Here is a 141,884-nt window from a genome sequence, read left to right on the forward strand (position 1 = left end):
CCCTGGAAGTCCCCGGATCGAGATTAGTTGGATGAATGATGGCGACAGAGGAGGACATCTTTGTTTCAGGTGATTGGAGCGTAATGATAGGGCGGCAGACTAGGATAAATTGGATATCCCATCTCGGTCCCAGCTCCATTTTAATGGGCCAGCAGCACAATTCGGACAGTTGCAGGCCAATATGCTAGTGATGCCAGTGATTATGCTGGCCCAACCCACAGTGTGCGCATTTCGAGCACGATTCCCATTCAATCGAGCTGCTCGTTCAGTCCTTGTACCACTATCGAGCCACTATTTACCTATTTACCTTTTCGATGGCAAGCCTCCCGCCATTCAACTACGTATCCCAGCTATTCCAATTCAGACGCGAAACTTAAAGAACTCCGGTGCAAAGCCCGCCTCCGCCTCTGCCTCCGCCTCTGCCACGAATTCAATCAAGACATCGGTGGCGGCGGACTGGCACTGCTGCTGGGGGATCGGATCCACCTCCCAAAGTTCGAGGGCTTAGCGGGAATTTAAATATGCGCGCTGCATACTTTCAGGGGCTGGCAAACAGTGCGTGCGAAAAGGCAGCGGCTGCGAGGCAGGGCCGTGAAGAGGCGGGGGGCGTGGCAGCGGGGCAGGTGGGGCACGAGGGGCAGGTTCGGCGTAGTGTTTTCGGCATTAGGGGGCCGTGATTGTTGTTGCTGCGATTTTCAAATCAATTGGCAAACAGAACAACAAAAGCGCAAACACAAACAGGGAATTTAGTGTGTGTACGTGTGTCTGGCAGAGCGTTACACTGCGAGAAACTCCTTTGAGTTCGAAGCACACAGCATGGCCAAAGTTCGCCGGCATACTGCACCCACATGCCATTACTTCACTTGCCTCCAGCTTGCTCCGCCGCTCGGTTCATCTCGCCCCCGGTTTCTCTCAGTGGCGAGTGCGCTGCGCTCGGCGGCATTTACGCGGTGCAGTAACATAAATTACCGCAGGCGGCGACCGCAGAGCAGCGGACCCTCCGCTGACCCACACGACATAATAAACGGGACAGGTCGCGACCGCGTGCCGTGGGCGGAGGCGGGGGCGGGGCGTGGCGGTTGGGAGGGCGGACCGCAGACGAGCCACTGCAACGTTTTGCGGCTTGCAAATTATTTACTTAATTTTCAACGAAATGTGTCTAATGAGCCAAATGGCGCGATGCAATGAATGCCGATGCGAGTGCGAATGCGAGTGCGAGTGCGAGCGAGGACCTGGATGGCACCCAGTGGCACAAAGGATTACGATTACGGCTGCCGACGAGCACGGTCGTAAAACCGGAGGAGAGTTGCCCGCGAGTCGAAGGCTGATTCCAGGAACGTTGGTAAATAGTTGGTTGGTTGGACTTCGCGCTTGAAGTGTGTTTGGATCTGTGTTTAGTTCACTTGACGACGTCCCCATCAATGACAGCCGGCTTTCTACCCAAATCTGCCTCTCCGATTCCGACTCCGCACTTTGAGAGCTAAAGCTTAAATCGGGCAGCCCTTGAAGCTGTTTGTTGGATGCTGCTCAAACGTGTTGGTTCGGATTTTCCGGTGGACGATGAGAAGACCATCACCCATTCCCCGGTTCTCGGAGGGTATTTAAAGTTCGGTTTGGCTCCGCTTTGTTCCCGGCTAAGCTGCAAAATAATTTCCGGTAGTCGATGAAGAATCGAATTTTTCGGACCGTCACCAACAAGGACGAAGGACGAAGGACAGTGGGGCAGTGGGGGCATCGGACCAGGACGACGTTCGAAATAGTCATGTTTGCATATGTCGCCTGTGTTCCTGCCGCACAGGACGGCCGAAGGGGCGGGGCGGTGGCGGTGGCGGCCGTCATGGCAGAGGCGTGGTCATATCGAACATTAGCTTAAACCCAACTGAGTCGCAACGAATTGAAACGAATCGAATTTCTAGCCGGGAACGGAGCAGGGATTGCGGGGCACGCCAAAGAATAGCCCTGCCCCCTGAAAGACCCCCAGTGTGTGCTGTTGCACTGGAAAAAAGCGGGGGACCTCGTTCAGCAGCTCAGTTTAGCCTTGGTGAATCTGTTGGGTGGCAACCAATGTGGTGTTAGTCCCAAAGCGAGATGCAGCTAAGGCACATGACATCGAGTCTGGAGTCTGATGGGAAAAGCACCGAGCTCTTCAGAGCCGAAATATTCTCGCAGTGCATTGGTGGGGCGCAGCATTTTGCGGCGTGTTTGTGCAGTGACAGCAACAGCGACAAAGTTGATTTATCAGTTTGCTAGCCATTAATCATCGCAGCGACAAGTTGGACAGCCAGCGGACCAGCTGGGTCAAGCACGCCCCCCTTACCCCTGACCCCTGACCCCCGACCCCCGAGTCCCGAGCGCCCCCTTTCCTTTAACATGGTGCCATGGCGGACCTCGGGTCTACGGTCAACAATGTCGCTAACGCTTCAGCGCTTGCCACTTTCTCGCTGCTCGCTGCTCGCTCTTCCAAAAAGTTCGTTTTCGTTTGGGTCGAGATAATAAAACAAGCGGCGGAGATCGATCGGGGGTTTCCGGGAGGGGAAGGAGGCGGAAGGGGAGGGGGAGGGGGTGTCCCCAAGGACACTGGCTCAGCAGGTGACACTGGGGCACCCCTCCAACCCTCCAACCATTCGATTCTCCTTCCTCCGGCTTGGTGCTGCATTAGGAATTTTCTTGGCTGCATTTCAATTCACAGCACATAAATCGACAAATCGCCGCTGGCTGCGAAGCTCGTGCGATTCTTAACCCTAGAAAGCCCAGCTCCAGTATACTGAAGAGTGCTTCAAGGCGTTCGCATTGTTCTCTTCATTTCAGGCCCGTTGTTTAACCCAACCAAAATAGTTTTCGCAGTGGGTTAAGCAACCGCCGCGTCGTTGCCCGGTTCTTGGCCATTTATCTGAGCTGCACAGGTGACACGCAGTGGAAAATGTGCAAATTGCTGGACATATATATTGATCTGCTTCTGTTCCTGCTCCTGCTGCTCCCCTTAACCCCCCTGAGGCCCCAGACCCAAGCCAATAGATGCTAAACGGCCAAATCGAAGGCAACACATGCGAGCCAAAAGCCAAAGCGAACTCGCTGCCAGGAGATTCGATTCGATTCGATTCCTCGGCATTGGCGTGGCGTGGCGTGGCGTCGGCTGCTTCCCCGTTGCTTTTGGCCCCGGGCCCCTTTGGTGGCCCCGCCCACCCCTTTCCGCAGACAGCAATTAAAGCGGCGCCAGTTAAAGCCGACAAAGCGACCGACCGACCAACCGACCGAACAGGGAAATCAGCCATTGAAGGCGGACGCTTCGGAGTGCGGATGCTCTTTCTTGCAAAGCGGTTGAACAACGCAATGGGTTTCATTTGCATTCACACGAGCTTTCTCGTGCTAAATTGCTAAATAGCCAAACCCTATTTAGTCGAAGCTCTCGAAAGCATATCAAACAAAAACAACTGTTCCACTGTGCGATTTGAAGAGTGTCGATAGAAGACTGCCCGAATTGAAGCGTGGTTTGTTTATTGTTTTTAAGCGCCAGCCAGGGGGTTGACATCCTCCTCTGGCTTGGTGGACGCATTAACCGACTTAGCTCTGCAATTAAACAAACAGTAATAACTCCCCACAAAGGCTCCTATCTTAGTCACCCCGCCCACTTGGGGGCTTCTCTGCCGAGCATATGCCAGCTAGACCGCTCGGCTCATAAACCATTTGTTATTCGCCGCCTGGAAAAAGGGGACTCCGCTCCGAGTAAGTTATTTGCCACCCGGCGAGGGGCACTGGTTTAGTCCGTGTTTGGTGTTTGTGCTGTCTGCTGTCTGCTGTGTGCTGTGTGCCAGGCATAAATAGCACATGGCTATGGCTATGGCTCTGGCCGAGGCTATATCCGAACAGCCGCGGCTATCTGCCTCGCTGTGTGGGAGCTGCGTGTGTTTGCACAGGCCGGGGATCGGGTGGTGCGGGTGGTGCGGGGCTGTAAGTGGTGCGAGTGCGACTGCGACTGCGAGTGCGAGTGGCTTTGTGGAGCCGCTGTCACAGTCACAGCCACAGTCACAGTCACAGACAAAACTAACACCACATTCGCGCCCGAGCTGGGCAAAGAAGTATCCTTTGTGTGCCCAGTGTAATTTCAACTAATTGCTTAATCAATAAGTACACAGTTCGATTACTCCGGTGACAGCAACAGCAACAGCAACAGGCGGGAACGCATTGTGTTATTTGCTCCCAGAAAACAGTTTTGCTGAATTCGCCATAAGAACTCGTATTAATATTACGCGGATCAGATGCTATCTTAGTGGCGAACTTCAAACTGTGAATCGCGTGCGATCTTCTTTTGCCTCCGAGTCGATTGGCAAGGGGGTTTAAGAGGAACGGATCGGAACCAAAGGTTGGTATCTAATACTTCCTTTACTATTTCTTGCTTTCGATTCCGCAAATAGTTTCTGGCTTCTGGAAGTCCACGAAGCTGACAAAATTCTGGGCTGAGCCCCTTAATTTTGCCCCAAGCGGTGCCTTCAAATTCGGCAAACGCCCCTGGCTTTTTTTTTGATCCTGTGCGAATTCATTACGGACGAGCGGCGAGGGGCGAGGGGCGAACGAGGGGTTCGGAGGAGCGTGTTTGGTGTGAGGAAGTTTTGGTCAAACTAAGCGGCTTAAAATTTCGAGCACAGCAGTTGGCGACGTCAAATGGCTGCCATCAACGGGGATTTTCGGGGCCGCGGACTTACCAATTCAATGAACCCCACCCCCTGGTTTCCCAGCCCCGGAAAAGTCCCTAACCCCCTAAAGCAAGCCTTAGCCAAATGCGATCACACAAAAACCCAATTAAAAAGTTTGCATTTTTATGCCTTAGCCCCGCGGAAAAAAGATGTTGCGCCAAAGGGAAAAGCTGGGGGAAACGCGGCGGAGGCGGAGGCGAAGGGAGAGCGCCGCCAAGGAAAAACGCGTGCGGAAAACTGTTTGTCAAATAATTTTTCACAGGCCAATCGAGAGCTTACGCTGGGGATGTGGTATGCTGATAAGGCGGGTAAATGATAGGGACGCGAGAGAAGTGTCGGAGAAGCGGAAAAGCGGGAAAAGTGGGAAAAGTGGGAAAAGCGGAAAACGGGCGGCCCATTAGGTGGGTGGGGCCATTCGAAGAAAATATAAATACGAAAAATAAATGGAATTGTGACATTTACGCGTTTTGCGAGCTTAAAAAGAGCTAATACTCTGGCACGTAGCGCGGAAAAGCTCGAAAACGGGTGGAAAATCGACGGAAAAGCAGTTGTCGCAGCTGAAGAAACGGGAGAGTGTCTCCCAACTTACTCTTCGCAATTTTAATCATTTTCCTCCTCCCTTTCCTCCGTTGCCTCTCCTAATTCATGTTTTTTTATTTTAATTATTTTTCGTAGTGTTGTTTTTGGCTCTCTTCTGGTTGTGTATTTTATTTTTACATTTTTAATTAAAACGCAATTTTCACTTACTTAGAAAATCATTTCGTCTCCGTTTCTTAGCTTTGTTTTTCTGTGTTTTTCACTGTTTATTTATCTTAGCTCGCTCACTTCGTCGCCAATGTCTCTGGCGTCCTTCTTCATTATTTTCCAGCGGACTATTTTTTTTAGATTCTAATGTAAGCGTAAAGCTTTTCTTGCAGACGGCTTTTCCCGCAGAAAATACAACTTGTATACAAGCTGTTTGCAAAAAGTTATATTTTACTAAATACGCTATTTTACGGAATACTCTTTTCAATGATAATCCAATCAACCAACAATAAAATTTCAAAATATTTTGAGCTGTTTAAGCTTATGCGAAATCTCAATTGTAAGTATTAAAACATATTTTAGACATCTGATTGAATGCAATTTAATTGTCATTTCACTGATCCTTTAGTTAGTCGATAAAAACCAGTTGGGAAAAGATTAGTGGACAATATTTTTAGGGAACACTATATTTTGAGTGGGTTTTCGTTTGTAATAAGTGACTGACAGCGGACTCAAACCCTGTTTTGAGCACCTTATGACCAAAGTTAACGAGCCCAATCACTTTGATGATCTTTGGCCAATTTTCGCATTTTAAACCATTTTTACCATAGTTTTAAAAAAGATAGAAATCCAAGAACCCATTCGATACATGGTGGTCTTCTGATCTCAACCGTTCCGACAAATACACTATCTGACTGAAATGACAGGGGATCTTCGGGGTTGTAAACCATATTTTTATTTTGGGACTCCCAGCGCCCAACGGAAAGTTCTTAAATATTTAATAGCATATTTTAATCAGGGACCTTGTTGTGTCTTTCTTCACTACCAAAACAAAGCCCTATCATAAAGTGCTGATAATTTGGTAGCTCTTTCGCGAGGCGTTCAACTCGACAAACAATTTAATTAAAATATGTCAGTGAGCCGGCCGAAAAAGACCCGCACACCCGCACCACCGCACCGCCGCACCGCCGCACTACCGCCGCTACCGCACCACCCAAACAAAACAACAATTGTCGCTGGGATAAAATGGCAAATTGAAACATTTTGCTGCCGTGACAGAAACGGGTGACAATTTTGCTACTGGACAGGACGAAGGCCTCCTTTTGGTGTTGCCATAAAACTTTGCAGCCACTTGCTCCACATTTTGTGTCGAGCCCGCCTCACAGGACCCGCCCGAAAAGCCCCTTTGTTTTTGCGTTTTTAATTTTGCTTTGTGACAATCCCCTTGTTCTTCCCGGGCCACACCCCCCCGCTCCCCCCATCCTGTTCCCTCCATCCTGCTACTTCAGTGTTTTTTGCAATTGTCAACTGCCTGTCGGAACCGCTCCCTTCCACTTCCACCTCCCCCTCTCCCCCTTCCCCCCTCCCCCCTTTCCCCGCACGGCCCTCCTTGGATTTCACCCTTGTGCTGTCTTCATTTGTGCAATCTTTTCTTTTTACTTTGCGCCGCCATTTGATAAGTTTGACAGCGGCTACTTCTCAGACTCCCCACTCCCACTCCCACTCCCGTTCCCTCGCTGGCAGACATTCTTCAGTGGCTGCACTGGCAGAAACCGCTGTCCAAACCCAGGTGTGCTTTCCCGGGATTCCCTTTCTGTGCAAGGGAACCTCTTCAGTGCGACAGAAACTGTTTGCATTCGCCCAAGCAACACAACTCAGTAGTGTCACATCTTCAGAATCAGATTCAGGTTTAGAGTCAGAGTCAGATTCAGATACTTTTTCCAGTGCACCCTTCACTCCCCTCACTCCCCCCTTCGCTTCGACACTCCTCTCTGTTGTGTATTGTTGTGCAAATAAGCAGCGCTCAGGCGTCAAACTGAAAATAAATGAGCCAAAAGTGGCGAGCAGCTAAGGGCCAGAGAAAGTGAAGGGGACAGGCGGGCGAAAGTGGGCTCTGGCAGCCAGGGGATTGGGGATGATATTCTTGTTGCTGAAGTGAAAACAAATTAACTATCTCACGCTGGGTTTTTGTTGCGATTCGGATAAGCGAGACGGGCGGGCACAACGCGAGAAAGGACTCGCCAGGATGCGGAGGCAAGGACGGAATCACTAGGCTCAGGCCCAGGCAAACACTCGCCGAAATTGCTCCCACGGTTGTCCGGCAGACAGCTCTGTTGATTCAGCACTACAGCCCAAAAAAACTTCTGGGCGGGAAACACGGAGCATGGAACACGGAACACGTCACTATTTAAATGTGCGGATTATGTTCTTGAAGTAAGGGACATGCCACGCGTCTCGAACCAAGAATGATAATTAATGCTGGACAACAAAGTGGGTGGCTTGATCTGCTCTGACAATGAACAATGAACGATCAAGTTCAAGAATGGGGCCTGCTCATTCACCCAATTTTGTTGAGAACTACGTACTACATTCGCTGGCCGCAATGCCGATTGTCGAAGCTTGCGATGGAGTCCCATCTAATTTAAAAGCACAAAGCTTTCCGTAAAGGTCAGTGTATCCTTCCCTCTATCACATTCAATTTGTTTGCCTTAGGCACACTTCTTCATTTTTTTAACTGTCGTTATGCTTCGCATTTTGTTTGGTTTTATGGAAACCCTATGTTGTTCTCATGTTCTCTGGCTGTTTCGAGGACGGCACCTGTTGATGAGCTGCAAATGAGATTTGGCCAACTCTGAGAATGATGGAGCAAGTCCCGAAACAAGATGTCAGGGGGGAGGAGTGGCGCCTGAAATGGCGTTTTATGTGCACAATTTTATGCTAATGCCTTGCCATGGAATTAGCAAACAAATCCACGCACAACTTTAAGCCAGTTGACACATACACACTTCGGGAGGTGGAGGCACTTTGGGGCACGGAGGGTCAGGGAGGGGCGGGAGGGGAGGTAGACACACAAAAAGAAAAGAAGAAGAGTGGGCTGGCGGAAATTGGAGCGCCCGAAATTCAAGTGCATGTTATGAATAATGGCTAATAATCTATAAGCCATCGCAATTTTCTACTCCGTCGCTGGAGTCTATTAAATTAGTTGGCCAAATAGGACACAGACATGCAATAGTTATTCGCCCACAAATTTCTCTCCATGTACGCACTCTATCAGCACAGGACGAGCATTCAAGGGAGGATTTTAAGGACGAAGGGGCCCAAGTAAGGGTGGTTGGGTGGTTGGGTGGTTGGGTGGCTCTCGAATGGATCCCGCCACCCACATGGAAGACGAAGTGAAGTCGCTAAGCCTGTTGGCACCAGTAACAATAACTTAACAGCCGGCAAACAAGGGAAATCTGCTGACGAGTTGTGGAGGTGCTGCCCCCACCTTGGACCTCCACCTCCAGCTCCACCTCCAGCTCCCCCCTCGAATGTAGCGTTTCAATTGAAAGGATTTACATTCTGTTGTTGTGCTCTCAACATTTTTGTTCTACAGCTAAGGTCTCCGAAAGACAAGTCATAATTGTGCGGTCTGCAGTTTCTGTTTCTGTCTTTGCTTCAGTTTGGATTTGTATTTGTACTTGGATTTGGATCTGGGCCTGGCTTGGGTGGCCGTAATCCCCAGGAGACGCCCCAAACGGAGGGGTTGTCAACGAGTTGTCGTCGGCTTTATTGTGCGGGTGCGAATATTAAGAAAGTAATTGGGCAGCTGAGTGATGCTCTAAGTGCTCACCCGTTTCTCCAGACGGCGTGGGCTACTAACCATCTGGAATCACGAAAATGAGAGTAAACTGCTCAAATTATGTTCAAGGTACGTTTGAATTTTGGTGTTTCTTTTGAGGCAATCTATATAATATTTTCCTGGTTACAGTTGTCGTTTTTACTGCTTGGCAAAATACGTTCCTTACTGCATTTAAAGCAGACTTGAAAGCGAGTGCAATCCATCCTAAAATCGATGTCGATTGCATTCGGCAAACTGCAGAGAGCGACTGAACAATCCAGTCCGTTCAGGCCGCCATTCACACTTAATTTTCGAGTGATTCGGCGATGATTAAAATCCGTTTTCGACAGCTTCCACGCCCCGGTGGCCATTAATTTGGTTCAGCTCGCCCGGATTCATCTGAACTCGACTCGAAAATGTAGCTCCGGGCCGCTCGACTGATTCGCTCATTTATGCAGCTGCTTGTCTAATGGCGTTTTAATTGTCTCATGCGAGTTTACCAGTTTGCCAGTTCGCCATCGCCATCATCGGCATGCGCCACCTAGCGGCGGCAACGCTCAACTGTGCAACTGTGCAGCCCCAAAAGTTCCGCCCACAAGTTCGCAACCGAAGTTTTTATTTCGAAAATAAACTCATTTTAAATACTTTTGCCAACAATTTGCCATAATTTGGCTCATTTCCTACAACACACGATGCTGCCAGCTTTGTCACCAGTGGCGGGGCTTCGGTGGGTTAAGGGGGGCCAAGGGGGTTGAGGGGGTTGCGGGCGACTGCCGCAAACTTTTGCGTGTGCTGCGCCGGGGGGCGTAGCAGCAGCCCCACCCCTCCTGCACACTCCACTCCCCGCGCCGCCTGCACATTTTGGCATTGTGTGTTAAGTTCTTAAGCGCTGCCAAAAACTTGGGCCTGTGCAGGCAACCCCAAGGCGGCCGAGGGAGCCGAAGCAGCCGAAGCAGCCGGAGCAGCCACTCCCCCCGAAAGTGTCACGCCCCGCGTCCCGTGGCACACGAAATAGTTAAGATCCGACAGTCGCTGCTGGGGCAGAGCCGACTGGAGAGGACCCTCTACTCCGAGGCCACAGGCTTAAAATATAAGCGAGCCGGGGATAAATGTGCTCTTTAAGTTGGCCAACTATTATACGTGTTCCTCCCATAACAGTTTTCAATTAGTGCAAGCTCCGCTTCCCCGAGAGTTTGTCTGTCACAAACAACTCTGGAGCACCCAATAAAGCGGCATTTACTATTTGCGCTATTTACTATTCACTGTTCAGGTGAACTTGAATCTAATTTTGTTGCAGCGTACTCCAGGGTATCGGCCACAAAAAGTGCCGCCTATGCAGTTATAACAAGGTGGGTGGTTGGGTGGTTGGGTGGCTGGGTGGCGCAGTTGCTACTTTATTACAGGGTAAAGCCGAGTTCGGCGGAAAGGAAGGAAGAGACAACTCATTCTTGTCTGAGGCCCCATCGTTTTTTGGCCTGTTTGCATAATTTTCCAAAGGGAAGCAACAATTGGGGGAGGCAGAGGTGGCAGAGGAGGTTCGCCAGATCCTAGTTGCTTGTGCACAGCGAGAAAAGTTACCGGCAAATCAGACATAATTAGTTCCTCAAGCCAAATGCTATTTTGAATAGTTTAAGTGGTACAGGGATCCTGGTTCTCAGTTCTCAGCTTATCAGCACCTACACACTGCCTACTTGGTGGTCAGACAAGTTGGTTTCGACTTTCGGAGTCACCTTTCTTTCCTTTCCCAAACAACAACCCCATCTGTGTTTTCGGGAACCCACAACAGCGCTCCCAAGTAATTCCTTTCTCTGCAGTTGGCTGTGTCTGCGCCTGGCTTGTACATATATTGAACCATCTATCCGGCAGACACAAGGGCTCACTTTGGAAGAAGTTAGTGCCCGAGGGGAGGGAGGAGGAGAGGGGACCAAGTGGAGCAGGAAACAAAACGCAGGATAAGTGCAGGGATGAACGGGGGAGGGGGAGGGTGCCTCACAATGGACTCCCTTATGTCTTCAAAAATTACATTTTAAGTTTTGAAATTACAATACTAAATTGAAATATCTTATTTCAGCGCTGCAGTCGGAGGCAATTTTTCATGCGTATAAAGGGGCGCTCGGCTAGGACGAAGGACGAGCGGCAGAGGACGAAGGACAAGAAGCTAACGAGCCGCATGGCAGGCAAAACTTTGCTGAATTTATCAACGGGCCCTCGTGTGTATCTGTATCTTTTGCATTTATGAAAATGTAATAATAACAAAAGACGCAATGCAGACGCGGCAGAAGTAAGCTGAACACAAACACAGGACATCGCATCCAGGATGGAGGGGCGGAAACCGGGATGTGCAGCATATGTGTGCATGGCAACCCTAGATAAACGTATGGCTATCCAAATGCCTCTGTATCCGTATGTGTATGTGTGTGTTGCAACTTGAAAAATTTGTCAAAACTAATTACCATAAAACTCGCATCAGTCGGCAAAGGCCGAGCAAGAGTTGCAATTGCAACTGAGGTTTGATAAATACGCGTATAAAATCATACACTTCACAATACCTACTACTCAAACCAAGCAGTTAAATCCCAATATTTTAGCTCCGACTTACAGTTCCACGAATCGGGTGGAAATGTAATTAAATTGAACTTGCCCTTAAAGGAAAGCACTCAGCAGGCTGCACCGCAGTGAATTCAAACAAACCGTGTCGGTGGCTTACCTGCGACTCCCCCTATGTATGTTCCCCTCGAAGGCAAATAAAACTCCAATTAGCAGCTCAAATCAAAGTCAGTCAGTTCTGCCGGAGGACAAGTAGCATCGAGAGCACTGGGAATCGGACCCGGGGGCCAGAGAACAGAGAGCGAGCCAAAAATAAAATATAAAAATAAAGAAGTAACAAAAAGTTAAAGCCGCGTGTCCAGAAAAGTTGCGGGTATTAAATTGATACCGCGAAAGGGGGGCTGGGGCAACGGGAAAATGGGAATATGGGGGAGTGGGAAAAGGAAAAACAAAAATGAAAATGGAAAGGGTAGTTTGGGGCGCTTGAGAGTTTGCTGCGATATTTTGCCTTTGATAGAAAACAATTTTTCTACTCCATTTCACGCGTTCAAGGCAGAACCATAAAAGCTGACCAGAACGAGACCGAGACCGAGAGCGGGAGCGAGAACGAGAGGGAAGCTCGGTGGGAAAGGGACGAAAATACGAAAATAGGAAAATAGGGGGATCCGCCAGCGTAAAGATGCCACCAGACCGATAAACGTTAGAAATGAAATAACAATAAAACCAATTTTTTTATATCGACCATCGCCGAACGAAGTTTGCCGCTCTCTTTCCCCGCAGCGAAAGTCGTGTGAGTGTGCGTTGACCCAATTCGCTTTGGCCTTGTTACTGTTACTGTCACCGTTCACCGGTCTGGTTTCTTTCAGTGTACAAGCGTCTAAATGCAAATCATTATGCCAGAAAAACACTATCAACAGCAAGTGCTGTGATTGAATGCTTGTGAGTCTCGGACTTGCACTAACATTAAGCATCGAAACCTACGAGGAATAATATTTTTGGAGAACAATGGCGTTTGTACTTTAAGGCATTTTTAATGAATCAACTTTTTTTTGTTCCGATCAGCATACGTATACGTATACCTCCCCCTTCCCCCATACTCTTTTTTGTCATTAGCAACTTAATAATGGGAAGCCCACCTGTAAGTTGAAATGTTTATACAAGCCTATTAACCGAAACCTGCTCGCCTAATGCCATTCCATGTGCCGTACACTCGCACACGTTGTTCTTAGGACGAGTTTTGCAGCCCCTTCTGCCCGAAAAGAGCGCTAAAAACTTTTGTCAATAAAGAAAACATCAACAAGTACAAAAAGAGCAGAGCGAAGACGGGTTTTTTCGGTGATTCTACTTCTATTTGTTTGCCTGTTTGCTGACCGACCGTGGAGGCTGCTTCTTCGGGAGGGGCTCTGTGTACACGTGCCCGAAGAGGGTTGAAGAGGGTGGAAGTGGGTGGAAGGGGGTGGCATCTGTCAGAAGAGAAGGGACGGAGCAGAGGGGCGGACATCGTTCGCAGCGCTCGGCAAACGGATTCCGATTGACCTACAACGCGTACATGTGAAGTTCAAAACTTGACCCTGAAGTGGCGGAGGCGGAAATCAAAGCCAGCGCTCCGAGCTGGGGATTCGTACGAGTGTACGAGTGCTCACTTGACGTCGATGATGGGAATTACGAAACACGAAACATGAGTCACAAAACACGAGAAGTATTCAAAGAGTATTTCTGTAGGAGAATTATTAGTGAATTGAAGGCAATATTCAACATATGCTGACAGATGTCAGTGATCAGTGTTTCCATTTCGAGGCAGGGCTTTCTCCGTCGGTCGGCAGCATCTTATGTATTCAAATGAGTGCCCGGATCACCAGTGAGCCTTTCTCCAAGTCCCCAAAGTGAAACCTCCCAACGATGTGGGGAAGCACCTTAAAGACTGTGCGTTCGAACTTGTGATTGCCGCAGAGAAAAGCACCGAAGAGTGATCAGCCAAACTGTTTGTTTATTGTTCCCCTCCGAAACGAGTTAAACGTGAATTTTGTTTTTTTTTTTTCGGGGGTTGTCGCATCGAACAATGGGCACAGTGACGGTTGGGCGTCAAGTCGGGCGTTAATTATTGATTAGCTTAAAGCCCGATTAACAAACCGGCAACTGGCTTAGAACGAAACGGAACGTCCGACGCCAAACAACTTCCACCGCGCTCTCCGAAAACGCGTAAAAAACCCGAAAAATCAAGAGAGTTACACAAGGAGAAAATATCCACTCCAGCGAGATAAATTCGGATGTTTTCTTAAAGTTCGCGGAGACATTACCCATTCTTTTTTTTTACATTTTTTTTTTGTTTTAGGAAAGTGAAAAAAAAGTAGTCTTTCTTTATAGATAGATTTTACTTGAACAGATTGCGTGTAGCGTATTTAACGACTGTTTGCCTCTTATACAAATGTGTTATTAGCCCGAAATTATTTACAGTGCAGGCGGAGAGAAGAGCTGCGAGAAGAACCGGCGGAACAACAAACTGAACAGCGGGACCGCAAAAAAAAACACGGCGGATAGACAATAAAAGTCGGCCAGCGGCCAAATCGCGCTCATTGCGTGCGCTGTTTTCGCAACGGCAACGGAAAAATAGCCACCCAGTTAAGGTGCGAGCGAGATAGCGCACTACGGCAACGGAATTTCAACGGGTTTTCAGTACGGAGAGTCGGAAAATAAGAGGACGCAGTAGCAGTAGCAGTGGCAGGATGCGACACGCATTTGTTGGATTAATTGTGTGCTGGCTGGCAGTTTGTCAACCGCAAGGTAAATATTTTTGGAATGCGACACGCGACGGGAACGGGCACGGGCACAGGCACAGACAGGATAATGACAGGATATACATACATATACATACGCCCCAGCACTCCACACACCCTCACTCTCACACACACACTCACACACACACACACCCGCTCTGTTATTACAGCAATAATTGCAAAATTATCGCTGGATTTTGCCTACGTGCGTTGTATTGTCAACAGGAAACCGGGGAAAGCGTTCACAAAAGGAAGATGAGACAGAGATGTGTAAGAAAAAGAGACGGAAGATTAAGTTGGCTCGGAGGACTGGGCGCATCAGAACATTAACTCGGATTTCGCAAAATGAACACCTGATGAAAGCGAATTTCGCAGGAAAATTAATTAGATAGAGATCGAAAGTCCTTTTGATTCCTGGTTAGACTCCAAAATTTAATTGGAAAAACATACTACCGATGCCTTCTACCTGATTGGTGTTCAACCAGGTGAAACCAGTTAGCTTTCGACGTTCTTTTCGGCATTAAGCCGTCTCTTTCGTTTCTGTGCAATCGCACAAAGGCGACCAATAGCTGGTATAGAATAACATGTGGGAAACAAGTTCTGCAATGTTTACCCCAGAGCAACTTTGGGTAACTTTCCACGGGGGCTTCTTTCCGCAAAACGATATCCTAGTAGCAATCCTTTTAATAGCAAACAGCAAAAAGGAATTGTAGTCCGAAAAACCTGACTTGTCTTGCCCATACTGCTGACGATCTTGCGAACACCACGGCGAATGAGCAATAATCATCACTCATACGCAGTGTGATCTCTTAAAAATATCCTAGTAGCAATCCTTTTAATAGCAAACAGCAAAAGGGAATTGTAGTCCGAAAAACCTGACCTGTCTTGTCCATTCTACTGACGATCTTGCGAACACCACGGCGAATGAGCAATTATCATCACTCATACGCAGTGTGATCTCTTAAAAGTGAAAACAAAGAGGTCTGTTGTGCCGCAATGTCTTCCAACAGGTGTTAAGTGATGTTGATGTGTGCGCCTGGTCACTTATCATCTCCTGCTTTTCTTCTTTCCGCTTTGCAGCTGAGGCGCAGTTTGGAGGCTTCGGGTTCCAGCCGCAGTTCCAGCCGCAGGTCGCCTACCAGCAGCCGCAACAGGTATTCCGCCGACCCCAGGTGCTCCAACGGGCTTACCAACCAGCTCCGCTCTCCCCCCCACAGTTCCAACAGTTCCAACAGCCCCGCCAACAGCGCCAGGGATCCGTGTCCAAGGCGAACACGAACGCGTACGAGCGGCAGGTGGACTTCGGCAACAACCTGGAGTACACCCAGGGCCTCTCCAACTCGCGGGCGGTGACCAAGCAGAACGGGCAGCGCGTGGTGACCAACAGCCAGGCGCGGACGCGCGACGTCGACCTGGGCGGCCTGCAGCTGGGCAACACCCTCACCAGGACAAGCACCAACGCCAACGGGCAGGTCTCCCAGGGCATCGCCGACCAGTTCCGCATCGGGGACGTGGGTCTGGGCGCCTCGCTCTCGCCGCAGAACCTGCGCAACGGCTTCGGGCTGCAGCGCGGCGCCGACGGCGACCTCCGCCTGGGCCTGGGCCTGCTCAACCTCGACCTCGACCGGCACGTGGCCAACTCGAACACGCTCTCGCAGGCGCAGGTGAACGCGCAGGGCAAGGGCGCGCGGGCGGGCTCCAGCAGCAACTCGCAGTCGAACACGCAGCAGTTCGGCGGCGTCACCGTCACCGACACCCGCTCCAACTCGAACGCCTTCGGCAAGGCGCGCCGCGGGCAGACCTCAGCCACCGCCGGCGGCTTCGGCGGCAGCGCGGCCACCGGCGGCCAGCTCGTGCGGCGGCAGGTGCGCCAGCCGCAGTTCCAGTACTTCAACCAGCGGCCCAAGCGGCGGGCCCAGTTCGTGCCCTTCGGCTACCCGGGCGGCGGCTTCGGACCCGGACCCTTCGGACCAGCGGGCCTGCTCGACCGGCCCAGGCGCCAGTTCGGCGGCGGCTTCAACGGCGGCTTCGGCGGACCGGGCTTCGGCGGTGAGTTAGCAAGAAGTGAATTTGGTTGAGTAAAGGGATGGGTCAGGGCCAACGTGGCGGATGAGGAATGCGAACACTGTTCGAGCACATTACTCATTCGCCCTGTGGACTGCATTGAACAAAAGAAAAAGAAGAGGCATGCGAAGAAGGTTTCTTTGCATTCGATCGAAGGCAACGAGAGCCCAGTGCAGTTTGAAAAACTGAACTACTCGTGCGCAGTGTGCACCTGCCAATTTTCAGCTCTGATCTATGACCCATTTATCACCCCCAGGTGGATTCGGAGGCGGGCCAGAGTTCGGCGGCGGCTTCAACGGCGGACCCCAGTTCGGCGGACCGGAGTTCTACCAGCAGCCCCAGCAGCAGCAGCAGCACAAGAAGAAGGGCGGCGGCGGCAACCGCAACCAGAACCAGGCGCACGGGAACGCGAACGCGCAGGGAGGACCCGGGTTCAACCAGCAGGCCTCGACGAACAACCACGCGAGTCCGGGCGACACGGGCAGCAGCTCGATCAGCTCGAACCTGGCGCAGGACGGCAGCAGCGGGCAGGTGAGCTCGGCCAACACGAACACGCACCAGGGCCAGACGGCGGGCGGCGGCTTCGAGAGCGGCCAGAACTCGCAGAGCCAGGCGCTCAACTTCCGGCCGGGGCAGCAGCAGGCCTCCAGCGCGAACGCGAACACGCAGCACACGCAGCAGGGCGACCGCGACACCTACTCCTCGAACAGCGGCTCCACGGCCACCAACAACAACCAGTTCGGGTCGTCGACCAACACGGCCAACACCAACTCGCAGGTGGTGCGCGAGGGCAACTCGCAGGACGCGACCAGCGACGCCAACAGCCAGAGCATCTTCCAGGGCAACAACGGGCAGGGCGACGCCTCCGCCCAGACGAGCGCCCAGACGAACAGCCAGCGGGGACCCGGCGGCTTCGTGAGCAACTCGGCCTCCAGCAGCGCCACCGCCACCGCCCAGAACGGCCAGTCGGCGAACGCCAACGCGAACGCGAACGCCGGCGGCGACGGAGGCTTCGGCGGCGGGGGCTTCGGCGGCGGAGGAGCGGGGGGAGCGGGCGCGAACGCCGGCGCCAACGGCGGCGGATTCGGGGGCTTCGGCGGCGGAGCGAACGCCAACAGCGAAGCCTTCGGCCCCTTCGGATTCTTCGGACGTTAGTTGAACCCCTTTCTCGTTTTAAATCAACAGCACTCTCCTTTTTGTCACCCACGAAAGCACGAAAATAAATGCATTTTGTTTAGCTAAGTTTAAAACTATAACACACACTGGCACACTGGCACTTCGATCGGTTCTGGTTCCTCTGAGGAGGGTTGATGTTGTGGAATCACCATGGAATCACCTCCCGATTAACCTGTTCCCCATGTTCCCCATGTTAATCCCGCAGTTCGGCAGCGAGCCCAGCAGACGATTCGCTCGCACCGCTGGTCGCAGCGTCCGCAGAACGGCTCTTCGCCCAGGAGCTCCTCCTCCTCCTCCTCCGTCGACGGGGGATTCGAGCTTGTGTTCTTCAACCACTCGACCCACTCGACGGCTCGGCTGGAGGACCTGGGAGGGTTGGAAGACCTGGAAGACCAGCACTCGGCAATGCCAAACACCTCGGTGGAGGCCTTCGCACCCTTCGACCGCTCCCAGCGGCAGGGACGCACCTTCGGCGTGATCTACGACTGGATCAGCGGACTCTTCAACTCCTGCGTCTCGCCCTGCACCCTGGAGGCCTTCCAGAAGCAGACCTGCTGCGAGACCTACGTGGTGGATCCCTCCATCCCGCCTCCCCCTCCCCCTCCGCCACCTTCCGCCTGCTGTTCGCCAGCGAGGCCCTCCTACGCTCCTCCCCCTCCCCCTCCTCCGCCTCCCGCCTACCCCTACCCCTACCCCAACCCGAGTCCCTACTACCCACCCCGCTACCCGCCGAACAGGAAGACGCCCGTGGTGGTGGTGGCCACGCCCATCAACTGCTGCACCGTCTGCACCTTCACCTACTACGGACCGCCTCCGTGTGGGCGGAACTACGACAACAGCAGCGGCGACGGCAAGAAGGTCACCATCTACGTGCCGCCGCCCTACTACGGTCGCTGAAGCCCGAGCTTGCAACGTGAATAAAATAAAGTACTACTGCTGACCAGGTGATCCCTAGTGAGGTTTTCCATCTGCTCCGTCTGAAGGGATAAACCACTGGCGGAGAGGAGAATGACAAATCTCGAAGGTAACTTCGGCCACTAATGTAGAGAAGAGCTTCTCCAACTCGCAGATGAAGCAGAAATCAGTTGAGACCGACTGGAAGGGCCCGAAAGTATGTCTCAATTTTTAGAGAAACACGTCGACTTTCAGAGGTTTAAAATCCACCAGAAGTTCGAACTCGAGAGTGGCGAACAGGACGGTGTGGCTTTAAAGTAAATACCGAAGACCGTGGCGTGGAGTGCGGCAATACTTTCACCTCAACATATGCGAGTGAGTATCTGACCCGAGCCACAAGGTCCCATTGTTTGCCTGTTGTTCGCCCGGCTAATTCGGAGAGCGCTTGCATAATCTCCGTGGGTGTGGGCTTTGTTGCTCGGGGAAATCCTGTCAAAAATGCGGCAAATAAGACACACGACATGGCAAACGGACGGAGTGAGGGGTGCTGGGTGCGGGGTCTGTGCACATTCATAGCTGCACTGGCGAAGAAGAAAAGTTCTGATACCCTGGCCGAGGAGCTGGTCATACGAGCACTCCCGGTGGCTCGGATTCCACGCCCTGCACCCTCTGCAGTCACAAGTTCGTCGCAGGAACCTCGAGGTTTTCGACTGCGTTCCGACGCTCTTGACTGATGTCGGGAACCAGCTTGAAGCTTGAGGATATCCCGCATTCGTCGTTCGCGGCCTCAACTCGGAGGCGGCAGGTTAACGTGTCCCATCTTTTGGCGCTTTTGTTCTGCGGCTGCCTTCTTCTGCTTCTCCTTCTTCTGTGGGCGGAGGCCTCTTGTGCCGTTGACTTTTGCGCCTAAGCAAAATTCGTGCCATGTGTTTTGCGGCTGCTTTGTTTGTTGGCTCAAATTCGCTGGCAGACTGCCACACGAGGACTCTGTGGCACTGCTCGTCGGCTCGTCCGGGGATCGGGGCGCCGAAACTCAAAACTGAAACTGAGACCAAGGCTGCTAGTGGGAATGGTTGTGGGACTGGGACTGGGACTGGCACTGGGAACGAGGAGCAGACAGGACATGTCACGTCAGCGGCACAAAGCCCAAACACAAAGGCCTGATAACTGCAGCCGCCCGATAAGCTGCGCCCCGGCGAGCACCGCCCTCCCACTCGAGGACACTCTGAATAAAAACGGCTCCCGGCTCTGCCCCTTTGAAGCGTCGGCTCCCAGCTCAGAGGTTTCCTCCCCCGGTTTCTCCGAGTGCAGCCCTTCCTGCAGTCCCACGTCCCACGGGACGCCCACCCGTCCCATTCCCATTCCCATTCCCATTCTCATTCGCCGCCCGGAAGCACAAGTCGCCCCTTTTGTCATTTCGCTCATAACGTTAATTTATATTCAGTTCGGTTCAGTCTAAAAGAGAATAGCCAGTGGAGCAGAGCTGTAGCAGAGCTGGAGCAGAGCTGGAGCAGAGCTGCAGGGGGTGGGGGGTGCTGAGGGGATCCTAGTTGTAGAACTGCTGGCGACGGCGCTTCGCTGGGGCGGCGGCCACGAAGCGGCGGCCGGAGCTGCTGGAGCTGCCGGAGACGCCCTCGCTGGAGGAGTAGAGCAGCAGCGGGATCTCCTCCACGCTGGTCTGCTGCTGCTGGGCGGAGTTGCGCACCCCGGAGCGGAGCAGCTCGTCGGCGGACAGGCGGCGCAGGGCGGCAGCAGCGGGGGCGGCGGAAGCGGGGACGGAGGCGCCCTCCAGCAGCTGGTCCTCGTCGTTCTCCGGCTGCTCGAGGACGAGGTCCTCGGGCTGGGCCACGGCGATGCTGTTGCCCACGGGGGTCTCGCCCTCGTTGTCGGCGGCGGCGATCGAGCTGCTCTGGAGCAGGGCCTCGATGTTCTCCAGGTTGGAGAGGCCGTTGATCTGCAGCTGGTCGTGCAGCTCGCTGGGGATGGCGATGGCCTGGACGTCCTTGTGGCCCGAGATGCCGTTCGGCGTCGGGATGAACTGCACGTTCTCGGGGATCTGGTCGGTGGGGTAGACCGGCACCAGCTCGGCCTCGTTCTCGTTGCTCGACTTGAGCAGGATCAGGGAGATGGGCACGATCTTCTTGAACTTCAGCAGCACCAGCTTCTTGATGGCCACGGCTCCGGGGAAGACGCGTCCCTGCGGCCCGCCGTGCGGCTTGGCGATGAGGGCGCGCTGCTCGAACTGCTGCCTGCGGTGGCCGCCCACGTGACGGGCTGCTGGGCGAGAGGAGCGAGATGGCAAATGCGAGAGTGAGAGAGTGAGAGAGAGGGAGGGTAAGGCAGAAGATTCCTCCAGAGTCCAGAATCGGAGCTCAACAGGAGTTCACCACTTGGCAGGGAGTTCAGCTTGCAGAGGTTCGGAATGATCGCAAACTAATTGCTGGTTGCTGATTAATAGCAGCAGCGATTAGGCAGCGATTTAGCAGCGATTAAGCACCGATTTAGCAGCGATTAAGCTGCGATCGCAGCCCCGCAGCGAACGTAGTCCATCACTCACCTTCGCAGACGGCCAGGAGGGCCAGGCCGATGGCCAGAAGGGCTACCAACTTCGTTGCCATGATTGCTGGATCGGGGAGCTGCGGACTTCGACTTGGACTGGGACTGGGACTGAGTGGGATTGAACGTGGACTTGGGTCTGTCGCTGGACGAGGGCCTCTATTAAATGGTTAAGCAAGTGCCCGGCAAAGACATTTTATACAGGGGAGGAACGTTCGCCGGGCCGCAAAAAAAAAACGAGCGAAAAAGCGGAGACACATAAAAATCACCCGAAAAACAAAAGAAATTAGGAAGCCAGGCAGAACAAAGTAAAATGTGGCGAAATTGGAGGGAATTGGGCGATTGGCAAATTATTAAACTATGCAAATGTCTTTCGACTGATTTATGCACAAAACCAGAAACGGAAAGAGGAGAACCGAAAGCCATTCCGTCCCAGAGATCCCAGAACGTTGACTTTTGGGGCCTCCATTTCCATTTTGAGTTCGAGTTCGAGTTGCAGTTGCCTCTTACCGACCAAGGCAGCGAAATTTGCATTTGGGTCGGTTGTCTCCGTCTCCAAAACACGGAAAAATACGCAGAGAAGACCTGAAGAGTCTGGCCGAATCTCGAGTCGATTTGAGGTCAAAAGTGAGATTTTCAGTAAGTCAAGCCGCTTCCATTTGTCACTGTCTGCTGTCCGAAGTGGGCGAGGTCCCACTGTTCTCCCCCTCGGATGTCAGAGTTCGGGGTTTATTTGGGGCACCTCCATTCGCCATCCGCCAAGTCTTGGATATAATCTTGCGGCCAGCATGTGTTCCCCATTCGGACTGAGCGAACAACGGGCATTTGAATCAATCAAGCGGATTGGGTCCACAGTGCGAAGTTCGTTCCTTCCCCCGCCAGCCGTTCTCCCAGCGAAAGTCGGCTCCACTTAGAGCCACATATTAAAATATTTGCCCACCTACGGGAAGACAGATTATGGTTCTATGGGATTTATGGCCGCCTGCTTGTTGGGCTTGTCTCATCATCCCATTGTTTACTAATCTCAATAGATTTTACATTGTTTTTGCTTCTACTTTGGAAAAGAATTTGTAAGAGTGCCTGAGCTATATGCTCGTATTGATAAATATTAATAGTGTTCATCTTTAAGCGGCTTAAAATAACATTAATTACCCTTCCCCAGCCAAATTAGGCAAAATAAAAGATTTGTATAAGCCAATAAACTACACTACACTACAAAGAAACGTCATCGAGGTGAAGAATTACAGGCGTTTAGGGCCTCCGTCTCCCTTTATTGAAAACTCACTTTATTGAACACCATCGGAAGCATGGAAAAATCTGACATGAACAGGGTTCGAAATTTCGACCTTAGGAAAATGGGAAATTTTGAATGGGGTTGTATCAAGGATGCGAATACCAACGTTTAGAGGTATGTAACTATGGAATCAGAATAAAATTGACGATGTTATGGGTTCTGGAAGTCCAGTTTTAGGTCACTTTACTGAAAACCATCGGAATGTTGGAAAAATCTGACATGAACAGGGTTCGAAATTTCGACCTTAGGAAAATGAAAAACTTTGAATGGGGTTGTATCAGAGATGCGATTACAAAAGTTTAGAGGCATGCCACTTTGGAGTCAGATTGAAATTGACAAAGTCATGGGAACAGGAACTGAAGGCTGGGGTCTCCTTGCTGTAAACCGTCACAGACTTGGAAAGTTCTGACATGAGAGGAGGTCTCAAATTGACTCCACTCCGAAATCGGGGGGAAATTAGTTCAAAATGTAGGCGCATATTCAGGATGTTTTTCAATAATCCTTGTAAAACGTAACTTAGTAACTGGGACTACTTTAGTTACATAAACTTGTGGCAGCAAAGCGGCCGAAAATATGAAAATAATATTTTATTGGTCGGGCGAACCGAATCATTCCCGCTGTTGATATCCGTTCGAATTATAATTAAATTCCTTAAATGGCGCACGAAATCGGCGAGCAATCGATTGCCGCAGCCCGATCTAGTTGCCAATTGAGGGCAGTGCCACGGGTGGTATGATTAATTTATGTGCTGTGTGCTGTGTTTTTTCGGCCAACATTTTTTGCCAGCCTCTCGAATGGTTTATCTAATTTATGTTATTGCCGCGGCAATTATTTAAATTTTCCACAGCTACCGTTGGCAGTGCTTTGTAACGGCGAGGGCGTTCTGGGAAAAAGGAAAACATATTTGCGGCTCATTATGGGCGACATAAACAAATGTTTTAATAACCAAATTATGCGGACAAGAACGCGATTTATTCATTAGCCGTGAGGCCTGGACGAGCAAAAGAGATCCAGCCAAGTTATTTGATGCTAATGGAAATGCATAAAAAAATCATAAATACTCATTAGCAAAGAGTTTTTGCTCGTTTTTCTGCGTATAGTATGTGGGAAGCACGGCGAAGAAAGTTGCCCCACGTCGGGGTCATCTCTTCGCCACTCATCGCCGGCGGGGTCAGCATATTGGAAAGTTACTGCAGTAGGGAAAGTTCTATTTTTGGACCCTGGCTATACGAATTCCCGAAATTAGCACAATGATCCGCATTCGGTGAAAAGAAATCGCTCGCAGGAAATGACTAGTAAGTTAATAGCCAATAAACTCGGTCACCCAATGTTCTGCAGGCTTGGAGCTCTAAATTTCGTTTTGGGTAGCTGTTTTTTATGCTAACTATAAAAATCTTTAATCTTTACTTTTATATATATATTTTTTAACTTTTTAATAGACCTCTTCAGTTAGGAGTCTCATTCCGCTATTGGAACTGCTCTCGGCCCAAGACATATTATGTAACAACAAACTTACAGGCTAAGAAGTTAAGTAGTATCAGATTTCAACTATTTTCAGAATAGCTAGGCTAGGAGTGTTCACCATTAATACTGTCATTTCAAAAACATTTAAACATATATAAATATAAAAATAAATACACAAATATATATAAATATAAAAAAAAATATATAAATAAATTGTTAAATATGTTCGAGAGCCCAGATACAAGGAAGCGGGATTTTTGTAACATGGCTTTTTGAAGAGTGTTAGGTGGTTCTGAAGAGTGTTGGCTTGGAATTCCGGGCTAGGCGTGGTCAGCAAACCCGAATGAACCCTGCTCGTATATGTTCCCCGACCGGCGGGGCCGTTTGGCGACGCGACCTGCGACCCTCGGCGATCTCGTTTGGCCAGCGGTCAAGAACCGCAAATTGATTTACAGCCGCCGGTCGCCGGGGAGAGAGCTTGGCTCGGAGCTTTGGGGGCGACGGCTCTCTCCGAGGGCCGCTCTTCGGCAGCGCGCGCTTCTGGCCAGAACCGTAAGCGTTTGTAGACGGCACATAAAAAGCTCGGGTCGCGGCGCTCCCCCAACAGTTCGGCTAAAGAAACCTCTGTCTGTGGACCCCAGAAAACGAGAGCTTGCGAAAGACCAGACCGCTAAAAGTTGAGAACCCAGTGCGTGTGTGACTCCGATCCCCGATTCCCGATACCCGAGAACCATGGCCAAGTTCGTGGTGGTGGGCCTGTGCCTACTGATGGTGGCCACCTTCGGCCAGGCGGTCCTCGCCGTCACCGAGGCTCCGCAGGTGGAGCAGTCGACGGAGTCGCCCATCGCCGACATGGCGCTGATTGGTAGGACCTCGGATCGCCCAGCCCCTCCCTTTCCCCTTCCCAAAATCAAAAACCTCCCCTCAATCCCCTCCCCCACCCCCATCATTAATCAGATGCTTTTTTTTTCATGTGTTGTGATTTCTTTGTGATTTTTTTTTCTGGTTCTGATTCTGATTCTGATACTGATTCTGTTTCCGTTTTTGTTTCTGTTTGTGATTTGTGCGTGGAGCAGAGGAGGCGCCGATGGCCCCCAAAACACCCACGGAGAAGCCGCCCGTCGTCCAGGACTCCTCGGCGGCGGAGGCCCAGGAAAAGGCTGCCCCGGCTGCTTCCGTTGTCCCAGTTGTCCCAGTGGCCCCGGCTGCCTCGCAGCAGCCGCACACCGTGGCCGACTTCATCATCCACCCCCTGATCGCCTTCAAGCCGCGCCAGGCCTCCCTCGAGGAGATCCAGGGCAAGCAGGCGCCGGCCGCCCCCGGGTCGAGTGCGCCCGCCTCCCCGGGCACCTGGCTCTTCGGCATGAACCCCGCCCAGCAGCTGGGCTCCTCCTTCTCGACGCTGGCGGGCTCCGTCTCCGGGTGGTTCAACGACCGCCTGGCGGCGGCGGGCCAGCAGCTGCCCGGCCTGGTGGAGACCCCCGTGCGGGAGTCCTCCTCCAGCACCAGCAGCACCACCTCGACCACCACCCAGCGGCCCGACATCGTGGTGCGGCTGCAGCAGCGTCCGCAGCGGAACGGCAACCGCAATGGCAACGGCAACGCCAATCGTAATGGCAACGGAAATGGAAACGGAAACGGATTCGCCAATGGCAATGGCAACAGGAACGGAAACGGAAACGGCGGTAACCTGAACAACAATAGGCGACGCCAGCGACCGAACCGCTTCAACAACCGACTGGACTCGTTCGAGGACGACTACTACGAGGACGACTACTTCCAGGGAAACCGCTTCGACGAGGAGTTCGACGACGACGAGGACGAGCAGAGCCTGGAGCAGTTCGAGGACGAGGACTCGCTGGAGCTGCGGCCCCAGCAGAAGCCCAAGAGGAAGCAGACCCAGGCGCAGGCGCAGAGCCAGCGCAGGAAGTTCCCCCAGGAGGAGGAGCAGGTGGTCAGCCAGAAGCGGCGCCAGTCCGCCACCCACAGCAAGAAGCCGCTGGCCCAGAAGCGGCCGGCGCATCCCGCGCCCGAGGACTCCCAGGACGAGGAGGAGCAGGAGGACGATCAGGAGAACGACGACGACGAGGAGGAGGAGCCCCAGGAGGACGACAGCCAGGAGCAGGACTTCCAGCCCGAGCCCCTCTTCGCCTCCACTTCTACGCGGCGCAGCCAGAACCAGCCCAACTTCATCCAGCGCGGCCAGCAGAGCATCATCAGCCAGATCCGCCAGTTCACCCGCGGCCAGACGCCCGGCGAGCTGGCCACCACCCTCCGCAGGACCCCCTCCTCCGCCTCCGCCTCATCCGGATCGGAGCCGGGATCGAAGAGCCGCAGGCCGCAGGCCACCACGCTGCTGGTGAACCGCAACGGACAGACCGTCTACCTGGCGCCCGAGCTGCTCGGCCTGCAGAACCCCTACCCCTACGCCTACGCCCCCAGCGGCGCGAAGAAGCAGCGGGTGCCGGTGGGCGGGGCCTTCCCCAGCCGCCCCTAACGGTGCCGGTGCGGCGGCAGGGGCGCCCCACGCAGTACATCACCATCCCGTGGAGCCAGCTGGGCCTCTCGCCGCCCGAGCAGCAGTCGGTGGTCTCGTTGGCCGAGGGCCTCCAGGCGCAGCCGCTCATCCTGAACATCCCCCAGAGCGCCATCAGCCCGGTGCGCACCTCGGGCGGCCAGAAGAAGAAGCGGCCCCAGCTGACCGCCGCGGCGGTGCCGCTCCTGGCCGACGCCTCCCTGATGGACATCTTCCAGCCGCCCCAGATCCCGCCCTCGCGCACCGGAAGCCCCTCCTCCGGCTCGAGCAAGCCCATCTCCGCCCAGCCCGTCCTGATCGCCGCCAAGCCGGTGAAGGCCGGCGCAGTGGGCGCCGCGGGCCTCCTACCCACGCGCATCCGCCCGGGCACGATCGTGGAGAAGGCGCCGGCCATGGAGGCCATGGACAAGCCCCTGGAGGCCGCCGAGGCCAAGCCAATCCAGGAGGCGGAGGCGAGCCCTGTGGAGCCGGCTGCACCCCAAGCGACGGCTGCCAACGGAGGAGCGGAGCAGCAGGAGTTCATCCTGGTGGGCGACGACGACGAGCCGGGAGTGTCCCGCCACGTGCAGCCGGCCTTCGGGGACGCCCGCTTCGTGTCCTACGGCGACTTCCACCCCTACTTCGACCTGCTGACCCAGAACAGGCGGTTCGCGCTGAGGAAGAGCGGCAGGTCCCTGGAAAATGCCGAGGAGCAGGCGGCTCCCAAGGCTCTGACCACCTTTGGCAAGGCCCCGCAGGAGGAGGCTGAGAAAGAGGCGCAGCCAGAGAAGGAGGAAGTCAAGGTGGAGGAGCCCAAGAAGGAGGAACCCAAGAAGGAAGAAATCAAGGAGGAGGAACCCAAGAATGAGGAAATCAAGGAGGAGGAACCCAAGAAGGAGGAACCCAAGAAGGAGGAACCTAAGAAGGAGGAACCCAAGAAGGAGGAAATCAAGGAGGAGGAACCCAAGAAGGAGGAGCAATGAATCTACCAGCATAATTCTGTAAATCAAAAGCCCTAAAAAACGAACCCACACGAACTGTGAACGAAATAATGAAGAAACAAAAACACAAGCAAAACAACCCAAACGATTTTCAATCCCCGTGAAAACCACAAAGAAATAAATTTTTTTTACTTTTTTTTTGCGTGTGTTAATGCCTGACCAAAAAGTCGAAGAGCCGACCAGAGAGAGAATTATTAGCATATCCACAAGCCGAGTTGCTTTTGGCCAGTTGAAAGTTCACGTGCGAGAGCATTGACCCCCGAAAAATAGAAAAACCTGATCTCGTCTCGGACCAAGAAGAGATGGTATATAAATGAGGACCGCGCGCTTTGACCAATTAAAGAATTCATCTTTCTTTTGATTACGCTTCTTTTTCGTGCCTTTCCATAATTAATATTCGCCAACGACAAAAAAACTGCGCGGCCGGGGTCAAGCCTAATGTATTCCGCTTGGAGAATCGTCGGACGCCTTATCGATATGCAAATCAGTTGACCGATTAACGGCACTTGGCGTACGTACCGTTGCCTGATCACAACGAACGATCGAAAGCAACCCTGCAAAGGGGCTTTACGCGTTGCAGCTTTTTGGGGTACCGTAGAAAAGTTAAAACCCAAGCATTTGCTGTAGAAAGCAACCAATTCCTCAGATCCTTGAGCTTAATGAGCTTTGAATCAATTTCAAAAAAATCGTTGTTAAAAAACTAGGTAGAAATCGATAGCATAGCTACCCAAAAGCTCAAAGCTCTTTACAAGGATCATATAACTCTCTTCACATCAGCTGGATAAGGTAAAAACATAATAAAGCGTTGCAGGCAGACAATACAAAACTGAAAAGTAGCGAACAAGTCTTTGAAAGCTCCCTTTATACGTACAGATTTCATTTATACTATTTCCATTGCGTTAGAATTATCTCTAACAATCCAGACCGACCGAAATGCTAGTATTTTGTTGTTTCCATTGTCTTTATGACAAATATCAATCAAAATGATTGGTTATTAAACCGACTCAAAATTCAGACCAGAGATGAACCCATCCAATTGACAACTTGCAATTAGGAGAGATTCGGTTCCCAGAACTTCACAATGCCTTGGCAACTCTTGTGGGTCTCTCGCCGGCACGTTCGAATCTTGGTTGGGCAAATAACACACAAGTATTCTTTTTCAGCTTGATGACCCCGGGCAAGTAGGGAAGCCAAGCGGAGCTGGAACCAACCATCCAAGCTGCCACCACTCTGGCCTCCATTTTGCCCAGGGCCCGAAGGCGAAAATCTGCATAATCATCTGAGAAGAGCGGACACTTTTTGGCCGGCCTGCGAGCTCTTCGGCCGGTCAGTTGACGACATTATTCCATCCAGCGTGCCTCAAAGACCGTTAATTGTTCGCCACAACAAAAGAGCGGGGTTAACGCTCAGGCAAGTGGCGAAAACAAGCTGGCCCAGAGCTGGGTGCCAAATTAGGAAAGCGCGAAGAAAGATCTTCGAATTCCTATTCTCCGATTCTGCGATTCTGCGATTCGGCATGCGTGGATGGTGTGGTCGCATAAATTCATATGTGCCCCCAGGCAAAGGTCAGCACCTGCCGATCCGATCGATTCGGCCACACACACACAACCAAGACCCGCAACCCGGCAAGAACGGGCAACGAACTTTCAACTCGATCCGGCCCAGCCCATATGTCGGACTAAGCCAATTTATTAGCCATCTGCCAAACGGAGTTGGCCAAACCGAACTGGACAGCAGCTTTCTTTGTGCCGTTGCGCCTTCGCCTTTTCGAATGCCATTTCTGCGGCCTGACCCCATCGGACTTCTCCGTCGGCACATTCTTATGGAAATTAGGTTGGCGTTTCTTTTTGGTATTTAGATTTAAGTTTCGCACTTTCCGCGACCTGTTGCCAAGCGGACCTAACTGCGAATTCCCGAGAGCCTTCAATCAATAAAATACGTTCAATTTCGAATTTGACCCAAGTACGTTTGCATTTCATTTCGGAGAAAGGGGATTGGGAATTAACGGGGTTGTGAATCAGATTCTATGAATTTCCCCAACCTACATATGGCAACTATCTATAATCATTGAGTATAGAAATGAGTTCTTGAAAAATTCTAGAGGCCGCAAGAAGCCAGCTACCGTTCCAGATACTTAATTTATTTCTGAATATTTATATTCGCGAAACAAGTTATCAGCAAAATGCCTAAATTCCTGAGATGGCCAAAACTTCTTCTGGTTTCAAAAACAGAAGTGATTTTTGTTATCTTTGATCTTCGTGGAGTTCTGGCGGGGAGCTAACGAACTTCTGTTGGAAGAAAGTCGAGAATACACGCACTTGTAAAAGGTGTAACTAGTGCCCTTTGCAAACAGCCCCGACTGCTCCACGTGTCACTTGCCAATCATGGAACTTGAAAACCCAGAGCACAAGCCCGAGCCCGAACCGAAGTCCCAGATCAACCAGATCAACCAGATGAGCGAAATCAGCAAGATGAGCCGCAGGAACAACGACTCCGCCACCGCCACCGCTTCCGAGGACAAGGTGGTGATCTACGAGTTCGCCTGGCCCCTCCTGGCGGCCCTCTTCGAGCTGAGCCTGTACAGGATCCTCCTGGAGCTGCTGGCCCACGTCCTGCTGGCCGTGGTGACCGTGCTGGTGGTCAGCAAGTCCCTCGGCGTCGCCGGGGAGCGCAGCGGGAGGCACGCCGCGTACTCCGTCGTGGGCCTGCTCCTGTGCGCCGGCGAGGCCCTCCTGCTGAGCCACTCCTGGTGGCTGGACGAGCTCTCCTCCGGACGCGTCCTCCTGCTGCACATGCTCCTGGGCACGATGGGGCTCTGGCTGGGCGTGGTGGGCGTGTTCCTCAAGGGCGCGGACAAGTGGCGTGCCCGGGAGCCCCACTTCCGCAGCAAGCACGGCGTGCTCGGCCTCCTGGGCGCCCTGTTCCTGTGTGGCTCGCTGGTCAGCGGCCTGCTCCTGGTACTGTCGAGCCACCTGGTCCTGCACCTCGCCCACCGCCTGGCGGGACTCAGCGGCTTCGTGGCCCTCTGCTGCAGCCAGTGGTTCGCTCTCAACTCGGGCTTCGCCCGCCGGGAGTGGGGCGGCCGGCAGGTGCGGTGGCTCAAGATCGCCACCCTGGCCACCACCGTGTCGGTGAGTGGCTACGAGTTCCTCTGCCTCTCCAGGGACGTCGTCCGCCTGCTGCCCGCCAGCTGGTTCCAGGCGATCGGGCTGAGCGGTTGGCTTGACCCCCGTAACTAAACTGAAGGCTCATAGCCAACACAGAAGGCATAGCTAAACAACTTGATTAGGGAAACAATTGTAACACCTCTTTCAATGCAAGTACATATTTCATTTCATTGCGGTTAATACCAGCGAGGCTCAACAAGGAATATTCTCTTTGTGTTTGTTCCTTGAAAGAAAAGAGCCAAGCCGAACAAGGTGCGTAAGTCGAAGCCCTTGTGAGGCATTGGCCTTCTTTCTTGGCCGCAAGAGCCACTCCAGCGGCCTATTAATTGCCGACGAGAGGAATTATGGACAGCGCCATAACTCGGCCCATCAATCAGCGGTCCCATCCCAATCAGCGCACCCCTCCCCTCCGAGTGCCACTGGGCCATGGCCATAACCATAACCATGGCCGTGGCTAAGCAGCATGGCCGAGCTATATGACCGGTGGCCGGGGATCGGATGCTCGGCACTTCGCATGCGTCGCTGACTCCGAGAGCAGGTCCACCTCGCCATGGGTTCTCGGGCTCTTGAGTTCGCGAGTTCTTGAGCTGTCGGGTTCTCAGGTTCTCAGGTTGCCGGATGGCGGACGGACTCCGTGCGTGTCTCTGATTGTTTTGTCATTAGCATGACCGCCGCTTTCGGGCCGCTGGTGATCTTCGACTTTTGGATCGGCGGCCGTTGATTTATTCAGCGCTCTTTCTTCTTTTGTCCCGCCGGCGGGTCACTGACTTGCGCGGTTCTATTTCTATTTCTATTTCGGATTCTGATTATGATTCTGAATCCGATGCCGATGCTGATTTCTGTTTTTCTGCTTTTCCACAAATTTCGCCACTTGAAATTATGCCGCCATCGACCGCAATTATGCCGAGTTCTTCTGAGTGGTGGGCTCTCTCTTCTGGCATCCGCCGTTCTTGGTTCTAATTTCTAAGCCCGCTTCTGGCCAGAGCTTTTCGCATAAAAACCTAATGCCGCCGCCGCAGACCGTACAGTTCTGATCGGACTTTGCTTGCAATTAGGATCCGAGCGGCACTACTTCCCATTTCTCTGTGCACTTGAAGCGGAAAGCGAGAGGCGAAAACAAGAAGATGTCCAAGCTGGGAGCAATCTTGCTGGCGGGCCTGTGCCTGCTTGCGGCCGCCGTCTTGGCCGAGCCACGCCTCCAGGGCGTCGGCAGAGGCCAGCGGCAGGGGGCGCAGGTGCAGCACCCCTACCTCTTCCTGACCATCCCCAAGGGGCGGGCCAACGCCGGCGCCGTCGTCCAGGGCTTCGAGATCGTCGAGGAGGACGATCCCGACCAGGACGACCAGCTGGACGACGACGAGGACGACGTGGAGTTCAACAACCAGTTCAACTTCGCCCGCAGCGGCCTGGTCCGCCGAACGAGCCACAACAACGACGCCGACGACGACCAGGACGACGACCTCGACCAGGAGCTGGACCTGCAGCATGACCAGGAGCAGGAGCACGAGCAGGAGCAGGAGCAGGTTCAGGTTCGGGGTGCGGGCCAGGCGCAGGCTCCCAAGAAACAGATGGTGGTGCAGCGCGACCAGGCCGGGGCCATCATGGTGCCCGACGGCATCATCGAGATCGAGGGCCAGAGCGTCCTGGACGAGAAGACCGGCAAGGCGGCCCTCCTGGTGCCGCGCGCCGCCCTGGACGCGATCCCCGACGGCGCCGTGGTGGCCCTCATGGAGCGCTCCGCCGCCGCGGACGAGGTCGAGGAGGAGCGCGCCAACCGCGTGGTGGTGCGCCGGCGCAAGAACAACGGCCGCCGCAACATCCGCCGGCGGGGAATCAGCAGCGGCAACGCCAGCCGCCGCCGACGCCGCCCCGCCCAGCGCCGCCGTCAAGTGGGCGGCAACCGGCGACGCAACGTCCGCGTCGTCCGCCCCCAGAGCGGCAACCGGAGGCGTGGCAACCAGAGGCGCCGCGGCCAGGTCGTCCTCCAGGGCTGAGGCGCGAGTCGGGGCCCCCGCCCTTCTATATAGTATTATAGTTAAGCTCCCCTGATCAGGACACGACTTTGAGACACTTGATACCGATGCGACAAATAAAATGTGATATGAAAATTACTCATCTGCGATTCATTTTCCTTCATTGGGAAGCCCGCAAAGGGGTCTTCTACGCGGGACTGGGCAATGGGTTAAATTTCTGGGTTCAGAACAAGCCCAGGAATATTTTCTATTTCTACTTAACAAAGTTCACTGAGATCGGATCAGAAACCAAGTAAATATCCTTCAAACAGGGGTCTTTTTACTGTATAAGAATATTATTGTGGCAACCTGTCACTACCAGCGTTGCTGAGAGCGGATAGCATTCTAGCTGTCATTGAGTCAGTCTGGATATTTCCTATTGTAGAGTGCGGGTCGCACCGAGTAACTAATAAATATTGTTTGTAAATATCTGCGTAATTGCGTGCAGTTGGTTTGTATTTATTGGGCTGTTTACAGGTCATTACAATTATATAATACATATGAATATATTCTATATTTATATGAATACATTATATAAATGAATATGTCATTTATGAATGTTTTAACTTTGGAAGGTATGAGGGAAGGTTGCTATTCAAACAATCTTAGCTAACTCGCCTAATATTTACCATTTTCTGTGTTCAAACTGTTTTATGCAAAAGGTGCAGTCCCAAACACAATTTTGGGAACTAGAACCAGAAACACTGGTTTGTATCTATTTGATCTTTGAGCATCTATGCTTTCCCGATACGAAAATCCTACTTCTTTGCCTTTTAAAGCGCGTCGCACGAACGTTTTTGGAGTTCTGACGGATAGCCATACATTGATATCCTCAATGAATAAAGCTATAAAAACAAGAAGCACTCTTCAACTTGGCCATTTGGAATACCTTCAACTTCTTTACAACCAAAGGGCAACGCAGGAACGTTTTGGCCTTTGACAAAACCTGCATAACACCACCTTGTGAAGGTTTAGTTTTCCACGGAACGGGTAGTTTTAATGCGTATTCATAAAACCTTCTACTATATCAACTGTTTTTTGTTCAATAAAAAGCAATCATGAAGCAGAGTTGTCCGCTTATGGATACAAAGCATTAGGATATTGACAGAAGTAGACATTAATGGACCTAGCTTTTAAATAAAATGCACTTTTTCAATTCAGTTCTGAAACAGTTAAAGTTCCGGGAGCCACAGACATTCAAGTGGGTTCTCGGGTGGATAAGATTTGGTCTACGGGTTAGTGTAACTCGTGGTAATTACTTCGCTCAATGTTGGGGAAACAGCGACTGAGCCGAAGAAAACCGTGACTTGACAGCCAAGAACTTCTGTTTCGACCAGATTAGGGGGTCAATCTCGACTTGACGTCAATCAATCATCGGCCGCTCGACGCCAGAGAAAAGAACTTTTTGGCGAAAGAGATGGCCAATTAGCATAAAATTCGTACGCCTCTGACCCGCGACCCGGTTCACTTTGACCCCGGGCGAACTTTGGCTAATAGAGCTGGCCGAAAGGGGGGACTTGGCTGGTAACGGGGGGGGCCAGGAGGGCGGGTGACAGCAATCGATCAGCCGGACGAGCTCCACAGGGCTATAAAATCCCGGGTCGGGCCATCAGTAGTCAGTCAGTTGTGAGTGCAAGCTCAGAGCCAACAAGTGAGCGAGGAACCGATCCCAGACCACTAGCAACCCCAGACCACCAGTAACCAGCAAAGCAACCAGCTCCCAGGAATCATCCGCAGAATGCACCGCCTGCTTCAGCTGACTCTGGCCGTGGCCCTCTGCGCCCTCCTGGCCCCCTCTTCTTCCCTGGGTGAGTTCAGCTCAGCACCACTGGCGGCCACCTCTTCCGCTCGGAGCACCCGTCTAACCGTCTAACCCCCCACCCACTCGCTCCCCCCATCCACAGCCGAGCGCCGCCATGTGTACCGCCTGGGCGGCCAGCGGTCCGCGGACGCGGCGGAGCCCCGCTTCACCTCCTCGATCGCCAACAAGCTGTCCTCGCTGAAGGGCACATCCACGACCACCACCGCCTCCACCACCGACTGCTGCTCACCGACCACCGCAACCACCACCACGACCTACTCCCCCACCGGGCCCACCACCTCCACGGGTACCTCGACCACCACCACCACGCCCACCACCTCAGACAGTTCCACCTCCACGGGGCGAGCCTTCGTCCCCGGCCAGGACGACCTCGAGCAGGACGAGGAGGAGGCGCCGCGCTCCTTCGAGGAGGACGACGACGAGGCCGCCAGCCTGGAGGACGACGACGACAGCGACGACGACGACGAGGAGAGCTTCTACGTGGCCGCCCCCGCCGGCGGCAGCAACGCGGTCCAGCAGTCCGCCGACTCCGCCAGCGTGGTCCGCCCCACGGAGCTGCAGTGGCGCCAGTTCCAGGCCGAGCGGCGCAACCGCCGCCGCGTGCAGCGGCTGCAGCGGGAGCACAACCAGCGCATCCGCGCCCTGCTGCGCCGTCAGCGGGCCGCCGAGAAGCGCAGCCAGCAGCGCCTGCGCCGCCAGCGCCAGCAGAGCCGCCGCCGCGGCACGCAGCGCCAGCGCCGCAACCGCAACCGCTCGAAGGCCCAGCGCCGCCGCCAGCGCCGCAACCAGCAGAACCGCCGCCGCAGGCAGCAGCAGCAGCGCCAGCGCAGGCAGCGCCAGCAGCAGCGCCGCCGCCTGATGCGCCTCCTGCGCCGCCGCCGCAACTGAGGAGCCTGATTCCAATCCCGATCGCGATTCCGATTTCGATTTCGAATAGATCCCAGCCGAGCCGAGACCCGAAATAAACTGAACTTGAATGCAAGAAACGTTTTTTTTTTAATTACTGCCTGCCTATAGGGAGATGGTGGGTAATCCTGGGATCGAAAACATATACATCGTGCGATCAGGAGAGAGAGCAGGAGCATCTCGCTGGCAGAGTTTGTGAGCCCTTAAGATGCACAGCGATCAAGCGAGGAAGGATTGGGCCAAGGTCTGCGAACCGCGACTTTGAGATCATTTTCGATACGAAGGAGTGGGGCTTCGCCATTGATCGGTAAGCGGTGGGAGTTCTCCGGACTTTATCAGGTCCGCAGCTATACTCCTCGCCCAAGATATCATGGTTTCCCATCTAGGGATAAGGAACACAGCACTGAAACCACTGAGCTGGGTTAAGTTATGCAGATCTGGGATGTAAGCGGGGCGGCACCTCTTCTGGCAAGATGTTTAAGAATGCTGGTGTACAAAATGAGTTTATATCGGAACTTTAACCTAGCAAATAATATAATGATGTCCTTTTATCCTATCGAGACTATACACCTGGAAATAACAAACTGGTGCAAGTACCCCGAAACAGGGTTCGGCCTGGGACTTTTCGTTACCGGAAAGTCTCGCCTTCTACATGTCGTCTTCGCAGAATCGCCGGTGGGGTCACTGCTTCAGTGGTTCATTGACACCGCGCCTCCACTTTCGCCCTTTGGCAGAAGAAGCTGCGACTCAAAATCGGAATCGGAATCAGAAACAGAATCAGAAACTATGAATATGCAAATGCCGCCGATTTGCGAGTTCTATGCAAATGATCGCCGATCGATCGAATGGCGGGGTTACGGGTCAGGTTGCCCATTCGATTATTTATGGCATTATGCAAAGCGCTTACATCGCGGCTCTCCGGCCTCTGGCCCTTTCTCCGTAGGCCTACAGCCCCAGCCAGCCAGCCTACACCTCTCTCCCACAGCTTACAGCTTACATCTCGATCTGCTCCCCGCGACCCGCCCTTCGCTGTAACCCCCTTCGACGAGGCATGTAAGGGCCTTGGTTACATATAAATATGCCGGCCCTCGACCTCAGAAGTCAGTCAAAGCAGCCCAGCCATCCAAGAGATACTCGGAGCCAGCCCAGCCAAAGGACACCAACTCGAGATGCATCTGATGAAGGGACTCCTGATCTTCGCCTGCCTGGCGGCCTTCGCCAGCGGTAGGTGTTCCCACTAAGCCAGTCACCCACTCACCCACTCACCCACTCAACCACTCATTCACTCAACCACTCATTCACTCCGCAGCCAAGGCGCAGAACTTCCAGGTCTTCGGCCGCCAAAGGGACGAGCCCGCCGCCCAAGGACGCCTCAGCGCCAGCCAGCTGACCGACATCCTCAACAGCCTGAAGGGCAGCAGCAGCTCCACCACGGCCGCCCCCACCACCACCACTGTGCCCAGCACTACCACGGTGACGACCTCGCCCACCGGGCCCACCACCTCGACGGGTACCTCCACCAGCACGACCACGCCCACCACCGCCTCACCAACCGGCACCACCTCCACCGGTCGCCAATTGCAGCCACTCGACGACGACGAGGAGGACGAGGAGGAGCCGCAGCAGGTGCAGCAGCACCGCTTCCAGCTGGAGGACGACGAGGAGGAGGAGGAGCAGCAGCTGGGCCACGCCGCGCGCTCGCAGGCCAGCCGCCGCCGCCAGGTGAACGCCCGCCGGCAGCGCCAGCGGCTGCAGCAGAAGTTCCGCCGCCGCCAGCAGCAGCAGCGCCGTCGCCGCCAGCAGCAGCAGCGCCGTCGCCGCCAGCAGCAGAAGCGTCGCCAGCAGCAGCGCCGCCGCCGCCAGCAGCAGCAGAAGCGCCGCCAGCGCCGCAACCGCCGCTCCAACATGCGCCTGGTGAGCCGCTTCCGGCAGAGCACCCCCAACCGGAACCGCGTCATCCGCATCGCCGCCTGAAGCGGGACCTCCAGCCGCTGCGGCACCTGGAGCACCCCAGCACCACCAACCAGTAGTGACCCCGAATAAAGAGCAATGACACAGTAGCCTCAGCGCCTTTCAGTCCGGCGGAGTGGGGAGTGGGGATTCCCCGGGGGAACGATCTCTGGGCCTTCGGGGAGCAGCCAGGAAACTCTGGGTTCACTGGGAGGAGTGCATATACCTTTCGATCCACCAAACTTGGCAGAGCTGAGGAACTCTGTTCTGCTTGGTTGCTTTAGATGCACATGTAGATAGGGCTCGTTACTTTGTGGGGAAGTGTTTGCAGATCGAGTTGGGGATCCAGGGGAAAACCTCTCTAAAGCTCTCGTGAAAATGAAAGTAGGAAAGCCTGACCCACATAAGTGGTTCTTCGTGGTAGAGAAGGCAGATTGGGTGGACAGGAAGTCACACTTTTCGTTCGAAAACATCGAACTGTCCAGACTGTCACAATTGGACAGTTGTATGGATGTGTAGAGTGAGTTACACGGACAGCCCGTTCCAACAGGCGAGTGACTAAGTAGCAAGCCTTGTTTGAACCGCTTTGGAGCCGGGGCTTATCAATCAGCCGCTAACTGTTTCGAATCCCAACGCGAACTTCAACCGAAAAGTGTCGCATGGGTCAAACTAGTTCAACGATCGCCGCTCGGCGGTCAGCGAAATTTATGCAAAACTTTGGCGAATGTGCAAATTTGCGAAAAAGAAATGATAATGAGAATTATGGGCGCTGATTCTGGGCCGAGTTGTTGCTAGATCGGCCACTGGAGCGCCGGCTATATAACCCCGGTTTGCCGCTGGCATAGTCACAGTCCACCGGCGACCTTCCCCCAGGCACACCCCAGTCCATTCCAGAGCACCCAGCTCCAGATTCGAGATCCCAGCCCAAAAGGAAGCCCCCCGCAACCCCCACGATGAAGTTCTTCTACGGCGCTCTGCTGGTGCTGGGCACAGCCATCATTGCCCAGGCGGCCGGTGAGTTCTGATTTGTGATTTGTGAGGAGCAGCTAACGCGATTGCTTCTCGAGTTGGAACGGTAGATCCACTTTGTAACGAAGATGTGCCGTTCCAACCACGCCCGTCCTGGGAAGTAGAAGCGCCCTCGCTGTCCCCACCCCCATCCCTGCCCCACTCAACTCACTCAACCCACTTAACTCATCCTTCCCACCCACAGTGGCCCGCTCTAGCGAATCCAACGAAGCCCCACAGGAGTCCGCCCAGCAGACCAAGTACCGCCTGTTCAAGCAGCCCGTGCAGATCGAGGCGCGCAACCTGCAGCAGCTCCTGGCGCTGAAGCAGCCCTCCTCCTGCCCGCCGACCACCTCGGGCACCTCGAGCCCGATCACAACCACGTCGATAATCGAGCCGACGGCACCGACCACCACCGTGACCACCGTGACCACCACGCCCTCGGTCACCACCAGCTCAGACGCGGCTCGCGGCTTCGCGAACAACGAGGACGAGGAGGACGACGAGGAGTTCTACCAGGAGGAGGAGAAGTACCTCAAGGAGCAGGACGACGAGCAGGAGGACGAGCAGGCGGACGCGGACGGCGATGACGAGCCCTTCCAGCTGGTGGCTCCCAAGCGCTCCGGCTCCGGCTCCGACTCCCTGCGCCGCCGCGCCTCCGGCGGCAACCTCTCCAACAACGACCTGATCCGCGAGATCGAGCTGCGCCGCCAGAAGGACATCAACGAGCAGCTGCGCAAGGAGCTCTCCGCCGCCCGCCGCCGCCTCACCCAGAACCGCCGCCGGGCCACCAACAACCGCCGCCGCCTGCGCCGCCAGCAGCAGCAGCAGCGCCGCCGCCTCTCGCGCCGCAACCAGCAGCAGCGCCGCACCCAGCAGCAGCGCCACCAGAACGCCCGCCGCCGCCTGCAGCGCAACAACCGCCTCAACCGCCTGCGCCAGCGCCGCCGCGCCAACCGCCGACGCAACTGAGCACGACCCGCCGACCGCTGACCGTGACCCCTGACCTGTAGCCCACTGGTTTCAATAAAGCGAGAATCTCCCACTTATCCCCGACTGCTCCTCCTTGCTTTGCTCCTCCTTGCTTTGCTTCTCTCTTGGCGCCGAAAGCTACTTCCCTGGGAAGTAGTTCGGGACTACTGCTGCCACTTCGATCTCCCTTCTCCCCTTCCGAGCCAGCTGCCCAGCGAAGCCACCGGCACCTTGGCCGGTTCTGCCGATACCTGAGCCACATAGAACGATGCTAGAATGTGCTAAAACTCAGATAGTGGTATCGTTATTGAAGCACACCCACAGCTGTTGTCCCATCATAGAATTTCTGTGCTGGGCAGGATAGGTGCTCCACCTTGATCAGAGTCGGTCCAAAATATCTAGTAAGGAACTAGTAAGAGCAACCCCACTGACTTCCCCTCGGCTCGCGGCTCAAGAAGGTCGAGTCCATGCGAACTGGCCATTCGATACAACTTGTTTCAAGAGTGGAAACCACTGCAGAACGAGGAATGGGGGTGCCGTTGGGTGTGGAGTCGCCAACTCCTCAGCGAGACTTACTGCACGCTGAACTGGTGTTTATCATATCGAAAGACACACACATTTGAACGGCGTTGTGGGCCACTTTCGCAGGCTGGGGCCGTACGAGCGGCTTCGATTAGAAATCAATTTCAATGGTTTTCACTTTTTTCCACCCCGCTTTCGATGGCCCAAGGCGCTTCAGAAGTCAGAAGTCAGCGGGCAGCAGGCAGAAGGCAAAGCCGCACAGAAAGCGCGAGCCCAAAGGCGCTACGCTCGGCCGAAAGCCATGGGATGACCGGCAGAACCCGGCCGGCGAAGATGACGGCCAGAATACACATACATGTACAATATAGCTGGCAGCGATTCGCGACCCGCGAGCGCCGACCAATTGAATATCAATTGTGTACACAGATTTACCGTTCGCACTTGCGCCCATTGCCCATTTGCTCGTTTGCATTCCACAGCGGCCCGCCAGTCCCCAGCGGACTATAAAAACCCCCAGCCGGACCGGTGGAGTATCAGAGCCTGATTGTCCAGCCAGCGGCGAGCAGCGCACCCAGCCAAGTCAACCGGTCCACCGAAAAGTTCTCCGAGCACCGAGCACCGAGCAGTTCCCAGCCGAGTAGTTTCCAGCGACCAGCAGACCCACCATGAAGCTCTACGCCCTCGCCATCCCCACGATCCTTGCCTGCTGCCTCCCTGGCCGCTCAGGCGGCGCCCGAGAAGAAGGGCGGCCTCAAGGCCCGCCCACTCGTGGAGCAGCCGGATGCCAAGGCGGGAGTGGGAGTGGGCGTGGCCATGGCAGGCGGTTCGGGAGCCAGCGCCGCCGCAGGAGCAGCCAGCAAGGACCCCTCCAGCGGTCGGCTCTTCCTCAAGAAGTTCCTCACGTTCAAGAACCTGTTCAGCAGCAACAACCAGCCGGTGATCCCGATCATCATCACTGGAGCGGGAACCGGTACCACCACCGGCACCACCAGCCCGACTTCGCCCACGGTAACGGTGACCTCGACGGGCACAATACCCACGGCGACGGGCACGATCACCACCTCGCCAACGACGCCCACGACGTCGCCTACAACGACTGCCCGCCAGACGGTAGTGAAGGGCGCCCGCTACGGCAACGACGACCAGGAGCAGGAGCAGGACCTGGAGCAGGACCAGGAGCAGGCCGACGACCAGGAGCGGGAGCAGGAGGCCGAGAGGGAGCCGGAGCAGGCCCAGCTGGCCGCCCAGGCCTACCCCGCCGAGCTGATGGACGAGCAGGCGCTGCAGGCCGCGCTGGCCGCCGGCGCCCAGGAGTACGAGGTGGTCACCGAGCCGGAGCTGCAGGGCACCGGGGGCGCCGGCGAGAGCAAGGCCCAGCAGGGCGGCAGCCGCATCAGCCTGCGCCGCAAGGGCGCCCGCCGCGGCCAGGTGATCAGCGTGCGCATCCCGCCGCGCTACCGCCGCTACTTCAAGAACGGCCAGAAGGTCATGCTCAACACCGGCAGCCGGCCTTCCACGAAGCGGCGCGTGGTGCGCAAGCGCGTGCCCGCCAAGAAGATCAAGAAGAACCGCAACAACAACCGGCGGCGCAACGGCAACAAGAAGAACCGCCGCAACCGCAACAAGAACCGCCGCACCCGCATCGCCGCCGTCTGAGCAGCCGGAGGACGGAGGACGGAGAACCCGAACCCGAACCCGAGCCGAGGGCACTGCGAGCCCGCTCCAGCGCCCCGGCGAAAGCATTTTTTTTCTAATTTATTGTAGCCTAAATCGGGACCGCCACACTTCCTGCGGCAGGATCCACCCCAATAAAGCCTTTCAGAAGTACTTCAAATGACCTTTGACTCCCGAGCACTTTGAATAAGCTCTGCACACTTAGCAATATAACTTTAATCCGATTTTGAAGCGGCATACCTCCTAAAGTTTGCTGCTTAAGGGGCACAACTAGTGTGACGGCCTAAAAAAGGTGATTTTGGGAATTTTTATTTAAAAAAAAAAATCAATTATTTCAAAATTTTCAAAACATATTTATACATGTTTTAAGAATATACAGTGAAATTTTTAAAGAAAAAAATTAAATATTTTTTAAGTTAGAGTCGATCTCCAACGGCGCCAACAAAGAAGGGCCTTAACTGCTGCAGTGATTCCGGCCCTCTCCGTGGATGAAATCAAAAAATGAAAAATTCTCGTTAAACTACTATAAAAAATATACCCAAAATTGACAAAATAGCGGCGAAAAAAAAATCGAATTTTACCCAAAATTTTGGTCGTTTTTGGCCTGCCAAAATTCGATTTTATTCAGATCAAAAAATCGATAGTTTATTGTACGGAGAACTATATATAGAACATGTAAAAAAAATTGATAGTGATCGGATCATAAGTTTTTGAGTAATCAAAATTTAATTATGTTATTTTTAAAGGTGTAATCTACCGAAATATTAAAAAAAATATTGATTTTTTTAGGAACTTCACACTAGTTGTGCCCCTTAATTCTCTAACCAACTACATCATTAGTTGATTTTCTATTTTTTTTGTCAATTTGTTGTTGATTGTTGATTTTTATGATGGGTTTGCAAAAAAGTGCACAAGTGCAAGTGTCTGAACCCTTTCAAGCCCAACTATTACAATTCGAGGGAAGCAATGAATCAAAAAAATTAATCCGAAAGTCCTTTTCATGTAAAGGAAATAAAAATAGGAAACCCAAATGTGTCTACTGCAGATACTTCTCTGCTATTCCAGGTCTCACATGAAGTTTTGAAAATTGTGTTTAGGTTGGGTTTACTCATCTACCGCAGATCCGAAGATCGGCGATCGTTGATCCCCAGAACAATTGCCGCTCTGCGATGCGTGGCCAATCTCCTTCTAGGGCACAGTATTCCAGCCAAGAAGTGTCTAGAAGTGCGCACTTGACCCACATTTCTGGGCCGAGATCTCCGAGAGAGATCAGATCGTGACGGATGACGGATGATGGGGCACATTTCGGGTATTTAAGCGGCTGTCGGTTTAGCCCCAGGCGGAATTCAATCATGGACGCTCAATCACTGCGATTGCTGCTGCTGATCGCTTCGATCTTGGCCATCTCGCCTTCGGAGACCTCGGCCAGGGGCTGCGGGTCCGGGCTCCAGGTGCGGGCCCAAAGCGAGCCCCTGGATCTCAGTCGGCTGAGTGAGAAGCAGCTGCACCAGCTCGTCCAGCAGCTGGAGAAGCTTCAGACCCACAAATACGATGACGGCGATCTCGAGGACGAGGATGAGAAGAACCAGGATCGCGATGGGGGTCAGAACCAGGATCAGGATCAGGATCTGGACCTGGCGGAGCCCGAGGACGATCACCGGGGCAGCAGTCGTCCGTGGAACAGAGTTCAGCGGATTATCCGGCGGCAGTTGGTGAAGATTCCCAGCAGGTACCTGCGAAGGCTGCTCAGGCAGTTCGGCCTGGCCAGAAGCCTCGCCTCCAGCAGGGTCTCCAGTGCGGAGCTTGTGCCGCAGCTGGAGGAGTACTACCTGATACCCCTCGAGTGAAATAAAGAGCCCGTTGCGATAACCACAACCACGTCTCCCGCAAAATCGTTAAGACCTGCATACCACTAGGCACTCTTCTCTGGCAGATAAAGTGCTGCTAGAGAGCGCCTAAAGATATGCTGGAAATTCTTGAATTTCGAACATGCCCCAACAGAGCTTTCCACCACCTCGTATTCTGATTGCACGGCTAATCAGCTCCAAAACAGCTGTTGGCGATAAGTTTTGGTTTTTGTTATTCAGTCAACGGGTGGGATCTCCGTCATTAGCGGACCAGGTTATTAGCAGACTCAGACTTTGCCCAGAATGTCAGCGGGAGCACTTGCGGGAAAAGTGGCCCTGGTAACAGGTGAGTGGGTGTGGCCCTAACCAGCCAACCAGCCAACTAGCCAACCAACCAGCGAACAGTGTAACCAAGGGCCATGCGTGTTTGTTTTCAGGCGCCGGCTCCGGCATCGGCCGGGCCACCTGCCGCCTCCTGGCCAGAGATGGGGCCAAGGTGATCGCCGTAGACCGCGACTTGCGGGCCGCCGAGGAGACCGTGCGGGAGTGCGGCCCGGAGCGCTCCGCCGCCCTGGAGGTGGACGTCTCCTCGGCCCAGAGTGTGCGCTCCTCGGTGGGCGCGGCACTGGCGAAGTTCGGCCAGGCGCCGACCATCGTGGTGAACTCGGCGGGGATCACGCGCGACGGCTACCTGCTGAAGATGCCCGAGAGGGACTACGACGACGTCTACGGGGTGAACCTGAAGGGCACCTTCCTGGTGACGCAGGCCTTCGCCAAGGCCATGATCGAGCAGCAGCTGGAAGGCGGCAGCGTGGTCAACCTCTCGAGCATCGTGGCCCGGATGAACAACGTGGGCCAGGCCAACTACGCGGCCACCAAGGCCGGGGTGATCTCCTTCACGGAGGTGGCCTCCAAGGAGTTCGGCAAGTTCGGCATCCGGGTGAACTGCATCCTGCCGGGCTACATAGACACGCCGATGGTGGCCGTCGTCCCCGACTCCGTGAAGCAGCAGGTGATCCAGCGCTGTCCGCTGGGCAGGCTGGGCCAGCCGGAGGAGATCGCCGAGGTCGTCGCCTTCCTGGCCTCCCCGCAGTCCTCCTACGTCAACGGAGCCGCCATCGAGGTCACCGGGGGCCTCAAGTGAGTCGAAGGCCGCCCCGCCCTCTTGCGTAGCACCCAACCAGAAATATAGGGCACCAGAGCATTGCATTTAATGGCCCGTCTTCTGATTTCCCAAAGTTCCTAAATATATGAGACGCGGCTTGAGCAGATGTTTTGTTGATAGCTTCGATAGCTGGGTTCCACATGATTTGTGCAAACAAGCTCCCCAGACTTTGACCCATTCTGGGGTACTGGCAACCGCGCCATCTACTATATGTGCGATCTTCACGGGAAGAGCTTTCGGTCTATCGAGTCTATCGTTCATTTGGAATGGGCTACCGTCTCACAAAAGCAGACAAACTCACCACGAAGCACATGAATATGAGTATTTAAATGCACAGCCGAAGCTCAGATAATCGCAGGGTTTCGTTTCCCCAGGCAGCCAATAAATATGCCTTGAAATCTGAACCTGACCCAGTGAAACAGGCCCAAAAAGTAGGCAAGAACCGATTGATTTGTACACCGCCAGCTGACGGGATAGACTCCCCTTCGATCAAAGCTAGTGCTCCACTGGGACTTCGGGAGTGGGATCCCAATTGAAGTCTCCCGCTTGACCACAAAGGACCACCGAAGTGGGGAACGGAATGTGCGAGCCGGCTCGTTGTGGTTTATCAACGGGGCTTCGGGTGGGTCCCGGACCCACCGAAATGTACAATATTAATATATTTCACAATTCCCCAGCTGCTAATTAACTCGGCGCACACACACACACACACACACACACCGACGCACGGGGAGATATGTGCGCGTCAGGCGACACACACATGTGTGTCAGTGGTGGTGCGGGGGTGGTGCAGGGGGTGGTTGGGCCGGGTCTCCGCCTCTGCGGTCGTGCGTGCAATTTAAATAATGAAGACATTTTATTAATTCAAGAAATTCAGCTCTCCTACTCCGGCCACGCACACTCCGACAAAGGCGCCCACACAGCACTCACACAGAGCGGCAATTACAGTGGCCACCCGACATTAAGCAACCTCCGACCATCAACACCACCGCACCGCACCGCACAAGGGCACACAAAACTAGCCGGGCAACCTGGGGTTGGGGGTTGGGGAGTTGGGTCGCCGGGCGGCCGAACCACCCAACAGTCCACCCAACGAACCACCCAACGATCCACCAGCTGCTAGCTGGTGCGTTTCCCACTTCCCTTGGCTTTGCTGCATAGCGAAAAACAAAACATTTGCTAATCATATGAAGCGACCCTGAGCTGCCTCTCTTCCCTGCACTCGAAAAAACTAGATGTGCCTGTCATGGCTGAAAATCATGCCCACTGCCCTCAGTGCAACCCGAACCTACTACTTGCAAACTTCGGCAGTTATAGCAGTTATTCGAGGACGACGTACTTCGGCAGGAATGGGTGTCCCCCATTTCTCTGAGTGCATCCGTCCTGTCCACCTGTCCCTGTCGCTCTTCGGCCACTCTCTTTGTAGCAATTAACAACACAGTCCGACACAAGCGGCGACGACAAGCCAACACTTGAGCCATAAACCAGCCCAACACGACCCCGGAACGAACGACCCCAAGAACCCGACCCCGGATATTGCCCCAAAAGCTGTCCCCAAAAGCCCGACTTCGGGCGACCAGCGCTTTGCCACTTGCCATATCTCATGTTAATGAAATCGTAACTCTTCGAGCGCCTCGTGTCCGTTTTTTGTGCCATCTCCAGTCCAGCACCCCTTCTCCCCCTCTCCCCACCCACAAAAAAAGGCTCCCAAACAGGAGTCGAGGGAACCCAAGAGGATGTTGGGTGATTAACGCGGGGGAAAACTCCGCTCAGCCCTACGGAGAATGGGAGTTTCGTCGGGGGAGTCGGCAGCGCAAAAGGTGCCACACGATTTCGCCAATTGTCAGCGAGTGCTTGAGAAAGGGAGTTATTTTCGAACCTCTCAAGTGGATACAAGGTACAGAATATAAGTATAAGGTCGTACATTACACATGAAAGGGCAATAGGGACACGAAAATAATTGCGAATTATCGAACAAAGTATTTCCCGCTTAAATAGAAATGTATTTTTACTTAACATGGATTGCTGGCCTCCATAAATGTTATTAGGATATTATCCCAATTTCCCACAGAACTTGCAATGAAATATAATCGAGTTTCAGAAACACGAGGGCTGCTCTGTTACAAACACTGCCCAGAGGAGCCCTTACCAATGCCAGTTGTTCCGGCTCCACTTTCACCGGTCTGTTGACATTTGCCGACTCACGTTAGTTTCAGTTTCGAAAGTTCCCGCTTCGCTTTTCCCAATGAAAAAGCGCTAATTAACACAGCCAACCGCACTTGCAACTTCCTTCTGGCTAAGTGCACGTATGCCCGAGCCACCCCAGAGCCATAGCTCCACTGCCCCACCATCCAGCTATCCAGCCATCCGGCCATCTAATCCACCCACTCAGCCACCCTCTGCACTCTGCACCACCAGCACCACCCCGTCCCAGGAAGCCACGTGTGACAGCGAGGGTCGTTCGGTGACAAAGGGCAACTAATTTAGTTTAATGGGCGTCGTGCGCGACTTTGTTGCCCACAGCCGCAGAATTTCTTGCGGCCAACACTTGCCTCAAGGGGCGGCGAAAAGGGGCGGCATGTGGGAAGGGGGAGGTGGGAGGAGGGGGTGAGCGGGTGGATTGGCGGCTTGGTGGATTGCTGAATTGGTGGGTGGCGGGTCACCCCTACGCACTCTCATTAAGTATTTTTGGTCGAGCTTAGAGCGAGCCGTTTGTTTGCACTGTCAACTCAACAACTCTGGCACACTGCACTGCGAGAAAGCGAGGGGCCACAAAAGAGTACGAAATATTTGTTCCACACTTACCCGGCTTTTTTGCAAATAAACGTATTTTCTTGAAAATTGCAAGCAAACGTATTTTTCTTGAAAATTGCAAGCAAACGTATTCTTTCTTGAAAATTGCAAGTAAACGTATTCTTTCTTGAAAATTGCAAATAAACGTATTCTTTTCCTGCAATTTAAACGGAAAATAAATCAACGGATATCAAAAACACTGCATTTCATCAGGCACCAAAATAACCAAGGTCTTGAGAAATCGAACTAAGCATTAGCTAATTAATTTGTTCAATACTACGGCTTTAGCCAAATAATTGGCTCTGGCTCACATTTTCGTTTAATTCATTTGTGGCCTAAAGATTTTGAAAATATTTGTGAAGAATTTTAGGAAGGTTGTCTCTTTAACTTGAGTTTCAGTTTAATATTATTATTGTTTACTTGAGTTAGCAACTTGGTTTTCTGTGGATGGTTGTTTTCTTGCCAGTGCCAAATGACTTACTTATTCGTGAAATGCAGGTCATTCTGAGATACTCAATTGCATACCACCCACCTCTTGCACCGCTGATTCCGCTTCAAAGTTCAACTTCACTTCTTCCGCCCATTTAATGCGATTTTTGTCAGTGCAGAAACGCCAACTCCGAGGCGACTTTCCATAAATTAACACACATGACTAGCGGCGACGGTGGTGGAACGTTTTCATTCCACTTTTGTTTGTTTGATTTTTGGCTTTTTGCAGCTAGCTGACAGTTGGTCCTGCGACCTGGGCAAATTAAAAATGTTTTTTGCCATTCGTGTTTGTCCTTGGTCTTTGATGTCCAACTCCCAGTTCGCTCCGCCTCGTTTTCGTTTCTTTTTTCAATACATTTTTATTCTGTTTTTATCGTGTTTAACTTTGTGTGTGTTTCAATGCTGCTTATTTGCCTTTATCATTCGCGTTTCGTAAACAGAAACATTTGTTGGCTCCGCGCTTAATTGGCGAACTGATAAATGCCCGCAGCTAGTAAATTTAGCAAAAGAAGGAGTAATGTTACTTTTCTGGGAGTCCTTACATGAAATACGCTCACTTATCAAAATATAATGCTTAGGGCTATGAAAAAAAATGCATGTTTGTATATATATATGTATATATCTAGAGCTAGGTCTACTCTTTAAATATGCGTGTGTATCTTTAGTTAGACTATAACTAGGATATAAGACCATTATACACTTAGAAGTACACTTAGCACAATTGAACTGACGAATTGAATACGTTTACGCTCCGCTCTTCCATTTTTTTTTGTTTTTCTTATTTTTTTTTGTTTTTTATAGGCGTTCGAGATGCATGGGCGTGTCATAAGTTAAGGCGACTGTCAAGATCTAGCTTCTATATTCATTAGTTATGTAAAAGGTAGTGCTACACGATGCAGAAGAAGTTTATGGGGGTGGTTCCGATCCGAAAGCGGTTCCACCCCGACTTAAATACTATCAGGTACTTTGGCATTTCGTTGGCTTACTCGCTACCATTCAACTGAATGTCTTTATGCTTGTATATCGATTCATTAACATTTAGCATATACTACGTTGTGTATAAATAAAAGAACTCTCTCTTTCCATCTTCTACTCTTGCCAGTTTTTCAGCGATAATTATGAAAGGCTTTCGAGTTACCAATAAATGAATAGAACATTAAAATAAATAAGTTAGGTAAGAAAAGAAAGAGTAGACAGGGTTAAATGGGGTTCTTGGTTGGATAAGACAAAAAAGAAATAGTGTAGATACAGAGAAAAATAAAAAGAGAGCTGAAAACATGTTCGCACTTCGTTGTTCCCTCGCAAAACTGTTAAACTAGCAATCAGTTAATCAGTTAATCAGTTAATCATTTAACCAGTTAATCAGTTAACCAGTTAACCACTAAATTAAGGCGTTTTCCTAGCAAGCGGTACACTCTCTAATCTGTTCTGCAAATGCCTAACACTCAATCTTTGAAGCTTAGTCTCTTTCTAGTCGAACTGCGAAATAGTCTACTGTACGTATTCTATACTAAGGACAAAAACCGAAAGAATTAACCCTAGTTCTAAGGACTGAAGAAGTATTAACGCTAGGACTAAGGTCTACGTGATCAGATGTGTGAGTACCTAGAGTGCTTAAGCCTAAGCAATTCGAATTTTTGGTAGCTGAAAAAACGCACCGCCAACAGGGACGCCCCCTACAGCGTTCCTCTTGAGATCAGTCTTGGCGTGGCTTGGTGGCTCCTTGGTGGCTGCTGGCTGGTGGTTGGTGGCTGGTGGTTGGTGGTTGGTGGCCTACACTGCGGTGGGCGGCGGCAGCAGCGAGGAGTTGGAGGAGCGCAGGTAGGGGTTGCCGTAGATGGCGCTGTAGCGCGGGTCCACGCTCAGGGCCATCGAGCTGGGCACCACCACGTGGTGGCTGCCGGCGGTGGTGGTGGCAGCGGAGACGGAGGCAGAGGCGGCGGCGGCGGTGCTCTGGTTGCTGCAGCTGCCGTTGGGCGAGGAGCTCACCACCGAGGCGGTGGTCGACTGCAGGCTGGGCAGGCCGTTCTCCTGCCGGATCTCCCTGGAGCCGATGATGCTGCCGGTCAGGCTGCCCCCGCTGCTGTTGCTCAGGAAGGTCATCGGCAGGCTCTGCGCGTTGGACTGGCCGGCCTGGTGGTGGTGCTGCTGGTGGTGGTGGTGGTGCTGCTGCTGCTGGTGCTGCTGCTGCTGCAGCTGCAGCTGGTTCTGGTGGTTGTTCTGCAGGATGGTCGAGCTGCCGTTCGACTTGGTCGAGCAGGTGGTCAGGTATTGCGGGGGCGGACTGTAGTGCGTGCTGTAGTCGCCGTAGGGCACGTAGCCGCCCGAGATGTCCACCTTGAGGTCGCTGTAGTTGGAGGTGCGGTCGCCGGGCTCCAGCTTGCAGCTCACCCCGCCGTTCTTGGTGATCTGGTGCTCGCTGATCACGTCCGCCGGCGGCAGCTTGGTGCGCTTCTTGCACTTGATGTACACCACGACCAGGATGGTCAGCACCAGCAGGAAGGCCACCACCGAGATGCCGCCCACGATGGTCATCAGCAGGGAGACGCTCTCTGCGGAAGGCACAAGCAAACGGGCGATGGACACCGCGGTTAGGTACAACGGAGGATAGAAACCGAAAGCATCTACTGGGGATTGGCACGAGAAAGGTGACCCCGCGACCGACAATGGAGTCCAGTCAGGGGTTAGGGGCATGCATTCTACAGCTACAGCTATCTAAGATCCGATACTCACTCTTGGCCTGCAGCTGGATCTCGGCGACGTCGTTGCCGTAGTCGTTGACCACCGTGCAGTTGTACTTGCCGTAGTGGTAGGCCTGGCTGTCCCGGATGATGAGCGTGCTCTTGACGCCGCCGGGCACCGCGTCCACCAAGATGGAGTAGTCGTGGCCGGACTCCGCGCTGATCTCCCCTGCCCGTTGAAGGTCCACGAGACGTGGCGGGCCCGCGGCACGCTGCTGGCGAAGCACTCGATGCGGGCCGTGTCGCCCACCAGGCCGAACTGGGTCCTCTGCGAGCCGATGGCCGGCGAGCCCTTCAGGTAGACGAAGGCGTCCGCCGAGATCTCCGCGTAGCCGGGCACGCTGGCCTTGCAGTAGTACCGGCCCGCCGTCTCGTTGCTCACGCTGAAGGTGAGGTTCGTGCTGGTGCCCACCACGCGGTCGCTGGGGTGCTGGATCCACACGATCTCCGCCGGCGGGTTGCTGTCCACCTCGCAGTTCAGGGACACCACGCTGCCCACGTCCGCCTCCGTCGACTGGGGCCGCTGCCGGAAGCTGGGGGCATCTGGGGGCGGGAGTCGAAGTTCCGTGTTAGCCATCTTATCGGATCCAACAAGAGGGATCAGGTCCCAACTTAATATTAAGGGAATACAACTTGCTTTAAACTACTTCTCGTATTTATTTCGATTTACTGCGCTCGTTTAACTGCATAAGTAGCTCAACGCTTTAGTTGTTGGGGAAAACGTTTGACATTATAGCAAAAACAATCACTAAAAGTATATTTACCTACTAATTAGATGCAAAAGGGGCGGGTTTATCATGTATCTAATAAATTATTCAACAAAAACACGCGATAAAACGTATTTAGCCTAGGGACTCTCCAATTTACACAGTATTCCAATTCGAAATATTCGATTTTCCCCCGATGCCAACGACGTTAAAAAAACAGTAATTTGATTTGGCCAATAATTCGGTGCCCAAAGCTACATGGCTGCCGCTGACTTATGAAAATCTACAACTGTAGGTGTCAGTAATTTAAACGAGGTCCACCAATATTTGTTAATTGATATCAGCGATTGTTCCGCAATAAAATTCGAGTGGCAAAATACGAGTGGAGTGACAACCGCAGTTGTCAGTTATCAGGATTACTTACAGCTTATATCGAGGGTCTCGCTGTCCTCGCTCTTGCCAACGGAATTCTGGACCTCGCACTTGACAATCGCGTCGTGGAACTTGCGCGTCACATTGCGGATCACCTGCAAGGAGGGAGAAGGAGAAGGAGGAGGAGGAGGGTCAGCCATGAGTTCCAGTTGTGGTTAATGGTGGGAACGTTAGGCCTTTCCGGTGGCGATCCAACTGGTCTCCATAATTGCTGGCATTGTGCAACGGCCGGGCAGCATTTTAATCGCAATAGTTGCTTCAATTATGCGCCGGCCTGCCAGGTGGAATGTGAACCAGTTCCAGGAGGAAATCTCGGGGGAAAGGCCTCGGGTTTCGCCAGGCGGAGAGGCTGGGGCAAAACGGGAGGGGGAGTGGCACTTACCATCTCGGTCTTCTGGCCGCCGATGATCGGCTCGTCGTTTATGAACCAGCGGTAGCGCACGTCGCTGGGATTCGCGTCTGCGCGGCACTCCAATCGCACCAGCGAGTGCTCCACAATCCGGGAGCCCGCCGAATGGGCCCCTCCTGCACCACCGGCCAGTGCAGCTGCACCGCCGGGCAGGGTGCCGATCACGTTCACCTTCACCTTGGGCGCGTACTTCACCTGAAAGCAGAGGAGTGGAGGATCTCAACCCATGTTCGACGACATATTTGCATTTGGGGGTATTTTAGCTGGGAAACTCGGGAGCGGGAGCAGGAGCTGCTGCATCGTTGCTGTCCTCGCAAAGCCCATTTACTGGCCACTCACTCAGCCCCATTAGCAGGCAATCCTGGCAGCGCTGGCAGCCCTGGCACCTCCTGGACCGACATCTTCGTCAGGATTTGTCAGCGCACGGACATGCGACGTCCCCCCATTTCCCTACTCCCCCATTTCCCAGACGTCACCCGAAAACCAGGCCAACGACATGTGGGCTGAAGTCAGGTCATTGTTGGCTCCTCGCCTTCGCACCTCGCACCCCCGGCGAAGAAGCGAGCGAGCCCCTTCCGCCACGTCCGGGCATGAATTAGCCCGTCAGTGTCGAGCCATGTCCATCCACAAAAGGCCATTCAAAAATGCTATCCCCTGGCTTGCGGCTGTCCCCTTGTCGCCGGGAACGAAGGGAGCCCCAACAACACACCCCTCTGGCCATTCGAACGGGAGATAAGGGACTCTGCCTGCGGCACCAGAGTGCACTCGAAGAGACGGAGGAGCCTTGCCAAATACACTGCACTGCTGAGCACGTTGGGAGCTAACCATTTCGATTTGAAACAAGGGATTCAGGGGAACCCCACCCCGGGTTTCGCCGAGTGCAGGCCTGCAATGAGCTGTCAGCAGGACGACCCGACGCGTTGGGTTGCCGGCTCCCCCGCCGGAGGCCTACTCACCTCGACACGTATTTTCGCCGAGCGATAGGTGCGGTCCGCCGTATTCTGCGCCTGGCAGGTGAAGTTCGTGTTGTGGTGCTCCTTTTTGGGGGTCAGCCGCAGGACGGACTTGGCCGTAAAGCGCCGCAGATCGGGCAGCGGGATGACCGTGTACTCGATGTTGTCCGTGAGCACGTTCCCGAGGCCATCAATCCAGGTTATCTGCGGGCGAGAAGAATGAGGATGGCACCGATTGTGGTTCATTGTTGTCTCGATTGCTGCCACACAGTGGCCACGGATACGTCCGTCAGAGGGGGAACACTCACCTCGGCAGCCGGCTTGCCGCCAACGGAGACGCACTCGATCTCGACCTTGCGGTCCTCGGTGGCGAAGATGGCCTCGCCCTGCGTGATCTTGGGCGCCTCGGGCGGCACGAGCACCGTGAGGGCGGCGAAGGAGGACCGGATGGCCGGCTGGGCCTCGGGGCCCGGGCTCACTTGGCACTGGTAGCGCGCGTCGTCGTCGAGCATCACGGGGTAGATGTCCAGCGAGTAGTCGCCCTCCTCGTCGCTGCCCACCATCGCGTACCGCTCGAAGCCGCTCAGGTCGCGGGAGGTGCCCAGTCCGAAGTCGTCCTTGGTCCACTGGAGCGTTCCCTGCTTGTTCACCACGCGGCAGGGCAGTGTCACCCTGGCCCCCACCACCGCCGTCTGGTCCTGCGGCTCCATGGCGAACCGCTGGTTCTGGTAGCTCGTGTAGGGCGAGGGCGAGCTCCTGGCCACCCCGACGACTGCGGCCAGCAGGAGCAGCTGTAGTTGGTGCATCATGGTGCTGGAAGGAGGGAGAAGAGAGACTGGGTTAGTTCGCTGCTCTTGGGAGGCGACCCCCTCTTAAAACTACCGGTAGGAGACTCCGAAGTGTAACCCCACATCAAGTCCTTCGACTGACTGCGATTTGAGGATTGGGTGCAACAAGCGGGGGGGACGGGGAGGGAAACCGGATTCGATCCAAGCTCGGGAAAACCTTGGACAGGCGCCAGCCAATACAACAATGGAGCCCCGACAAAATTGTCTTTTCTTCTTGTTCACACATGTATCTATTTGTTTATTTGTTGTGCTTTTTATGATTGTTTTGCTTTGTTGCGTTTTCGGGTTTGTTTTTTATCGCGTTTCGCGTTTCGCGTTTTGTTGAACAAATTTTTTGAGGGGCACAATTGCCTCAGGGTCTTATTACTTATTATTGTTCGTTTATGGTTTGCCGTTGGCGCGCGTATTTTTTTGTTTTGTACTCGTACTCGTACCCATTTTATTTTCATTCGCATTTTATTCGGTTTTATTCATGTTTCCCAAGTGCAGACAGCAGTACAGCAGTACGTGAGCCCCGAAAGCGAATTACATTCAAATTAGTCGAAGGGTGGAGCACCGAAGGGGCCGCCGCAGAAAGGCTTAAGCAGTGGGGCAATCCCGCAGCTCTCGACAAGCGGACGAGTGTGCGGAGGTCTTGCAAAATATTCAGCAGTGTCGGGGCAATTATTTAAAACGGATAAGTAAACACTAAAACTGCAGAAGAACGAGAGGACACAGTTGAAATGAATACATAAGCTTCTTCGAAGACCATCAAAGATCTTAACTCTTTGCCCTGGAAGAATTCCTCGTGCTAACCACTCAATCGCAGACACCGAGTCTCCATCCCCACTTCCCCTTCCACTTCCACTTCGAGTTGCGTTTGAGGTGATTTGCTTAATAAATTGCAGCTACAATATATGGAGCTCAATCTGGGCTCCAAGTGCTAAACTACACTCTTTTCACTTTTCACCTTCCGCTCACCGCCTTTCCGCTTCTCCACCTTCGCTTCCCAGCCATTTTCCAGCTCGACGTACAGGTGCCGGCTGCCTTGGAATTTTCTCACGCACTTTTCCCAGTAGTTGCCCACTTTTTTACTGCTTCTCCACATTCTGCGGGAGTTAAGGGTCTCTTTAGTCTCCAGTTTTTTTTCGTTCGCTTCCGTCGGTCTAATTTCGTTTTCTTGTAGCTCGTCGCTATTTTTGTTTTTATTGCACTTATACGGAAATTGGCGGCTCGAATTAAACGAAATTATAACCGAAAATGAAATAATAGACGAGAAGAGATCCATAAAGAAATAACCCAAAAGATGCAAACGGAGCCAAAGATTAGCGGGCTTCCCTTTACAAAAAAAAGAAACGACAAGACGGAAGGGCTCAAATCCGGGAGGCGGGGCTTGGAAATTGCTCGAAATCGGAGTTGTACCCGAGAAGTAAATCCGAATCAAAAACCACCGGAGGCTATGGAAGTCTGTCTCTGAAGATGATAATGCTGCGCTTGCCAAGCCAATTATAACTGATTTTAGACACGCTCGCAGAGGTTTTTTGTTTTTGGGCCATCTGCCTTTTACGGGCGATAAAGATTCAGTTTCATCGGTTTCGAGATTTGGGTTTTGGGAGAACAGAGTCTTCGAAAGAGTTGATGGCCTGCGCATCGCTGCTAGAAATCGGTTTTATTGCCCAAGAAGAATTTACGGCCCAACCTGATCTCAAAACAGGACAGCTGCGAACAGCGATTATCGATTAGTTGTGTGTTTGCTTTTGGGCACTACACCGTATGAAATAATCAAATTGAAACCTCTTCGCATTGCCTTTCTTTCTTAAATATTCCTCCAAATGTTTTAGACCATCTGGGACTGCAATAACTCTCTGCTGCTTTGATCATGTTGCCCCCATAAAAGTCTTCTCCACTTCTCGGCTTTTTTCTTCTGTTTTCCCGACCTCGCTGTCACTGTCCCGATATCCAGGGCATGTCATACACGAGGAAACCCACCCGCCCAGAAAGGAGTGGGTGGGTGGTTGGCCAACAATACAAATCACTCCACTCATTGGCCGAGTCCGAGAGCCAACAGTAGCAGCTGCCATCTGGTTGGAAAGTGCCTGGACTTCTCCTTTCTCCTCGGAAAACTAAAGCTCAAGTGGGGTGCCCCATTCCGCCCCCTTCCCGCCGCTCACCTGCCGAAAAAGTTTCGTCGGCGGAAGAAGCAGGGCGAGTGCGAGTGTTCAATATAAATTTTTCAAAGTTATTTGTACCAGGTGGGCCTTTCTTTATTGATTTATGGGGGCCACTTCGAAGTGCTTAGAAGGAGCAGTCGTTGGAACTTCAGGGTCGTCGTCGAGGGGCGGCAAAAGGGGGGAATGCGGGGAATGGGGGGATGGTTAAACCGTAAATGACAAAAGTCTCGAAGGAAGCCGCACATCCGCTGCAGCTTGCATCTAATAACCGGAGCGAACTGGCGATTGTAATGCGATCGTGGAAACGGGTTTACGCCTTGTACACTGTGGTCAACGGAAAACCACAGAATGTAATTCATTCATATTGCAAATACGAAGGCAATATTTTTTACCTCATTTCGGGACAATCTTGGCTTTCAGGAGTGAACTGCGATTGGTGAATATATAATGCGAGTATATTTGTGCTTCTTTTAGCTCCAGTCTGTCTGTATCCTTTTTGGACTCGTATAGATAGTTATTATTGTGTTTTGCCCACCAGGTAACCCTTTTTTTTCTCACTCTGGCCCGGCAACTTGATCTCGGGCGTCGTTTTAGCACCTGTTCCCCGATTCCAGTTGCAAGTTGCAACTATAAATATCACAACAGATGCTTGGGTTGTGGCATTAAAGGATGCAGTTGGAAGCTGGACGCTGGACGATGGATGCTGGATAAGTGCAGCTGCATCTTGGGGCCAGTGGCGGCCGGCGAGTCTGCAAAAGGGGGTCGAGTCGGGAAGGCAGCTGCAGAAAGGAAGCCCGATGGCCGGGGAAGCTGCTGCTGCTGCTGCTGCTGCTGCTGCTGCTGCTGCTGCTAACTGCAGACTGCTGGCAACTCGCAACTGCCGATTGCCGACTGCCGACTGCCGACTGACTGACAAAACAGGCAAGCAACCATCTCCCCATGCAGAGCAGTCCACAAGTATCGATTGGATTGAATTGAAATGGAATGGAATGGAGTGGAGTGGATTGGAGGGCCGGGGGTCGAGTCGAGATTTATGTGTGATAAGCGTCGCCTGAAAATAATTACTGTATCTCTCTTGCCGGAGCTGCGAAAATTGAAAACTGGAGCGGAAAGCGTTCGCAGCGGAAATGTTTTTCTTGCCATCGCAGTTTTCAGTTTGCCGGTGATTGGCGGCGTTGGGTTAAGAGAGCGGAGCGAGGGGCTTAAGTCCCAGATTGCGGCAACGAAATCGGGGAAGTTATAAGATAACTTCCAACCTGCTTCTTGCCGATGCTTCGGGTTCAGTCTCAAAAAGTTATAAGTGTTTTACAGAAGGTATGGGGATATAGAGGATATTGAATTCTATATGCATATCGACAACGATTGTGCACAACTCGAATTTGACCAATTTCCGAGTCAACTTGTGTCTCCCCGAAAACACGAAAAGCCAACCTAAAACCGATACCACAAAAATCAAGCTCATGTGTCCCAAAAGAAAGCCTTGTGCGTTGTAAAATAAGTGAATATGTGCACAGCACAGCACATCCTTTTAGCATTCTGTTTGCTTGAGTAAGCTGTCCCAGCAGCCTCAAAGTTGTTCAAAACAAACCGAAAACTCAACTTTAACTGTCAGTTAAAGTGTCGACTGTACTTGAGGACGTCTCCATCTGTCTCTATCGCACCTAGTCCCGTCTCCCTCTCCCTTCCACGCGCCACACACACACACACATGAATGCGCCTTGGGGACCGGTTAACCCTTTACCGGCAAAAAAGATGGGAAAGAAAGCTCGCCCAACAGGAGAGCTACTTAAAGGACTTTTGCTGACAAAATGGAAAAGGCAACGAGCGGAAGGGAAAGGAGACCGGGATCGGAATCGGAATTGGAATCGGAATCGGGGAGAACCGGAAGGGGCATAAAGGATATTGGCCGAGGTCCAGGGTTCAGCAAAGATTAGGACAATTAAAAAGGGGAATGCTTAACAATTAAAATCAATTTGTGCGTATGCCTGTGTGGGTTCCCCTTTTTCCCCATTTTCCACTTCTCTCTCGCCCTCTTCTGTTGACAATTTGTTTGCTCGAACAAATCAAGTAAAAGGCAACGGCTAAGTGGCAAAAGAGAAAGCGGAGGGAAAGTCAAAGTCAAAGGATGATGACTGCCCGGGATTCAATTGACCCTCTTCTGGCCATCCTTCCTGGCCATCCTCCATCCACCATCCACCATCCACCATCTCTGATTACGAGACAAATGTGTGTCCTGGGGCAGTAACTGGAGCACCAGGATCCGGATCCGAGTCCCTTCCCACATCCATCCCAGTGTCAATAAAAAGGCAAAAGGCCAAAAAATAAACTTAAATCGCCTATTAATGGGCCGCACACAAGAAGTTTTCGACCGGAGTCAGCACAGCTCAACAGAACAGTAAACGGAGGCCAAAAGGGTCATCACTCAGCCCCAAAAGGAGCTACTGATAATTATCAAAAAGGACAGCAGCCCAAGGAATAGAAACACGAAAAGAACTTCAAGGACTTACCAGAATTGATAGTCCAATATAATCAAACAGTCTGCTGTTTGATTCAAACGTGATCCACCAGCAAGTATTGATTGACAATCACAGCCACTGATAAAGGGGTAGTTCTGTCAACACTCTCGTTTTTAGTTGAACAGAGCATGGCCACTCTGGCAGCGATCGACCAGTGTTGCCTAGCATTGATTGATGCTCAAGTCGACAAGACTGTTTTCAACCAACCCCATAGATCAGATCAATAAACCCGAAACGAAACTTAAAGCCAGCTCAGATTTCATAACACTAATCGAATCAAGCCGAGACCTCCGATTTGCCTCAATATACGTATAATAACCAAGTGCAGCTCACCCAGAAGAACGAGTAAAGTTATTCATCAATTCTCCAAGCTCCGCGCGGATAAAACCGGACGAAGGGGCTGAAAAACTTGTTAGCCGTGTATAATTAAAGCATCTGGGTTCGATCGGACTCTCATTAGCATAATTCTAACATAATTCCCGACATGGCCAGGCATAAAATTATGAAAAGAACTCTCGGCAGCCGAAACTCCAAATGAAATCGTAGGAAAGAGATATACACACTGGCGTGTATAAAGGAGATGTGCTTCGGGAATGGAGCACAGCGAATGAAAGTTGCTTGGCCACATCGAAGCAGAATTTCAATCAGTAAATTGAACACCTGAACTTAACTGATTTCGTGGTCGCTTTTTGTTTCGTTGTTGTTTTTTATGCTCTTTTGTGTGTGTGGTTTGGCTTTATTATTTCGATTTTTCGACCAGCTGGAAAGGGGAGAAGCTGCGAAGAAGCAAAACAAGTCGAACTCAAGCAGCAGGAAATTAAGCCAGGCCGAGAAAGACACTGCTGCAACAATGTCAAGCCGAGCCGAGGGGAGCCAGCTGCTTCGACTTGGGCTTAGTCGGGGTTTCGGTTTGGTATTGGTTCGGCTTTGGTTTAGGTTAGGGTTTGGTCTGGGTTTTTGATTTTCGGTATTGGGTATTGGGTTCCCCGGCGACCACAGCCACAGCAGCTTCCCCACTTTACGTTTAGCATTTTTTTCAAATTCATGTTAATGGTTTTGTATTACAAGCGATCGGCGCAGCACAACCAGTCGGGCGGGCGGCCAGTCGAGATTTGTATAACTTTAAGCCTTATTAACATATTTTATGCTCCATCCGAGCTCCGTTCCAAGTCCAAGTTCGCCCACACACCGACATTTTTCATTTCATTTCATTTCCAAGCATCTCGTTTTATTTCTCTCCGTTTTTGTGTGGGCCGCCACTTTGACATAGATCGATTCAATCGGAGCCCCCAAATAAAACAGAAACCCACCAGAGAAGCCATGAGTTTGGCGAAGAGTGAAAAATGATTTCGAAAGCAACACTTGACCAGACAGCATTTGAATAGACGCCGATGGTCAACCGAGATTGTTTTGGACCACCAGTGGTATTGGGCAGGGGGGTTCTTCAGCCACTCTCGCCTAGTTTTTCAATTCCCCTTTTAGTGGGGTGTTTTAATTGATCTCGATCCCTCCGATTGGAATAGAAGTTCACTTACTATATAACCTCTCTTCTGCCCCGTGAAAAGACACAGCCAGAAATGTTGTTTTAGATCCAATTTACCGCGTTGACCAAGCTTCTTAGTGAACAACATTCCACGACTCATTGAAATGCCCACTGCAAGCCGAGTTCCCATCGGCGATGTTTTCATTTCAAATTATCATCCATCTACAACCACATCCACATCGATGGTCGCCTGACCAAGAAAATAAAATTCGTGAGCCCCACCTGACAGCTGTCACTGTTTCGGGTACCTGTGCCTCTGCCTCTGCCTGTCCCCGAAAACCCAACTGAGCCCAAATACAGAAAATAAACAATCTCCGCCGGCTACCTCATCTCGGACCCAATACCAATCCCAATACCAATCCCAATCCCAAGCTCGTTCCTTTGTTCGGCCGTCAGTATCCCCCATTTCCTTCTCCCCGTGCAGCTAATTGAGTTATATCCCCGCCACATGACGCTGCAGCCGAAAAGTCAGCGGAAGGCGTCAGTGGGGGAAGCGGAGGGGAGCGGAGGGGAGAGGAGGGTAAACCTATTTTAAATCGTCATAAAACGGAGAGGGACTCCACACAAATACGAATCGATACAATAAACATTCAGGTTTCTCTCGCGACAGGCGAACGTGTTAGAGAAGAGCGGTAATAATGACCGCGAATGGAAAGGTGCAGAGCTAAAGATGCACATACAGATGCAGATACAGATACAGATACAGATACAGATGCAGATACAGATACAGATGCAGGTAGATCAGAGGTACTGGGACGCTCGACCCACTTGGCGCTGTCAGTTTTTCCTCGCTGGCTGTTCCGTTTGATTGCCTTGCGGTCGCCGGCGCACTGGCACTGGTGGGTGTGTGGGCGGGAGTTCGTTCGGCGGGCACCTTATACGTACGTATATGCCGGCTATATATGCCAGCCAGCTGAGTCGTGGTGCAACCACCACGACAACAAAAGACAAAAGACACGGCGAGAACAACGACAACTTCCACTGGCGACACCTTCGCTCGCCTGCCTCCAACTAAATCCGATTATAACTAATTATTATGGACGCTGAACCCGAACTCGAGGCAGCAAATAGATAAATCGAAGGGGCACAAATGACAAAGACGAACGGGTGGAGGGGGAGGGGGAGGGGTTTTACGACGGGCAGGGTTGCCAGTTGCCAGTTGCCAGTTGCCAGTTGCCAGTTGCCACACCACTTGCGGGCTTGGCGTGGGCCGCTCTTTTCTGACCGTGTCCCACTGCTCGCCGGGTTTCTCGGCTCTACTTTATTATTCTCCTCTTTTGAGGTTGCGACTTGAGTTGGGTTTTGTTATGGACATTGTGTAATGTCAGTTATGTGTCCATATCAAAGTTGTGCAAGCGAGTATACTATACAATACATGCAACTACTAAAAAAGGGGCATCTTTAGCCTCCAAAGGAGATTGATAAAACGTTTGTGGCCCAGTTTGACGTAGGTCCTTGACAGCCAAGCAGATATTTTGCTTAAGTATTCTATTTTGAAAGCAAAAACTAGAGTATTGTCCGCTCACTTTCCCACTCTACTGTCCAGTCGTTAAAGTACTTTTTTCCCCGTCTGACTGACTTACCTTTAACACCTTCTCGATGGGACCACAGCAGAAGTCTCGAGTGTCACTTTCTCGCTTTTTGCTTGTCGTGGAGCCTGGAGATCTGCAAAGAGAACAGTGGAACGTAGCATAAGTAAGATTATTAATTCAATTCTTGTTACTGCGCTGCTCCCTTCGCTGCCCTCTGCTCTGTACGTATTAATTGTTGTTGCTAATGTTTTTGTTGGCCCTAATGCCTCGGCTGTTCGTCTTCATCTTGGCCATAAACACGCACAGCTCGTGTTTGGCAGCGACGGCTTCCGCAGTCATTGCGCCTTTATGGGGCACAAAGAGTTTATTAGACATTAGGTACCCTACCGCAGCCGCAGCAGTCCCCTTTACCACTTTTATCCTGGCCGAAAACTTGCAGGCAATCACGCATATTTCGCATAAAACTCAACAATCGACGTTTTCATGCAACGTTGTGTGCTTGATTTTGGCTTTTGGTCCTGCTCGTTCTCGTTTCTGATTTCCCTATGGCCGACAGTCCTTTTCTGCCTAATTTTCTATCATGATCTTTGCTAATTGTCGTAATGAAAATTTATCGCCGGCAGAGGCTTGGTATTGGCTGGCATCCTCAAACAAATTGCAAATATCTTGGCAATCCGTTGAGCTGCGTAGTCTGTTAACTCTTTGAAGCAATTTAGATTGGCAATATTATATCGGCAGTCACAACATCAACATCAACAACAACTATGAATAATATATTGAGACTATGAGTTCCCAGAATCAGACCACGTTAAGTCATAGATGGTACTCCCAACATTTTCGACTGGCATGCAAAGTCGCCAAGCGAATTGAAAAATTGATGCCTGCATTAGGGGGCTCCCCTGCAACCCTTCTCCCTGTAAAAGTAACCGCAGATACTATACTGGGCCACCCTGGCCCCCCCCCCCTTTCGCCCCCGCACTCTCTGTTCCATATTTAACCCCTTTTTGGCCCCCTCCACGCCTCTTTTAGTTTGATAAACCGACGGACATGATTCATGGAGGGTTCCGTTGGCTATGCTCTCGATTATATCCTTGCATGCCTAAGGTTTTCGGGGGGGGGCAGAGGTCCCCACTCCTTTCCAGGGGCTGCGGTACACAAACATAGACAGAACATGCAATACAATACAAATAAAAACACAAAAATGAAAAAGTACAAAACGTGTGTGGCACGAAAGCCGAATCAGGCGATTGTCTCTGTTTTTTCTGTATATTTTTTAGGAATGGTTGGGTGGGTGGTGCCTCGGGTTGTGGTGGTGGGGTGGTGTCCCGGCTTGAACGCACTTCAGGACGCAGACAGGACAGCTGGAACGGAGCTGAATGTGGCAACAAGCGTTAAGTGGTTGCCTGTTTGTCGCTCGTGTACTTGGAAATGTTTTACAAATTCAGCAGCGTGGATAAAAATGGAAATAATGGGAATATCGAGAAATCCGGCGGGGGAGCTGGCAGGCGGCCGGGCCGGGAGGGGGTCAAAGCCAACCATCCCCGTCAGCTGTTTTTCGTTTTCCGTAGACCAAAGTCAGCTGCTAATCCTCGGCGGGGGTGCCCTGCCGCCAGATGACGATGACTCATAGAGCGTCGGGGTGACTGCGATTCCGTATTTTCGGTGGTTGTCAAAAAAAAAAACCGGTGGAATAAAATCGAAACTTAAACTAGAGTGCCAAGGGGTGGTTGCATAATGAGTCATAGTCCCAGCCGGATGAATTATTTATCAGGAGCTCCAGCTATTCACTGCTCGGCAATCGAAACGCTCGAAATTCGGGCTATAGTGTCCAAAGTTTTCAATTCCGCTCCCCATTAAATAAGTGGCTTTAAGCTCTCGTCTCACTGAGTATTCTAATTGTAGCAACTTGGCGTGTTCCCTACTGCGTTCCCCCAGATCCCGACATCGGTTCGCTCCCATTCCTTGACCAGCCTGCTAGCCTGCTATCTTTGCCCGGCACTTTCATCTCGTAGACCACAAGGTTTTCACATGCTAGCCGCCCTGGAAGCAGAACCAAAGTTTCGGGCTTATCTAAATGCCATTTTATTCCGGCTGCTTCTTGGCTTGTTCTTGTTTATCTTGCAGATACATCTGCGAGGATGGGAACGAAGCGTTCCGTTCTGCGGTCAGAAGTTGTCAGTTGATAAAAATGCCCGGGCAGAGTCAACGATAGCCCGAAATCCACTTTGGCTAAATGTAAATATTAAATTTGCGCATAAAAATAATGCGGCGAAGGGCGGCAGGGGGATAGGGGATAGAGATAGCTGGGCCAGCAACTAAAGTGAATTTACAAAGGAAAAGGAGAGCCATAAAAAGCTGACTGCGACAGGACTATGAAGTGCCGGCAGTGGAGGCTAAGGTCCTGGACTCGAATCCTCAATTGACGCGCCACGTCCTCGAAGGCAAAGAGATACATACGTATATATCCAGCTACGGGTTCGGTTCGGTTCGGCAGGAAGGCGGGAAGGCGGAGGGAGACCGTGCCGGAGGACTCCATAATAATTTTATGCGCTTCCAAAAAACTTCCGTTCAGTCACTGCGTTGTGTTTCCGCCCAGAAGTCGGATGTCGGAGGAGACATCGCACATGGTTTCTTCCCCTTCAACCGAGGTGGCAGCGTGAGTCGCGCACGAGGGTCCAAGTACTCCGTTATTTTGAATCAAAATAATTAATAAGTCGTTGCAAGATGATTATACGTGTTTTTTTAGTTTTAGTTTTTTCTAAAACATTTAAGATGTCGGCACGCAGACCCATTTAGATATTTTCACGTTGCTCGCCAAATCGCTATAGAAATTTCGTAAGTTTCCAAGCACTTCTTTTTTTTGCGTAAGCAAAAGCTTTCCTTTTATGGTTCCTATTCGCCAGCTGCCTTGCCTGATATTTCCCCTTTCGCGGGATGGTGGTTCAGGGGGCTTGGGTGAGTTTTTAGGTGGTTCTCTGAATGAATGAGCGCCGGCGAGCGAGCGGGTGAATGAATGAATGAATGAATGTTCAACTGTCACTCCGTCAGGCGGGCCAAGCGGAGTCAGGCCAAGAAAAGGAAACCCGCACCACCCATACGTCGCGAGTGGGAGTAGGGTGGTGCGAGGGTGGGTCGGGGTTAGTGGATGAGTGGGGCGACAACGCGTCAACATTGTTGGGAAAAACGCGGGGGCCAAACGAGTAATGACATATTCAAGCGCAGCGCGAACTTGACGACGCCCCAAAGGAGTGAAGATGTTCTTCACCAAGAAGACGCCTCGCTGGGAGGGAAGCGGGTTGGGGGGAAGGCGGGGGAAATGTGCGCAAGAAGGGTTGCCAGACATTTGACAAAGCTGGCGACAAGGACGTACACTTGTAATAACACGAAAAGGATATTGTAAAACATTTTCATAAGTTCTCTCAATTTCTGAGCGCTTTTTTCTTCCAGCTCGCGACGCGTTCAATTGCTGATGAAAATGGTCCTCGGAGGATGGAGCAAATCTGAGGGTTCTGCGGCGACTCAAAGGAAGTGCGCCAGATTACGTTAATTAGTGCTGAGATAATCTAATACGTGTGAACCTAATGAGGTTTTGAATGATTTCCCCTCTTCAAGTGGTATGGCCAAAGCTGTAAACTGCTTCTAGTGTTCATAGTATGCAAAATTAAAAGAAGGCCACTCTGCTTACTAATTGGGCTTAAAATGAAATAAAATTGAATAAAAATTTTAATTAGTTGGTTTTTTGAGCCATATGGCAACAATGGCAGACTCGCCTTTCCATAGAAACTATGGTTTGACAATAAGAACGTTATGGCAATTAAAGTCTTGTGAACGGTCTTTGGGTAGTCTTTACCCTCAAATCACCCTCTATCATTTTTAGACTAATTTGATGTTTGTCCACATTCGAGATACGAGTTTTCTTGGATTTTTTCTCTTGGGCTGCCTGCCAACCACCGAAAAAGTCAAGGGAAGGGAAGGGAATCACACATGGCCGTCCGTTCTCCATTTACACCACCCCCTCGATCCCTAAAAGTGGGATTTCCACCAGTCCCCTTGAACTTTTTCCACTCCCCTTCTGCCTCTTCAAGGCGATGGCACACTTCAATTTCTGTGCCTTCCACTCTGGAGCCAACTTTTCCCATCAATGACTATTAATTGGCATTCTCGATGGCTGGAAAGGCGGTATCCATGGGCCGGGGTGATTCAACCCCCAAGACCCCCCTCCCACCTCCCACAGCCCACCGCCCAGCGTGCTTCGCTTGCATTAAGGCGGCGCCATTAAAGCTCATCAAAAATGCAGTCCAAAGTGGCGCACTTTAAAAATGCCGCCTCTCATAGATTTTCGTTTTCAATTTCCATTTCCCCCTCCCTCGCAAGTAGAGTGCTGTTTTTGGGGTCAGAACCCCCCCTGCGGACCCCACCACCCCCTCCTAATGATGATGGCTTGACAAATATTTATTGCTTAAGCATTTGAGTGCAAATATTTTAATTAGTCTGGCGACAAGCCAACAGATCTGGAGATGGAAATATAGATGAAGATGGGATGGAGATGGAAATGGAAACGGAGCTGGATTCTGGATTGTAGATTCCGGGCTCGTTTCTCAGCGCTGATGAGGCTTAATGAACTGCAAAGCGGCTCTCAATTGCCTTCAATTAACCAAATTAACCAAGGGATAAATTGTTCGCCTTTCAATGCCCTCGCCTTGCCTGGCTTTCTTTCAAACGAGATGAGAAATTAGCTGGCTCCGGCAGATGCAAATCCCAAGAAATTAATTCTTCCCCAATAAGCCAAATTATGTTTTGTATAAAGCTTCTCGGGGGATCTCGCATTTAAAATGCAAATAAAGGCCGACTACCAGCAACTAAAAAGATCATTACACGAAAAACTTTCTTTAACTTACTGCGCGTGGAAGAAGGGGCCAGAAAAGATGATTGAAGCAGTCAAATCAGTGGAAGCGATACGGCAGAAACTGTCAAAAAGGCTGACAGCTCCGCTCTCATGGTGAACCAGGTGGATATGGAGAGGCAGCGAAGGGCGAGGTGAGGTGGTGCCGAACATAATTTGTGGCATGCAAAGAACTAACAAAACGGGCAGGAAAAAAACACAAAATCGCAGGACGAAATTGAAAAGGAAAAATAAGTTTCGACATGCTGACGAGGACGCGTCAAAACGATCCAGCAAATGCGGCCTCGCCAATCGATAGCTCAGCAAAAAATGCAACAAAAACTACAGCAAAAATAAGGAACAACAACTTGCGACATGAGCATGTTGCACTTCCTGCCACGCCCTGCACACACCGCTCCCAAACGCCCATTTTTTCCTCATTCCCCATTTTCCTGTCGATTGTTTCAGATGGTTTTAGCAATTTGCAGTGCCAGCAAATTGGGCCAAATTATAAAATCCAAAAACTTCGCTCACTCTCAAATACACAGAGAAAAACTGTGACAACCACAATATTTACATAACTACAGATTAAGTTCAACTAACTAAATATTTTAGGGGATTTTGTATTTTATTTCCGAATACCTATTTAAATAAAAATTAAAAAAGAGAGTGGAATGCAAGCAACTCAACGTTTTCATTTGCACTTCATCTTTTATCGTTTTTTGAATAAACTAATAAGCGCATAAGTATTTGGCACTGTGTATATACCACATACAGACATAAAGCAAAATAAAGCAGCAGCATAAGTAAAAGGTTAGCTTGCCAAGAAGAAGCTGTCGAAGATTGAAACTTTACTTTCTTTTTTAATGACAAGGGACAGGTGCGTGAGCCTTAAGACATATACTTATGCAGCTGTGTGCGTGTGCGAGAGTGCGTATGTGTATGTATGTGTGCTTAGTTAGTCGATGGATTGGTGAAGCTTCTGGGCAAGCAGCTTCTTCAACTCGCATCTGTATCTTCAACACCGATGCTGCCAGCTACGTTCTCTCAGTTTACAGCTGCAGGCAATGTATTTTTGGTTACACAGGGGAAAAAATTTGAAGGCATAGATTTAATTTACCTAAGCATTTGCAACGACATCGAAAAAGGAAGTTAAAAAGTTATTTAACATAAGATAGAAATAAATAATTCGAGAACGATCATTAGACCCATTTCTTTTTTGCCCGAATAGGTACAGACGCATTACAACAAGTTAAATTTAACGAATGATCAAAAAATATTACTTATTAGAGACAAATAAATATATTAGTTTTAATACAATTCGAGTAATAATTTTTTGAGAATATCAAATAAGACTTATTTTTTCAAATATCTGATAGCGCATAACTTTGTATTTATTCGTCATCTGTTTAAAATATTTTTTAGTTAACAATACAATTTTTCAGTGTGAAATAATATTTTTCTTTGCGCACATTTTATGATTTTAGATTTACTCAAATGCTTAAGAAACCCTAATCGTTCGCTTGTTTGTTCCTTTTTGCCTCTAACACATTTTTGTTAAATTTAATCATAAATCATGCAAAGTTTAGAAGGAAAAAATCGAATCAGTTAAGCAGAGCACTTTTTCAAAGATGATCTTGTGTGGAATGGTAAAAAGAAGAAGTTAATTAGGCGGCCAAGGTATATTATCGAATAGGTTTTTGAGTGCTGTGGTAATGATTTTTATAAATCCATCTGCATAGGAAAAGCGAAAGAAGTTTCAGTTTCAAGAAAATATATCTATAAGGTTTATGATTATGGTGAAACCTTTTTTCAAAAAACAACAGAATTATAATAAAGCACCGATGAAAATGCAATTTCATCTTTGGTACAAATCAGAAAACCGAAGTAATCACCAAAACTTGTAAACAGAATGTCAAAGTGTCCGAAGCGAGACCTTTGGAAGGCCAAAAGAGGCGGTTGCACTGCCAACAGTATTTTATAACAAATTCAAGCGAAAAGGTCAAAGTGAGGGAGTAGTTGCTGCAGTTGGCACACGGAGTACAGCGTAAGCCAAAGCATAGGGGTTCGCTCCATATGTAACCTGTTTACTTTTTTGACTCACCTTTTTCGTACTGGGATCCTTAGTCCTATATATTGTTTTCGACAGATACTGTACAACCACAGGCACTAATCCATAATCGTTGAGGGAAAATTCTAGCACATATGGCTTAGTTTGGGCCTTGTTTTTATTCCTTTAGCCGGCTTTAATACATTTTCAGCACTCACTTTTCCACTGGTAATCCACACCAAAACACAGTTTTTGGGCTTTCGATTTCACCAAAAAAAAAAAAAAACTTCAAACTTCTTCAACTAAGATTCAGTTAGGCCAATTTTGCACTGGATCTGCTGTCTGCTGTTATCTCGGGCGAGTTCGAGTTTTCGTCTTCGGGTCTCGAGCGTTGAGTTCAGGTTTTCGGAGTGTCCGCCGCTGCGAAACGTACGGGACGAGCGAACAGAACGGAGTGCGGCCTCGGTTCGAAATACGTGCTTCCCTGCCTGGCCAAGGGCTCCACGGCTCCCGGCCTCGAACAAAACAAAGCGACGCAACGTGTTCGAGGCGGTTGCGAGCGGGTTGCGAGCGGCTTTCAGCGGCCAGCAGCGCGCAACAGTGCCAAGTCGGCTTGGGTTTGGGGGTTCGATGCAACCGCTGTTAGCGGACCAGCGATCGGTTCAGCTCCTCCACGTTGATATATGGTTTTCGTGCAATTTTTTAAAACTTCTTGTTCAGAGAAAGAAAATGTGTTTAACAGAAATATATTGTTTTAGGGCTCCCATTTCGCTTCTTTATAAAACGGTGAAACATTTCTAATGATCCAACTTCTTTGTCCTACAGTATATTATTTATATCGATGCTGATCCAGAAGTAATATATCTTCGGTATATCGGTTCGCAGATGTTACGACCCTTTGTTAGGGTATAAGATGTAGACTGCCTTTGCTGTGGCAACAATTTCGGTGATATCTCTTGGCCAAGTTCCCCTTCTGGCCAGGCCAGACCATCTACCTCAATTGCTCTCCGATTTGTTGTTAGCAGCGCCACCTTCCACAATAAGTGTGGACCACCAACTGTTGCCGAGTATAAAGGCATTTTTTGAATTGAACCTTTTAAAAGCTGCAGATTAAGACGAGGTCGCAAAATTGGCTGCCGAGAGGTCAATGCTGTCGGGGCGGCAGATGTTTTCTACCTCTCCTGAATCTTCGCACCCACGACTCCTCGGGTTGTGATGCCAATCGGAGGTCTTTCTGCGGACTCTGGCTGGCCAAAGAAGCTGCGAGGTACGACATATGGTCCAACTCAGCCTTTGGAGAGCCGTTTGGCCAAAGCTATACGCTTTTCATGCGCACTGAACCGGAATGGCAACCAGCTGATACAAAAAAATTTGCAAAAAATTAAGCAAAGCAAAAATTAAAAAAAAAAAAATAATAATAATAATAATAAACAACAATGACATCCGCTAAACAAACAGCTGAACTTAAGCTTTTGTAGGTGTCACTCTTTCCAAGCTTTTCCATACAAGTTTAGTGATATTGGCGATCAAGATGGAACGCTATATATATTGGTTTTGGAAATGGAGATATGGGAAGACCAAAATAAACAACTGTCGGGGGGAAATTTATGGCACGATTGCTGCGAACGTAATTTAAACTACGCGTGTGAGGGAGGAATCGCCTGAAAATCCGAGGGAGACTTGCCTGATGAAGTGGCGGCTCTTCTCCAACTTTTCGTCTCTCTCTCCGGTCCCGTCTTCGCGCCTCTTTCTTTGATTTTCATTTTCTTTGGCGAGGTTTTCAATCCGAGGGGAGATTTTCCAGCAACTCTGATTTTCTTTGGTTCACCAAGTAATTGTCATGTAATTTATGGCTGCCGTATGGGAATATCAACGCATTGCGCTCTAAATTTACCCAAAAACGAGAGATAAAGAGAACGAAGGAATGGTCTGGGTATTTCCTCTACTTGACTTTGACTCTGTGCACAGTCGAAAAATGTGATAAACACACTTACAAGCCATAACAAAAAGCATTTTTCAATACAAAAGATCTCGGCGGGATCAACAAAAATTCCACGGGCAAAAGGTTTGCTTGAAACTCTACCCAAACTATTAAAATCAAAATTCCACACACATTTAAAAACAATAGTAATAATATCCTTATTAGTTGGTATGCATTTTTTCTTGTCCTTCCCCATTTGAAGAGCTAAAAAACAAAAAGCCGAAACAAATTTTGTGAAGTGCCCTTAAAGGGCAGACTCAATTTCCCTATCATCAAATCGATTCGAATGCGATAACATCCGCCCTGTTTTTTTGCTTTCAAACTGACTGTTTCGTTGGGAAAAGCTTGTGCTAAACAATTTCCATGGCAACTACATTTGCAGACATCCGCTGCCATCCCCATTTGGATTTTCCATCATTGTTGCCAGGCTGCTAAATATAAGCACTCAGACGTGTAAGTTACAAGCCCCGTGTCCCGTGTCCCGAGTCCCGAGTCCCGTGTCCCGTAACCCCCTCTCCAGTTTCATCTCCATGCGACTTTGCATCTCCCGGACAGCTGTACTTTGGCACGCTTCTTCGCTCCCGATTCTCCGGATTGCGATTCAAGGGCAGAAAGACACCGCCAATCTCCAGAAGCCTCGGGTCCGTCGTCCTTCCCCCGGGAGTCTCGCCATCTCCACGAACTATTTTTGAACGTCCGGCCTTTCTTTTTTTGCATTGCGCCGTGTTCCCCTGGAAATGCCGTGTTTTGTGCCTTCTTTTTAGGTCGAACACCCTGGAAAGTCAGGGCATAATCGACCAATCGACCCACGGACCACCCTTAACGCTTCCATCAATTAAATCATTCGCATCAGTTATCAAGGGAACCTGGCAGAGCTGTATGTATCACTTCAAGTTGATTTTTATTGGGGGAAAACTATACATCGAACGTTTTAACGAAACTGTTTACTTTTGAGGACGGCTCAACGATCGAGTTTCCTGCATCTAATCCCCATCTATATACCCTGCAATCCCTCCCCAGTGCAGAGGCCAATGCCAGCCAGCGTCTCTTTTTATGTGTGTTTACTGTGAAATTTATTTTTAATTTCAACGACGCGACCTGAACCCTCCTCTTCCTAGTTTTATTCTCTCTTTTTGCCCGCCTGTAAAAAGAAGCCATGGAAAGGGAAAACATTTAAACAGGATGCAGCATTTTCAGGCGGGCTCCAGGGCGGGGGGGCTGTAGCCGGGGGGAGGGGTTGAAAGTGTCCCACCCAAGTCATGCTGAAATTGCTTAAAAATTGCCAGACAGTGCAAATATGTTCCCACCGAAGGGGAAGCGAGCGGTGGGGCTCAAAGGGGATGCTGACTCAAAGTCCCCCGATTACCCCGTCCCTGAAGTTGACAGCAGCGGCAGCAACAAATAGTTTTCAGCCCTCCAAAAAACGAGCAAAAATAATGTGAAATAAAAATATTACAAAATGCAAAGCGAAAAGGATCAAGGCCTTCTGCTTCGCAGCCCCCTGACAATCCCCACCCATGGCTATGGCTATGGCTGTCAGTCTGGGGCGCATTAAAATGCAGAATGAGGAGCATTTCATTTGCCGCCGTCGCCTGGCGAAATTCAAAATCAGCAAATTACGTGCTGGGCCAGAATGTAACTAACACTTTGCTAGTCATCCCCCACCGCTCGATTTTTCCGCCCCTCCAACCATTTCCCCCATTTCCCATTTCCCATTCTGCAACCCCCTCGCGCCTAAGACGACATGTAATTATCGTTCAAAGAGATATTTCTCAGGGGGCGACAAAAAAATAAAGTTACTCTGAATGGGGTCCAAAAGTAAATAAGGCAAAGGTTAAGCAGTCGCAGTGAGTGGCAAAGTCCCAGCGAAAATGTATATCTAAGTTATTGTCAAATTTCAAAATGTAAAAACAGACAAGGAATAACTTCCATTTATAATCTAAATAATTTGATCAATTATATATCATATATATTATATTATGAATTTTTTATATTTGAAATTATTTTTTTTTTTAACATAAACAAAAAGGTTTTCGGTTCACATATCAAGATTGATTCTTAAGATTTTTTAATCAAGTATGGTTTTAAAGCTTAATACTTTTCTTCGAGTAATGGAGTCCCTTTACTTTCGAGCCTGTAACTCAATAAGTATTTCTTACCAACCAGACGAAATCCCACCCCTCGGACCAGTTAATTGGGAAATTGTCTTAATAAGGCCCGGTGAAAAGCGACGTCTTCGATTTCTGGGGGTCATTGGCAACAGCTGTTGGTGGAAGTGGCCGACCGGCCTTGCCCCGGCCACCCCCACAATACCCCCACAATTGTGTACTCCCTGAAGTCTTAGAGTTACCATCGCGAAAATTGGGGGAGAAAACTGGCTGTGGGGGGTTTCTTACCGTCCATTGGCCTCGCGTACAAATGGGTTTTCATTTTTCCCAAGTTCATTCAAATTTCCACCGTCTTTCCATCTGCCCGAGCCTGTAAAGCAACTCGATGCCTATTACTTTTGCCGTCTAAATCGTTTGCTCGAAAAAAACCCAAGTCGTTCATACCCTTAAAGGCCATGGCATTAAAAAAAAAAAATTGTGCGTCTTAAAAAAATGATAATAAATAATTTTGTATTAAGCTTCGTGAAATAATTAAGAGTAATTGGAGTTCGTTCAAGGGATACACTTATTAGCTGTGCAAAAATCACACAACTTCCATGGTAACCTCCGTGGCAAAAAGAGTACAAAAAGAGTTGGCACATAAGTGGAAAAAATACGGCTTTGGGTGTTGGGAGCGACAGGCGGCTGAAGGTGAATGGCACAGCGGTAATTAGTTTAAAAGCAGCTGCCTACAAATGCGATTGCGACTCGATGATTCGTGACTGCACTGAAAAACTGCCAAGGCGGATCTTACTTCCTTTGCAAATCTTCCTTTTTTCCTTTTTAACAATGTAAATATGATGGGACAAACCCTTTGAGTACCTATTTAACGTACCCAGTCTATGTCTACCCCCATAGAAAAATTAGTTTTTGGTTCGAACATTTTGTAGTGCTTTTATTCTTAGTTTTCCCAGTGTACCTGCGAGGCTCGACCGTCTTTGGAGGATTCCACCGGTATATAGCACGTTTGGAAGCCAAATCGAGGGGTGTGGGCCTAGCGAATTTTAGTGAAAAGGGTGCACTTGACCGGCTGCCGTTCGCTTGACAAAAGTGAAACGTAAGTAATTAAAATTGCCAGCGTTTTAGCCCCACTTCATTTGTAACTCGAAGCTTAGCATCTGTTGCCAGCTTGTCTGATTCCTCTCGCAGTTTGGATTTTCCATTCACTTTCGGATATATCGTTGATCGTTTTGATGAATTTTAACTTAGTAATACATTTTCTACTGTTAAGGGGAAGGAAATACAAAAACAATAGGCGCATCATTGGCCTTAAGCTTTAAGAAAATATTTGAAAAGCCTGAGTTAAACTTTACATTTCAATTACAACAATTTTAGACCCTTTTTTATTCAACTTGATTTTTCTTACAAGGTTGTCAGTAAATACCTCTTACCCTCCAGATTCTCCCCTTTTTTATTGAGATTTTTCATTTATGAGCTTGTATTAATATTATTATTATTATTATATTTTTTTGGGTATTTGTTTTTTTTGCTTTCTGTTTTTCATTATTATTATTAGGGTGGCAAAAGGCTGCAAAATCGCTGAAACGGCACGTAGCGCATTGATGGAAAGCAGCAGTGAAGACGCCTCTGGGGGCAGGGGCGTCGAAGAAAAGGGAGAAATGAGACAGGGTCGAGGCACTTCACCACGTCGCCGCCTGGCACTTGGCTTTCATTTCAGATTTTATTTGGACTCTGCGTTCGCTTCCCATCTTTTTCCACTTCGATTTTCCATTTTTTATGGAAACTGTTGATAATCATAGCGTTTCCCCCGTCCCTGGCACTTTATTTCTCATCCTCATTACTCAAAGTGCGAGCAGATCACTCGAAGGGGTTCTGCTGATTGTGATAAGCGTCGAAATAATAATTAGGTAGGGGACTCGAGAACAGGAATCATGGCGACAACCGCTGATTAAAAATGAGACAACAAACCAAATTTGAAATATACTGTTTACTTGATTCCAGGACCAGTTAATGGTCAAAGAAGTGCTTAGAGAAATGATGAACCGAGTGAATCACTCGCTAAAAACAATCATTTCTTTTCGAGGTGATGAATAATTATTCGTATTGATAGATAACTACACCAGGCATTCACCAAATGAATGAGCGAAAGCCAAGCATTTTTTTATGCATTTTCCTCAGCTGGAGTTCGAGTAATGCAGATGTGTCTCTCACCCCTGCGCTTCTGCTCCAGGGATGTATAAAATATAAAATCATGTTAAATAAATGAAATTGTCATAGTCGATGGGTTTGATGGAGCATCTGAAGGCGAAAATGAAAATGAAGACAAAGATGCAGACTCAGACTCAGACACCCAGATCGTGATGGGACGGGGTCTTGAGATAGGAGATGGGTAGGATGGGTTGCAGATGGATTCGAGATGGGTTGCCAATGGAGAAGGCGATGCAGGCTGCTGCAGCTTGACAATGACGTTGACGTTGTCGCCCTGATGACTTTCAATGAGTCAACTCCACGTTATCCCCCCTTGACGGAGCCGAAGTTCTCCCCCCATTCTTTGCTTCTGAGAAAAGTCCCCGCCAACCAGTCCAGATCACAATGACTTTTTTGAGCTGTAATTATTACCCGTCATTATCTGCTTCTCTCTTGCAGACCGACTGATAAAAATAAAGTAATTCCGCAGTCCTCGAAATTGTTAGCAACTTAAGTTTTGTCGAAGTTTCAATCAACTTCAACGAATTATAATAACTTGCCGATTGCATTTTCTCATTTATTTACTTTGTAAAATACTTAAGACCAAACTGGCATGTTTTAATATTTATATTTTGTTCACGGTGTTAACATAAACATTTGATATAACTCAGAAAAAAACTAAAAAAGAGATATAGTTAATAAAAAAAAAAAATATAATAAAACAGAAGAGTATTTCATTGGTTTTTAGGTTTCTTTTTCTCATCTTGCTTTTTTCATTTCGTTAAATCGCTTCATACACGAAATTTATTGTTATTCTTAGAGAGCACTAGCCCCGATTGATAGGGGAATTTGGGGGAAACACTTTCTGTTGATTCCATCAATAACATATACTTTTTGGGGTTTTTTTTTTGTTTTGTCGTCCGGGGCTGAGTAGAAATTTATGTGAAAATTCATAATTGAATTATGGTACTCAGTGTTCTTAGTTAGTGGTCGTCTCTGAAGGGGTCTTTATTTCTCTGCCGACAAGCGACAATGAACTTGAAAATGCTAAATGGAAAGTGTGGAAGAAAAAGCGCTCGAGGGAAGTGACTCGACTTGTGTTTTGGGTTTTGGATTTTCAACGCGTTTTTCCCTTCCATTTTGCTGCACGATTAAGTTTTTTTTAGCCATGTGACGACAGTTTTCAAGACAGCGGAATGGCTTCGTTTTGCTTTCTTTTGTTGGCCAAAGGTTATCAATGGCACACAGTTGCCAGTGTTAATAGATAAATAAGTTGAAAATGTTGTTTATGTTTTTGAATTCTCTTAAAGGAATGGAAACTGAAATCTGATTTGTCAGATAGTTGTATAGTGGGCAGTTTGTACTTTGAGCATGGGGCAAGATGTTATAGAAATAAAACCAAACCCCTAGAATCCGATATATCTATTACGATATTTAGCACGACGGTGGCAGTTTTTCAGTCTGTTTGCTGACCCATCAGAACCCAGTTTATAAATCGAATCCCATCATCGTTTACACCCCACTCTGGTTATACAGATGAAATATGCATGTATTTAAATGCGTTACAATAAATTTTTGATTTATTTGCAACGCCATTGACTGAATTTTAAATGACAGCAATTTATTCCAGATTTATACATAACAAAAAACCGATGAGAAAAAAAATGAAAGCGGCGGCCAGGCGAAAAGGGTTTTGTATTCGTGCAATTTTTTGGCATAGATGGGGGACTTTTTATACCACGATACCGCTATATATGGCCTTATCTTTGTCCATCAGATTTTATGCTGAAAAATCGGTTAGCATTTATCACATGTTCCAAAACTTTTATTTTTGTTAGATTTCATTCCTGTCAACTTAATTTTGGTGGCGTCGTTAGTAGCGTCCGTCCTTTTCCCCATCACATTTTGGATTATTCTGCGACTTAACACAAATAAAACCCTGTATAAAGTGGTTGCATATATTTTCTTAAGTACTTTTTTTTTGTTACGGCTTAATTAGTCATCGCCGCCGAAAAACACCTTAGCGCTGGTTTTACTTTTTTGGCCTGGGAAACTCTGGGTGCTTTGCGCAAGTTTCCATAAAAACAACAAACTAATTGAGACTAACAGCAGAAGTGGGCTTTTCCCTCGGAAAACACAAGTTATCGAAGCAGAGGCGCTTAAAAAAAAGAGTCGTGAAGCGTTTCTGGGACATATTAATTACGGCGTCTTACGTCTGATTTGCGTTTTGTTTTTCTTACCTCCTTCGTTTTATACCTTGATAAAAAAGTAAAAGGCCTACGACATTCACATTTTCTGTAGAAAATATCCTTCAAAATGGAAACTGAAGACAGCGACCCCAACACCTAGATACTTCCCCTCCTGCCGCCCCCACACACTGAGAAATCATAAGTGCATTGTCTAAATATACGATTGCCAGCCGAAGCCGCGCTTGTCCAAAGCAGAAATCCCGGAAAATCTCGGAGTTTAGTTTATAACACTCGGCCGACTCACTCCCTCCCTAATACTAAAAATAACTGCAAATTGTCTAGAATTTAGGGAGCACGGGAAATGAAAAAGGGAAACCAAGAAATTTTCAACTTGCCTGTTGAGTAATTCTACGAAAGATCGTCTGGGAATTCATTTTCCCTTGTTTGAGAGCCCTAAAGATACCTAATGAGGATCATTATGTCGTCTGCATCTTGTATCTTGTTGTTCGGCTGCTCGGCTGCGTGAATGTGTCTGCAGTGTAGGATTTGTTTATAATGAAATTGAAAAGGCAGCGAGACGTGATGGAAAAGGATGGCTAGAGTGCGAACGAGAAAGAGGAAAAGGACCAGAAGGCCAGTTTGGGAAACCAAGTTTCTAATCGATCCTTGCATATTTGACTTTGATGGAGGGTTTTGTATTGGTGAGGCTCATGCATCATTAAAACTGTGCAGTAGGGAGCCCCACGTCTAGCGCAATCAGAGTAAGAGAATATCACGAAAGAATATCACAGGTGATAAAATACAATTTTTAAGAGAAAACAAATTAGTTAGTTAAAATGCACTGAGTCATAATGTGATCCAAAGACAATCGATCAAATATAAGGGCTTTTAAGTTGTTGCCTAGTTACCTTTCTGGTCTTTTTTTCGTTCACCTTTGACCTCTGCCGCCCTGAATTCCTCTGTGTTTGTCTTGTTTCTGTTTTGTGATCGCGTCTTCTGGCCTGCTTGACATTTTTATGATCGCCTTTCCTCGTTTTGGAATCTTTATAGACTTTGGGTCTGCCCTCGGTCTGTCGCTCTCACACAATCCTTGATATTTTCATTAGTACTAAAGTAAAATTTACAATAATTTCTGGTACACCTAACGCCCTTCTTTCTCCTACTTTTCCGTGGAACTTGGCTTTTCTCACACGCTTAACCCTGGTGTCTCCGGGGGGCAATTAAATACTGTCTTGTTGTTTCTATCATTACCTTCTTGTTGTTGTTGTTGTTGTTGTTGGTACAACACACCTAGCAAACGGGTCAGTGGTAAGATGAAGAAAGAGAGGGGCGATAGCATTGAAATCTCATTTCTTGTCCAGTTTCCGCAGCAGTTAAAAGTAATGACAATTGAAATCTGGGAAAACAGCCCCGTGAAGGAAGTCAGAATCTGCTCAGGCATATTTGCTGTGAAATATTTTTATCCACATATTAAAAGGTCGAAAAGAAAACAGTGATTCGATTGAAATACACTTGAAAGGAAACGGTTTTGGTGCATGTCGAATATTGTACCAGAATTGTTGAATGTGCTTTACAAGAAATGTAACACCCAACCTGGTTAAAATATCTAAAACTTGGAAGCTTGTTACTATTGGCCGCGTTCCTCGAAGTCTTCTTTTCACTATTTCCCTGGGCCTCTTGAGAATGGGTACCCGAGTGGATCTTGTTGGTAGTAAAAGTTATAACATTTCTGCATAATTTTTAGGCCAGAGAACTAGGAGAGTGGGTTCTGCCGCCTCTCTGGAAAGCTGCAAACAGCAATCTGGGCCCAAGTCGGTGGTGTGTGGGAAAAGACTCTCAGTATCTGCGAGTTTGCCCGAAGTATCTGGAGCTGTGGGATCTGTGGCCTGGCTAATTGCAGTTGCAGATTCAGTTCATCGCTGGGGTGTCAATTAAATTCACTCGCAGCCGGGAGGTGCAACACTGCAACACTGCAGCACTGCAGCACTGCAAAACATCTGCAGCACAGCTGCTCCTCAGAGGTTGTCTGAGGTCACTTTGAGAAAAAAGATATTGAGGGAGCAGTGCGACAAGTGCAATTATGGCATCCCGTCAATGCACTTTATACCATTTAGTTTTCCATTGCAACATTTTCCGCGGCTGTCATTTTTTCAGGACTATCTGCTCCGCTCTGCGCTGGGAAAAAATGCAGACCAACGACAATTTGAAATGCGATTAGCGCAGCTGATTAAGTTTTGACTTTTAAGAAAGACCAACGACTAGGGACAGTCGCCAATGGGGGAGAAATTGAATTCGTACACCTTAATATTTCAGTTTTTTTTTTTTTTTTTTATAAATAAAACATACTACAACAAAATTTTCTTGTTGTATTTTTTTTTAACTTTTGTAGTTTTTAGTACATTTTACGACTTTTTTGTGCATATTTATTTCTTGATAGATAAACTCGTGCGGCTTCGTACAATCCTTGCAGATATTCTCGAATCACTACAAGTCGAAACAGCTGCAGCGCACACAAAGAGGGCAAAAAGGGAAAAATGTGTATACCGGGAGTCCAGCTGAGTGAAAGAACCGAGTGCAAACGCACAGGCCGCACTCGTAGCCGGATTTTCTAGAGGCCTCGCACCCTAGGAAACGATGTTGCCGCTGCTGCTGCTGCTGCAAGGCGAGTCGGCGATGCTACCGCTCTTGTGCAATGTGCTGCATTTCCGGTAGCTGCTCAGAATCGACAGGCCTTCACTCGGTGCGTGTCTTTTACTGGTGCGTGTGTCTCACTTCTGCCCGATTCCCCGATTCTCCGATTCCCCGGTTCCCAAGCCCTCAATCTCATTCAGAGCGGTCCAGACAATTGTTTTCTTTGAATTTGTTCGCTCGCTTGCTTTGCAGTTGGTCCGGTTCCAACTCTTCTGAAATATTTTATTTCTTGCACAGCAGAAAAGGAGATCATGTGCATAAATACTAAAATATCTTTTCCCAGCTTAAATTCATGTTGAAATTTAATTGCTCGAAAATCTTGTAATGTCTTACTAACTGATACCGAAACTGATACTACAGATCATAATAGGTATTTTATTGCCAAAAAACTTTTTTTAGAAGCACCTTTGCAATACTCCATATTGCCTGTCATTTCTTACCTGTGTCCTGCTGACACAACCTTATTTTCTGGCCTTGGAATCTTGGCGACACGGCTTCCTGTGAGTGGGAATGTGATCCCGTGAAAACCACACACACCCAAGTGCAATTAACAAACAGAAGTGAGGTTGCTGTTTCGGGATAAAAAAGCAGACGTGTGCAGCTTCGGAAAACTCGGTATTCTCGGGATCTACAAGATCTGCGGTCCTTTCCGGACAGACGTCTGGAATCATATCTTGCCCTAATCTATAATTTGTGAACGGCAGGATCTGGTCGGCTTGCGTGCCCGACCTTCTTTCGGCAATTAATGTGTCCACTTCTGGAAGAAGTTTTACTTCGCCTGCAGCCGGCTACCTGTTCATAATTCTCACCTCAACTCTTTGCGCCTCATTATGGAAACAAGACGGAGAACCACAAATCAAAGAGAATTAAGCAGACCCAGAGAGACAAACATGATTTGCTCGACGAAGAAAAGGAAAGGAATCAAGACACAATTCATAAATTTCAGTGCTCAATAGGCTTTGTTTTCTTAAAAATTAACAAAAATTAAAAGAAAAATTTTTAAATAAAAATCTTGAAATATTAACTAAAGAGCAACGAGGTTTGTATTTGCATTACTACTGCATCCGTGAAATCAACATTGTTTCAAGCTGTTCATGTTTTGCAGATAATAAACCTTTCATAATTTCAAAATAAATTTTTTTTTTGATTATTTTAATTGGCTGGCTTTAAATCGCCAGGAGAAGAACTAACACAAAATGCAATAAATTAATTTAAAACTTGTTTTTTTGGAGTTTGGATTTTGTGCTTTATGGATTTATATTTCATTTTATCAAATACTTCACAGCAATAAAATGCCGCAAAGTGCAACGGTTTTGCATTAAAGATATTTTTTGGCATTTTGGTTGCACTCCTTTTGTGTTTAATTAATTTCTATTTTTGCTTAATCATTCGAAAATCAAAAACGGAAACACAACGTTTTTATGCAAATGCCGTGTAATGTGACAATGAGGTCAACGATTGCTCCCCAAAAACAACGAAGGTTGCAGACGGATTATGATTTGTTGGAATGCGTTGCAGAATTTCTGTTTATGGCTATTTTCCGCAAAATTTGCGCAGGCTTTGGTCAATAATTTCACCATTTGAGGGTTATAATTTGAAAGTTGTTCTGCGATGTGTGGGGGGAGGAGATGTTTAGCAATTTTTCACAATAAATTAGGTTGCAATTTGCAGTTTCATGGCGAATAGATTATTTATCTAGCGAGCTTTAAAAACAAATTTCAATTAAAATACCTTCACGGGCTCTTTGATTTACTTCTTTTTTTTTACTGAACTATCGTTTTAATTTCTCTTAAGTGACCTGAGAACTAGAAATGAAACTCAATGAGCTGATTGGCTGGCGACAAGTGCGCCCCCGCAGGAAAGCGCTTTGTAGTCGCTGCGCTGGCTGCATAGTTTCGTGTCGATCCCCAAAAAAGGACTCTTATCGGTTGGCTGACTCACGGACAATGTATCGCAGGGGTCGCGTGCCGAGGAGCAGGTGCACTGTACAGTGAACAGTGAACAGTGTACGCCGCCTGACTCACCCACCCACCACCAAAATCAAATCCCTTCCAAGGCATTTGTCAACGTCACAACTCTGCTCCTGACTTCGGGGTGGACTGTGTGTCCTTTGTGTTTGCAATGCCCCTGTTCATATTGCCTTTTTCTGCATCATTCACTTCCGGTCCGTGGCTGCAACGTGACTGTGACTGTGACTCATTTGGCCCGCAGTCGGGCGAAGCCGCTTTGAAAGGTCTACCCTGCGCTGTCACAGGTATTCCGATTCGTAGGCCTTTTTCCAGGGATTGCCAAAACAAGTAATCAAACCGAATATCCATGGGCTATTTGACTCGGCCAAACATTCTAACTCAAGTCACACACCTTAAAGCGTATCTTGGCCTTAGCCAAAAGTGTGACACACTTCATTAGTGCTCTATCTGACTCTACTTCGCAAAACGTACATAAAGATTTTAACTTTTTGCATTGATACCCCCTAATAAATATCTTCAAGAGGGTGCACAAAACGTCGTTTTGAAAACGCACCTCGAAAACTCCCTTATTTTTGCGCAGCCCTCTGCCGAACTGCCAAACGTCCAAATGCTAATTGGCCGCGCCTGCAATCCGCCCACAAGCATATGGCAACATCGCTGCCACCAGAATTGCCAGTACCACCAGTACCACCAGTGCCACTAGCACCACCAGCCCCGTCGTCAGCAGCTTCAGCACCACCGGCAGCACCGCTGGAGAAAGTCTGCAAGTCAGTCAAGGCTCTTGAAAGTTCGAGCCGCATGTCACACGGGTTTGTTGCCCCAATCCAGGTTGCACTGGTCTACAGGGAATTTACTGTGAGCGACGTGGGGACCAAGATTGGGAAGATTGCTTTCGATTGAACCAAATGAATGAATGAATGTATAAATTCAGAATTTACCTTTACCTTTCAAGTTAAGATCCATTTCAAAAAAAAAAATAAAATAAGACTTGCAAAGCTAGTGCTGATCTGCTCACCTTTTCTGGTTATAAAACTCGTGCAACTCAAATGGAAATAAGGAAAGTAAGAAGAAAGAATTGCAATCGCGGCGCAGTGATGTAGCCCAGTGTGACTGGATGTTGGGGGTGCCTTCAGGAGGCCAGGATGTGGCGGATGGCAAAAATGCAAAGTACGCTTGATTTACAGTCATTAAAAGGGGACTCATCTGTGCGGCAACCCCATCGTCATCCCTGTCGCCAACGTCATCTTGGCTTCTTTTGCAAATTGCGCTAGACAGGATCGCCGGGTTTTGTGGTAGGCAGTACTCACATTTGCCCGCCGGTGGCATTTTAATTGGCAGCCCAGCCCAGGACGAGAAAACATCGGCAGGAATTCGCCAAAGACGGAAGCTCATATCCTCCTGCATACCGTTGCATGTCCTCGGGTGTGTGGGTGTGTGTGAGTGTGGGTGTGTGTGAGTGTCTACCTTCCACACACAGTTTTCCCTTTCCCCCTTTTCCGTCCTTTCAGTCGTAGTATTTAGCTGGAACGCGAATGAATGAAACGCCGTGTTCATTCATAAAATAAATCACAGACGAACGGCGGCGAGTAAGCGAGTTCCCTCAATGAAACGGATTAGTCAGCGGGTTGAAATGGGCGATAAACTGCAAGCCGGAGAACAAAAGCCAAGACCAAAGCAGGAAGTCGCAGCCAGGACCAGAACAATGGAGACCAGGACCAAAGACCAAGATGCGGTCTCATTAGCAATGCCCCAGACAGACTCTTAGCCAAGTGGAACCCACCCACAACTGCGAACTTGCGGGAGATATTTCACCCGAAGAGGTACTTTTTAAGGTCACTAATAGGGGGTTTAACAAACAAATAATCCACGAAGTTCTGCTTGTTGATTTACATTGAAAAATCTCACTTCTACGGGCAATACAACTTAGCATTCAAGTAAGAAAGTTGATGTCCAGTGACAAATTTTACGTTACTTCAAAAAAATTTGAAATTATTTCCCTTTCGATTGCGATTGCTTCGGTTCTTTTTTTTCATCATTTTACAGGTTCTGGTAGTCCTTTTTCATCTGCGATAAGAAAAAAACGAGCTACCTCTGTTTGCCAGAGCGAAATGTTGGTACACTCTATTGACAGTTCACTGCACGACACTTGACTGTTTGAGTTGGCATTCAAAACAACTCACACAGATACGCACGAACACAGACGAGCCCGCCGCGTGCAAACACAGATACACCGACACGTTGAGGCAAACTGAGCCCAACTGCAGCAACACTTTTTAAACAAATAAGAACCACTGACAGCCGCTGCACTTTCTTCTCGCCCACAAAAAAAAAAAAAAAAAAAGAAACAAGGTGGTTTACGGGGGCCACCAGGAAATTAAGGCTCCCGAAGAGGGCGAAACACATCATTGCGAACAATGGAAGTCAATCAATGTGCAATTTAACTCAGAAAGGCAAAGCCCAGATGCAGATGCAGCGTTAAAAAGGATTTGTAAGTTTCCAAAAGCAGAACACTCACATATTTATATCACTAGAATCTCATAGAAAATCATAAGATTTTAGCCATCTAACATAAAATGTAACAAAGCATTTCCACTTATTTAACCTTTTCAACCAAATCTATGAGCAGAAGCTTCAAATACAAAGAAAATAGACCGCAGGAACCCTAGACATTCAACCGGTTGGTTTTCCCTGCAAACTTCAAACCTGAGTTGTGACCCAACTTCGTGCTTTTCTTTGTAATTATTTATGGCTCCTTCGAAAGGCTTTCTCATTTGTTTTCCCAGAAAACTTCCAGCAGAAATTTGAAATCGTAACTGCTAAATAGGAACCGAGTTCGCTTGCCTGACAGGTGTATGCGTCATCATTGCTGAGCAAAGGCCAAAGTTGTAAATAAATTCGGGTTTGTCTCGGTTCAACTGGTCGAAGTTGCCTAAACAACCTGAGCCCCCCGAAATATCAAACGGTGGAAAATCGAAAACCCAAAAAAAAAAAAAATTAAAGTGAAAAACTGGGTAATTGGGAGTGGCAACACGCCCCCGTCGGCCAACTGCCATGGCAATTACACGCCACTGACAGGAGAGGTGCACACAAATTAGCGAAAAAGCCACCAAGACAGCCAAAACAAAAGCCAAAAGTGAGCGAATAAAGCACGGGAAAACGCAGACAATACGATGGCTACAAGCCCGAAAAAAAGACCTAAAAGCCAGTCAGATCCCCAAATTTGAAAAATTGAGGTCGGGTTCTCGAACCGATATTTATTTTATTTTATTTTTATTTTAGTTTGAATTAAATAATTTAAAACAAAACATCTCCTCAATTAAAACTTTTAAAAGTAGGCACAAACATTTCCAATTAAATGTTTAATTTAAAACAACAACAACAATATTTAAGACCATTTTAAGCCACCTTTCAAAATGACAATGCATTTATAAATTGGCCTATATTATAACAAACAACTATCTGATTTGCGAAGTGCATATCTGAACTTTTTGGCACTGTGCACGCCGGTTTAGTGCAGTTGGTTGCAACTAGCCGCTGCGGTTGCTGGCTCTCAGTTTTTAGCCAAATAAACCAGTTTCAGCGCCAAACTTTCAATTTCGAAACGCCACCGAAAAAGGTTAAATGTGAGCGGGTCTTTGGCGGATAATTCAGGGGTTCGGGGTTCGGGGTTCGGGAAAGGGGCTCGGATTCGGTTACAGTTTTGGTTTCTGGGTAAAGTCTTCGGCGAGCCTGTGCCTGTCAAGCCGCTGATAAGAACCGCTTTTGGGTTGGGCTCTGTTTTTTCCGGGCTGTCTTCTCACTTCTGATAAGATTTGGCCTTTGGGTTGAGCTTAACAAATGATAGTTGCCTGTTTTAAGGTTTTTTCCCCAAAACATTTGCACTGTTTTCTAAATCATTGACTTCCTTTCCGACCATATTCATGGTATTTCGCCAGCGAATCTGCCACATTAGTTATTAAACATTGTGGTCGCTGCAATTATTCAAATCTTGTTTAAGCCGCGGAAAACACCAAAAGCAGAAAACTAAATGCAAAACAACCTTGAGACAAGACAATGCAGAACGTAAGAAGCTGGTCTATATAAATGAATAAGTAAACCGAAATTCCCACACAAGTCGCTGTGTTACTTTGAATGTATCTTAGAGTCATCTTAAGATGTCAAATGATATATGTCTCTAGTGTCGGCTTAAAAACGACAATAAAGAGCGTGAAATATGTGTCATCACCTCGAAACGCTGATCGTTATGATGAAACCCAAACATTTGGATTCTGGATCTGATTTTTGGGCTGGCGAGTGATTTATAGTCCATGAGCAAAATTTAAACACAGAATTATTTCACATGCCTGGGTCTTTTGACTCTTTGATCTCTACTCAAAAGCCAGTAGGTTAATTAATTGCGCTAACATTTTTTATTCGCCGAACGGGGAACCTTCCTTATCTCTAACAACGCAAGCAATAAATCCTGTATTATGTATCCCATTATTATTTGCATTCAAATTGGAAATCATTAAATTTACATTTTTGGGAGGCGAACTGTATTCATCTGATATTCATTAAAGGAAGGTAAAAACTCGAGTTTTAGTAGTCCAAATTAATCATATTTAACCATTTTCCCCATGATAATCACCTCTTTTCTAACGCCCACAGTCGCCAACACGAGTACTATTAGATAAGTAATTTTTTAAACACGTTCGTTGTTCGTTGTCCGGCCTCCGCAACCCATTTATTACAATTTCCATTTTCCTTTGACTAAAAAGCGCAAAATGCCATCGAGCCAAAATCAAAACCAAATTGCATTAAAAATCGATGATAAAAGCAGAAGTAAAAATTACTTGCGCTAATTTTTATAGGTATAACGTGGAGTTTAATTTGATTAAAGTTTAAAGCGGATACTTTCAAATTCCCAGAAATGTATACGAGCAATTGAATTATTACACAACAATATTAATCAAATCTTTTTTAAGTAAATTAAAGAACCTGAATTTAATTTTATACTCCATTTAGTTTATTTCTGTACCGCAACAATCGCTTTGAATATTTGTATTTGGCTCAACCCAAGTGCCCGCAAAACAAACCCCTTAGGAAGTTCTTTTAAGTTTAGTTTCTGTCAAAAGTTAACAAGCCTCTGGTCATAAACTTCAAAGTGGAACGAACTCAATTGTGATTTTTGACAGTGTGCGGCGACACGAAAACTTGTTTTGATGTCGCCCGTTTTTGCTGTTATTGTTATTAACATTTTTCTCTGTCATTTGATGTTTTCTGTGGCTGGAGTAGCAATATAAAAGCACAAATAAAAATAAAAGCAAAATGCAAAGTTATGGCTCCAGAGTTGTTGGGCTGGTTTTTGTTTTGTTTCGACTGAAGAAGTAACGCCCACGCGACCAACATTTTTTCGAACAAGACCCGCGTTGCGTATCCGTCGCGTGGTCTCTGGCGCTTTTGAAAACCCGTTGCCAGCAAGGTAAATAAATACAAAAAAGCATGTCTGTATCACAGAGGCAGAGATAAACAAAATCAAAGTGTTACACGACAATCCGTGCAGGTGTCATTGAGACTTGCGAATGATTGGGCGCCAGTTAATGGCGCCAGCATGCTGAAAAAATTCTTCAAGTTCCAAAATACATTTCAATTTGTGCGGCTGTGGCGGTAAGTCCATGTTTATCCTGTGGCAAACCATCTCGAAGTATTCACAAATCTTCTACCTAGGCAACCAGCCGACCGACTCTGAATACTTGTTTTATCGAATCCCCTGTCATAACGTCTTTTAAAAAATCACCGAAAGTATTCCGTGTGTTTTGCACTTCAGGACAGCAAACATTGACCCTAAAATGTTCGAGCTTAATAATTAAAAATCTAAATTTTATCTTAAAATGCCGGACATATATATATATATACAATGTAAGAGATTTTTTTGTTTTTTCAACGATGATATTATACCCTACTAGTTTATGTGTAAAGGGTATTATCAAACGAAAATTGAACCGAATTTGGCGCTGCCTTAAGCAGCCACTTCCGTTTTCAGGTCGACTCAAAAAAAAAAAAAATCTCCCAGCTGTGCCTTTTTTTTTGGTATGATGTTTTCCCAAGAAATTCTGGAAGCCGGACGAAAAAACTAACGGGCATCTCAAGAGCGCAAATTAAAATTAAAATAAATGGCAACCTACTGGAAAATATGGTTCTCTCCCCTAACTCCTGTTGTGTGTGGGGCGTCTTTTTCTATTTATCTATGTTCAACTTAACGGCAGACGGACGCTGAGACACCGAAGAAACCCGAGAGATCTGGAAGCTCCGTCGCGTCGGTCAGCAAACTTTGGGCTCTGCCTTTTGGCTCTTCTAATTAAGATGAGTTAAGCAAAATCATTTCGATTAGAAAAACGGAGGAGCAGCACAAAAACGCTAAAGATGATGAAAAAGCAAAATAAGCTAACTGTTCTGTGGGGCGTTTGATGATGGGCCGATGGATGACCGCAACAAAAAAGCAGGGGAAAAAAATAAATAAAATAACGTTGACAGATGCTGAGAGATGCTAAATAACGATGGGGGACCGAGTAATTGCTGTTAACTCTGGAGCATAATAACTTTATTAGGAAGTTCGTCATGATGGCAGCAGCAATTGAGGGCAAATTTAAGTGCCCGCCGAAAGAGGAAAAACAAAAACCAGCCCATGGTAACTCGGGTTTGATTCAAGATTTCATTGTAAAAGCTGGTGAGAAGAATATCAGTACGATATAAATATTCCAAATTATATTTTTATTAAGCAATTCACGTTTTAAACAATTCTCTTAATGTCTGCTGAAACCAATCTCCAGAAATTTTTTTCGATTTTGCAATAAAGAAACATAATATAAACTGTTCTTTTTGGACTTGTCGGAATGCTAGGAACTAAATGCTTTTAAGTTTATAAAAACTCTGAAGATTCTGAAGATGCTTGGAAGATGGGTGAAACCCACTGGCCAGCTTGGTGATGAGCCTTTTGTTTAACTAAAATTTATAGGCGGCGGCCCAGCGTAATTCTGCGAAAATTTAAATGCAGACGTCGGCCGCTTGTATCGGGGTTTTTCAACCTTTTCTTCATGTGCGAAAAATGCCCAGCGCTAAGACTTCCCTCCTTTCGCCATGTATTTAATTTAATTGAATTTACGCCGCCATCAACGAGACGACGAAACTTAACGAGCGAAACGTGGCTAAAACACTGGCCAACGGTCGACCCCGTCTTCGGTTACAGTCGGGGCATGCGAGGGAAGGGAACGGGGGTAATATGATAAAATGATTACACATCCGCCTCGAGTTAGCACAGAGACATTGCTCATACGACACGTTGTTGCCGCCGCGTCCCGAGGGCAGGAAATCGTGTTCAGTCTTGAGCTAAGACCCCCGCATAGCCTCCATAAAATCCCCTCCCAGCCCCCGTTCACCCCCGGTATTCCCCAGAAATACAGTCCTGGGTATATAAGCCATTGCGAGATGTTGTGTCCAATGCAATTATGAAAATTTACGAGTTTTTTGTTTCAACAGACAAAGTGCGTTGTTTTCCTTCTCTCGCCTGCTTTATTTCGGTGAAAATAATTTACGATCTGAAAAAGTTTTCTCTTAACTTAATGCAAAAACATCACAGAATTACGTTTAGCAAACTTTAGTTTCGCATTAAAATGTAAGAAACTAAAAATCGAGCCTTAAATAAAAATGTACCTTAGTGCCTTTTTTATTATTAATTAGGCAAAACTTGATCCAAATTAATTGTATTTCTTGTGAGTTTTCCTTTTTTGCTCATCCTCCAATAACCTGAATATTAAATATAGTAGATCAAAATCCCATAAACACAATCAGTTGTCGGGATATCGTAGGTATCGGTCCCCGATTTGACCGTCAGGCGGGACATGTGGCTCGCATGCCGCAGACAATTTTCTCCTTCTTCGCTTTGCAGTTAATAATTAATTATATAATTGCAGGCGGGCCAACAAAAAGGGGGAAAACAAAGACCAGCACAGAACATTAAATTCTCACGCTTGTCTCGATGGGGCTATTTTAAAATATTTATTATAATTATGGGTCAGGTGGTCTATTCATAGGATCTGCGAAAATAATCGATATGAATGCGTGTGCCTGCTTTATTTTGATGTATTCCATATTCCATCTTCGGCTGACGAATTGTGTGGGCCAGCAATGTGGACATCGGAAAAGGAGTTCAAAAAATATGGCAAAGGGCCGTCAACTGCCAGGAAAAATCTTAATATTTGTAATATTGCTAGTACGTCTACTAGTAAGTACTCTTCAAAGGTCATTTAAGGTTTGCAAAATATGTGTTCCTCTATATCGGTGTTTGGGGAAGAAGGATTTCGAAGGCTTTGGCATTAACGAAAGTGCGGGGCATCATTTCGGCTTCAATTATGCGCAATCATTTTTCAAGTTCGCGTCGTTGCGTTGCGTTGACACGCGACAGAAATTATTAATTGATTGGTGCGAAAGAGACACACTGCGTGGGCGTGAGCGAGACGGCATGGCCATTTGCCAAATTGGAAGCGGCAGTGGCGGCGGAAGGGGGAACTGGATCTGGAAAGCACACTCGCATCGCATGGGTGTGCATGGGTGCATATGGGCGGATGGTGGCGATGATGATGCCCAGTCAGACAAAAAGTGGCAAATCAATTTCGTTTCACTTTGATTGTATGCAAATCTTCGCTGGGGGAGTCTGTCGAGTGCGTTTTGCGGCTGCTGCATGTTGCATGCAAATTAAGTGCAACACTTGTTGCCCGAGCACTCAGCCAGCACTCAGTTTTCAGTGTCGACACGGCGAGAAAATCACAAACTTTGTTCAAAATCAAGAACAAAGAAAAAATCATTTTTAAAATATGTTCAGGTAAGATTTTGGATCGGTTTCGACATGATAGCGCTCCTGACTTCATAAGCAAATAGCTTTCAACAATCACAAAAATACTCAACAGGACAAAGAACAATTATTGGTTATGACAGTCGATTCTGTCCACTTTTCCCCAGTGCAACATCATCATCGGCACTTTCCCATTGTGGGACAGGAAATGCAACCGAAGATTTTGCTGGAACTCCTGCTTTTTGCTTTCGGTTCTTTTATGGCCCCTCAATTTGAGCAACAGGATGCGGTGTGATTACTCAACCGAGCAGGTGAAAACTTGGAAAACTGAAAACGTGGCCTGAAAAATGCCTGCTTTTGTAAGTTTGCTGCGAATAGACTTCAAGCCCCATTAGGGACAAAACTTTCATCTGTTTCTATTAAGACCAGCTCCTTAAGTTAGTCGGTTGTCATAAAAAGAGGTATAGAACGGAATCATGCAGAAATGTGTGATTTTAATTGATAAATGCTTTTTCCTTAACTTGCTTTCTCAATGTTCAAATCCACAAAAAAAACCGCTTCTCTATAAATTCAAATTGCTCTAAGATTTATATCGATTTCTTATTCCCATATTCAGCCAGCTGAACCCCAAAAGCCAATTACATTTCAGCCATAAATTATCGAGGGGATGCATTTACCACAGTAAATTATTTGTGCCAAAGGGGAGAAAAACTAAGTGACAAGAATTTGAATCAATTTAATCAAAATATTTGCAGCACACGGGAAAAATGATCAATGCGTCAAAACCTTGTTGTGGCATTAATTGAGCAGGTGGAATGGGTTGTAGCAAAGGCCCCCGGAGAGGGAGAGGGTGTACGGGTTGAACCAAGCGGGAACAGCGGGTCGCATTTGCCAAAAGCCACACGAAACAAACACCCATGGAATCACATAAATTAAAATAACTCTATTAACCTGAACAAATTTATTATTTTGACCAACAGCTTTTCTTTCTGGCGGCGGTGGGAGGAGGGGGTTGGGTGGGTGGAGTTCGAATTGCTGAGGTGGGGACCTCTTGTACTCGGATTTGCTGTGACAATGAAACGCGTGACTCGGACAAAGAGCCAGGCAGGGGGCATAGTGGAAAGGGGCGCTACACAGAGGGTCTCTCGTTCCATTTTCAGTTGCCGCTTTTGTTATACGAGTATTTCGCTTCGTTTCATATCCCTGATTTTTTGTACCAAAATTTATTATCCCTGCCTCCTGCTGCGGCACCTACCCCCACCCACTTTGCCCAATGCCACCGTTTAATTGTGCGCCATTTAAGCACCTGCTGTGCGGCCCCCATTTTGGGTGCCTCTCCGCCCGCCGTCCAACCGATTTTCCAGCAGAAAATCTCACATGTCCATACATCATTGGGCCGCAAAATGTTTATGACCCTTATGGCATGGCATGCTATGATTACACACCCCCACCCCCCACCACCACCCTCCCACTACCAAAGAGCACCCCCAACGAGCATTTAATAGTTTTGGCGCGGCATTTCTCGTAATGCTTTATTCATTTTTAATCACAGAACAAATACGAGTCGAGTTACTGGGGCCTGCACACCCACATACACACACACACCTTACCCAACCATCGAACAGCAGCAAAAATATGGCCCATCATTTGTTCAACGATATGTGCAAACAATTGACGCATTACGCTAAAAGCCAAAAAATATATTCTTATTTAATTAAATGGAACAAACAACTATTAATGGCTTATAAATACAATAATGTATAGGGATCTTTAACAAAACATGCTTCGAAAATATATAAACGTTGTGTGAAAATAAACTTTATTGTCAGTATTTGATTTACGTTTTCGTTGTTTCCAAAACTTAAAATAATAATACTATTTTTTCAAACTAATCTCGAGATCTACATCGATTTGATGTCCAATTATAAATGGCTTTTTGGATCATTTTTCCAACATCGTCGGATTTCGTGATTGACTAGTCTCGTCCTCTCTCCACTTTCCGATTCAAAGAGCTCAGTTGTGGCCAAATGCCGTAAGCGTTATGCCGACCTAAAAGCCTCGTTATAATTAAGACTGTTTTCTGATTTGTTCATTTAAATAGCCATTTGATAGAGGTAACCTCTGTATCTTGTCAAGCCAAGTCAATTTTTCAATCATTCTTGATCATATAATATTTTCTCGAAGGGGTATTTTACTCAGAAAGCCTGCAGCACGCATATGTGAAGTCTAGACCCTTAAACGATTGCGTAAATGGAAGTGAGCACATAATTATGTAGTGAAAGAAATATATAACAAACAAGAAAGGAAGCTGGCTTCGGCAAGCCAAATAAATGAATCAAGTAACTGAGGTTCTTTTTTATAAGCCCGTTACTCTTTTTTAAATTTTGCCAAATGGTTTTCATTAAGAACTCGACTGTGAAATTGCTTGCACATTTGTTAAGGTCAATCGTTAAACGGCCGAGAGAAAATCGCGGAAATTGCCAGCTATGTTCGATTTTTCTGATCTACTAATGATATGAATCAGAGCTCCCAATCAACGCGTGATTTGTAATCCTAACGATAAAGGGCTTCGAAAGCGGCTTAAATGGGCAACCTTTCGAGGGTTTTTAAAGCCACAATAGAGGGTTGGCATGGCACCTCGGGCAAAAGGCAAAGAGCCCAAGTGAAAACGAAACCAAATCCCATTTTCCGGAAAAACACCGGCCCACATCCTTTTCCGTCGCCATAGTCAGCGGTTGAGCTAAAAATGCGCAGCTGCCCCTTTTTCTCGCCTATTTTTTATGACTTCCACACTTTCATTTGCCATTTTCTGGCTGAACCGTTTTTTTTTTTTTTGTCTTTTTTTGCTTTCTAATTAAGCAATCATTTTTTTCTGCTGTCATAATTTCCCGCTTATGTACAGTATTTTAACCTATTAAGACATCAACATTCAATTTGCCAATATCCAAACGCCCAAAAAATGTTTTGGAAAATCAGTCTGTCAAATATTTATATGTAAAGATATTACACTTTTATATTTAGGATTTATGGTAAGGAAGTAAATGTTTTGAACATTAAACTGGCCCATATTATAGTATGAAAGTCTCTGCAAATGTAGCTTTTAAACGGTGTCTTATGCAATAATTTAGTTAAGTTTTTCAGTTTTAGGTACACTTGTGGTTTCACAAGTTTTTCATTCATGGTTTAAAAAAAAGTATACGTTCGTCTCACCGGAAATAATTATAGTTTGCCGTAATGTCGCTGAACTTTGATGGGGGACCCAAAACTAAAGGTCTTTCAAATGAAGTCTTACATTCAGTGAGCAGTCACACACTGAAGCTCTAATCACAACTTCCTAAATGAATTTGTATTTTTTTCTCGTAGTATTTTTCTGTCATTCGCTTATTATTTTAGTGTCTGTCTGGCCGTGTGTTTTTCTGTTCGATTTGCTAGCGTGGGAATAGGCCGATGTCGATTTTTGCTCATAGGTGGGATAAACATAACACAAGAAGCACAATAAGCTATTCGAAAAAGTCTCACTTACATTTTTGAATCAGTTTTGAATTTGATTTTTATTAACGATGTTTTCATAAATGAAATAGAAAATTTAAATATTATTTGTTATTTCGATATAAAGTTTTATTGAGTTTACCCGTGAGTTTATGGCCGCTGTTGTAATTTGGGACTTAAAAGATTTTGTGTGGGTTTGTGATCCGTGGTACTTAGCGCATTCTGATTGTCGGGGAATATAAGTAGGTAGCAGTTGTCACGCATAATTCATGTAAATCGCAAAATCTCACTTTGACAATGCCCGGGGGCAGCCAGGCACCCTCGCCACCCCCCTTCTACCCCTTCTACCCCTTACCCCTTCACCCCTGCGAGCAGCACTAATGCGCGAAATTTCAGCACCTTCATGCGGTTGACTGCTGCGCGCTGATTGCTGCCGGCGGACAAAACTAAACACTTTTAAGCCCGCAAATTTTGGCATCACAAAAATCTCATTTGAATATTGATATGATTTCGATTTGGTCCCGAGGTCTCTGTATTAATTTAAGGCCCAGAAATAAGCATTCGCCGTGAACGCGCGCGCAGAGCAAGTTATATTGTCATTTAAATTAATTGCCAGTTAAAAGGAAAAAAACAAAATTTTAAAGGACACTGCAACATACCTTAATTCCTAGGTATTGCCCTTTTGTTGTTTAACTTGGCAGCGTAAACTCCTGATTGCCTTCCTTTATCCCCTTGGCAAATTTACCAAAAAATCGTTGCGACATTTAAGATTTTTATTTACAATTCAAACTTCCCTGGGGTGTCGAACGTTTTGGTCTAATCCCGGCTTGAGCGTCGGGGTAGTTTTAAAGTCCAGCTGAAATGGGTCAAAAGTGGGGGGTTACCGAGCGGTTATGATTCCATCGGATATTCATTTCGCCTGTCGGCTTTGTACATTGAATGGGTGGTGTGAAAACAGAGATACAGATATTCGAGTTGTGAATCAGCAAACTTCTTTTTTTTTTTTTTTTTTTTTTGATCGCAGCCAAAACATTTATTTGTTTAAACATTTTCGTACATATGTGTTTACTTCGTAGTGATTTCTATTTGACTTTTAATTAATGGCTGCCGTACATATGTTGTTCTTAAAACACTTCCGCCTTTTGACGCTGCCTGAATAATCTCGATGAAAAAGTTTATCAAACAAAAGCTTTGCATGCTAACATCATTTTCCCCCAAGAGAAACATGAAAACAATGAACATGACGGGGAACGAACGAAAAAAAGCTAATCGAAGACTCAGGCAATTCGAATGCCCTTTCCCATGTATTCATATATTCTATACGCATATATGTACATATATATAAAAAATATGTATGTACTTTTGGTTTGCCCCATATATTACTGACTAATTAATAGGTATTTTTTTGCTTTAGTATTATGAGGTTCTGGTAAGGGTATAACTTATAGAAGCTTAAAAGTGCGATGCAGTAGGAAAACGAGGGCGATCTGCAGTTTGCTTTTTAATGTGATATAGATTTGAAACCGTTGGCAATTCAAACAGTGAAGGGGCGTGACTAGGAAGGAACTAAAGCCAAACAAAGACGAAGCCTGGAAAAGAGATCAATGAATGGCAAATGGCATTGAATGAATTTATCCAACTCGGGGATAAACTCTCGAAGAAGCAAAAAAAAAACATAATAAAAAGACAGGACGGAACGCATAGTCAATTGCCTCGACTTTTAGATACCTGTTAGACTCGTTAAAAAAAAGCAACTTTACTTACGCCACTACGAATTTATTATTAGAATCTGCTTATCCGATACCAACGATTTGGCTCCAATATTATTGGCTTCTGGAAGTTCATACGGACAGTACCCTACCCTACCCTACCCTGACTCTGGAAGCAAGAGGTACTATATAATAAGGCACGATGACTTGAGGCAGTGCTCCCTTTTGTAGGCTGCCAATTTGCCTTGCTGTAGTTGCTAAATTTTAATGAATATGCATGCAAATAAAAAGCAGCAGCTCAATTCCCATTCAAAAGCCCTAAATACAATGGAGAAGCCCATTCAACTTATAATTGCCGTGTTTTGTTCAATTCTTCTCAATGGGTGAAGCTGGAAGCAGCCGTAGAGTCGCCATATTATACACACGAAGTATTTGGGGCTGATAACTAAAAAAAAATAGTCAGGAACAGTAAAAAATTAGGGTTTAAATAACTTAAAAAACTTCATGCCTTTTAAAAGTAGATTCGGAAAATTCAGATTTGGGTCTTCTTTCCGCGGGTCATCGGAAGATACATAAAGAGAGCAAAGCTTGGGAATCTTTTATATTTCGCACACCATTAAATGTGAAAAACGTCGACCCAAAAATCGAAAGAAAACTAATGACGCAGTCTCTTAGAGGCCTATGTCACAAGCATCTTGAGGTATACCAATCCAAAATCGGATATCATAAAGAAAAGTTAAGGGCTTTCAAATGTCTAGAAACAGACATGCGGACAGACATACACGTCAAGTTCGATTCAGATCGTGATGCTGACTGAAATTATAATACCCTCTTGCAAGGGTATAAAAATCCGAATGCACTTTTTTTGCATATTGGATCACAAACATTTTAAGCCACTTTCAAACGGGATCACCTTTCACCTGTTACAGATGATAAGTACACAAAAAATAAGCCGAACAATTGGTTATGGCTTACGCGCAGATTTTCCTCGATTGCTTTTTAGGTCACGTAAGCATGGTAATGAACGGCAAAGTTTAAGAATACCAGCCTGTGAAGATCCCACCTGTTGTCGAGCCAAACAGGAGTCCCGGAGATAATCAACGGCTATCACGGCCTAATTTCCACCGCTTACCCTCCGAGGTAATGGAAAAATCAGAGAAGGCGCCGCGGACAGGGTAATACAATCTCGGTAACAACAGTTACTCAACTTGCCTAACTGTCGACTGACAGTTGGCCAAAAGCACTTGGCCAGTCAGCCAGTCAGTCAGTCAGCTAGTCAGTCAATCAATCAGCGTTCGGACCGGCGTAGAGCTGATTTTTCTCACAATAATTTGTAGTCTGTTAGGCTTTGTCAGAGACACCTGTGCCGGTCTTTTCTCATTTCCTTTTTTTTTTTTGGCGAGAGCTCATTGCAGAGCGGGAAACTTTGCAAGTGGTTCCTCGGTGGCCCAACAATCACGCAGCAGGACGACTAAGATTATTTTAAATTAGTAGGTCTTTAATTTTCATTTTCTCATATTATTTGTGGTCTATGGACTCCAACTATTTAATTTGCTGAGCACAACAAAGCCTTGTCCCGCGCTTTAATCCAAGAAGGAGCCACACCTGACCAGAGTTGAGTTCTATATGCCATGGGAACGGTCTACGCTCCATAAACGATCACGTTAATGTGTAATAGTTGTATTAGTCGCCTGCAGAGCTACCGAGTTTGGCAGCTCCGACGACCGCCCCCCTCAAACTTCCCCGCCAAGCCACATGAGATCCACTGGCCGAGAACCGGATGGCACTAGATCAACGGTAGTGAAAGATAACGACTGAAATTTGCGACTAGGATATACCTTAAGAAATATTTTACGTAAAGTTTTTACCATAATTTATTTAAATTGCAAAGTGTTAAATATTTCTTAGGTGTAGTACACAATCAGAGTGTAAGAGTTAAACAATTTAAATAATTCGTTTCACTGATTTGCATTTAATATATGTTGTATTATTTGAAAATATATATTATTTAGTTTTATGGGTGCTTTTTCTTGCAAAATATTATGTATGCTGTATTTCCCCTGACAAACACTAAACACTATAGTACGGCAAAAAAGAATTACGCCAACAGAAAACTAATCGTATTGTATTTTTTTGACCTGAATAGTTTATGGCTGGCGCCTCGACGAAGTTGCTCAATTTGGTTTGGCCGCATAACCGGTTTGACTTTGCGTCGTTCTCAAGCTGGTTGTGTTTATGAACGACAAAGGTGGATTTCTAATTAAAAACCGAGATATTTCAAATCACAGAAAACCGACTGAATCGATGGTGGACAGGTAAACAAAACGCATATGCTATTTTACCTGCCTAAAACGTTAAATTTATACACTATTAAACTATAATTTGCTTATTATTTTCAAGCCGATATAATCTTTCCATAAAAATGCCAATAAATCCGATTGGCAAATGCGGAGAAATGCCATGCTGTCGCCCAATAGTTATGGAATATCAATTATAAAACATGCCAATTTATAGCGACTATTTATAGCAGATATGCTATCAGGTATCAGGAACGTGCAAAGCCAATGCCATTAGCTTGACAATCCGGCCCACAGTTCATGTCAGCCATCAACTCATCACTTGCCAGAATCAGCCACAAACACCACCTCACACAGATACAGATACAGATACTCGCACAGTCGCATGCAGATACGGACCACACACTCATTTACGGATGCAGCGACGCGAGGGGCGTAGTGGATTACACCCTACACCTTTGCTTTCAAGCCCATCCGTGCCACATCCACTTCATCTTCCACCTGGCCACCAACACACCAACACACCCTCACCCAGCAAACACAGACAGTCACTTACGTTCACAGCGATATATACAATAGCACTCGACCAAAGGCGGCGGACTTCTGATTCGGGTCTGTGTGCATTTTTAGGGCTACGCGCCGGAAAAACCGCAAGAAATCAATTCCAAGAAATAGTCTGTCTTCCGCTACCGCATCCAGAAATACTCGTACATAGACACAGATGCAAGGTATAGGTATAGAATTATATCGGCTGCATTTAGAACGCTTCATAAAAGGCTTCCTACTGTATAGCGTCTTCGTGCTGGAGCCGTAACTCTTGAGATGACCGTGGGGCTTTGTTACTGATGTCCGATCGACACGGCATATAGAATGTACATTGGTCATCTCTTTCCGGACCTATTTATACCACTTCCATGTACTTTTTTGTTTTTAAAAATAAATAAAGGCGGCCAAAGAATGTACCTTTTTTTAAATCCGCTAACAACTTGCTAACCACTGATTAATATTCAGATGTTCTTAATTACGGGTTGGCATTCGGGCATTAAATTAAGCTGGTAAAATTGGATATGTTACAAAAATATTTGCCCCTACGACCAGCACTTTCGATTAAAATAACCGAGCACACACACATGGTCGCCTCCTCCTATACCAGTTAAAGGACCCCCAGTCCCCGGAATTCCTTGCTGGTCAGCGCAAACTAATTAAAAACAAGCGTTCGCTCCACTTGAGCATCGTGTACAGGTGAAATGGTGGGGCGATGGGAGGTGCACCCGATAGCACACACGTAGTCGCTATACGTATAGCACAGATATATATAGAGAGGGCCAGGTAGGCCATGGAGTCGGGTACAAAACGACTGGGCCCCCGTCAGCTATTTATAATTACCTTCCACGAAGACGCTGCGAGAAATGGAGAAATGGGCCACGCCAAAAGAGAGTGTAACAATTTTTGCAGAAATTGGGAGGCCGCGTTGCTCATACGCCACATTGACACCACGAAAGTTGGTCGGAAAGACGGAAAAATATTTCACAGTCGATTTGAATCGATTTACTAGTACTTAAGCTGATTATATGCACAATTGTGTTGATTGATAATGAATATTCACGTTTTGTTGTCTATAAAGATGCATTAATTTAAACAATAGGAAAAAGGTCTGGCAAAATCAGCAGATCAGCAAATCAGTAGCCATTTTCCTTTTTCATTCTGCAGCTGAAAATTAGAAAAAGTTGGCAAATGGGTACGAACGTGCGTGAGCTCTGAGCTCTGAATTAAGGCTAATCGTCTGCAAATATATGCACCGACTTATCCGAAGGATGCGGAACTAGCGTCTCGGTTCATCTGGAAGTCAAAAGGCCTTATGCAACCATCACTTTATCTCCTCGACTGTCCAACTGCGGCTAATTCAGACTACTCTCGCTCACTACAGGAGTCAGTTGGGGTCATTCGTCACCCGCTCGACTACTCGACCACCCAGCCAAACCATTCAGCCTCCTCCACACTGCGGTGCAATTTTTGTCTGACTCGGGTAAATACTTGTACTTCATTTATTTTATGAATAAAACCGAAACAACGGGGCCAACACGAGTGGGCCAAGACAAAGGGCGGTGCAAGGGCCTTGAGGCCTGGCTGCAGACCGCCCGTTCCCCACCCACACACTCGAGAAAAGAGCCAACCCAAACCAACCCAAACCCACCCAGACCAGCCCACCGACCCCCTCGCTCGACACACAAGCACAAGTGTTGGGCAGGACGACGACTTCCTGTTTATCTGTCAAGACTGCATCACTGTCTCGGCTCCGGCTGGAGTTTGGACGGAGCCTGGATCCCGCACACACACACCGAAGCCAGACTCCGTGGGAAGGACGGGGGAGGGTGTGGGGAGCACTCGGAAAAATAATTGCCGAAAACTCAAAGGAAATCACTCGAAAAGTGTCCCAGGCTGTTCAAAAACTTTCAATATCCGTGTATCTGAGGGAGGCACGAAAACGTGTCATTAATTTCATTCGACTTTCAGCATTCAACATTCGGATTGGGGATCGGTTAGATATATGTACGTATCGGACGTACGTATACGTCGATTTGAGCTGACTTTTTCCCGCGTGTATTCGGATATTTTCGCAAGTGACGTCCGTGCATGCTGAAGCATCCACTCTGGTGCCATTCACATGGCGAGGCAAAGACGCCCTGAAGGGGTTATTCCCTGCCCAGAATCCAGGGAAAGACGAGAACCAAAGGGTATGGGAATGGGAATGGGTATGAGTATGGGGCAGGTCCACGGCCCGAGCTTCTTGCGGCTTAGAAATTCCTTCGTTTATATATTTTTAATAAATTTTAATACTGAAATTGTAGACGTCAACCACCCTTCCTTCTCCTTCTCCTTCTCCTTCTCCTTTGGCTCTCCTTTAGCCTTATGGGGTTTCCTTCGTTGGCTTCGGCGCAGAATTATAATTTTTATGCCATACACTTAGAGATAAGATTACAAATAATTCATAATTGGGTTCCTGCAAAACAGCAAGGCGAGGAAAGCCAACACCACACCCTCGAGCGGGCAACAATGGACTTGGGGCTGGGGAGCAGAGGGTTGCCTTGTTGTTAGTTTGCCCGGGATGGCTGAAAAGCTGTGGACTCAACTTAATTATTAACCCAAGAGGCGTCTTGCAGGATTTGAAATATGACTGAGGGCTGTCGAGGGTTACGCCACCAGGCTAAGAATACCGAGGACAAAGCCGACCCAAACAAAAACGATGATTGTAACTGCCACTGTTTCTTGAATCGAACTGTTTCAGAAACCTGTTTAAAGTATTTATCTGCCAGCCTAAGTGCAGCATTGCTTATTGCTCGGTTTATACGCCCTAAAATAGCGCTTATGGGGAATTGGCAATGCAAGTGTGGGTCCAAGTGCCGGCTTAAAGCCAAAATTAATAAGCGGTAGCAGCGCCAGAAAGTGTGCAAGCCAAAGTACAGAATGCTTTTGTTGCTGCCGCTGCCGCTGCCACTGCCGCCTCACGATGTTCTTTTGCATAAATATGAATAAATTAAAATCAGAATCAACATTTTGATATGCGCATGAAACCCATTTTCCTGTTGTGCTCCACACCACCCCACCCCACCCCCTGGAATCTGCCATGAACCCGTGGAACTGGCCGTGTCCGGCGTTTGCGGCTCTCCGGACGCGAAAAAAATCCGCAGGGATGGGGCCATACAGAAATTAAGGCGAAGGTGGGATGCGCCTGCGAGTGCATATGTGTGTGTATTTGTATGTATGTGAATGCGTGTATGTGTGTGTGCGAGGTCCATTTTGTGGCCTGCAATTAAAAATGGCGCGCTGTTGCACATTTAATTATTGGGAATCGGCTTTCGGGTAATCATTGTTAATGGCAACTACGCTGCATTTAATCTTAACGTTGTTGCTGTCCCTCCTGCCGCAGTTGTTATTGTCGTTGTCGTTGTTGTTGTTTGTGCAGCCAATCGCCTTTAAGTTGAGCACATATTTACACATATATGAATCTGACCGATATATGTCCATATATAGTGTACGCAGCACATATATAGATTTTTCATAATTTCATCGTTTTGCTGCCGTGTCGCTGCTCAAGCAGAAATTTCCAATTAAATGCAATAGCATTAAATAATGTGTGCCGTAGCCATCTACCCCCATCCTCCGCGCGCAGAGGGTATTTTATTTTTAATCAATTCGATATTCACACACACATGTCGGGTAAAAATATTTAAATTAAAAAATGAGAACGAAAATAAAGCGGAAAGAAGCAAAAACAAAACGGGGAAAAATTTAAGCCCAAGTGAAACAAGTCAATAAAGATGCATAAATGATTATAAAGAGGCAGCACAGTGGAATTCAATGAGTGAGGTAAGATGATTTACTGAAAAACTATTTAAAGGAAGTCCAAAGTACACATTATGAAATATAAGAAAACTTTTTTGAACCGGCTCCTTAGTATTGATTAACATAACCACTTGATTTATAATAAAAAGTACATTTTCGAATGTGCGTGTTCAACTCTACATTGTTCGAACCACTATGCACTCGGGTATTTGATATTTACACCACTCTCAGTTACTCGCTGCCATCATAATTGTCAAAAACTGGAAAATGTACTTGTGAAAGTCATTTAAAATATTTATACTTGAAAATGGATTCAAAAACGAAAGACCAGAAAAGACATGAATGCGGCATCGTTCACGCGGCGTATGAGCAATATGACAAGAAATCGAGTAATGCAAATAACTGCGGAAAGAGATGCGCGCAATTAATGCAATTCCAGCTTAAACTGGAATAATTATTTATATGCAGATTCAATTGAGTTTGTTCGTCATCGGCAAAGCAGAGACCTTCGCAGAATAAACAAAACGCACAGGAGACACTGCAAGCATAAATTTATACCCAAACCTTAAATGAAAAAAAAAAAAATAAATAAATAAATTATGATTAAAATTGTACAATTCCACGATATCCTTTTTAACCGAAGCGACTTGCTCCTTCGACGAGGAATTAAAGTTTCAGGCTCGAAACTCGAAACCAATTCAGATACATAAGCCTAAAATACGAGGCCAAAAAAGGAAAAAAAAACCATAAGGCAAAGGCGAGTGCAAAAATAAGAAAAGGGCTCCAAAATACAGGAGACATAAGGATGGCAAGGCGGTGAGGATAGAGTTGCAGCAAACCAGAATAAGGAGTAAAGAGTCCAGGTAAGAGACAGATTTCTCAATTGCGGTTTAGCTGGTAGAACCGGATGGCGAAAGGGGAAAATATTGAGGCTGATGTTCAAATATTTTTAATAACAACAGCACCCGACCCCAAGCTGCATAAATAACGTCAAGATACGACGCCATCGGATCCTTCGTTCTTGGCAAGCATCCTTGGGCCATTAAGAAATAGTGTTGCCCATTGCAGTCGGCCAAGGCTTGAGACCTCAATATCAAAAAATTGAGAAGGACGATTTATTTAGTAGAAGATGGAGTATTTTTAACACAGAAAAATACAAATTAATGTCATTCACCATTTATTTCAAATTACTACATAAATGTCCAGTGTCAGAAACAGAAATATATGAAAAACTTGTTTACAAACTCTAAAGGACTCTTTTTTAAAATGGCTTGCACCGGTTTTGAAGGGGCTCCATATTTCATTTCGGCCTAACCTTTCCCCCCAGAACAGCGAGATACTAAAAGGCAACGAAAACGTGTCCCTTTTTTGAACTAAAAAAAAATAACTTAAATATCTCCCTTTTCCTTTTAGCAAAGCAAGAGCAACATTAAGAGAATCCATTTCGGCCCAGCCTTCGCGTTAATTAGTTGGCCCTCAAGAGAAGAAAAAAATGTGTTAAAATCAAGAATCCTGTATAAGTTTAGCAAGCACTCAGTGTGCAAAACATTTCAGAGTTAAACAATTTTCAAGATAATTTCATCTGATGACACGCACCATACGATCAATTCATTTTCGACTTCTAGCTTGGAACATGTTTGTATATCGTAGTGAAATCCTTTGTTTACCCAACTTAAATGAAAAAACATTTGACACATGTAAACAATTTCTTTGTTTCATGTCTTCATCATGTGTTCATAACTTTCCAAGTTCATTTGGAAAATTTCTAATGCACCGACAGTTGTTAAAATGCCTTGTTTTTTGTTTCCAATTTTACGAATTTGTTGCTTACTTATTTCACAGGACTGCAAAACTTGGTCGTTTGTTAATTTTTGGGACTAAGCAACGTACACTATGTATTGACTACACATTTCACCAAAACGCCACGAAGACGGAGGCTCAAAATGCATCCCCCAAGCCCGATGCGTAATCGTTTCCTCAGCCAGCTTTCGGACCAATACGCAGTTTCGCAGTGGACTCGAAGTGGCAGTGGCGTCCAAAAATGTTCGTGAGTGTGGGCCATTGTTTACAATGTGGCACAGTTCCAACCGTTACCCCAGCCCTACTCCTACCGGCTCACGTCCCCCAGCCCACCCACTCACGCACCTAAATTGTTGTAGTTGCAGCTAAACATAAGTTATGTGTGCAAAGTGCACACACAAAAGAGAGTTACGGCGGGTTGTGTGGGGTTAAGGGGGCAAAGACAGCCATGAATATGAACGTGATGGGTGATGGTGGGCTGCGGGGAGTAAAGCCAACTGTTGCACGCCAACAGCTGAAGAACAGCGAATAGTTGTTTCATATTAGTAACGAGCGAAATAACTTGGTTTTTATACAAGTTTAAATAAGACCTTTAAAACAAAGCACATTTTAAATTGAATTAGCATACACATCACTTTAGTCCTCAGCCTTATTAATAACATTAACATAGTACTATATATGTATTTACTATATACTATACCCACCAGTGGGTCGCGACCCACACTTAGGGAACTACTGCATTAGATTAATAGTATTTTTATTCATATCTTAGGGCATCAAAGAGCCGACCTGAAAATTCAAAATTTTCGGCTACTTGTGTTATTTGTTTGCCACGCTTAGCAATACAATTATTCAGAGGTTTCGAGGCCCAAGACCTGCCAGTCCTCAAAGTCTCCGTCTCCGTCCCCAGTCAGTCAGTCAAGCAGCTGCTTTTTCAGTAAAGTTTATTTCTTGTCTGAAGCCCGACTTTTTGTCGACACAGTTTCTGTAAGCTTTTTCCGAGCAATTTTCACTTCACCATGCTGCGCTTTTCCGGGCCACAAAAAACCGAGAAATAATAAAAAGAAGCAGCTGCTTTTTGCTTGATTAGCGGAGCTTGCATAAAAATAAAATAAGACCGCTTTTCAGTGCAAATTATAGGTGGCAAATTGCAGGTGGGGCTGCTGCTCGAGATGCAAATTGAAATGGTAATTAATTATGGCCATCAGACTTCCGTCCTAGACCCCGAAAACGGACACAGAAAAATGGAAATGAGCCCGAGATTAACGTCTTCTCAGGCGGTCTGGTCTGGGAAATGTTGGATGTTGGCAATTTCGGGGCAAGTTGGCCGGCCAGCGAACAATGTGAAAATTGCGTAAGGCCTCCGGCAAAACGGAGATCACATAGTCACACACCCGTAGAATCGTAGCCAACTTTGGGCGAACAACTTGATTTTGACCAACTGCGTTCTGTGTTCTGTGCTCTGTTTTCTGTGGTCCCAAACAACTTGTACTTAATCTGATACTGGTCTGGAATTAACTTTGCGGCAGCCATAATTTGTGACTGGCCCAAATAAATAAAATTACCGTCTGCCGTTGGCCGCAAGATAGAGCCAAGAGCCAAGAGCCAAGCGCCAAGAAAGACTGCAAAACAATTAGGAATGGTCGGGAGCAAACTAAATTGCAAACTGCATTTGCCAACCAAACACTGTTAAAGAGGCTGATATATTTATGAAGTTTGTGAATAATTAAATTTAGTAACTCCGTGCACAATTATGGCTCATTCCCCTCAAAGGCGTCGAGATTCTTCCGCGTAAAGTATGCAAACTCAACGAACCCCTTCACCTATACCTATCCCCAGCCCCGCCCCTGGCTCACACATCTACGCACACTGTAATCGCCACCAAATTGACAACAATAAAACCCAGGAGTGGGGAAAAATCCGTGCAGCACCTGTCAGGAAGATGGAAAACGAAGCCCGACTGACGATGCTCACGCACGCTCCTTCTTTTAATTTTTTCCTCTGTGACTTGAATTTCTCGCACACCATCGCGCACATATATACACACGAAGCGAAATCTTTCAATAAAAAGAATCGAACCCACCAAAAAAATGCTTTCTTGACAATAAATTTGACCATCTAAAAATAAAAATAAATAATTTTGAACATTTATTCGTGTTCAAAAAATTATGAAAATACAACTAAAAGTTTTAAGAAGCTATTAAATTTCTCTCCGTGATAAATAGCTCTTTTTGCATATGCAGACCAGTTGTTCAGGTTGCCTGGACATGTTAATTTTAAATTGGGTAAGCAAACCGGAGAACTGCAGAACTGGGATACCGAAGGCAAAATTGAGTTGCCGCACGTCCGCAAGTGACGGTGATACTTCTCCATCTTCATCTCCGTCTCCATCTCCGTCTCCTCGTTCTGCATCTTCATCTCCTCGTTCTGCATCTTCTGCTTCTCATCTAGTGGTAGCAATTACCGAAGAGCAAATCTTGGCACACGGTAGCCCAGAAAGAAAACTAAAAGAGGGAGCAAAAACACCAAAGAGCCTAATCCAAGAAACAACAAATTTTCGCAAGTGAAACCCGAGAAGAGCTGGCGATGACGTCGTGACACGGGACCGATAGCGAAAGCCAGCAGATGAAAATTAATTTCTCTGGCACACAATCGATCCTTAGGTCAGACACAAAAATACAAAATGTTATTACATTTCATTTCATCTTTGTGCGGATTCAGACATTCGTACCCATAGCCATCATAGCATTTCAAGCCAGAAATAAGCAGGAAATTTCAGCCCCATCACGTGCCCATCGCCACTCGATTTGTTTTGGAATCCGCTGGCAGTTAACTTCTTTGGCAATTTTATTATAATGATGATGACGACGCCTTGGCCGACTTTTCAACTTCGGCTATCAGTCAGTGGATAGAGCGAAGGCTACACTCAGATGTTTATCCGTTTTTAGAATATCAATTATAGGGCATTTGCTTGTGGGGCACGTCCGCTACAGTTAACCCCACAGAGCCCTCGAGCCGGCGGTGTGAAGCTGTTAAAGTGCTTTTTAATTTAAGCCCATTTTAATTGTGAGAACTTTATTGTACGAGTCTTCTATTTGTTTTCGCTGTAGCTGTAGCTGTGGCTTTTCAGTTTCTTTCCAGGCAAATCACATAAAACGCTACCCTTTCACAAGGATTTCACAATTACACCCGTAATTACACTTTATTAGATGTCTTTTCCAAATAATCCAATGACTTTCCAGCTCACGTAAATGGAGTTGTTTGAAGTAACTAAGTAGAAGTTTTGTCTAGAAGTTTCTTCTTGACACCTCACGGCTTTTTGGTGGATTCATTGCCAGCTGTTCTTCTTCCCCGTATGAACGGCCCTTGATTGGGTTTTTATCGATCCACGGATTATGATCGCAGCGATGTGCACATACTTTTATTCCAAGGGGAATCGAAGGCGCCGAACCGCAGAAATTGAGCGAATAAAACGCTAATTAATACGGCAGTTAATTAATTGAAGCAAGTTGTACGTCTTTTCTGTCCCATCGCACAAAAAACAGTGCAAAAGAGCGGATGGATATGAGGCAAAAATCATTGAGGGAACGCACGATAAAACTAAGAATAAGAATAGGAGCCAAATCGACGAGGAGCTGCAATCACGAAGTCGGGGTTTGGGGCTGGGTCTGCTTTACACAAAACGGCGTGTTGATGCAAACTGAATGGCCAAGCGCAAGAAAACAAACAAGAAGAGAACTCGTTTCGGCAAGCCGAAGTCTGAACACCCTTCCAGTTGAAACTGAAATTGTTTTTGGATTATCGGACAGACCGGCAAGTTGCATGTTGCCGAATAAAAATGTTCTCTTAATAAATTTATTTAAACTGCAATATCAACCCTAGTTTGAGTCAAATAAGAAGATCATAAAATCAATTTTATAGAAGTTCACATCATCCCGCATTAAGAGTGTCACATTGCTGATGACATATTTGAATGTGACGCCTGCTCGACAGACAGCAAGGCCATAAAAAACCTGGCCAAGATGGAGAAATAACGAAAGACTTAAGGCAGAAACGCGAGTGCACGTGCATGACTGTGTTGGTGTGTGTGTTTAGGCCCGGTTTAGAGGAGTGTGGTGCAGGGGCCCGTCAGACATTCCGATGCAGCAGGTGTTTAGCATAAGTAATTGATATTCTACACACAATCAGAGAGTTGGAGAAGCAAATTAAAAGAAGAAACTGGGAGATGGGTGAAGTTTGGCTGAGACGGAAAGATGGAAACTCGTAACAAATCTGCATCTGCCAGAGAATCACACAAAACGATCGAAGAGAACTGCAAAATGGGGCCAATACTCCCCGGGTCGGCCGATCTGCTCGTGGTCTCATTATTTACGATTATTGGTAATGAATTTGCATAAGGCGAGCGGGCCTAAACTTCACACAAATCAGAAGCTTATTGGCCGCTGTTTAGCCACGGCCCATTATTATATTGATTATTATTCAGCCGATTGCTTTGGCGCCTCGAAAATTCACATTCGCCCGACTGGCGTCTTTATTGTAATATATGTAAATTTTTCACCATAACTCTACAAAAACCACAGCGGCAGCCATAAGAAACATCGAAACGCCCAAACAAATGCCAGTCAGGTTTATTAGACAGATAGCTTTGGCTGCGTATTTAGTTGATATGCCAGGGGCGCTGCAAAAGGGGCTGAAATATGAAAACCCTTTATCAAAAATTCAGAAGAGCATATATTTTATGGCTTGAGGTTCCCCAATCCTCAAACATTTTCAAAACTGACTGACTTATTGTGCTTGCTTGCCAGTTTTTGCTTAGTGAGTGCCCCTACAAACAGCTGATTTGACCGCAAATGAAAAATTATGCTAGCAACATTATCATTAAAAAAATATATGTATATCTACATGGATACAAAGACATGGGGAAAACCTACGCCCACACGCCACAGAATACGAAATCGAGTTCGAACTGAAATGTGTGTAAAAGGAAAAACAGGCTTTGGCCGACGGACATCGCAGGCTGGACAATTAATGCTAAAGGTCAATCGAAACTCCATCGGTGTTTTCTATTCGAATCAAATCCAATCAAATCCACTTTGCGCTCCCTCGATCTAGGGAAATTCTAGAAACTTGCAAGAAGTCGACAGTTAGCCTGCGGTCATTTTAAAAGATCTGCTTCCCTTAATGAATTAGGCAAAAAAAATTGCAAGTACGTACATACGTACATGCATACCATTCAAGGCAGAAAAAAGCTAAATGGTAACATGCATGTGGCGCTGTCGGCTTTTTAATTGACACAGGCGAGAGAGGTAAATGTTTAATGTTAAAATGGCAAAACAACCGGATAAAATGATATAAGAAACCTTGTCTTGTTGACTCAACATTCACCAAACTTTCTAAACCACTTCAAAATAAATTTACCTCTTTAAGGGGCACAACTAGTGTAAAGTTTTAAAAAAAATCAAAAAAATTTTTTTTTTCATATTTTGGTAGATTACATCTTTGAAAATAACATATTAAAATTTAAAATCGATATCTCAAATAGTTTTTGAGTTATAACAATTTAAAAAGCAGCCGCTCTCGTAGCAGTGCAAACGATCATTTTATCTTTAAACGCGTTTTTCTCGAAACAGCATTTTCCAAATTTGCTGCAGTGATAACTCAAAAACTAGTGATCTGATCACTACCAAATTTTTTTGCATGTTCTTTATATAGTTCTACGTACCATAAACTACCGGTTTTTTGATCCGATGAAAAATCGAATTTTGGCAGGCCAAAAACAACCAAAATTTTGGTTAAAATTCGATTTTTTTTTTTAAACGCTGCCATTTTGTCATTTTTTGATATTTTTCGTCCACGGAGAGGGCCGGAATCACTGCAGTTAAGGCACTTTTTTTTTAGCGCCGTTGGAGATCGACTATAATTTAAAAAATATTTAACTTTTTTCTTTAAAAATTTCACTATACATTCTTAAAACATGTATAAATATATTCTGAAAATTTGAAAAGAATTGATCAAGTAGTTTTTTTTATAAAAATTCCCAAAAATCACCATTTTTTTCGGCCGTCACACTAGTTGTGCCCCTTAAAGGGTAACACAGAAATGAGTGGAATTTGTTTATTATACATTAAGAAGAAAACATACTAAACTAATTTGCCAATTTTAAGAATATTACCTACCTTCACTTCAAGGAACACAGAACACAAAAAAATGTTATAAATATGAAATATAAACATCCAAAAGGTACAAATGGACTGGCTCGTCTGTTGGCAATGATTGGTGACCTTTCGGTTCTAATTATATCTAGAAATAGTATATATCGAATTCCTCCTTGTCCTGGTGACCGGACTTATCTTATTCTTTCTAGTTACCCCTAAAGTGCTCACCCCAAATCACGCTCAGCTACTTCGAACCCAAATCTGTGTTATCCTGTCTATCCATTCATACATAGATATGCGGCACGCTTCCGAAACTGACCTTTGCCATGGGATATGCCTCTGCCACCCCCAGAAATTCGCCATTCATCCAACGGTTTTGTCACAGTCAGAGTTTCGATTCCCGGTATTAGTTCCACTAATTTTTTAGGGTCGTCAATTAGGAAATAGAGCAGGATCTGACCCTTCGAGGCAATTTGTCCGCCTTCATTATCCCTCGATTCTCTTATTGTGCTTCTGAGTGACATATTTGGGTTTTATCCGCAGTTCCTTGTGGTCTAAATTGATATGCTAAGTAGTTTCTATTTTCCACTAACATTTTCTCGTCCCTATGATTTTAGAAACAGATTAGCTACCTGAGTTGGCGTGCTAATGTCATTTATTTTGGGTTAATTTTCCCATTCCTAATTTTCTCGATTTTCTATTTTCCGTCTGCCCTGATCCTCCTCAACTATCAAAGGTTTGTATCAGCGTCAGGGCGGTTGGCTAATTTACAAACAACGTAAAAACCAGTAGACACTTTACGTTCTCCTGCCAAATCGTAAAATCCCTAAGGTTGAAAAGTAGGTGCCCCATCGATAAGGAACCACAACGACCAAATAAAAAAACGTGGGCAATAAATAAAAATTGTTTTTAAACAACTTAATCGAATTTGTTTTTTCCGATTGACTATCTTTCTTGCCCCGAGGCAAAAAAAAGGGTTTCTAAATAAGTTATGAAGTGCCTACAAGGAAACAAAGTCAATATGATTTATAAACAAATTCCATTAGGCTTAGGAGACTTTTTCCAGTAAAAAAAAAAAAAAATTTTAAATTTTAAAATATTAATGGGATATTGAATTTTCGATTCAAGGTTCTCGTTGAGGACTTTTGAATTCACCCTCGCTGACAGCCTGCCTATCTCCATCTCTCCTGGTTTTTATGTGCTCGCCTTTTGGCCTTTGAGTTTGACATAAAAGAGGCGCCGCTGCAGCATCTAAAAAGAGAGCAGCGAGGGTGTGTTTCTGGAGCGGTACCAAATGTTTCCCGTTGTTGTGTTACAAACATTTTTATGGCCAAAACGGCCATAAAACTCCGACACCCTCGTCCTTGTGTGATCTGTTCTGTGGGTGGATATTTCCCACTAATGGAGTGTTGCTGTTTTTGCGCCCTCGCCACGCTTTTTCCATACAAAAAAGTCAAACAGGCTATGCAATATTTTCAGCAAATCCCCTCGTTTTAAATTTATTCGATTTGCATTCTTAAATAGAAAGCAACGTTAGCAAGCCGCTCTTTACTAAAACAATCTGGAAAACTCTATCCATTAAACATTATTTTGACAACTGAAAACACAATTTAAACAACATTTTGTCCTTTACATAGTTGTATTTACTTATTATTATTTTAAAAATGTTTACTAGCTAGCAGACACATTATCTTGTGTTGGTCAGCTCTATAAATTCCAAACCATATTTAATAATAAATAGATTAGTTATAAGGAGCCTATACTTCATCGCAAAAAATGATTAAATAAAACTGTTTTACTATTTTCAGATTATTGTGTCTACAACAACTTTTTTGTTTTTGGTTTGTAATGCTTGTCTCACATCCCATGCTCGCAGAAGTGGAAATTACTCGGGCACCACAAAAATGCCAAATCAAGTGAAAGTTTTTCCACGGACAAAAACATGACAGCAGAAACAACCACAGACAATATTAACAAGCATACACTTACACACGAGTCTGTTGGATGTCAGTAGTTGTTGCTATTGGTGCTGTATACACCAATTTAGAAATATGCTTATAAACAAGAAAAAAAACAACTACGAAATACACATCAAGAAGAAAAACATGAACACAGAAAAAAGTCTGGCATTCCAAACAAATGTTTTTCTCTTGCTTTTTAATGTTTACAACTACCGAGGGAAATATTTTTATGAACTTAGTTTGCTAATTTACTTTCCGGAATGTTTGACGAGGCTATTAAGCATCTTTTAAGCTGATTAAAGGGCAGTTTTGAAATGGTTTTGGCAGTTATTTGAAGCTGCGAAGTATTTGTTAAGGAGCACATAGAATGATTTATTACCATTGAATAAGATTTTAGTGGCTAATTTGCATATTTGTTTGATTAAAACATAAATACATACGTATATATATAACCCACATGTACAACACTGAAGTTTTGGCAGTTGGCTGCCGCTTATCGCGTAAACAAAATAATGCAAAAAAAAAAAAAATCAGAGCTAAACAAAAAGGCTGCGCACGCGCACAGCAGGCGAATGGCATGCGATCTGGTGGCATGCGATCACACTGTGAGTGGGAGCGAGAGAGCAAGCAGTTTGACTACTGTCTCGCCTACTCAATTTTCGCTCGTCTTCGAAAAGAGTTAACTTTGAACTTTTTGTGATTCATTATCGTCCTCTCACTCGCACAGCTTGTAAACGATACAAATCTCGCAAAGTAATCAGTGATGGCACTTTAAACAGTGAAATTAAATGTATATTTATAGTTTTCTTAATGTTTTTTCACGCTACAAAAATGTTGCTTAAATAATTCGAAGCGAAATATAATCAGAAAATATAAAAATCGCAAGCAATGGTTAAAAAAAATTGTAGTTATCCCATCAGATTTTTTATAATTAAATAGATCTTATATTTAGCGTCTTTATAATCAAAGCCAGTTACGGCTGGAAGCTATCCACTTTGACATTCTTGCCGGCAACCACAAGTCTGCAAATTGAAGCACCGCAACAACTTCGCTCGATGCGCCCTTGTGTTTTATATGGCTTGCAGCAAATATGCGCCCCTATCGGCCAGTTTGTTGTCGCTTCTCCTTTAAAAAGTTTAGTTATCGCATAAACCAGTTGGCTGGTCTCCCCGCACCCTCGGTGCCACCATCCCCACCCTCCCCACTACATCCCCCGGTCCACCGTTCGGCGGCTCTCCTCAGTCCTTCGTGTACTGGCTTTCATATGCGGACGACTCCAACGAATGAAAAGTGATTTCTTTGCATAAAATTGCGCCTGTCCGAAGTTCACACAGAGAAAAAAATCTGGTTAAAGCATACTCTATATTACTTCGGGGAAAAAGGAGTTAACAATAATAAATTACAAAAAAACAAAACAAAAATGTTCCATATTTTTAAAAATATTTTCGTTTTTAATGTTTTGGCAACCTATTAAGTTCGTTTATAAACAATCTGATTTAGAAATCCTCGCTTTATTCGCTGAGTGCATGAACGCGATCCCGATTGTGGGGACCTGAACTCAAGCCCAAGTCGCTGGCCTGATGATGATTGGGTATAATGGGTTTTATGGAGCAGCTGCTGCTGCTGTTGCTTCTGATGTTGCGGATGATGTTGCATCAGTCCCCCTTCCCCCCCTGAACCCCCTTTCACCACATTTCCCCTACCCAAATGGCAAGTACCCTCCTGGAACCGACTTGTTGTGCTGCTCAAGTTTTGTGGCTCACACCTGTGGCCGAAAGAGCTCTGCTGACATTTTGAATTATTGGCACTGATGCCAGCCAGGAGGAAAAAACTAGGCCTGATTCGACCGATATTCCGTACCATTCTTCCCAAGACGAATTCGTTGCCCGCAACTGTTTGCCCACTCAATTAGCAAGAAAAACAAGAATTACGGAAGACAAAAAACTTTTCAGATTTTGGGTCAGAAGCAATTAGAATCGCCTCGCATAGATAATTTCCAGCAGTCAAATTGCATGCCTGCACTGCTCAAAAATATTGTTCGCCTTAGTTTTTCGTTTAGAACAACTGCTGCACAAAATCTACTGCATTAAACTGTCAGAGAAGAAAAAAAATACCAAAAATATTTACAAGAAAATAACTTTTACAAGCGACGATGTATTTCTCAGTGCTCTCAATTTTGAATATATTTCTTGGCGATGTTGCTAAGCCGATGTTGAAGCATATCCAAATTCATTAACAATTTCGGCACGCACAAACTATAAATCCCTTAACGTAGGCATAAATAAACTCGAACATCTACTGGGATTTAAAAGCAATTCGAGTTTCCCTCTCTCTCCAAATATATAATTTTTTAACTCGCTATTTTGATATGATCGCCGATCACAAGGGGAGCATAGCCCCAAGTTGAACCCAACACGTTTTACTTACAACATGCTCGATCGCTCAAGTGCGTTCGGTTGTAAAGCAGAGAAAACCCTGATGACAGACCAACAGAAATTACTATCTACAATGTAGAAGTTATTTCGTATCGTTTAACAATTTGAAATATTAACGAATCATTTGACGCTGACGAAAGTATTGCATTTTAATATCCGATAAGCTCCAAACCTTAAAGAACCTTATTGGTTTAAGTTACCTCGCTCTACTGAAAATCGCGTTAGTTTTGTAACTCTTTGTAAGAATCAACATTAATATAAACACAATGACTTGTGTTTATATCTTTAAAAACGATGACTGAAACCAGTTCAGCTTAAAGTAAAAATCAATCTTCTTTGTTCTCACCTGACGCAAACCCATTTTGGCCCGACTTTCTTTACCATATGCTCCCGAGTTCATTATGCTATCCCAGTATTATTTTTGCGTTTTATGTTGATTCCTCTCCCTGGATCGCCAGCCTCCAGCTTAATTGTCCAAATGTTTAGTTAGCAATTGTTATTGTACTCCACCTGTGTGTGTATATCGATGTGTGTGTTAGCCCCCGGTAGTCTGCAGTTCCTCCAATGTTTCCCTGTGCTTCAAGCCCCCAGCCCTACTGTCATTTTCCCCACGAAATAAGGAGTCTCAAGTGCAAGTGTACTCAAAGTCTACTTAACGTTTGCTTTCCCCTACTTTTTCTCTCTTTTTCCCTTTTCCAATCCCTGGAGGCCAAATCACACAAAGCTTACACCACACTAAAAAAAAAATTGTACCACACCTAAAAACTTGGTACTAACCATATGCTAGCCTTATTGATATTAATTTAACTAGTAACAAATATCCCAAAAAGGTAGTGCTGGTGATTAGCTTTTTCGAACTTCCACCATTCAAAATATATACATTTATACATATATTAACATTTTTATCCGTGCTCATTTGTGAAAGATATACCTAAAGATTCTATGGACGGTGCTCCATCAATGTGCTTCCCCTTTCCCGCTTGGCCCGTCGCTTTCGTGCCTTTTTTATTCACTGTGCTGGGTTGCATTTTAAAATTAATATTTGGATTTTAATTAGCAAGAAATTTACTTTGGGCCCTGGTAGTTTTGGGTTCTCGCTTTTGTGTTTACCTTTGCTAGGAGCTCAGCCACGCCCTCACCCCTCTGTGTGTGTGTGTGTATGCACACTAATTAAATATACACACAGGGGCTCACATCGATGAGGGGGAGAGGGATGGAAATTGGGTTAACCCAATCATCAAATATGCAACATTTGCTTAGTTCAAAATTACATTTTCGCTTAACGGCACCCAAGAAAACTGCATCGAAATTTTTCGGGGAAATGGTTATGGGTTTGATTTAAATTTTCAATTTTTTGTGCTCAAATGCAAAATGTGATTGTTATGTGATTGTTTAATGGCCGGCAATTGGATATAGCTCATAGCTCGCTGTTCTTTTTATAATTTCAAAGGCAACATCGAACCTAGTCCAACACGTTGCAAGCAGGCAGCCTATTAACGCGTTAACAGTGGCCTGTTAAGGGTTAAGGCTGCGTTGGAAAACTAGTGCTTAAACAGAACAATGTTTTCATATTTAAATTTATCAATAGCGAAAACCTTAAGAAAAATAAGAAAACCTGATATGCCGTCTGCTTATGATATCTGCTCAGATAATTCCTTTTTATTCGGAAGGCCTAATAGAGATTCCCTTAAACAGGAAAGCCCTATCCAAACTTTTTTTGGATACGCTTATTTGCGTTTATTAGATTTCTGGATTCTCTGGCGACCAAGAAAGATTTTAAATTCCCATAAATCTACCAGCTTCAATAAGAATGGCCCTTCTTTATGGGGCAGGGAGAGAAAGGTCTGGTAACTGAATAAATGGGGACTTCGCTGTAACTCCTTGGACAGAGGATGTGAAGTGTTTCTGGGGGTAGACCTGTATCATTTTTATTGCGCATCAAAAAACACCCCCACCCTACATATAAATTTGATTGTCGCTCCGTGGTGGAAATTTGACAACAAAACATTTTCGTAGGCAAATTTATTTTTTTTCGCCACTTTTTTCGTGTATAATTTTTACATTTATTGGTTTCGCTTTAATAATACTTGCTTCTGCTGGATTCTTTGGATCGATAAAGCAGGGATTAACTGGGTTCCCCAATCCCTGTTTTAAGACTGTTGTAAAATAGAATTTGTTTTTGTCATTCGATGAAAACACTCAGCCCTCCACATTTTCGCATTTCGCCAAAACCCTTTGATATATTTTTGCGGTTATGGTTGCCAAGTTCCTCCCTGGTTTTAGCGACAGTTTTTTAATTAAAAGAGTCAAGAAATGGAAAAATAAGAAATTGTTGTGGTTGACTATTATAAAGCATTAAGCTAAATTGTTTGCCAGTTTTCAACATTGCGCACGATTAGAAAACAACATGTTTTTATTTGGAAGCTAATGCCTATCTTTAAAAAATTTAATATTCTGAAGTTTTGTCACAGAAAATTGAATAGATAAAAAATTAAATAAACATACAGATATTAATAACAACTCTCTCGGCCTATTAAAGTACCTCAAACTTTTTGAATTGTATATTCAAAAATTGATAGATAGCTCTCTTACACAGATATTTTGTGTTCACGAACTAATTACTTTATTTCTGGGATTTGTTTGGTCTGAAATAAGTTACATATAGTTCGACCTAACATTCCCAACTTTCGACATCGGGACTGAGCCGCAAGGTTCAGAGTTAAAGCATCGCTCATTAAGCCATCGGTCGAGTCATTCGAGTTATTCCATGGACAATTTTTTGAGTGCAAAAATGGAAAGGGCAGAGGTTAAGGGGTATTTTTATTTTCATAATTTAATGTTCTGTATATGCGGACCTTTTGTTTGTGGCGATGCTCAAAACACTCAACGAAACAAAAAAGGATAAAAAAGAGAAAAACAAACAGCGACAATGCAGAACGCGGAAAATGTGTGCGGCAAAAAATGCGTGGAAAATGAAAACAAAAACCAAATAACAACTCGCAATGTTTTTTTTTTGTTTTCAGAGGCAGCGAAATCAAAGAATGTGAGTGCCACCCGTGCCTCTTTTCCCAGCCTATCGCGACTTTCACTTGTGCCTCAAGCAAAGAAAAGAAAAGCGAGAAAACGGGGCGGGGTGTGGGCAAAAATAAAACAAAAATTAAGCAACGGCTGCGAAATGAGCGCCGAAAACCGTTTACCGCCATTTGTTTACGGGGCTTCCATATATTTTTGGATTTATTTTTGGCGGAATGGGGAGCCCTAATACTCCATCCACTTTTTACCAACATCTGCTGGGGATTTTTCCGAGAGGCGTGTCAAAGAACTCCACTCTGTCTAACCCAGTTTGCCAGGTAAATAACATGTGAGTTCAAAGGTTTCTATTAAATGATGTTTGAGGCGCTAAAATTGCCGAGTTTGGGGGAATTCTGGGCTTGATTCGAAGGACATGGAAAATTGCCCTAACAAATACAGATTAGAGATTAGATTTTGCCGCGATTAATATACATATGTGCATTTGAAGCATATTGGCCAAATAAAAGCAGTTCAGAAATATTTCAATAAATGAAGCAGGAATGTAGTATTAATCTTTACAAACGAATATTGAAATCAACTAAAGCATTTAACAAAAACTTGAACTCAATTAGTGGTTGTTAGCTTTTAAACGAAAAACAAAATTTGTATCGAGCAACCATAGCCTCCCCCAAAACAAACATTAAACAAAAAAAAAAAAAAAAAGCGCACGGCCCAGCCCGCATGCCAGAAAATTATTAATGTTTGTTTAATATGTCGCACGACACTTTCCATAAAGAGGGAAATAAAACACTTAAACAAATTTAAGTGCAGACAGCAATTAAAATTTCAAATAAAAATTCAATTGATTTATGAGTGGTGCTTTTTAGTTGAAGTTAATGTTGAGTCTAGCGATGATGATATTAAAAATTGTCCTCGTGCCCCCTGTTTGTTTTTATACCCTTGCAGAGCAAAGGGTATTATAATTTTGGCCAGAAGTTTGCAACGCAGTGAAGGAGACACCTCAGACCCCATAAAGTATATATATTCTTGATCAGCATCACGAGCAGAGTCGAAATACGTCTGTACGTCTGTCCGTCTGTCCGTCTGTCCGTCTGTCCGTCTGTCCGTTTCTGCCCAAACTAGTCTCTCAGTTTTGAAGCTATCTTGCTGAAACTTTCCCAAAAGTTGTGTAGTTATTGCACGCAGTATATAAGTCGGAACGAGCCGGATCGGGCGACTATATCGGATAGCTCCCGTACGAGAGATTGAAAAAAAAAAATCTCACTCCGTTGTTTTTCATCAGATCGACTTGAATTCTTCAAGATGGCGTTTTCTAACTACTACTAAATTTCGGATTAAATTTGATCAAAATCGGATAACTCTATCATATAGCTGCCATAGGAGAGATCGAAAAATATATATAGAATTAATGAAAATAAATTGATAACATCGTTGTTTTTTATCGTACGAGCATGATTTTTAGAATATCAAGTTTTTAACCAATCGGACAACTATATCTTGTAGCTGCCATAAGAAAGATCGAAAAATCTATATAGAAATAACGGAAGTAAAATTATAACATCGTGGTTTTTCATCAGACAAGTATGATTTTTAAAATATAGAGTTTTCTTACGACTCTTAAATTACGAATTAAATTTGATCAAAATCGGACAACTATATCATATAGCTCCCATATGATCTGTAGTCGAAAATATGGAAAATGAATAGAAAAATCGTCATAGCTTCGATGTTGTTAGGCTTTATGCATTTTGTTCGACGTAATTGAGATCTGCAAGGGTATATCAGCTTCGGCTTGCCGAAGCTAGCTTCCTTTCTTGTTAAGTATGGGTTTTTTTTAATCAATAATATTTAATAAAAATCCTTTATTCGGTTATTACAAACAATAGTCGCATTACGGTTAGTATTAGTTAAAACCCTCAAAACATTCAGCGAATGCGGGTGGGAAACCGAGGGTCGCTATTGCGGTTTATTGAAATTGATTGAAAGGCAACCGACACACAAACAAAGGGAACACGAGCACGCAGCTCGCAATTGGGTCAGTTAATAAGTGAATTATTTCACCATACAATTTTAAATTCATAATAGTTTAAAGCGAAAGATGATCTGCCAGAAAAAGCTTATTTCTGCTAGAAAACTGCAATTCAATGCTTTACAAGAACATGTATTTTTTAATTTTCTGCAAAGCTCTGGCTGAAACCAAAATTTATATATTATATATTATAATTTATATATTATAATTTATATATTATAATTTATATATTATAATTTATATATTATAATTTATATATTATAATTTATATATTATAAATTATATATTATAATATATGTAATTTATTTGGAATTGATGTCTTTAGAATAAGTATTCGTGTGCTTAACCTATTATATTTCCGGTTGGGAAGCTTATTTGACCCGTCAATTGATCAAGTTCTTCGCACTTGAGTATGAATACCAGCCTGGAGGAACAAGGAAAAGCGTACAAAACTCGCCCACATATCATGGCACTTTCCCTCGTACTTTTTCATCAGTTTTCCCCACCGCCCCCTCAAATTTCCTCTATCCTTCGGTGTTGGCCGTAATGACAAGGACAACAATGAAAAAGAGAAGACAGCGACGGACAGCATGATAATGACGTTGATCAACGCACACACCCAGCAGCGAACGAACGTCCATTTGTCTAGAATTCACCCGGCCACAACCCCCTGGAAAATTGCCTTCTACTAGGAAAATTCCACCCTTCACCATGCAGAGAGAGAAACAGGGTGAAGCAAAATCAACAATGTCGGCACGGCCCGCTTTTACCAACCAAATACATACCGAAAACGTTGTGTTTTTTGTGTACGAGTATACAACATCCTGATAAGTTTTCCTCGTCTTCAAAAATGTCTTGTGCGTTGTCTGACTGACTGCGTGAAGGAAACAACCTTTTTCCACGCACACCTCGCTCCATGAGGCGGCCACACCCACCGCCCCACACACACACGCACACATATCTATATATACATATACAGACGCCCACAGTCAAGCCAGTTGGCTTGGCGCGTCAGCAGCTACAAAATATTTACAATGAAAAATGTCAGCAGGTATTTATTTTTATGGCCCAACATTCGTCAGTCTTATTGTTAGTTTACTCGCAGGGTGGTGGGAGGAGGAGGATTTTTTTCCCCGGGAGCAAGGAAAAGGGATGGCCAGGGTATTTTGTGGAAAAGCTTAGTTACAAAGGCTAAGTTCGCTTCTCATGGGTTACCTATCAGCGTTGAAATGCTCTCGTTTAACGTGTTTTGGAAAACAACAAGGGCTTTGATACATTACGTTTTTATATAATTATTATAATGTTATAATAAATATATTATGAAATATACATTTTTTACAGATTTTTTTATTTTAATAAAGGCCTCTTTTCGAGTCATTTTCAAGTTCGACCCAGGATTTCTCAATGTTTTTTAGATTTTAAAATAGAACGGTTCATAACCTGCCAAGAATGTTCATAAAAATCCTTATTTTCAATTTAGTTTTCTTGGTGAGTTTCGGAGCAAATCCAGCGTAGAATGCTGGTATTCGCTGGGACTCCTTTTGCCTTAACTTTGCCGTTCCCGGGTTGGCGTTTCCCGCACCGATTTCCACTGAAGCCACCGCAACACCGCCTCTGGTGCTTAGCCACTTTTATGAATATTTATTCAGTCTCGCATATTAAAGATACAAGTCCCATTATTGACAAACAGCGGGCCGATGACTAATAGTTGTATGTTTTATTAATATTCCTCTCGCTGCGAAGGCGAACCGCTCGAAAGGGGCGGCTCCGAAGGTATTAGAAAAGCTATTCCATGTATCGGACGCTCACAGGAAGCCAAAAGGTGAGGGGGCAGCAGTTTTTTGCGTGCGTGGCCAAGAAATGCGACAACGAGAAAATGCTGCCACATGTTTTTTATGCCACTTCCAGCTTTTTATTTTTATCTTTATTTCCCTTGCTCAGACAGTTTTCCAGCAGAGTTTTCCCCGATTTTTACCCCATTTCCCCACAAACACAAAACAAAAACTGTCAACGTTGCTGTTGCTGTTGCTGTCTTCTGACTTTGTTTTCTCATTAGACAGAGCCCTCGTGTTGTTTTTCCACTCGGAGCATTTCATAATTGTCAGCCAGAAGCCGTCCAATAAAAGTCCAGATCTAAGTCCCAGACTCCTGGACCCGGGGTCGAAGCCAAACCGAATTTCCGCAGTTCACTTGAAGGCTGCCACGAGTTTTCCTCGGCGGGGCTTTGGTCCTGCTTGTTATTATGACAAAACCCAGGCATGTATGATTTATTTGGAAAGTTGTCGAGGGTTCGAAGGAGTATGATGGACCGAGTCACATTTTAGGCGCTTGTTACTGATAAGTGATAACTGTAATTTTGCAGGCATTTCACTTGCATTTAATATCATAAAAGAGTAACAGCGACAGAACTCTCATCGCCCGGGAATAAATTGTGCAACAGAATTGGCGATCCATCCGTCCATGGCCTATTAAATCTACTGTTCGACCTTTCTCGATTCCCAATGGGAAATGCGAACTAGAATGGACATTAAGCAGGATCGACATTGCTTTGGTTCTTGCTCAGACCAAACGTGTTGATTTGCGGCGCCTGCTGTTGCCGTAGTGAGTCATTTTTTGCCTTGCTCCGCCGAAATTAAAATGAAAAGTCCGGAGCTTATTCCTCCTGTGGGACATTTCCTCTCCTTGCTCTCGGCCTGGCCGATTGGATCGGGCGCTAATTTAATGGCATTAAGCTGTTCCTGATTCAGTTTCCTTTCGGTTCTCGCTGGCCATCCCACACCACCCAACCCAAGGCTGCACCCCTCCCGCCGTTTTCCAGTTTTCTAGTTTTCGCTCAACTTGTAATTTGGCACAGCTGCAGTGATGGTGATGGCCAACATTGAATAAATAGCAATTTCTATGCAATATTTTTCTGCAATTTAAACTTTATTTTCATTTATGGTTGCCCCTCCCTCGCTGTTGCACCGGAAACTCGGTTTAAATTTCACTTTTATGGCGCTCCACAACTCCTCATTTGTCGGAACTATTCAGCTTCCTCCTTGTTCCTTGTGCCTGCTCAAATGGCGAAACATTTCGTCTTTATGTGGCAGTTTAGCACATTAACTATAATAAGGGCGGTCGTGAAATTGGTTTAGTTAGGCTTACATATGTGGCTTCAAAATGAAATCGATTTTGGGAAGTCCTGCAAAGACTCCACTCAGATTATGCATTGAAATGGAAAGATTAGATTTAAGCAATCCCGACTTCGCTGGCTTACTCAAAAGTTTTGATTTAAAAATGCAGCTCATTATAAGGAAGCACCTCCAACCAGATGCCATTCCCCTTTTCCCATGGCCCATAAACCATGGGCTGCTTCAATGTCTCGCCTTACCCATATTATTATATGGAACCTAGGACAAGGAAAAGCCCAAGATGAAAAGCCAGGAATGCCCGGGGGCTGGACGCTTTGGCATAGTTTTCCCCACGAATAACGGTAATACTTATCGATCCCCCGTTTTTCCTGTGCATGTGTGAGCTTTTCTCATTTGCCGGTGAATTTTTATTACAAATTTCTTCACGGCAGACAGGAGAGGCGCCGAATGTGAATGCATTTTTCTTCTGCACTTCTTCTGTTCTGGTGTCAAAAAAGGCCAAAATAAATAGCCGGTGAGAGGAAAGAGCGGAACAAACGAGAAAAATCCTTGCAATAGGAAATGAAAGTGTGGTGGAGCGCATTGGAAAACAGTGGGGGGAAAGGCGAGAGGTGGAAAATTAATAGGAAACCGTGAGAGGATATTTAAGCAGGATATTTAACATATGTAATAATAATATAAGAGCTTCGGTTAGGATGGCATTTTCCTGAATATTCCCAAATATGATTCTCGTCCTGGGCAGAAAATCAAATACATTTTCCGGTATTTCAGTCCGTCCAGTTTTTTCCGCTGGCTTTGGCCACTTAAGCCACCTTCAATTTAATATCAATAATGGCAATGTCCTGAGACTCCTTTTTTGATAGCGACTTCCATTTTTTGTATATTTTTGGTTTCTGCCGATTTCCAACTTTTGTTGCTATTTTGCTAGCAATCTGTTGTATCTTTCTATAAGACGTCCTCTGGCTCTGTTTTTCCTTAGCCTTTTACCTTTATCTCTTTTTAGCCCGTTTTCCTCCTTCTTGTCCCAGCTTGTCTAACTTCAACTCAAACTATTTATCTTGTTAGCGGAAATCTATTGAAAATGTTGATGTCCTTTGTTGTAACGGTTGGTCTTCCTGCCAGTGGTACTTATATATGTGTGACTAACGGTCTGTCCCAGACATATTTTCAATAAGTCATAGGAGCGGAAAGTGTACGTTGAAGAGCCCTCCTGTGGGAGCCAAAAACTCTTCAACTTCAGGTCAAGTTGTCAAGTCATTGAACTCCAATGTCCTGAATCGTTGTTAAATTAGTACAACAGAGCTTAGCGTCTTAATTATACAAAAATAAACTTATGGAATTGTTTAATCAACAGTAATAATATTAGCCAGCCAAAGGGTTAGTTATTGTGGTCCCCATTATCTTTATTTATGCCAAAAAGCATTTGTTACCCCCTCAAAGTAAAGCACCGCCTCCGCGAAACGAAATCAATAAAAATAGGCAGTTCCTCCACGTGTTCACCCTTTATTTCCCCCAGGTAAATCGAATGGGTTAAAGTTTAGAGTGGAGTGCTTTCAATTATTTTGCAATTGCGCTTTTTGCGGCATGCGGTCGTAATGGCCGAACCCACTGCCTCAACGGTTAACGAACCCCCATCGAAATCGGGCGCTTCAAACAGCCAACCAAGAAAAAATAATATAGACCCGGGACCCAAAGCAGTAGCAGCGACATGTTATTGTCATAATGTATACACTGGAAAACCCCGGGGTTGCTGAGCAACGCAAGAGATTTCCGCTTTGGGGAAGTTTGGTTCTTAAAGAAAAAATTAATGAATTAGGAAAAGCAAAAATAGTCGTGCGCTATTGACGATTGTTACACATGCTGTTTGGTAATTTTATATACGGTCGTTGTGTACTCGGCATTTGCCACCATTTATTGAGACTTTCCCATTGTTGACTTTTTAGCGTTTTGTCTCCGCATTCGTTTAATGTGGCCTCGTCAGCCCCTTTCTTCCCGGCCGCCTCCTGCCCTTCTTGAGTTCTTGCAACCCTTTTTTGCCGAATTCCCTACCCAAAGGCTTCAACCATAATGTTGGCAACTTTATTTGCGGTTTTGTGCGACTGTAAATTACGCAAACAGACGCGCAAATGAAACATATGTAACAAAATGTCTCCTCCGTATATAGCTCTCTCGATTCCCCTTCCTGTCCCCTCTTTGACTCCCTGTGACTTTTGTGACTGCCAAGACATAATAAATTATTAAGCAAAATGGCGAGAGTGTTCAGTGTTCATGGCAAATACCAATGCCAAAATGTTTCACATGGCTAACATGGCGTATGCGTAATTTTGTTTTATTCACCACCCTTTTGTCTTGCCCGAAATTCGATGTGCTTGCTGTATTATTTATGAATAGGACGCAGGGAAGATTCCAATTGGTTTCTGGCATATATGCCGTGCAATTTACCTAGCCAGACAATCGAATGCCTAATAAAAATAAACCCCCTCACCAAAAATTGAGTCAAAATTCGTTTTGGGCAAACAGAGGTAACGAATTCACCTAACGTTTATCTTTGACAAAAAGCATCGAGTCACCCGGAAAATAAAATTATTCAACAGTTGCAAATCGAATGTAAAAAATGTTATGTTTTGAACAAATACTTTAAAAGGTTAATACACTCACATTTTTTTGTTTTCTTTTTTTAATTCCAGTCACAAGTTTGCAACGCATTTAAGCAGCTAGCTTCCTTTCTCGTTTTTTCATTCATATCTCGAACCCCTGTAACAAAAAAGAACATAATTAAAAGGATATTAAGTACCGATGAAAAGTTAAATTCATTGTTAGTAAGACTTAAGGACGATGGAGGAATCCAGACGAGGCTCCTTGGACAACAACAACAGTTAAGCAGCTAGCTTCCTTTCTCGTTGTTTCATTCATATCTCGAACCTGTGTTTCATAAAAAAACATAATTAGGAGGATATTAAGTACCGATGAAAAGTTAAATTCATTGTTAACAAGAAAGGAAGCTAGCTTCGGCAAGCCGAAGCTTATATACCCTTGCAGTCATCAAATATGTCGAACAAAACGCATAAAGGCTAGACAACATCGAAGCTAAGACGATTTTTCTATTCATTTTCCATATTTTTGACTATAGATCATATGGGAGCTATACGATATAGTTGTCCGATTTTGATCGAATTTAATTCGTAATTCAAGAGTCGTAAGAAAACTCTATATTCCAAAAATCATACTTGTCTGATGAAAAACAAGGATGTTATAATTTTATTTCCATTATTTCTATATAGATTTTTCGATCTTTCCTATGGCTGCTATAAGATATAGATGACCGATTTTTATAAAACTTTTTCTCAATATAAACGTTGTTAAAAAACATGATATTCAAAAAATCATGCTCGTGGGATAAAAAACAACGATGTTATCAATATATTTCCATTAATTCTATATATAATTTTCGATCTCTCCTATTGCAGCTATATGATAGAGTTATCCGATTTTGATAAAATTTAATCCGAAATTCAATAACAGTTAGAAAACGCCATCTTGAAGAATTCAAGTCGATCTGATGAAAAACAACGGCGTGAGAATTTTTCATTTCATTCCCTCGTATGGGAGCTATCCGATATAGTCGGCCGATCCGGCCCGTTCCGACTTATATACTGCGTGCAATAACTACACACCTTTTGGGAAAGTTTCATCAAGATAGCTTTAAAACTGAGAGACTAGTTTGCGCGGAAACGGACAGACGGACAGATGGACAGACGGACAGACGGACAGACGGACAGACGGACAGACGTACATACGTATTCCGACTCTACTCGTGATGCTGATCAAGAATATATATACTTTATGGGGTCTGAGGTGTCTCCTTCACTGCGTTGCAAACTTCTGACTGAAATTATAATACCCTTTTGCTCTGCAAGGGTATAATAAGCCTTAAGGAGGAATCCAGACGAGGCTCCTTGGACAACCCAATCCCTCATAGTTTCTGCGCATAAACTTCGGTGTGCAAAAGACATTGGCTGCTCCTCAAATGAAAATCAATGTATCGATTGGCATAATAGCCGTTTGCTATCCTCTTCTGCAAACAAATAGGAGAAACAGAATACATTTTGTTGACACTGATAATGAAGCTGATGCTCTTGGTCATTTGTAACCGCCACCTAATTAGCCGGTCACATTTTCAGACTTTTCCCCGTTCAACTATCGTTGAAGTAAGTGAAAAATTTCCTGGCAATTTACATAGTTAATGACCATTTTCGTTTCCTTGCCTTTTTGCCACTGACAACTTGCCGAGTTAGTCAACTTAAGCAGTCACTCAAAGCGGCTTGTTATTTGTTATTATTACCGCTTTTTCGCGAAGGACTTCTGGCCAACTTATTACGGACTTGATTGTCACAAATTGTCTTCGCCAGCGGCTAATCAAAACACTGTCATTTTAAGTTTCGAAATACGTTTTGAGAGTAAAAAATATTGAATCAGTTTATTAAATTGATTAAAATATCCAAAACGCAAGGAACTTAATTGCATTTTTTGATGTTACATGTTTTGTTTAAAGGATATACCGCTTAAAATTTTAACGGAAAATTAAGAGGCTGGGAAATCCCAACAAACAAGCAACACTTTCCGGTCAAAGCGACAGCTTGGCATAATCCGCGTTCGTCGTAAAAAGTCTGCCAAAGACAAGTGGAAAAATCCGTTTTGACAACTGCGACGAATAAACATTGTATCCAGCAACTTTAGCTTGGGCCACATCTCTAGTAAATAATTGGGCAATGAATTCTGTTTCTGGTCAATTTTTTTGATAAATGCATAATTTTGATACGACCATTTTGACATATTTATATAGGAACTGAACATATACTCAGCATTCGGTGATCAATGCTGGAAATTTTAAAACCTGATTTAAGTTTGATAAAGTTCCACTTCGTGTGTTTAGAAAAAATGAAACATTTGAGTAACCTTCAGCACCATTTAAAATTACAGTACTTGTTGATAGCTAAATTTGCAGCACCAACACCTAAAACCCCGCAACAAGAGAAGGCAAAGATGCAACATCAACGCAGGAGCTGCAAAATGCAATGACATTTTAATCGACAACCGCCAGTCCCAGTCCCTCCACCGAATCGCGTCCCATAATGTGTAATAATGTTCTAGGCACCATTGACAGCATCCAACAGCAGCCACATCAAGTTGCTCGCCAACAGCAGCAACCTCAGCGGCGGCCTCGCCCTCGACAGTTGTCTAAAAACCCGGCTTCAGTTCTCCAACGATTCCGCAACTCCTGTCTTTCCTTTCTTTCATTTTGTAGACGTTCCCCCTTCATATTTCGTTGCAACCTGCACCAGAACCGCCAGGATGGCCGCCGCAACATCAGCAGCAGCAGCAGCAACATCAGCGGCATTCGTGTCGTCATCATCATCATCATCGACTTGTGCAGCATCAGTGCCTCGTCAAAACGTCAATCGGTGTAATCAAGCGTTAAGTGATTCTGCGGAAGCGCAGCGAGGCCTCTACTTCGCCCCAGAACACTGCGCAAAAAGCCACAAAAAAATATATATATATTTATATATAATAAAACGAAACACATTCACAATACACATCGACACTATTATGTTACGTGTTTAGTTGCAATTATTGTAGGCCATAAAAAAGTTAAGAAATGCAAATACAGAAGATGGCAAATCCACTTACACAAATTTTCTACGATATATTTGTAAAGAATAAAACATTGAGGCCAGTGTCGAAGCATTTCAGAGCTAGAACGTCGACTGAACTAAGCCCCGCGAACAAAAAACAGGGACAGCTGCCGGGGGGCTTAAGCCAGGGGGAACAGCTGTCAGTTGAACTCCCTTTCGGTATTTACACGAGCAGAAGAACCGAAAAAGTGAAATCAAACAAACCATATTTCCGTGGGGTGAACGCTCCAACTATTTATAAAACCTGCGACTTGGATTCAGCTCTTTGCTTCACAATCCACCAGCTTGAATTTAACAAATGAACTGAACTGCATCTTGAATATTCAAACTCCCCAAATATGGAACAATGCGTCAATAAAAAGTAAGAAATTGAGTTAAGATTTGGAGCCGAAGGTCAGAGGCTTCTTCATTTTCCAATGGCCTCTCTATGACATTTCAATTAAATGGGCATAATGAGGCTGCTGCACTCACAGCCCAGCAGCCACATCTGCGCACGACAGCAACATCAGGCGGCCGATGATTAATGGGCCAAAGGCGAGATCTTCGCAGGACTGCGAAAGTGTTGACTGCCGGTCCTTGTCCATCTCTCCGGAGTTCTGTGATCTGGGCATCCATAATTTGCCTACCCCGAGGGGCGGGGGGGAGCAGGAGGGGCACGCACACACACTGCCCCCGCTCGCTTATCGAAGCGAAACGATCAGCATCCTCTGTCGGGCAGGGGAATCAAGGTGCCGCTCCGGAAAACCGGTTGTCCCAGAACCCCGTCTTGTACACGAAGAAAATATGAGGATGTCTTGCCCACAACAGAGGTTTTTTCGAACCCACTTATTTCCTACACCAATTAAAAGTTTAAAATAAACCTTAACCCTTGCGTTTGACTTAAACTCAATTATAAACTCAAATAACACGTTTTTTCCTCAATTTAACTAGAGAAAGAATGCAACTCAAGATTTTCAAACCCCCAAAATCTCTTTTGCTGCTCGGAAAACCAATATAAAATAATTGGTTGATTATTAATCACTTTTCCGCTCAGTGCTCACATCGAGCAATTCCTAACCTGAGCAATGTTTTCACGGCTTATTATTGTCCAGTGTAGCCGCAGCCACCTGTGCGCGAAAAATACGAGCAGAAACACAAAATCAAACCGAAAAGCCAAGCTCGTTATGTTCGGTTTGGTGGGGCGAGGATGCGGACCCCATTCAGTCAGGCATTGAACCAGTTTCCAGATGGATGGATGGATGGCCGGCTGCGATGGGGACAGGCCAAGCCAAACACCGCCAAAGTGGAGCAGTCAAGCAGGCTTTGAATCGCCGCAAAGCTGCCCAAGTTGCCGGCGCAGTGCAGCCAGAACTTGGCCACAAAGGACAGAAAGTAGCTGGAATTTGCCAAGTATTTCGCTGTCTCTCAGACTTCCTTATCATAGCAATCCTTTACAAAATACGTATATAAATAAAGCAAGGATGGACAAATATCTTTGATGGTATTGTCAAATTGTGTTTTGATCGCAAGTAAGGTGCGTGAAGCTTAAAATCCAAAATTGTCTTTACTTAAAACGTGTCTAGCTTTTTCTCGACGATCACCACTGACTCCACAGGTTCCAGGATGCCCCTCGTGAATTCTGGAGGCCCAGCCGAGAGTTGCGAATGGAGTGGAGTGGAGCGGAGTGGTACCAAAACTGGATGCACCGTCTGGGGAGCGGAGATTACTCGTAAGCGGGCTTTCCAGGCGCACTAGACTGGTGACCACCTGGCGCTCTCGACCAATCGCAGATGAGCTGGCTAAATTAGTGCGGACCCCTGTGCAAAAGAAGTCGCTGTTTTGAAATGCGAACCGCTTCGGTTTATATTTAATATGCGTACACTTTTAGGATCCCAGGGTTCAGGCCCGGTTCTTGTATGTGGGGTGTCTATGGGCGGCGATTTCCTTCTCATTTAGTTTTTTTTTTTGTCTTTATACTCTCGCGCAGAGTATTCAAGTTTAAATCAGAATTTTAAAACACAGGAGCCGCTTTGCTGCATATATTCTTGATGAACACTACCATCCAAATTCAAATCGATGTAGAAACTGTAATGATTTAAGCTAGAAAAATAGCCCATGCTGAATTTTACTGCAGAACCTTCGACAGATATGCAATGAATCTAGACGCTTTAGAGATTTTCGTTTTAGCTGGCAGGGTCTGAAGACTTCGGCTTGCCATTCCTGTTTTTTTTTTTTGGGCGGTTCACGGACACATGTACATTTAAGTGATTTAGTGTAAATGATTGTGGCGAACACCCCGGCTAAAATGTGAAATTTTCATTATAATTGACTAGGCTTCTTTACTCTCGGGCAGGTGTATTGATATCGGCATTCTGAATTGGAATCAGGATGGGATAAGTGAAGTGTCTAACAGATAACTGGATAACTAGCTCCAAACACAAGACTGTGTCTGGTTGGATTCAACAAAAGCACTTGATGAAAATGAAAAGTGAAATTTGTTAAAACCAATTTGGCATTTTCCAAAATATAGAAATTAATTGTGCAGAGATCTGCATTTCTCGTGAGCCAATTAAAGCATAATTTAGCCTAACAGCCATGATCTTATGCAAGTACACCCACTCAATTCCAAACTAAACGCTCGGAAAAACCAGTTGGACATCGAGTCAGTCACTGTGCAACAAATGGATGTGGAAACAACAAAAATTTAAACTAGTCGAGTGACATTTTGTCGGAGACGGTGCTCTTCATTATTATTTTTATATTTTCTATTCGCTTTTGGTTTCGGGTCGTGTTTTTTAGAGCTCTTGAATTTATGTGCGCGTTCTAATTTTAATTGCCAGATTGTGGGCATAATTTGTTTATATAGTGTACCTTAATTAACGACAAAACTCGTCCAAATAAAACGAACCCCTTAGCCTCGTCGACATCTTTAGGGTCTGACCCCATCCGAACCATTCGCCTCCCATTAGCATGCAACAAAAATGGAAAAATTAAAGAAAAATTACTTTTTATAAAACTGGCTTCAAATGAAGAAACCGGATTTATTTGTAGTGTATTCCAATTCATATTTCAAAAAAAAAAAAAAAAAAAAAATAAGAAAGAGAGAGCAGCAGTGTGGAATAAACTCAAAATAAAAAATTTGAACTGTTTAGTTACTCCATAGAAGTCTAGATAAGTTTTTATTGGGCTAAAGTATTATAAAAAGAATTTATTTAAGGTCCAGAGAAAAGAACCAATATATTCAACAATACAAAATATAGCTCCAATGAAATCCAACCAATAACCATTAAAAATCAACAAAGAGAGGCGAGAGAAAAAAACAAATACAAATACTACAAAACAGACGACTGCGCCTGTGTTTTGATTTTGATACCCTCGCAAAGGGTATTAGGAGCTCACAAGTATTTAAGCTTATAAGTAGAAAGCGTATACGTTCTCGTTGTTGTTTTGCAGCTGACATTGTAAGTATACATAACTACTATAACTAGTACTGAATAGTATGTGGACTAGTCGGTTTTAAGACTTTTACCTCAAAGGGTATATTAGCTGTGGCTTGCCTCAAAAGGCCGTTTTTTTGTTTGAATTTGATTTGGTTTTGTTCATCGTTTGTTTGGTCATTTCTATTTAAATTTTATTTGGTTTATTGCATTTCATTTTGAGTTTTTACAACACAGCAGAAGCATAAAAATTAACGAATTAAAAGACTGTTCGAGTTCTGAACGATTTTGAATTCCCCCGGCTGTCTAGCTTTAAATTAGCATTTGATCGGCGAACTTGGGAAATAGTAAACACCTTATAAGCCTAATGTAATCTTAGTTCGAACCGTTCAAATGTGTTTTTAAATCAATTAGAAATTATAATATATGGTCAAATGCTGTCGTCTTAATCGCTTTTATATCTCCGAATGGCATGGCCTTTATAAAGCTTAAACGAATACAAAACGAATTGTATTTATCATTTTTTGCAAACTTATGTGTTGGTAGCCAATTCTACAAGATTTGTTCGATATTTGCCTAGGAATTACCTTGAAAAAAGCACACAATATACGTTAACGAACTCTCACGGGTTTTTAGATCGAGATTCAACCGTTAAGAATTCCTTAATCTATCTTTCAGATCGAAACCAGCAACAGAAACTGTTTGGTCGGCCAAAGTTTAGTTTTCGTACATTAAAATGTTTAACGACACTTTGAGAAAACACTTGATAGAGAGCACAGATCTTACGATAACTACTGATAAAAACAAAGCGAAAATATATTAAATATTGGAGCATTTAATTAAAAGCTAAAGGATGCACATATAATTCAGTTCCCATTCAATTTCCCAATAACAATTTTTCAATTGTTTTAATGCCTCCACGATTGATACACCTAATAGCTGGATAGGTGCGCCCCGAGAAATCGAGGGCAGCGGCAGAGATATATTATATAGAGTACTGAAGAATCAAATTGCAAAACGGCAGCCAACTGAGCAACCAAAACACGTTTCAAAGCCTCACAATTCGCTTGCGTCATTAAAATGAGCCTGATTTATAGCTCCGGCTCTGGTCCCGGTTTAGTCTAGGCGTACACCGACAGAAAATGCGATTATTTGAGTTTGTTTTTTTGGTTGGAAAAACCTTTGGGCACCAAAAAGACTTCTGTTGTAGTTCTGTTGAGAAAACTAATAAACACATTGGATTTAGAAACAAACAAGATAAGTCGCTCCCTAAAACTTAATGGTCTACGTTCCACCCATTTGTGAAAAACAATCACTAATTAATAACACCAATTATTATTAATTTAATAATTAAAAGATTTTCTGGCCGTGCGGAGCCTGAACCTGGTCCACAAGTGCCCGTGTTTCCACACATTGGCTATTGGCTCCCACTTGGGCAAACGACCAAAGACCGGGCCCAAACGCACATTTTCCCACCGGCCGACGGCGAGTAAACCATAACAACGACCATTGAGGTGGACCCTCCCAACCTGATCCAACCTGAGGATTGATATCCGAGGCTGGGGACCTGTTGCTAGATGCTAGATGCTGCACGCTGCTTGGTTGTTGCCGGTGAGCTCCGCTGGCAGCGCAAATCAAAGCGCAATATGTTGACTACATTTGACTTCCCGGTAATTAGACGTGCAAGCCAAGGCGGCCAAGACGATGAACGAGATGTGCACAGTGGTGCAAATGAGCTGTCCGTTTTATTACAAAACTAAGAAATGATATATTGGGATACCAAAGTACCAAAGGCACGATCACTACATTTGATTTTACTGATACTCAAATGAGCTATATTTAGTTGATTATTTCCCTACGAAACTTTGGCTGTCGTGACTGGGGGTATAATTTGACCACTTCTCTCGCTTTTCAGCCCACTGTACCCATTGGCGACGGCGTCGGCGTCGGCCGCTATTGATTAAGTGTTTCGGCCGGGGCTCAGCAGTTCGCTGGATGCTGGTTGCGTCGCTTTGATGTGAAGTGCACCTGTTTTCTGCTCTCCGTTTTCTAAGCCGGCCAAGATGATGGAGATGGCCAAGAAGGGGCAGTCCAGGGGCAGTGCAGGGGCAGTTGGCGGAGCCGAGGCCGGGCCAAACAGAGTCATAAAACGCCACTGCGGCCACGCGTACTCCGCGGCTTCCACAGCTTGTTGCAACTGTTTGTGATCTTGGTGGTTCGGTTTGGAAGGGGTACACTCGAAAAACGCCGAACCAGAAACCGATCTCCATAATGGCAGAGAACACAACGGATATTGGACCGACTCCTGAACAACTTCAGAGGAGGCGTGGATCTTTCAGCCAGTGTACTGGAGGAGAAACAGCTCCAGAATGGGCTGCAGATGGGCTGTGCTCATCTAGGGACGCGCGACGGACTGAAAATTCGTGAGAGAAGCTGGGGCAGGAGGAAGCGTGGGGAAAGTGGTCAAACTTGATGGGGCAGGGGGTGAGGACCACCGAGGAGCGATCGGCCATTTCGATGTCTGCTCGTTATTATTGATGCTGTTGCATCGGACCGAGAAATCAGAGAGCTGGACGCATAAATAACCCGCCTCGTAATCAGACGCTGCCATTAGGTTTGTGTCCCGGCTAGAGTGGAGGGGAATAAAAAGCTGCAGCCACCAAATATGGATTCATAAGTAGCGCCAGTGCTGTTGCAAGTTGCTGGTTGGCCGCAACTTTGCAGCTGCCTCTTGTAGGAGGCGGCAGGTGCAATCAGGCGATCCGGGCTCCAGGCGGCAATTTCCGCATACCTCACGCAACATTTGCACATTGCCATTGCCAGATTATTGCCAATCATCATCTTCGGTTGGCGTTTATAATTTTTCAATACATTTTATAGATGAACTTAAACTGTGTATTATATTGAACAGCACCTAATAATGCTATGGCTTTTGCCAAAAATCAGTGTCTTAAAAAAATCCCTGCTGAAGTTGGGACTGATGAATGGCTCTATTACTTTCAACGAAGATTCCTTACTTTGAACGAAATTATCATATATGGTTTCCTTTCATAGTCTTCCACTCTTTTCTAGTCTTCCACTGACCTCAGATATGCAAGCTTTATGGTCTCTGGTTTGTACCATCTTTTCTAATGTAATCCAGTATCCGACCGCAAGGCTTCTGTTTTTCACACTATTCTGATTCGGTGCTACTCTTTCCTGGGTCCATTTGGGTCTTTGCATACAGAAAACACGTCTTTTCAGGCAAAGGATGGACTTCTTGCCACTTTGATCGACTTGTCTTGAGTTACGCTTATCGATGTCTGCCGATCACGCGCCATGTTGGCAGTTTTAATTATGTTGTTGTTGTTGTTGTTGCTCCCGTTGGTGCATCTTTTCTTTATCTTCCCTATATCAGTATCGTATCCTCAGCTCCATACGTACCCTTCGCCTTCGACGGCGGAATGTTGACGAACTGCTGTCGCAATTAATACGCATTTGCTGTCGTCGTTGTCGCTGCAACTGAGGCTTTTAGCCATCCTCCAATCAGGTGCCCCTACCCGCCATATCCTATATCCATATCCAACCCCTCGGTTCTACACGACGCCTCTGTCAACAGTATTTGCTATTTATAGACGACTTTGTCCCCACGCTCTGTCCCCACAAAACAGAACAGAACGGCGGAGAAAAGCAGCAAACAGTTGCGAACCGGTATGCCGCATGTTGCTGCTGCCCGGCGTTGATGTTGCTGATGTTGCTGCTGTTGCTGTTGCTGCTGTTGTTCCAGTTGATGCCGTTCCTCATGCTTCATGCAGCCCCCGGTGTTGCTGTCGTTGCTCAGGTTCTTCATGTTGCTGCTGTGGCTGCTTATATTGCATGTTGCTGCCGTTTCCACTGCTGCAGTTGATTATGTTGCTGCTGCAATTATTACAGTTGCTGTTCCACCAACTACACGGAAAAAAACCTCGAGACATAAGTTGGATTTAGATGTATAATGATATTTTAGTTTGTGGCATAGTAACCGTTTTGATGCAGATATTGATGACTAATAGGGAAAAAAGATGCATATTGTAAATAAATATTATTATAAATTATGAATATTGTTCAAAACCCCACACCAAGAAGATAGTGTCTTATTTTGTTGCTGTGCAGATGTTGCTTCTGCTATTCAATTCATAATGTTGCTGTTGTATATAGATATTGCTTTTGCTCCAGAAGTTTATACTTTTGCTACTTTAAGACTTTATGTTGCTGCTAATATGACTGTTATTTTTGGCTTTGCTATTGCACCTGTCGAGTTGCTGCTGCCGTGATGTTGCGCGCTGGAATTTCCCCTATTATTTATGTTTCTGATTAAATTTCTTTGGTTCTTGCTGTTGCCCAAAACCCTACTGCTGCTTCTAGTCATAATGCCTCATAAATTTATTGGCAATAATAGTTCCCATCTCTTATCTATCTGGCTTATAGGATGATTCAGAATCGCATCTTGATGTGCAATACGTAATTTAATCACAACGAATTATTCAGCTAAATGTTTCAAAAGGGAACCAATTTAACTACCACTTAGGCCTTAAAATGGATCGTCCTCCAGGTTAAATTTCTCGCTGCAGATTATTTCTTTTGCAGCAGTTACTATTGCACTTAGTTCAGTTATTGATATTGCTGCTGCCTGTGTTTTACTGGCAATTATGGTTGCTGGTTCTCCATGTTGCTGCTGCAGTGGCTGTTTTCGCTCGTCCCACTCTGTTTTTCTTGGCATTCAGCATTCAGTATTCTGCGTTCTGCGTACTGCGTTCTGTCGTCCTCCCCTTTACTCCAGTGGCTGCCTAACCTGTTGGGCTGCCAAGCCGAGCCATCCCCCCATCCCCCCATTCCCCCTCGAGCTTCCCCCACTTGCCCTGTATAAGCAGTTCCCCCGCCCCTTAACCACATTCCCTTTGCATTATAATGATATTATTTGTACTTTTGCTGCATTTGAGCCCATGTCTGCCGTATGCCAGCAACTTCTGTGGCTCGGAAAATGGAAAATGCTTCTCCCGGCCCGATTGTTCGATGGGTGTGTATGTATATTTGCCCACTTCCCCACTTTTCGAAATCCCCGCCGCCACCTCTTCGATTTGTGCAATGTAATTATTTCAAACTGTCTCTGCTTCCGTCGACTGAATTTCCTCACATTTTTCCCCGCTCCACTCGCCCTACCTCTTGTCATTTCCTTTTGGCATAAAGTTTTCCCCGGAGAAAAACGGCGGGCAACGTTTTCTTCTGGGAGGCACACACATTTGCCAATTGGGCAATGAGGTTACCAAGAAGAAATAGTCGAAATAGTGAAAAACATTAAATGGCAAACTATTCGAGATTCGAGACACACCTTCCCTAAAAATATTATTTGTTTTTTAGGAATTTTATTGTAAAATAACAAAAACTGAAGAAACGTTATATTTTCTCTGTTTTCTGCAACTGGTTATTTATCACAATGGCGAGCTTGTTTGAATTAATTTTATCAAAAGCACTATCAATGAAGTGCCAACTCTAACAGAGATGTACAGAGGGGGAAAACGCTACTGGTGGAGGGAATAGAAAGCGATTTTGGTTTCAAGCTCAATGCAAAATCAATAAGCTCTTCGGTGCTCGGTGCAAGAGGACCAAGTTAATTTTCGTAATTGGCATCTTAACAAGGTTATCTGCATTCGTTGCGATTTGCATTCATCCCGCCTGATTTCTCCCGCCCCCTGATCAATTATGCAGCTGGCGTGTGGCACGCCCCTACTTTTCCCCAAGCCCTCGGCATTAGCATCTAAATGCAAAGACTCGAATGAAAAAGAACTTTTTGGCTGTCAAATGCTTTCAGATCAAAAAACTAAAATTTCATATTCGAGAGCATTCGCTTTTTTCGTTTCGTTTCGTTTCGTTTTTTGTTTTTTTTTTTATATTTTTTCGTGTGGTGGCTTCTGCATTTAAATGAAGTTGTAAGCCGAAAGCGAACCAAAACCGAAACGAAATAAATAAGTTTAGGTATGAAGATTTCATTGCGTGTGGGCTGATTTTTTTTCGTTTCGTCTTTTGGGGAGTTTAAAGGTTTTAAATTAGCATACGAACTTTTAACCACACTGCTGGAAAAATTCTGGCATTTCAAATTAAGTTTTAAGCCCTTTATTTGATTTTAATATAAGGAATGCAAATATACCATAAGGAATTTATAAAGATTGTCACTGTGTGATAAATAAATTCTGAAATATTATTTCTTGGTATGTATATTACAAACATGGTTATAATTTTAATTAATTTTTTTGTATTTTTTTAATTACACAAATGTTGTAACTGTGCCAAGCTGCCATTTCTTTTTTTTCAGGTTTCAAAAAGTACCTGGCCAAACTGTAAGAGGTGGCACTATATTACCAATCCCCACACAATTGAATTAATCGGTGGGGCCTATTAAAAAACCAAGGCACGTCGACTCTGTTGTCAATCATAACGACAACTTAACGCACACACTCGCACGCACTACGAGCTATGTATGTAAGTAGTAGGGCATACATTAAAAAATGACTAGAAGAGACCCCTCGAAGACCAGACAGATTATTATACCGTAGGAATGAAAAAGATAAATTGTGTTGCAGTAGCCGGCCATGCATAATTTAAGGGGACGTTCTCTTTGTTTTGGATCAAAAAATCGATTTTTTTTTTTTTTGCAAAAATTGAAAGCCACATATCCGTAGAATATGTGTGTGAAAGGATATTTCGATACGACGCGTATTTCTTGAGCTAGAGCGTGTCAAACATACCCATTTATACCATGTATACCCAAGAAAGTTATCTTTAAACGCGTTTTTCTCGAAACCATGTTTTTCAACAAAATTACGCGTCTATAGCTTCATCCTGTGAACCGATTTGCTTCATGTAAAATTTTTATGAAAGTATATGCTTTTCTTTAGGGCACTAACCTACTCCGAAAAAAAAAAATAATTTATTTATAATTTTTCAACGTGGTTTAACTGAAAAAAAAGTACGAAAATCGAACTTTAAGATTCGAACGTTCATTACGCGGTCAATTTATGGCCGCAATTTGATGCCGTTAGGTTAGTGCCTCGCACAAGTATATTAACTTTATATAATGGTAACAATTTTCTATTTCTGTTGACTACAAGAGGCTGTAGGCTCGTAATTTTGGGACGATGTTTGCCGCGCGGAGGCAGACGAAAGCCGCCATTTTGCAGCCGCCATTTTGAATTTCACCATCAAATAAATTTAAAAAAAATCTTGAATAATAAACGAATTCAAAAAGCAAAACCCGAAGTTCGTACGCCTTTTCATTATCCCACAAAAAGTTGACGAACTTTGCCTTCATTTCGACCAAAACAAAGAGAACGTCCCCTTAAGCAACTTAATCTGACTCTTTGCAATCAATGGGATCGTAAGTTACGAAAACAGGTTGTTTCGAGAAAAGCTTAGATAATAATAATTGGTTAGTATAAAGAATAGATTTTTATGTGTAGTCAAAATTAAAGTTGAACGGCGCTTTTAGTTTAACTCAGCCAGTTATTTACTTATTCAATTATGTGTACAAGTTGATGTAAGCACGGGAATTTTGTGCGGAATAAATATAATATAAATCGGATAATCCCCCCTCCCCAAGCCAATCATCTGCCAACTAGATTTCGCTCTCTGAATCAAAACTTTCGTTAGGCCTGCAACTGAAATTGGATTCACCTTCCGTCGGGCCATAAATTGCCGACCGGCCCCGCCCCTTTCTCCCTTTCTCCCTTTCCTTCGCCCCCCTTGTCGGGCAATACAAACCAAATCAGTAAAACCAAGTTACATTCTCGATGTGGTGTTTTTGTTTTGGTTTTCCTCTCCGCTCGAGGTCCTTGGGCGGCTTGCAAAAGACGCAGGAAAAAATAAAATAAAACGCCAGGATAATCAATAAATGAAATTCAATTTGCTGCGCCATTTGCGCAGACAGTCAACAACAACGAAGATATCAGAGGAGTGAAGTTTTCCGGAGGGGCGACAGCGCCCCCAACTCAGACTGCAATACACTGAAAAGGCAATATAGAGCTACTCCTAAGCGGAAAAATAGAGATATTCCTTATGTTTCATTCTACACTTATCTGCCCGAATCCATGTTTAATTAAGTATTAAATCGGATTCTTAAGAGTTTCAATCAATTAATTTAATCACGTTCGGTGTTTACACATAAAATAAAAACCTAAAAAATGATATAAATTAAAATTTTGGCTAGGTAAAGCTTTTAATTTTCTTGTCTACCGGAAACAGGACCTCTTCATGCCCCGTCAAACGCCAAAAGTCTGGGGCTGAACACGAAAAAAGCAGCACCCATAAAACGAGGACATCTAATGAGCGAACGAGTGGATCTAAAGGGGTGGCAGGTCTGGTAAAAGCGGGTAGAAGTGGGTGGGTGAAAGGAGATGACGGTGGCAAAGTAGGTAGGGTAGGGTAGGGTGGGGTAGGGTAGGGTAGGGGGTTGCGAAATGAACAGGGGGCGTGAGTCGTGAGCGACGTTCGTGTATTTTATCGATATTGCAATTTATTGTATTAGCCCGCAAACGACCCAAAGGTAAGGGCGTGGGAAGGGAGGTGAGAAAAGCAGGAGGGTAAGGTAAACTGGAGAAAGGAGAAAGGAGATGGCGATGGCGAGGGAGAAAGAAAACCCGAAACAAATATCGTCAGTACCCCCATCAAAGTCGCGATAATATTACCAAGCTATAAAGCGAAAAATGTGTTAATTTTTGCCATAGATTATTTTGAAAGCGAAGAAAAGGGGAGCAGCCTTGGCCGCCTACACATACATGTGCATACGCACATATACTCGTATATTTACGGTATTAATATGTGTTGTAATGATAATATTGACATTGATAAGCGTCCACAAATTTATGCACAATTTGGCTAATTGATTGGGCGGATCCGTGGCTACGAAAATCCACTGCAAAATGGCAACATCGCACGCAAAGGGAAAATTGTGAAAAAGAGAAGGCAGATCGAGTGAGATAATTATGAGGTAATATTCAGAATGCTTTGTGGAGAAAGAATCAAAGGTTGGAAGCCCTACTTTTGCTTAAATACTACGAATATTTTTAATTAGCAGCTTACAATTCCACAAAAAAAAAACTGGGTAAATCAGGCATTAGGTTACTCAGTTAATGCATTGCTCTTATTTCTACCTGCACTCAAAGTAGACTTTAACTCGAGACATTTACAAAACGTTGCCTAAACTAAATTAGTTTTTAGGTTTTAAAGCCCTTTCATACAACTCCTTGTCCCCATGCTCTGGACACGGACCAGTCGCCCGGCTGTGTTTACCTTTCCGGCTGGTTGGGCAGGCAGCGGCCTCAAATGAAGCATAAAGTGTCGGTCCAAGACGCAGCCACCGCCGCCGCCGGGTTTTGGCCGGGTTTAGTGCCCGGGCTGGACCTGTTCGAAAGCCAGTCGTCAATGTCAAGTGCACAGAGGCGACGACGACTTCGATGGTCACCGAAAATCAAAACTGATGAGGGGCAGGCGGATAAAGGTAGCGGGTGATCAAAATCGGACGGCAAAACGCCCACGCAGATATACAAAAGACCTTGGCTTCGAACCTACAGCAGGTTTGCAAGCTACCCAAATAAATACTATAATAATAATAAAAATTAAATAATAATATTTGTAGAAATTCAACCATTGTTTAAGTAAATCAAGGCAACACAAGATCACAAGTTAAATAATTTTAACCGATAACTATTGTAAAAAGATTCTTCATGTGCAGTGTTGTATTAACAGATGAAGCCATTTAATAACAACATATTTGTAAAATTCGCAGAGATCGCATTCCTGCATCCCTGCACCCGACCATTCAGCATCCACTTTCGCAACAAAATTGAAAGTGAGCCACAAAAAGCGCTTAATTCAATAAAAAGACAAACGCACAACTGCAACATTAACAGCCGCATGATGGGGGAAAAAGTTTATAATAACAGCGGACACAAATTAATTTTGCAAGCCGTCGCCAGCGACACAAATTGCCGTGTCATGTCCAGAGTTGAGATATCTCT

At 46.0% G+C, this 141,884-nt stretch overlaps 12 protein-coding genes across 14 annotated transcripts; 10 read left to right on the forward strand and 2 right to left on the reverse strand.

Annotated features, from left to right (window-relative positions):
* The first annotated feature begins 13,730 nt into the window (after positions 1–13,730).
* Positions 13,731–18,494, forward strand: LOC108097206 (uncharacterized PE-PGRS family protein PE_PGRS20). Of its 3 annotated transcripts, XM_017199351.2 has the most exons (5): positions 13,731–13,973; positions 14,038–14,364; positions 15,438–16,406; positions 16,678–17,571; positions 17,803–18,494. In XM_017199351.2, the coding sequence occupies exons 2-5, from the start codon at positions 14,307–14,309 to the stop codon at positions 18,492–18,494; spliced, it is 2,613 nt and encodes an 870-aa protein (XP_017054840.1). In that variant the 5' UTR covers positions 13,731–13,973; positions 14,038–14,306. The 3 variants fall into 3 exon arrangements, with proteins under 3 accessions (XP_017054840.1, XP_043063494.1, XP_017054841.1); XM_043207559.1 differs by having other exon boundaries at positions 13,731–14,364; XM_017199352.2 differs by lacking the exon at positions 17,803–18,494 and having other exon boundaries at positions 13,731–14,364; positions 15,438–15,511; positions 15,575–16,406; positions 16,678–17,677.
* A 1,543-nt stretch (positions 18,495–20,037) lies between these two features.
* LOC108097213 lies at positions 20,038–21,109 on the reverse strand. The gene is made up of 2 exons (XM_017199361.1): positions 21,049–21,109; positions 20,038–20,765 (listed from the first exon to the last, which is right to left on the reverse strand). Exons 1-2 carry the CDS (start codon positions 21,107–21,109, stop codon positions 20,038–20,040), a joined length of 789 nt encoding a protein of 262 aa, XP_017054850.1.
* A 3,428-nt stretch (positions 21,110–24,537) lies between these two features.
* On the forward strand, positions 24,538–27,416 carry LOC108097207 (neurofilament heavy polypeptide). Its single transcript, XM_017199353.2, is given in 4 exon segments — positions 24,538–24,670; positions 24,882–24,982; positions 25,022–26,288; positions 26,291–27,416. Coding segments are annotated over 4 exon segments (2,514 nt in total). The 3' UTR covers positions 27,304–27,416.
* Positions 27,417–29,682: 2,266 nt separating this feature from the next.
* On the forward strand, positions 29,683–30,666 carry LOC108097211. The gene has a single exon (XM_017199359.2). The coding sequence runs from the start codon at positions 29,706–29,708 to the stop codon at positions 30,558–30,560; it is 855 nt and encodes a 284-aa protein (XP_017054848.2). The 5' UTR covers positions 29,683–29,705; the 3' UTR covers positions 30,561–30,666.
* A 946-nt stretch (positions 30,667–31,612) lies between these two features.
* LOC108097210 lies at positions 31,613–32,482 on the forward strand. Its single transcript, XM_017199358.1, has one exon. It carries the CDS (start codon positions 31,613–31,615, stop codon positions 32,480–32,482), a length of 870 nt encoding a protein of 289 aa, XP_017054847.1.
* A 1,756-nt stretch (positions 32,483–34,238) lies between these two features.
* Positions 34,239–35,210, forward strand: LOC122319746 (trichohyalin). Its single transcript, XM_043207410.1, has 2 exons — positions 34,239–34,308; positions 34,405–35,210. The coding sequence occupies exons 1-2, from the start codon at positions 34,239–34,241 to the stop codon at positions 35,208–35,210; spliced, it is 876 nt and encodes a 291-aa protein (XP_043063345.1).
* Positions 35,211–36,397: 1,187 nt separating this feature from the next.
* LOC108096994 (matrix metalloproteinase-2) lies at positions 36,398–37,202 on the forward strand. Its single transcript, XM_017198981.1, has 2 exons — positions 36,398–36,452; positions 36,538–37,202. Exons 1-2 carry the CDS (start codon positions 36,398–36,400, stop codon positions 37,200–37,202), a joined length of 720 nt encoding a protein of 239 aa, XP_017054470.1.
* A 929-nt stretch (positions 37,203–38,131) lies between these two features.
* On the forward strand, positions 38,132–39,158 carry LOC108097212 (trichohyalin). Its single transcript, XM_017199360.1, has 2 exons — positions 38,132–38,192; positions 38,392–39,158. Exons 1-2 carry the CDS (start codon positions 38,132–38,134, stop codon positions 39,156–39,158), a joined length of 828 nt encoding a protein of 275 aa, XP_017054849.1.
* A 1,187-nt stretch (positions 39,159–40,345) lies between these two features.
* LOC108097209 (nuclear transcription factor Y subunit beta) lies at positions 40,346–41,336 on the forward strand. The gene is given in 2 exon segments (XM_017199357.1): positions 40,346–40,393; positions 40,395–41,336. Coding segments are annotated over 2 exon segments (990 nt in total).
* A 1,064-nt stretch (positions 41,337–42,400) lies between these two features.
* Positions 42,401–43,309, forward strand: LOC108097217. Its single transcript, XM_017199364.1, has one exon. It carries the CDS (start codon positions 42,638–42,640, stop codon positions 43,199–43,201), a length of 564 nt encoding a protein of 187 aa, XP_017054853.1. The 5' UTR covers positions 42,401–42,637; the 3' UTR covers positions 43,202–43,309.
* Positions 43,310–43,417: 108 nt separating this feature from the next.
* Positions 43,418–44,472, forward strand: LOC108097215 (estradiol 17-beta-dehydrogenase 8). The gene is made up of 2 exons (XM_017199362.1): positions 43,418–43,547; positions 43,639–44,472. Exons 1-2 carry the CDS (start codon positions 43,505–43,507, stop codon positions 44,343–44,345), a joined length of 750 nt encoding a protein of 249 aa, XP_017054851.1. The 5' UTR covers positions 43,418–43,504; the 3' UTR covers positions 44,346–44,472.
* A 3,515-nt stretch (positions 44,473–47,987) lies between these two features.
* LOC108097208 (irregular chiasm C-roughest protein) lies at positions 47,988–68,867 on the reverse strand. The gene is given in 9 exon segments (XM_017199355.2): positions 47,988–50,200; positions 50,382–50,556; positions 50,559–50,932; positions 51,521–51,623; positions 51,911–52,132; positions 52,894–53,094; positions 53,199–53,703; positions 61,531–61,612; positions 68,466–68,867. Coding segments are annotated over 7 exon segments (2,355 nt in total). The 5' UTR covers positions 53,700–53,703; positions 61,531–61,612; positions 68,466–68,867; the 3' UTR covers positions 47,988–49,421.
* Positions 68,868–141,884: the final 73,017 nt, after the last annotated feature.

This window comes from Drosophila ficusphila, unplaced genomic scaffold, assembly GCF_018152265.1.
Source record: "Drosophila ficusphila isolate 14025-0441.05 unplaced genomic scaffold, ASM1815226v1 contig_198, whole genome shotgun sequence".
Classification (NCBI taxonomy): Eukaryota; Metazoa; Arthropoda; class Insecta; order Diptera; family Drosophilidae; genus Drosophila; species Drosophila ficusphila.

Coding starts and splice junctions, on each gene's coding strand:
- LOC108097215 (XM_017199362.1), top strand. CDS start 43,505: ATGTCAGCGGGAGCACTTGCGGGAAAAGTGGCCCTGGTAACAG. Junction 43,548..43,638: donor AAAAGTGGCCCTGGTAACAG/GTGAGTGGGTGT, acceptor GTTTGTTTTCAG/GCGCCGGCTCCGGCATCGGC.
- LOC108097206 (XM_043207559.1), top strand. CDS start 14,307: ATGCGACACGCATTTGTTGGATTAATTGTGTGCTGGCTGGCAGTTTGT. Junction 14,365..15,437: donor GGCAGTTTGTCAACCGCAAG/GTAAATATTTTT, acceptor TCCGCTTTGCAG/CTGAGGCGCAGTTTGGAGGC. Junction 16,407..16,677: donor CGGCGGACCGGGCTTCGGCG/GTGAGTTAGCAA, acceptor TATCACCCCCAG/GTGGATTCGGAGGCGGGCCA.
- LOC122319746 (XM_043207410.1), top strand. CDS start 34,239: ATGCACCGCCTGCTTCAGCTGACTCTGGCCGTGGCCCTCTGCGCCCTC. Junction 34,309..34,404: donor GGCCCCCTCTTCTTCCCTGG/GTGAGTTCAGCT, acceptor CCCCATCCACAG/CCGAGCGCCGCCATGTGTAC.
- LOC108097211 (XM_017199359.2), top strand. CDS start 29,706: ATGGAACTTGAAAACCCAGAGCACAAGCCCGAGCCCGAACCGAAGTCC.
- LOC108096994 (XM_017198981.1), top strand. CDS start 36,398: ATGCATCTGATGAAGGGACTCCTGATCTTCGCCTGCCTGGCGGCCTTC. Junction 36,453..36,537: donor CCTGGCGGCCTTCGCCAGCG/GTAGGTGTTCCC, acceptor TTCACTCCGCAG/CCAAGGCGCAGAACTTCCAG.
- LOC108097217 (XM_017199364.1), top strand. CDS start 42,638: ATGACGGATGATGGGGCACATTTCGGGTATTTAAGCGGCTGTCGGTTT.
- LOC108097210 (XM_017199358.1), top strand. CDS start 31,613: ATGTCCAAGCTGGGAGCAATCTTGCTGGCGGGCCTGTGCCTGCTTGCG.
- LOC108097213 (XM_017199361.1), bottom strand. CDS start 21,109: ATGGCAACGAAGTTGGTAGCCCTTCTGGCCATCGGCCTGGCCCTCCTG. Junction 20,766..21,048: donor CCTCCTGGCCGTCTGCGAAG/GTGAGTGATGGA, acceptor CTCGCCCAGCAG/CCCGTCACGTGGGCGGCCAC.
- LOC108097212 (XM_017199360.1), top strand. CDS start 38,132: ATGAAGTTCTTCTACGGCGCTCTGCTGGTGCTGGGCACAGCCATCATT. Junction 38,193..38,391: donor CATCATTGCCCAGGCGGCCG/GTGAGTTCTGAT, acceptor TCCCACCCACAG/TGGCCCGCTCTAGCGAATCC.